This window comes from Notolepis coatsorum (assembly GCF_963971535.1).
Source record: "Notolepis coatsorum genome assembly, chromosome: 10".
Classification (NCBI taxonomy): domain Eukaryota; kingdom Metazoa; phylum Chordata; class Actinopteri; order Aulopiformes; family Paralepididae; genus Notolepis; species Notolepis coatsorum.
In genome coordinates, this window is record NC_140174.1 from 62,194,329 (window position 1) to 62,338,507 (window position 144,179).

Here is a 144,179-nt window from a genome sequence, read left to right on the forward strand (position 1 = left end):
GGCTTGGAGAAGATCCATCGCCGCCTTATCTTCTTTGGAGCGAGTGTGTATCTTCTCGTTTTTGTATGGAGCAATGTCCAGCTGCCATAACCTCTGAACATTCTCCAGCAATGCCTCGTCTTCGTGCCCCGCTCCAATGAAGAGGCAGTGGGTCTGACGGGCGTTCAGATTTCTTAGACTGATGGGGCCCTGCAGGGTCCAGCCTAGCGGAGTCTCCAGGGCGACGGGACATCCGGGTGGACCCGGGATGATGTGCTTGGGTAAAGTGAGGTTCACATTATCGGAGCCGAGCAGGAGGGTGGGCTTCACCTCCATTGCAGCGTTGATCCCCAGATTACGGAGATGTGGGTACCTCTTCATGAGGGACTCCATCGGGTAGCCGTAACTGGAGAGGCACAACCCGGCAGCTGTGAATACGCGGCTCACTTCGAAGACTTCCTTCGGCCGTCCGGCCGGTGTGAGGGTGAGGGCCACACTTTCTCCTTGAATAGTGGTGCGCCCTGGTTGGATGGTGAGGAGATCCAGCTCCTCTGCGTCGCCCACGAGTCCAAGGGCAATGGCAGCCTCACGCATCAGCAGCGTGCGCTCCGAGCCATCGTCAATAACCGCGTAGGTCTCCAGAGTCTTGTCGCGGTTCCGCAGGACCACCGGCACAATCTTCAACAGCACGCGGGGAGTGCTGCCTCTCACGGGGCCCACGTAGTAGTTGCGTAGCTCTCTAGTGGGCTCATCACGGACTTCCGCCACATAAGGCTTAGCCTTGTCGTCTCTATTGTTGAGGTCGTGGAGGGCCGTGAGGTGGATCTTCCCGCACCCGCTCTGTCTGCAGGGTCCCTTGAGGGTGCAGTCCTTTGCTCTGTGCTCACGGGCGCACTTCCAGCACCGCTTATTCTCTATTATCCACTGTTTCTTTTCCTCTGTAGTCTTCTCCTTGAACACGGGACAGTTGTCTAGCCAGTGGACCTCTGTGCAGCACTGGCATGGCGGCGGAGTCTTCTTCTCTCCTTTCTTCTGGGAGGAGAAGCCTCGTTGGCCTTTCGGGGGCCCTTGGTGCTCCTTTGATGTGGTTTCATGTACGGTGGTCAGCACCCTAACGGGCCGCCCTGTTCGGTCTGACTTGTCTCGTCCACTGCGTCCATTGCCTCTCGGCTCTTCCCGCTTGGGGAGGCGGATGTGCCTCATCTCCGACTTCAGGAACTCTGAGAGCTCCATCAGGGTAGACAGTGGCTGTTGGGGGTGGAGACGCTCGTGTTCCCGTCGGAACCTCTCTTCCCTTTCCTTTGGAAGCTTCCTGACGAAGCGTTCTACGTTGGAGCCTGCATAGAGCTCAGTGCGGCCGGCGGCTCCTTGGAACGTCAGGAGGCTCACCAGAGCCTGTACCTTCAAGGAGTATGCGTCCAGGGCGTGGTCGTCCTTTATGTCTGCCATTTCTCCCAGCTCGTGGATCTCCTCCAATATGTGGTCCCACGGGCGTCCCCAGCGCTCGTCCAGGGCCTGGATAGACGAAGTATAGGGGGTGGGGGAGTATGCGTTGGCAGTGCATATGAGCTTGGCCGCAGGCAGCCTACAGTGCATAGACAGCTCGAGGAACTTCTGTTGCTCGCTGTGGTTGGCGGCGCCCAGGAGGAACTCCAGACACATCCTCATGTCATGGTACTGACTTCTAGAATTGTCTTTGAAGAATGGGATGGCGCTCCCTGGTGGGCGCTGTGGGAGCGGGTCGTACCTAGGGGCCGGTGCAGTTACGGGCCAATGTTGATGGGATCTGGAGGTTGCTCTGTGTGTGGCGGGTAGCCGCTCACATTGAGAGCGGGGTGGCACCTCTCTTGGTGCCGTATATTCCTCATGCAGACAAGCCAGTCGCCTTTCCAGGTCTTCGGAGTCGGCCTTGTCCCTTCTTCGGGGTCGGGGATACGTAGCCGGGTGCTCCTCCCTTTCAGGCTGGCAGCGCTGGGGTGAGTTTTTCCTAGTGGATGCTCTTGATGATTGCCTGGAGGCAGAGGCCGATTGCAGTTGGGCGGTAGCGAGCCGGGTGTACTCCAAGGCCTGGGCTGCCGCTCTATCGCGCTCCCGCTCCAGTGCTTCCGCGGCTCTTCTCTCTCTGTCGAGCGCATCTTGGCGTCGTTGAACCTCTCTTGCGAGCGCATCTTCGCGTTGTTGTTGCATGCATTGGAATATGAATCCTGTTTGGCTGGTAACGCTCCCTCTGCTTTGTGCTCTGCTGGGGGGCCTACTAGTTCTGCGAGTGTCTACGAAGAACTCTCCCGGTTGGAAGTGATTGAAGTCCTGCCTGCCGCGTGGCTCCACTCTGTCTGGGGGATTGATATCCTCTCCAGGTTGCGAGTCGTTTTCAGCGGAGTCACTCTCCTCTTCTTCTTCAGACTCATCTTGCTCATCATACTCATCTTGGTTGGCGGTATCCAGTGGCGAGAAGGTAGTTATGTCTTTACTACATGAGACTGCCACCTGGTGTCTCTTCTTCTCTTCAGGCCGCTGGGGGGTGTCAGTCGGGTCTGACTCTGTTCTCAGAGTCTGATCTAACTGCGGTGTGGCAGCAGCACCCTCTACTAGCTGGGGTGTGCCTGCCGTCTGATCTAACTGTGGTGTGGCAGCAGCACCCTCTACTAGCTGGGGTGTGCCTGCCGTCTGGGTTGTAAAGTCCCCTACTGTCCGGTCAGCTGATGTGTTTAGCACATGCTGATTGCTCTCCGAACTAGGGCTACTGGGTGTACCCAGTACACAGTCATCTAGTCGGGAGGGTAATCTACGCTCCCTAGGAGCACGTGTCTTCCCTTCAGGGAAGGGGGGGGGGGGCCCTTTGAACCTACCTCGCTCTTTTGTGACATCCTATCTGGTTTAACTCCGGCTCGAAGTGACCAAATTGTGCGGGAGCTTAGAGGACTGTATATAATTATCACCTTAGGGGGTGTGGTAGGATGCCTTAACTCTTAAACTAATTGTACCAAATACACAACTGAGTGAATAACTTAAAATGGAGTCACCTAAACTAGAAAGAGCGAGGAAACTGTTTGAATCATAATGCTTTTATATAAGCAAAAAAGGGGGAAAAGATACATACAAAAATATTGTTATCACATTACACAAAGCCTAATTAAATACTATTACTAAATTTAGATGGGCGCCCAAATAGTTCTAATAAAGTGTTCTGGCCAAACGTTGCCGCGGTTACCACTGTGACAGAGGAACAATTCCCTCTGCAGGATGAGAGAGATGGAGGTGATGAGGAGTAGTAGACCGCTGCGTGTTGATGAGGGCGGGAAGACGCTGCCCGGTCCAATAGGCGCCACCAGTCTGCTCCTGCAGACCAGATGCTCCGCTGTGGTGGTCCGAGTGTCTCGCTCCGCTCCGTGGTGCTGCACGGCGCACGCCGACAGCTGCTGCAGACACGCTGGTCCCCTCTGTACCACAGGCTACTGCTTAGGACTAGTTGTGTCCTTTACTCCTTTTACAGCGACACAGACCTTATCTAAATGTTCTCTGGTCTGTGTTATATATCGACTGATATGTCCAGTATAGAGCAGCTATCGAAGCATGAGCCGAAGCTACTTTAGGTATTAGCGCCGAGCTAGCTAGCTTCGGCTAACTGGTAACGATAGATGGGGAATACTATAGTCTGCTGTAATATGCTAATCCCAGACGTTTACTAAACATCAAATTAGCTGGGTACTAAAACTCACTCTCTCTTGGTTGTATAATGTCCGCTTGGTAAGCCACTTTACATACTTGGTCACCGTCAAACTATAACGTTAACGAGAGCAACGCTGTGTGTACGTCCGCTCTCTTGCGTGTCCGGTCAAGTTCAACGTCACAAGCTCATAGAGAGGAAGTGACGCAGATAGGAGGGAACACTAACACCTCTGGCCCACTAGATGGCAGCACCGTCATATAACCTGAGATGCCATCAATAGGCAGATAGTGTAACATTATGTGGTAAATAATAACTTAACTCCCACATATTAACTTAAAGGGGGATTATTTTAGGTCTAATTTTACCTAATTGCAGACCCTTCAGCACAGTGTTGTATTACCAAAATTTCATACATGGCTGCTCCAGTATAGCCAAGCCCCTCTTCGCCTTGACAGCTGGCCAGAAGAGAAAAGGGAAGACCAGTGCTGGTCGTACGAGAGCTGGTACGTTCCGGAAGCTGACTCCTGAGGACTGGACTCCCGCCTGTGAGACTGCGTTTGAGGAGCTCAAGAGGGCGCTCGTTGACTATGTAGTGCTGGTTCACCCGGACTTTGAGAGGCCGTTCATCCTCTCTACTGACGCGTCGCTGTACGGTATTGGAGCAGTGCTCTCTCAAGTCCCTGTCGGGGAGGAGAAGGCCAGACCAATCGCCTTTGCGAGCAAGTCGCTCAGCCGCAGTCAAGCGAACTATCCTGCCCACAGACTGGAGTTCCTGGCCCTCAAGTGGTCAGTGTGTGACAAATTCAGTCACTGGCTCAAGGGTCACAAGTTCACTGTGTGGACTGATAATAATCCGCTCACATACATCATGACCAAGCCTAAACTTGACGCATGCGAGCAGCGCTGGGTGTCCAAGCTGGCCCCTTACTGCTTCGACATCAAGCATGTGCCTGGGAGGCTGAATACAGTGGCCGATGCGCTGAGCAGAGATCCCTTCGTGAGGCCGCTCAGCCGGTGTCTCTTGACCGAGCCTTACTCTGCTCTTCTGGAGCAAGTGTGTGATGTGGAGAACAGGGGGGTGCAGGATATCTTCCGTCTAACATGCAGGCCCCAAGCTCTAGAGACCCCTTCTGGATGTGCGGTTGCTGAGGTGTCCATGTCGGCAGATGAGACCTCCACGGTGCTTTCCTCCCAGGAAGACTGGGACTCTGCGCCAAGACACAGGGCAGTATCTATGGCGGGCCACCTGTCCACTGTTGTCACTGCCGACCACGACACAGTCTCCTCCTTGTCATTGGCCGGTCTGCAGGCCCGCCAGCGGAAAGACGCCACCGTCTCCAGAGTCATCTTTTATGTCGAAAGGGGCAGCAGACCCTCCAGACGCGAGCGCTGCTATGAAGATCAGCCCGCCTTGAGGATGCTGAAGCAGTGGGAGAGGCTCGCTATGCAAAACGGCATCTTGTACAGGGTTACGAAGGACTACATGACCAGGCGCAAGAGGTTCCAGTATGTTCTACCTGAGTCCTTGAAGTCGGAGGCGCTGTCTGGAGTGCATGACTTGGCTGGTCACCAAGGTCAACCTAGAACACTGTCTCTCGTACGTCAGCGTTTCTACTGGTATGACATGGAGAAGGATGTGCGGGACCATGTGAGGAACTGTCCCAGATGCGTACTCAGCAAGACTCCAGAGCCCCTCTGGAGAGCATAACAACCTCTGCACCGCTGGAGCTGGTGTGCATCGACTTCTGGTCAGCTGAAGATAATAACAACAAGTCTGTGGATGTTCTGGTCATAACTGACCACTTTACAAAGCTGGCCCACGCCTTCCCCTGCAAAGACCAAACCGCGAAGAAGGTTGCTAAAAAGCTGTGGGACAACTTTTTCTGTGTGTATGGCTTCCCACAGCGCCTGCATTCGGACCAAGGAGCGAACTTCCAGAGTGAGTTGATGGCGGAGCTGCTGGAGTTAGCAGGGGTCACGCAGTCCCGGACCACTCCGTATCACCCTATGGGGAATGGTGGCACTGAGAGATTCAATCGGACCCTGGGTGGAATGCTGCGCTCCCTGCCATCGGAGTCTAAGCACAGATGGCCCCAGATGGTCCAGAGCCTGACCTTCGCCTACAATTGTACACAGCATGAGCCGACTGGCTTTGCCCCCTTTTACCTGATGTTCGGGAGGGTCCCGCGTCTGCCAGTTGATCTGCTGTTTAAGAATGTGCTCCAGGACGAGGTGGTCTGTGACTATGATGCCTATGTGAAGTCCCTGGCGGCCGATCTCCAGTCTGCTATGCTGTTGGCCCAGAGGCACACCTCAGTGGAACAGGGGCATCAGGCTGACCAGTACAACAAAAAGATGAAGGGCTTGCCCCTCTCGGTGGGTGATCGGGTCCTGGTGGCGAACAAGGGCGCCAGAGGGAAGCGGAAGCTGGCGGACATTTGACGGGTCATTTGACGATGAGGGTCTAGCCGCGGACAGCGACACCTGTGCGCCTGGTGAAGCCTCCCTCTCAGTCATGCCTGAAGCTAGCGCCTCAGACGCGGACAGTGTGGCAGCAGAGCCTTCCATGGGAGATGGACCTTCCATGGGAGATGGACCTGATGGGGATCGCACCGCATCATGGGTGCAAGAGCAGTCTTCAGTGGAGAGTGAGGATGACGGGCTACGTCCGTATTCCCCCCAGGGGATGGCCCCTGCTCTGAGTGAGCTTCCAGTGACAAGTGCTGCCAGTCCCCCACTGTTGCTTGCTCCACCGAGTTCCCCCCCTGCTGTAGTCCAGCATGAGGACAGTGTTGTGTCCACACAACTTGGGCGTACTCCTGAGCTAATGAGTGTCAGTGTGCCTGGTCAGAGCCAGGGTCCGCAGACCACTGAACACTACACGTCCAGGTTCGGTAGGGTCATCAAGCCAGTCTTTCGGCTGATAGAGAATGGTCCAGCTTGAGAGTATGATGGGCTTCGAGCCACAAGCCTCTATCAAACATGTGTAGAGGTTAGCTACAGTGTTGTGTATAGCACTTACAGCCTGATACAGTGTCCTTTGTGGTGATAAGGACTCAGTAACATTTTTATTTATGTGTATGTGCCCTCGTCATGGTATGGTCAAGTGTAGCTGGAGAACTTGAAGAACTTGAACTTGAGGGTGTGTATAAGGCACCGTCGTTGTGCCTGGAGGTATGGTGGGAGTTGGCCACTCCTAGTGCCCTCCTGGCCTTTTATTAGGTGACAGGTATCGTTGGATTGTTCCGCAGTGTGTGGTTCTCATAGTAAGCTTGTGACTAGTGTGACACGAGGTAGGCACAGTTTTTTTCTTCGATGTAGGTGTAATTCTGGGGGGTGAATGTAACAAGTGCCTTGTTGCCTTGTATAGATAATTACACCATCACAAAATACACTATAATACATTCCACTAATACTCCTAAACGTTTTATTTTATTGATTTGAGTTGATTTCATTCCTTTCGTTCTGTTTTATTAAACTTCTGGGAGTTGAGGCTTTTATTTTGAAATCGACACCCTTCCTTTCCGGAGCAGACATCCTGCCTGCTTCTTGGTTGATACGTCAGTCTCTCCGGAACACAGAGAGGGTGAGGACTAATTCTTATGTTCAATGGTAGACTTCGGTCTCAAAGTTGTTAGAAGTTGTATGTTACATTCCTAAACTGTAAAACGAGTATGTAATGTAACTCCTGTTGTTAATATGTACCTGTGTAGATTCGTGGGAGGTTTGACTGGGTTAGGGAACTTTATAAATGCACATTAGTAGCCTAGCATGTGGGAGGTTTGCACACACACGTGCGCTGGTAACATGGAGTTAATGGAGTCACGTCTTTTCCCAATTGTAGCTCATGTGCAGTGCAGATGGCTGTTCCTAATGCTGGTGCAATGTGTTGAATTGTAACCCAACAGGTATGTGTGTACAGTAGCTCCCATGTTTTTGGTCCGTTTTGTATTCAATTGTGTATATTTTTCCAATGTAATTATATGTATTAAAATGTGTAATTCTTATGAGAGAGTCTCTCCGGAACACAGAGAGGCTCATGTGCAGTGCAGATGGCTGTTCCTAATGCTGGTGCAATGTGTTGAATTGTAACCCAACAGGAGGAAAATAAAGGTCATCAACAGTCATTCCATGTCTGTCATCATTAATACACAACACCGTCAAGAGTACACCGGTCACACTAAGAAGGAGATGAAGCAGATCATGGATTGTGCTGAGAAAGGACTCTATACCCTTTCACAAATGAGTGGGAAGTAGGCCTAGGGGTCTAAATCACAAATGTAACCTTTAACACGTTATTTTGTACTTGTCTATATAAATAGACACAACAGTTAAAATAAAAATAGACATTTGATTTAAAAAAAATAAAAAAAATAAAAATCTGAGAATGTTTGACCTCTTAGTCTTAGTCCATGCTATTTTCTTTTGGAAGAAATTCTGTGAAGTTATTTTGAATTAGTCCAATAGGTGGCATTACAGTACAGCAAATGTATCCTTTGCACATGCAATTTTACTATACCCTAAACTCCTCTCTCTGTCTGTGTGTGCGTGTGTGTGTGTGTGTGTGTGTGTGTGTGTGTGTGTGTGTGTGTGTGTGTGTGTGTGTGTGTGTGTGTGTGGTGTAGCAGGTGGGGGGGGGGGGGGGGGGCATGAAAGGGTCAGGTGCACACATGCTTTGAAAACATTGATAGGCTATTGTTTCTTTTATACCAGTGGAAACGTAATCGGTTCATATGAGTTAATGTAATCACAGTATCACACCCCATAATATCAGTTCATATAATATATCATATATTTCGTATTTCACCTGATCTATAATTATCTGCAGGACGGAACTATTGAAAAGCCCATGTGTGATATTATAAAACATGTATTCATAACAAATGTAGGTGAGGTTATACAATATAAGTGGTACCGTATACTAACCTCTTTTTAACCACCCCTACCTCTCCAACGACCTGATTTGAATTGGGCACGTCATGGCATTCTGAGCTGCTATCTAACAAAGGCCTATAAAATGCTACATGCATTTGGTGTGTTACATAATAACACCCTGATATATGAGACTCTCCGTCGATAATAACCACGATTTAACCTGCGCAAGCACTTACAGTGTGACGTACACCAAATACGTGACGTTCTCTAAAGCATTTAGTTGTTAAAAGAGCCGTTCGCTTGACACTTCCATTTACCAACCAGTTATGTTGCCAGGTTGTATAAAACCTTTAGGTTACGTATCTATTCGGTGAAGGTTGAGCATTGATTAGATTCTATAGGAGGATATCGCACCACCACAATCTGGCAACCCTATGTCGCTGGCTAGATGCGTTGGCTCAGCCAGTCGGTTATATAGATATGGTGCATTCCATAGAAGTGGGAGCTAGGGAAAATCCGACCTCCAGGAAAAAACGCAATGGAACTCCCTTGATTGATTGATTGATTGAAAACTTTATTAACAGATTGTAGAATGGGTACAATACAGTACAGCTCAATACACACAATTGTTAAGGGGATGCAGACCAGAGAAAGACTTTCGTCTTGTTTACCTTGAAGTCCGAATTCCAACTAGGAAATTCGGAGTCGGTCCCTAAACTCAGACTTTCTCAGATACTATTATGTGATGTCATTTCAACATGGTGGCATGCACTATCAACATTGTTTTAATCGTTAGAAGACAAATTCATCTAAATTCTTATCAATACCAGTGTGGTAGCCAAATATAACAGTGTCTAAGCATATTGTGTTCATAAACCATCCACCCCCCGTGGTGGATATTTTTTTGTCAAATCAGTTGTGCAATAGTCAGTTTTGGTGAGTTGTTTCTATACAATTCACTTATGACATTTAGGTAACATTAATGAACAACTACAGTATTAAGGAGACAACTACAGTATGTACAGTAAGTAGTAAACCTATTATATATATTTTTTTATTCCAGTCGATCATAATGATCATGATCATATTACGGAGCGCTCACTGCGTTCGAGAGAGAGAGAGGGAGAGAGAGGGAGAGAAAGAGAGGGAGAGAGAGATAGAGAGGGAGAGAGAGACTCACATTTTCGTATATCCATCTATGGGAAAAAGACATTTCCAGTGAATGAAGGTTTGTTCAAATCATGAGGGAACAAAATACTATTTTGAGGCCACAAAATATTATTTTGAGGGAACAAAATACTCAAGGTAACTATTTTGAGGCCACAAAATATTTTTCTATTTTGAAGCCACAAAATATTTTTCTATTTTGAAGCCACAAAATATTATTTTGAGGCCCAAAATTGATTAATTTGAGGTAACTAAATATATTTTGAGGTAACAAAATACTATTTTGAGGCCACAACATATTTTTTTATTTTGCGTGGCAGCAATAAGCCTTTGTAGCACGCAGATTAGCTGGGCTAGCTAGCTAACATTAGCTGAACTGACATTAGCTTGATAGCTAACTAGCGAATAGCATCAGCTAGCTAACATTAGCTAATGTTCTTTGACACTATTATTACACCAACACCATGGAACTAATGACCAATTTGACAACGTTCTCTGTCAGAATAGTCAGTAATTGTATATAGGCCTAGTGCTAGCTAACGTTTCAACATACTTGTCTTGTTGCCCATCAGCACTGGCAAATTCACTATTACTAAACTAGTTACAGTAGGTAGCTAGCTACATCTGCTTCCAAGTTCAAGTTCAAGTTTCTTTATTAGTTGTCATATAGAAATACAGAATACGTCCTGTGTTGAATGTTGGACTGGGACTTGACATGATGTTACGTCTTTGACATTTTTTTAATTTTTTTATAGTTAACCAATGAGGTCAACAGGCTACTACCAGCAATCCATGTCTGTAATAATAATAATAATAATAATAATAATAATAATAATAATAATAATAATAATAATAATAATAATAATAATAATAATAATAATAATAATAATAATAATAATAATAATAATAATAATAATAATAATAATAATAATAATAATAATAATAATAATAATAATAATAAAACAAGTGTAATTACAAAAATAATTAAAAAAAAATGTATCTTAGGGGGGCTAATATTACATTTAGGGGGGCTTCAGCCAAAAGGGTCTAGAACCGCCACTGTACTGCAGACAGTTTATTGTTTATTGTATATAAATACCTGCTTTTTTATTCTGTAAACTGTTGCTTTTTTATTCCTTGATGCTGTGGAGCAAACAGAGAGTAAGAATTCCATTGTATTTGTTGCATAATGGCAAATAAAATCTGAATCTGAATCTGAATCTACATGTTTTACATATCTATGGTTAGCATTGGTTACTTTCAGAGTTCAAGTTTCAAGTTTGTTTATTAATTGTCATAGTAAAATACAGAATACTTTATCATGAAATGCTTTTTTCTGTATGAGCCCCTGGGAGTGTGCTTCATACAGTAATAGATAAAAAGAATAAAATAGAAAAAGTCAAAAGTACGTAAAATAAAGTGTTAACAACATATAATAGAATCCAATAGACAACATTGTGCAATAAACAGGTAACATAGTGGGACATCACGGTATTTGTACATAGTTATTTACAGAGCATGAAGGACATGCTAGGTCCCTTGGTAGTGCAATACACTGTTACTATTCTATTTTTAAAGTGACCTTTCCTTTGTGGCCATAAGTGTGGGCGTGTGCAGCATGAGTGAGTGCTTTCTCATGTTAAAGTGGCTGCTAGTGTGCGAGCGTGCACAGCGTGTGTGTCGTGTGTGTCCTAATGTGTGCTTGTGTGTGTAGGGTTCAGTGTTCTGTGACCCTCAGTAAAAAGAGTAACAGTGAGGTACAATGCAGAAATGGGATGAGGTACAAACTTAGGGTAAGATGCAATGAGGTATGAATTGTAGTGGAAATCTCTTTATTACTAAATATAAAGTGTGTTAAAGTGTCTAAAGTGAGTAAAGTGGGTGATAAGGTGAGTGTTTGTTTAAAGTGAGTGTGTGGATGTCTGTGCTGTGAGTGTAGATGATGGGTTGTTACATAGTGTCATTGTCATTGAGCATCCTGATGGGATATAAGCTCCTTCTGAGTCTCTCTGTACTTGCCATGAGACTCCGGTATCGCTTGCCTGACCGCAGAAGTTCAAAGAGGCAGTTGTTTGGGTGACTAGAGTCTTTGATTATTCTCTTAGCCTTGGCCCTGCAGCGCTTGTTGTAAATGTCCTGGAGAGTGGGAAGCCCACCTCCAATTATGCGTTCGGCTGAACGGGCCGCTTATAGCTTATCCGCAACAGTAAGTTACTTCCGGGGTAGGCCTGATTGGCCCCGACAGGCACGTGACGCGCAACTTTCTCTGCCGCGCGGCACGCTCCGCTCCGCGGAGCGGCAGAGCTTGCGGAATTATGTAACCGCCCAAATCCGCCATGATTTTCATTCAGCGCTTCAGCTCACCTGATCAACGTGATTTTTTTTTTAACGTGTATTCTTTCGCCGGTTAAGGTTAGGCATGGTTAAGGTTAAGGTTAAGGTTAGGCATTGTTTCGGAGTTGGTTAAGGTTAGAACGGTTAAGTTTAGGCGCTGTTAAGGAGCTGGTTAAGGTTAGAGTTTGTCTTAGAGAATGGCAATATTCTTTCTATGGTTAAGGTTAGGCATGGTTAAGGTTAAGGTTAAGGTTAGGCATTGTTTCGGAGTTGGTTAAGGTTAGAACGGTTAAGTTTAGGCGCTGTTAAGGAGCTGGTTAAGGTTAGAGTTTGTGTTAGAGAATGGCAATAGACAGCCTATTTCCGCGCGACAGCTCTCAGCAGCCTCGTTGCGCGTCCTGAGTTTGCCGCGTCACGTGCCTGTCGGGGCCAATCAGGCCTACCCCGGAAGTAACTTACTGTTGCGGAACAGTTACAGGCGAACGGGCCACTCTCTGTAGTCTGCTACGGTATTGTGCGGTGCTATTCCCAAACCAGGAGGTGATGTTACCAGTCAGGATGCTCTCTATTGTGCACAAGTAGAAGTTCTTGAGGATCTTCTGACTCACTTTGAACTTTCTTAGGCGCCTAAGGAAGTATGAATGAATGAATGAAAACTTTATTTAACAGATTGCAGAATGGGTACAATACAGTACGGCTCAATACACACAATTGTTAAGGGGATGCAGACCTGAGAAAGACGTTTGTCTTGTTTACATCAGGGTCCCCCATTTTCAATTCATATAGACATTTATGACATACACAACATACATGCCATTTATGGCATAGGGACATATAGGTATTTAGTACTGATACATTTGTGACATAAACGGTATTCAAATATACAGTACTGTTACTCCTAGATCCTGACATATGATGGGGAGGGGACTGTACATTAGGAGGGGGTGGGTGGGTGGGAGAGAAATATACATACGGCGGGGAGGGAATATATACATGCGGTGGGGAGGAGACTGTCTATTAGGAGGTGGTGGGGGTTTTGGGCATTTACGGTGGCCAGTTTCGAGTAGAGGCGTTGCCGTGCATTCTTCACTACACTGTCAATGTGTGTGGTCCATGTCAAGTCCTCGGATATATGGACTCCGAGGTACTTAAAACTGTTCACTCTCTCGACCGGTGCCCCGTCGATGCTGAGGGGGCTGTAGTCCCTGGCCCCCGATCTCCTAAAGTCCACAATCATCTTTCGTTTAGCTGACGTTCAGGGAGAGGCTGTTCTCCTGACACCACTGCGCCAGATCGTCTCTTCCAGGTAGGCCCTCTCGTCGTTTGCAGAGATCAGGCCCACCACTACTGTGTCGTCAGCAAATTTGATGATTGTGTTCGGCATTGAGGTTGCAATAGAGAGGCATTTCTTCCAACATGGCTGCTTGTAACCAGTGGTAATGGTAACTACTTTTAAAATAACGTTTTTCTTTTTTCACGCAGTGGCCTAATTTCTGTGCAGTGGTTGAGTAGGTAAAATGTTGGAAAAGCACGATATTACTGTTGATTGATTGATTGATTGAAAACTTTATTAACAGATTGCAGTATGGGTACAGTACAGTACAGCTCAATACACACAATTGTTAAGGGGATGCAGACCAGAGAAAGACTTTCGTCTTGTTTACATCAGGGTCCCCCATTTTCAATTCATCAGGACATATATGACATACATGACATACAGATAGTCAGTACTGCTACATCTATACATTTATGACCACTGTGCCTTGTTTACAAGACCTAGAATAAAAATGTTTGTTTATATATTTCTCATATATCAGCAGATACCAACCGTTGTTTTGCACATAACAACCGTTGTTTCTTCCAATGTGGTGGACAACATTTTTTGCATTCAAAGCATTCCATGAAAGGCCTTTATTCCGATTTTCCAACTAGGAAGTTCCGACCTCCGACTTTGAATGGAACGTGACATTAGCGGCAGGCTAGTAGTCAGTAGTGTGTGAGAGTGTGTATTACGTGTGTGTGTGCGTGCGTGTGTGTGTACGTGTATGAGTGAGTGAGTGTGTGTGTGTGTGTGTGTGTACTGTGTAGAAAGACAGACGCTCTTCTCTTTTCTCCAGACCAACCAACCAACGGGGAGATTTTTCTTTCCGCAAATCTACCTTCAATTACGGCGTCGTTGGCGAAATCATGGATTTGGAATAACTATGTTGGATTAATAGGAGGCATTTTTTGGAGGGGGGAGAGCTGGATTACGCTGTGCACATTTTGTCGTGGTCTCGTGGAGGGTTTCGTTTCAAACCGTTGGGACCTGCAGAAGAACTGAAAGCAGCAGCGAGGGGCCTGCGGTGGAGGAAGGGGCAAGGCCTCGAGCTCGCTTGGTTCTGTAACCCGGCAACCAGCTGCGACGTCCCGACTAGCTGTGTCGACTAGCAGGGCCGACTAGCACAGGTAGCATACATCCCCGACATCCGAGTTGGGGGGGATAGGACATATCCCCCAACTAGGATAGTCCCTTTTTATTTATTTAAACATATTAAACATAATTGATAAATTATTAACATTGAATTAAAATAAGATACGTTGTAAGTAGTGTTGGCAGGTTACGTTAGCTCCAAGATAGCTAGCTAGCATCAGGACAGAGGTAACGTTAACGTTGCCAAACTTTTTCTTGACAAGGACCCCCCCCAATAGATGCACATTTAACCACACAGACCCGTATAGATTTTCTCCCAGATGTGCCCCCCAGCCTATCTAAGAATCTTCGTGGCGTTATTAACATTATGTTAGTATACCCATTATTACTTGTCTGGGGAAAGTGGAGCCAGAATATGTATGTAGTTATTTCTTCCAACATGGCTGCCTGTAACCATAGGTAACCACTTTCAAAAGAAAATGCCTAATTATGTGCAGTGACAACAGGTAAAACGTTGGAAAAGCTTGGTATTACTATTCCACTGTGACTTGTTTACAAGATCCAGTAATAATATAAAAATGTGTTCATATATTTCTGATAAATCAAAACGGCAACCGTTGTTTTACACATAGTATTAGCAACCATTGTTTCTTCCAACATGAAGGAAATATGGGCATTCTAAACATTCCGTGAAATGTCTCTATCCTTATACCATCTCTCACTGGGCTAACTTCTAGTGAACGAAACAGTGAAATTAATCTACTCCTCACTTTGCTGGGGGCCCCCGAGAACCCCCACAAAGACCCCTGGTGGTCCCCAGACCCCACTTTGGTATCCATTGGTCGAGTAGGAGTGACACAAACCAACCGAGGAGGGAGAAATTATTGGCAGCGGTTCATACAAAAGGAGGCCACAATACTTTCTACTATTAATCTGCGGACCTTCAAGAACTCAGCCACAGATATGGCTGCTGCCATTATCAAGGAGATAGTGAGCCGAAACAAGAGGCGGTACCAGGAGGACGGATTTGACCTGGACTTGACCTGTATCCTTTTTTTGTTTGTGCGTTCGATGTGATTCACTGCCAAGTAGGTAGCTCAGCCTCGTTAGCAGACATAGACCTGAATCACTTTTTTTTTTACATCTAGAAATGTGCACTTGGAAACTCACATTTGTAAGTATAAATGTCCAGATGTGGAAAACTGAAAACTTGGAATACAGGCATCTTTAGCGCTCTAAGCTTATCAGACAAGTGTCTTTGGATGTAAAGTTAGCCGGATGTCATCTAACTGTTTATTTTCCCAATTATCATTTCTGTGCATGATAACCATTCAAATAGAGCATGCTTCCCGCGCTAACATTTATACTGCATCATCTGTAGCCTACATGGCCGGTGCATAGCATACTACCCTAATACATTAGGTGATCTAATATTAGCCAGTCAGACTTGTTAAACGGACAACTCAAACGTAAAAACTGGCTGGGTGATGGTTCCAATTTCCTCTTCTTCAATCAGTGCTTGTTGCCTCGCCAATGGTTTTGGACGAGTTGTCTCTTCTGGAACAGCTCTCTGCTAAAAAATATTTCATTGATTTCTGAATTTGAAATATTTGCAATGATAAATTGTGTTCCAGGTTTAAAATCTTGCCCAGCTATTGGCCCCATATCCCTTGAACGTCTAATAAGCAGAAACGCAGCATAATGGAATCGTACGGTCTGTAATGTATTATTATGAACGGCATCATTTTGGATTGGTATGAATGCATCTTAATTAAAAAGTGCTTTGGAGTCAAACTGACTGTCGTGTCGACCGTCGAGTCATTCACACAGTGGTTCACTTTGTGTTGCTCAGTAATTTCTTGGCTCAAAGGACAGTCGTTGTTTGTCCACAGGGTAGTTGGAGAGGCTTGATTTGCTTGATTTGGTGCAAAAGCAGAGCCAAGACAGGGTTCCTAGATGCAGCAGTCCTTTTGAGACAATGAAGATTGGCCAGTATTGCCTTTTTAGTAGAGAGGGTCGTGCAAAGTGGTACAAAATCACTGGATGGATGGCACACCACGCTGTGAGGAATGGTTTGGTCATATTTAGTCAGTTGCTGCTTCAGAATGTTGCTCATATATAACCTTGTGAATTACAGCACTGCCTGAACATTGTAATCTGTAAATCCTCGTAAGGTAATGTCGATCGATAGGATTTCATTCTTGACCTGATGCAGCTGTGTCAAATTATTTTGGAAAATAGGGCTGTGTGATGAAGCCAAAATATCAGATCACAACATCATTATGCGCTGTGTAAAATTATTTTGGAAAATAGGGCTGTGTGATGAAGCCAAAATATCAGATCACAACATCATTATTAAACAGTCCGTTACCATTTTTTGGGCTTCGAAGCTTCAGTAGTAATTTTATTATCATAGAATAATCTAAGCTTCATCCTTCTCACACAGGAGTGTCAGTGCGCTGTGAGGTAGAGACGTGTTTTCTGAAAGTTTGTATGATGTCATTGTCTGAGAAGAACGGATTCTCAAAATGAAGGTTGGATTATTATTTCTATAAGCTATTTCTTATGCTGATTGTAGTAGGCATATTTCTTGGAGGGGTAAAAATCGAACAAAAAACGACAACAACCAAAAGCAAAGAAAACATAGATTATCATGCAGGGCTCTACGCTAACCTTTTTCACTAGGGGCACAGGTGCTCCTAAATGAAAAAATTTAGGAGCACACAAAGAAATTTAGGATCACCCAAAAATATTTAGGAGCACAGTGAAAATATTTCAAGTAACAAGAGTTTTTTTTCCCCCCAAAAATAAATGTATATTTGTACTGTGCTTGCATGTGCAAATGGGAACGGGACACACATCTGTGCAATAGCACATACCACCAAAGTCACTGGCCCACTGTGTGCGTGTATCATCTGCGTGTGCAAACGGGAATGGGACACAGACATTTGAACTATTAATTAAGTGATTAATGCCTACTGTGGCAAAGTTGTAGTAGCCAACAACTAGGCCTAATAAGAAAGGCAGTGACATTGAACAAAAAGGAGACACTGGCTTTACAACCAGGGCCATCAGTAGAGGGGGGAGCTAGTGTTGCTCTTCTAGAAAAATAATCCTTTCAGGGTTGCCTATTGAAATACTGTACACCTCCAGTACAGAAACATTGTTTATGTGTTTGTGTGTCAGGTAGACCATTGATTGACAGTCGATTCTGCCAATTACGACGTCACACCACTTGCACTCTGGCCGTCCGGCGCTGCAGCTAGACCCTATTGCCACACCGCTTGCACACATACACAGTGGGCCAGTTGTAGGGGTGTAACAATGCATCGCAATGCATCAATCCTACTTTGCAATATTTACAAAACATGACATTGTTTTCGAACTCTAGCCATGGGAAAATGTTTAGCCAATTCACGTTAAATTTGTATGTCTTCCCTCCGGCTCCAGTGGGTGTAGCTTCGCTAGCTACAGTGGCTACATTGGGTGCTACAGTGGGTGTAGCCTCGCTAGCTTGGCCAACTTCGCTAGCATGCTGGCTAGTGTCAGTATCTTGGTTAACGTTAACTATCACCTCTGTAACATGAGCTGCCTCACCTGACTTCTCATTCTCCGGTATCTTTCGCGCAAAATAAAAATGAATGGGCTTCGACATGGCTGTATTGTCTGACTCAGACAGTGACGCTGATCAGTTTCCAGTCGCGTGACCACAGGAAACTCTACTGTGATTGGAACGTTTATGCGGCTGTGAACTGTGGGACTTGTAGTTTGGTAACGATTCTCGCAGCAGAGAAAAAAAATAACGAATGAGGCTGTAATCTGCACTGAGTCGCACGCCGTGCGAGTAATTGATTTTTCATGTTCGCACACACATATTTTTAGGGGCATATGCGAGCAATATGGTCGCACTGTAGAGCCCTGTCATGGCAGCGCAGGGCTGTACACTGCGATGAGATGATCGCGAATTGCCCCTTTTAATTGGCCGTTGCGATTGGTAAATATTATCTGGGGGCGGGCTTGCGAGTAGTGCTTTCAAGCCTTGCATTCGCATTTCACTCCTAAATTATCCAAGGCGTGTGATGACGCGAGGACGTCACTCACGCGAGCTGAGCAGTGAGCACTCAGCAGGTATGATCAGCGGGAACAATCGACTGAGCACTCACTCTGATAGACTGGCTGACTGTCTGATTTAGCTATGAAGAAAAGTAAAGTTAGTATTGCTTCATATTTTCGACGCGTTCGACCTCCTATAGTGAGCCGAACTGAACTGAACTCGGACACACGGAGAGAGCTGCGGCGTCTGCTGCTCCTCCCGCACCCGTGGCTGTTGTAAACACTAGTCTCTAGTGGGACACTGGGACCTCGGTGAGCCTGCCAGCCGGCTAGCTACTGATATCAACAAATGCTTCAGCAAGTCTAGTAGTGCATGATAGCTCGCGTTAGCTTACTGTTCAAAACGAAACGTCCCATTAAACTAAATAGTTCAGATAGCTCCTGATATCAATGTCTTATAACACTGAGTCGATGCTTATTCGAGCTGAGGGCACGCTGAATATAGTCAATAGGGTCCAGCTGCAGCGCCGGAGAATCCTGGCCGTAGCTGGAGGCTACTCGAGTACACACAGACAGTGGAGCTGGTTGCATATAGCGAGCATTTTGACTTGTTGCGTGGTGGCGATGTCTCGCAGATGATACAACTACAAGTATGATTATATAATATATATATTTTATTAAAAAAAAAATTATATAAAATTTTTTTTTTTATTTTTTTTTTTTTTTTTGTATTTTTTTTTTTTATTCTTTTTTAAAACAAACATATAAACATACATGACAACACACGATAAGATAAACAAAAACAATCGATATAAATAATGGTAAAATTGTTATTTAAAAATTTGCCCATAAAAAAATATTTTTTCACCCTAAATTTCTCATTTAGGGGCAAGTGTGCCCCTAGTGAAAAAGCTTAGCGTACAGCCCTGCAGCGACTGAAGCTTCAAAGCATTCGGGTCAACCCTATTATTAATTTTGATATGATATTTGCCCCCCTCCCATACACACAAGCAAATTACACCGTAATTAGTCTTAATTTACAATGAAATGTGAAAATGTGTATGTATCTGTGACAGGTTTATGAATGCATACTAGGGGCTGGGAGGTATACAAAATATGGAGGTATACATTGATCCATGCAAAAGTATACATCTTTACTATACCATCTTTAATCAATCAAAAAACGTGTCCTTGCTGCAGTATTATAAATGTAAAAGAAAATACCATTTTAGGGGCGGCTAAGTGGTGCAGTGGGCAAGGCGCTCGCCACTAATGCAGGAGATGCTGGGTTCGAGCCCAGCTCTCGGCATTGCTACCAGCTTGGCTGGTCAGTGGTCGTTCATACTAACACAATTGGCAGTGTTAGGGGTGGGAAGCTGGTGGGTGGGGATCGGACGTTGTGGACAGCGACTCCTACAGGTCGGTTGGTGCGCCTGCGCAGCACAATCAGGAAGCAACAGGGACGGCGTGTCCCTCCCACGGCGCAGACCCTCGCCGCTGAGAGATCGCACTGTGCAGGTGAAAAGATGCGATGGCTGCCTCCTCGTGTACCAGAGGGCACACGTGATGCAAGGCTTCGTCCACATTGCAGCCGGCCAGTGGGAGGCATGGCCTAACAGCGTTCGAGACAGGGGAGGGTAGAATTGGACAATAAGAAATTGGGATGGGAGAAGAAAAAAAAATGGGAGAAAAAGTAAAAAAAAAAAAAAAAAAAAAAACATTTTGAATGAAATGGCACCATATTTTGTATTACAAAATAATGACATAAAAATATGCCTTATCACATTATAAATTGTACTGGAAAATGAAATACCGTTATCAGGGGAGGAAATTAGGCCACTTTACTCACCAAATGCGAGTATCTTTTACGTTTGGCGAGTGATTCATGAAGACCACTCGCCAGTCTGGCGAGTTGACAGTGCCATGAGAGCACTGCACAAGACCCGCGACATATATAATGTTTAATAAAAGTTCCCGCAGTACTGGCCAACCCACGGACATATATAATGTTTAATAAAAGTTCCTGCATTACTGGCCAACCCGCGTACATATATAATGTTTAATAAAAGTTCCCGCAGTACTGGCCAACCTGCAGAAATATAGAATGTTGAATAAAAGTCCTGCGGTACTGGCTATCAGTCAAGGAAGCACTCGCAAACAGATAACGTTAAACACAGAAGATGGGAAAACAGACAGACTGACCAACGGGGAACTGCATCCAACCCTAGTACAACCCTCGAGTCTAAGGCAAAGACACATTTAAATCACAGAGGTGTATGTTAGTTTATTGGAAGTACTGTACAGTAGTTAGCTTCTAGTTAGAGTTTTAGCTATAGAGCTGCTTGCTAGCTAACGTTAGCCCCGTGTGCGCGTGTGCTCAAAGCAGCCAGCCCCATGTTAGCTAGGTGTATCTGTTATGACTATAATGTTTCCAAAAATGCACCGGACTACGACGTAAGGTTAGACATTTAATTTCATGCTCAAAAGCCCCTGGCTTGCACATCGCAGTCACGAAAGGGATTATCTCAACCAGTGCACAACAGCAGACCAACCCAACTGACGTTACCACAACACTTGACGGTACTTCACAGCACTGTCGTAAGTAGGGGTGCATCGATGTATCGGTCGGGTATCGGTATCGGCCGATAAGTGCCTTGTTGACTGATTTCGGCCTATCGGCCGATAAGCTCGAATGTGCCGATGGCAGTAGCCGATAAATATCCATCAATTTGTGTAGCGTCAAGAAAAAAAAAAGTTCACTCGCGACCTCCACAACGCCGTCCCCAGTCCGGGCAGTCCCCCCCACACACAAGCTACTGCATCAAAGTTACTACTTATGATTAACAAGGCATTCGTTTTGTGGCATTAACATTATATAGTTAGTGTATTACACGTTCATAACATCAGCATATTATTTACCCGAATGTAGCAAGCGTTCATACTAGCTGCCGTCCCCAGTCCGGGCAGTCCCCCCCACACACACAAGCTACTGCATCAAAGTTACTACTTATGATTAACAAGGCATTCGTTTTGTGGCATTAACATTATATAGTTAGTGTTACACGTTCATAACATCAGCATATTATTTACCCGAACGTAGCAAGCATTCATACTAGCTCAGTTCCTTCCGTTGCTCACAGAGCCCTGAGTTTTACCCATTCTGCAATCTGTTAATAACGTTTTCAATCAGACATGTATAGAAAGGCTTTGTTTTATTATAACATTAGTTGCAGTAAAATCATTATGCCTCATTTAAGTCATCCTGCGGAGCTAAAAGCTAAACGTCGGTTGCGCGCCGTGCCGTGTTGTTGTTCTAGAAAACCTCTGTTGTCAAAATCAATGGCGGACAAAAGCAGAGGTAAAAAATGCAACACGCTTGCCGATTGGTGGTAACAGCAGAGGCGGGTGCAAGCGGTGTGTGACGTAATTGGCAGAATCGACTGTCAATCAAAATGTCATTGGTTGAGACAATAGTATCTCGCTGCAGCCCAGCAGGGTAGACCATGCTGGGAGAACTAGTATCTAGCTGCAGCCCTGCAGAACATACTGGGAGAGAGTAGAGCCATATGAAATCCGTTTTATTATTTTCCAAATTCCATTTTATTTTTTCCCAAATTCCGTTTTTTCCGTTTTAATATTTCAGAATTCTGTATTTTGCTTTTTATGCTCATTTTACCATCAGAAATAGTGTCTAATAAGTGGGAATGAATAAATGTCTACAATTGAATATGATATAACAGTCAATTTAATGTTTTTAAGTGCTGCAACTCAGAAATACAGTTACATTTTACACAATACTTTTCAAATAATATTGTGACAAAATAAAAATACACATTTCAAGTGTAAACAATAGATACAGCTAGCTACTACTGACATTATCACAATGTCAGTAGCCTAGCTATATCTATTTTATTGTGATGAAATATAGTAATGCATAATTTAGGCACCTTTAGTTTAGTTTATTTCATTTATAAAGGACAGTGTATAATGACAATCGTTTGCATTAAACAAATGGATGAGTGCACCAGATTTAGCAAGAAGCTATCATTTCCATCTATAGTCCTATGTACTGTAACGTTTCATAGCTATTTAAGTTTATTTAGATTATAAAGGGCAGTGTATAATGACAATCGTTTGCATTAAACAAATGCACTAGATTTAGCAAGAAGCTATCATGTCCTAACGTTATAGCTATTTAATCACAATAGTGTCGCAAGTGTTTTTGTGGCTCCAGTCCACGGAACGTTGACAGAATTAGCAAAACACCTTATCGCCGGAGGCATAAAAGTCATTAGGAGGGGAGCTCCAGTAGCTCACCACGTACCGCGAGTGCTATTTCAGCGCCGTGGACAACCGTGCTCGTCACGGATCTGGGGCTGAGCGAGTTCGAATCCCGGACGGCAGCCGTGCCTTTCCCAGAGTGTCTTCCCCCCCATCTGAACCCTTTCAGCCTGCTTCTGTCGGTCGAACTTGACCAAGTATGAATGTGATGAAAAAGCGATAAACGCTAAAAGAACCAGCTGACTGGTCAAAGTTTAAAAAAAAAAAAAAGTCATTAGGATACTGCTCTGCTCTGAATTGAGGGCTTATTGGGGAATTTCTTGACGATGTTAACACCGAAGCAGCGAGACGCTTGGAGACTGCTGTGTTGTGTGTAACTAGGGCTGGGCGATAACGATATGATAATTTTATTTTATTTCTCTATATCGATAATTATCGAATTGTTATAAGTATACATTTTTTTATTTTTTTTTAACAACAGATGTATGTTTATTTTGCAGCAATTCTTTGTCATTGCCGCCATCTTTAGTGTTACATCCCCTCACACTCCAGTTCTCAGGCTGCAGCTGGTTTAAAAGCTAAAGTAAACCGGCTTCTCTGCTGGCTGTGGCTCCAGAGGAGTTGAACAGTTCTGGCTCTGCTAGTTTATTTTCGATCTTTTGGCGCTTTTTTGGTGGACAAACCACCGCACATGTGCACTGTGACTCGTGACTGGAGTCTAGTTCTGCTAGCACACATAGCCTACTGTGTACAGACGGTTTCAAAATGTATTTTAAATTAGAAAGCAAACAAAATAAATGGACAAGAGAAAAATAAATCTGAATTTGGTCAGTATTGTCATTTGGACAAGCAAAGCCATTACTTTAAGTTGCAGGCAAGAAAGACAAGTCTGTCCACTGTCTCTGGTTTTAAAACTGCCCTGTTGCAGAAAAAAAAAAAAAAACGATTTTTCGATTATTTTATTCGATATCGATTATTAAAATATATCGCGATATTTATCGTTATCGTTATATCGCCCAGCCCTATGTGTAACCTGCTCTAGCGTCCGCCTCCCCGGTCGCGTGTGCACCAAGCGTTCCACCCAAAAACGGAATTTCAGTCCAGATTAGGCCAAATTCTGCAATATTCCACGTTTTGCAGTTGATTCCATTTTTATTGGTTAATTCCGCGATTCCGTCCGCGATTCCGTGAACGCGGATTTCATATGGCTCTAGGAGAGAGATAGTGCTATTTCTTGATGTTTCCTTTTTTTAAGTAAGTAAAGAGGCCTATGTTCATATCGGTGAGCACAATTTGTAAGACAAATATACAGTAGTTTCATAAAAAAAAAAAAATAGTTACAAAAAAAAATATTACAAAAAAAATTAATATTTAAAAAATATTTAAAAAAAATATTTTGCCACAAATATCGGTATCGGCCGATTGTGTTAGTTGAACAATCGGTATCGGTATCGGTGGCACATTTTCATATCGGTGCATCCCTAGTCGTAAGGCCACCGTGCCGTCTTAAAGGCACAGTGAACACTCGGATGCATACACAACATTGGCTTGACAACCAAGGTTCAAAGTTAACTTGATTGATTGAAAACTTTATTAACAGATTGCAGAATGGGTACAATACAGTACGGCTCAATACACACAATTGTTAAGGGGATGCAGACCAGAGAAAGACTTTCGTCTTGTTTACATCAGGGTCCCCCCATTTTCAATTCATCATAACATATGACATACACGACATACAGATAGACAGTACTGCTACATCTATACATTTCACATCTATCTATACACTTCACAACATACTTCGGTTTTTTTCTTTCACTGCCCAACCCAGTCCAACCCAGCATCTTTCACTGCCCAGTTCAGCCCAACCCAGTCCAGAATAGATCCCTCTTTCATGTTAATATGTGTTATGCTAATATTGTGAAGAGTAGAGACACTGTTATTAATGTTTTATGCTAATAAATATTTTAAAGAGTAGAGACACGGTGTGATTATTACTATGATTGAAAATCAATTTAGACGAAGACATACAAAGAAGTAATTATCACAATTAGCGATTTTTCTTTGGCTGGTAAAAAATCTGTTTGTCTGGTAAAAAAAATCAGATACTCGCCAGTTGGCTGGTAAGCCAAAAAGTTAGTTTCCTCCCCTGACCGTTATACCGTCAAAACTGTGGAAAATATGGTGAGATATTTTGGCCATATCACCCAGCCGCCCTAATGCATACCTCTGTGTGGTGGATCTCTGCCAGAACACCTTTAACCCTTTCACTACCACACTACTACCAATGGTTAACCCTTTCACTGCGACAATACAGAAGGTTAACCCTTTCACTACCACACTACAGACTGTTAACCGTCTGTAGCAGGGGTGGGCAATTATTTTTCCCAGGGGGCCGAATGAGCAACTGAAAATATGTTGGGGGGCTGGGCCAAAATTCCAAACTCAATTATGCATAATATACCGGTACATTTTATTTCTATATAAAAAGCAGTAAATGGCATTGTTTTGACCCCTGGTAAGAGTGTATGTTATTATTTGGCAATTAAAAGGTGAGGTTAGCTTTCAAAAATATAATTTATTCAAATAGAATTTATTTCCAAAATGATAAACAAAATGTGAAACATTAATAACAAAGGGCATTTTGAGTTTCATATACTATTGAAACAAGGATTTTCTTAGCTTTCTAAAGACATCACATCATCTTATAGCAAAAATAAACAAGACATGTCACTGAACTGTGTAAAGAAAAGTGTCCCAGTTTTGTAGCCTTTTTTACTTTACATGCCTATATTAAACATTTAATGTTTTCAGAACTGTGCAAAAAAAAGAAAAAAAAATATCAAGTGTCCCATTTCACTTGTTATATTTCCACATTTTAGTGTTCTTCAGTTCTTTTTTTTTCATTCAGTGTGAGAAATCCAGTCTCTGTTGAGCTTTAACAAGTCCATCAAAGTCAGGTTGCATGTCTGAGGTGGAGATGCGAAGCACAGCTGCCAGATGTTCATCAGTGAGAGAGATCTGTACCTGGACTTGGTAAACGTCATGACTGAGAATGTCTGTTCACATATGTAGGTGGATCCAAAGAGAACCAACATCTTCTGAGCATGTCTCCTAAGCGTATATTGTGCGTGTGAACGTTGACATGAAAAGAAAAAAGTTAAAAAATTAAATAAATAAAAATATAAAAAAAAATAAAAAAAAAAAAATAAAATGTAATTATCATGTAATCTTTCGCGGGCCGGTCAGAATCATACGGCCCGCGGGCCGTACAATGCCCAGGTCTGGTCTGTAGTGTGGTAGTGAAAGGGTTAAAGTAGAGCTAAGCAGTATGAGCTGAAATCGATATCACGGTTTATACATTTACCTTGGTAATAACAAATTAAACGTTTTTAAACACCAGCGCACAAACATCACATTATCCGTTGTGTTGGTCCTCTGTCAACGTATTAAGGTTTGTTAGTCAACACGGAATTTGGTTGTTGTTTGTACATTCATTTGAATGGGGAACAAAATGAAGCATCCACTAGACTAGACTGACTAGTCAATCAATCAATCAATCAATCAAATTTATTTATAAAGCACATTTCACATGACGCGTGTCAACCAAAGTGCTGTACAGAGGGTAAATACACAAGATACATATAGACAACAATCACACTCCGTTTTAAGAGGGCACACAGGCAAACACATAGAAAAACAGGGCATGAGTCAGTGAACGGGAAAGGCTAGTAGGTAGAAGTGGGTTTTGAGCCTCGATTTGAAGGCATCTATCGAGGGGGCGAGCCTAATGGAGGTGGGGATGCTGTTCCACAGTTCAGGGGCTGCGATAGCAAAGGCACGGCCCCCCCTGAGCTTGAGGTTAGACCTCCGGACTGTCAGGAGCCTCTGATCGGCTGACCTGAGGGACCTGGTGTTGGAATAGGGGGATAGGAGGTCTGAGATGTAGGAGGGTGTGTGACCATTAAGGGCTTTAAAAACAAATAGGAGAACCTTAAAATCTATCCTGTAGCGTACTGGGAGCCAATGAAGGGAGGCAAGGACAGGGGTGATGTGGTCTCTCTTGCGGGTTCCGGTCAACAGTCTGGCAGCAGCGTTTTGTACCAGTTGTAAGCGGGACAGGGAAGACTGGTTAATGCCTATATAGAGGGAGTTGCAGTAGTCTAATCTAGATGAAATGAAGGCGTGGATGACTCTCTGAAGGTCTGCAGGGGAGAGAAGGGCTTTGAGTTTGGCAATGGTGCGTAGTTGGAAAAAACATGCCTTTACCACTGAGTTTACTTCTCTGTCAAATTTAAATTGTGGATCAAAAATGACACCTAGGTTCTTGACATACGGCTTGACCAGGGAGGACAAGTTGCCAAGGCTGTTGGTAAGGGTGGTGACAGCGTCTGGGGGACCGAAGAGGATTATTTCGAATTTGTTTTGATTTAGTTGTAGAGAGTTTTGTGCCATCCAACATTTAACATCATCCAGGCAGGATATGAGACTGTTAAGTAGAGACTGGTTGTTGGGTTTCAGGGAAACATAAAGCTGTGTGTCGTCAGCATAACAGTGAAAAGAGATGTTGTGCTTCTGAATGATTGGACCAAGGGGTAGCATGTAAAGGGAGAACAGGATCGGGCCAAGGATGGACCCTTGTGGGACCCCACAGGAGAGGGAGGTTGAGGGGGAGGAGCAGTTGGCGATGTTGACAGCAAAGCTTCTATTTGTGAGATAGAAGTAGACTAGTAGAGGTCAGGAATACATTCCCTAGCCCCTTTCGGGACTGTGATGGTTGGACGAGTGAATACACAGTCCCTTATACGACCATTGAAAAATACAATCTGTCGCTTTTCTCTATCAAAACGCTTGTCGCAAAGAAATTTCAAAGGTACTCACAGTTGCATGAGGATTTCGGACAGACAAATGCTAGGTTTTGAAAGCTCGGCATTGCTAATAAACATTTTAAATAACTTTTATAAACTGGTCAACACTGCTCAAAGCGGCTTTATTTCCGGCTTTGGGTGCATGATGCGCCTGCGTTGTGATCAATGGTTTTCAATGGTCGTATAAGGGACGGTGTATTCACTCGGTGCATCACAGTCCCGAAAGGGGCTATACCGCTATACATTCCCTAACATATCTCTACATGGGCACAATGAAGTTGATAAGAGATTCATATCATAATGTCGCTATGGGTTAGGGCTGCTCCATTAAGACAAAAGTCATAATTAATTGCCCGGCCCTAGTATGGGTAGAGTTTCAGTATATCACACAGCCTTACATTGAAGTACTGTTTCTGCTTCTCCCAGTCCTGCTGGGAAGAACCTTCTGAAAATATACAGCATGGTTCCCCCCCCCCCCCCCCGATTGTTTCAGGATAGGATGTGTCATTAACACACAATGGCAACTGAAACGGTTTATTTGTCCAGTGCTTTTAGTTTCAGTTGATGAGTCTCCTTCCATAACGACTGTAGTGGAACGAGGGGCAGATTTGTCAATGTGTGTCTGTGTCTGCAGTCTGCACTAGGGCTGCACGATTTTGGGAAATAATCTAATTGCGATTTTTCTGACAGATATTGCGATTGCGATAAAATTTGCGATTATAATTTTTTTAAGCAGCCCCACAGAGGTTTATTGTAAAATGCGGCTTGCATCTGGCCTACGCATGGGTCTTTTCGGGACACCGAGCCTGAAAATGTTTTTTTTTACCTGGGAATCGATACCGGTACCCAACGGTACCTTTTTTTCTGTACTTTACACTCCCTCTCTGAAGTCTAAACTTCACAACACACAATCTAAAACCCCTTACCTCCCTCTCCCAAACCGATATTGTATCTCAATGGGACTTCCTGGGTAAATAAATGTATAAAAAAAAGTAAATTCTTTTTGCGATATTTTTTTTTTTTTTGCGATTTGACAATTGCATCCTTCCAAATCGCGATTTTGATTTAAAATCGATTAATCGTTCAGCCCTAGTCTGCACTGAGAGACTGCATGTGTTTAATTGCATGTGTGTGTGTGTGTGTGAGTGAGTGCACAGCACACGTGTTTTCTGTGTTGGCAACAGTTGGCAGTGTATCCAAGGTTGTGACTGTTATGCAATGTTTCTTCTAGGAATGATTACTCCGAGTACCAGTGTGGCAGGAACTCGTATGAACATGGCAGACAGTCAATGAGACCAGAGGTTATTGTAGAAGTGAGCCAGTGTTCAAGGCGTAATGTTAGGCCCTCAGGATTTTAGTAAAGGGTGGATCTAGCAGGGCTGCCACGCCCCCTTATTAATTGGTTGGTTCGGTCTTAGTCAACCAAGATTTTGCTAAGTATGGTTTTTAAACTGCCTTATTGCATGTGGAAAACAAAAAATTTACAATTGATCAGTCGACTAGGAATTGCTTTAGTTGAGGACAGGCCAGCCCTAGGACCAACTTTCTATATATATATATATATATATATTTCTTTTTATTATAATAATTTCTTGATTCCGTGTATAAAACAACGCCTACAAGTAGGCTGATACTGAGCACAGATTCAGTGAATGTTACAGGCTAGACTCATACCGATTCAGTTAATCACTTTGATCATTACAGGCTCAGTAATGATGATCAGACAATAGTTGGGTGTCATCTGACAGAAATGATTGAGATGTACAGTAATAAATTTTTTCCACTAGGCATTTATTTTTACATCCGTTTTAATGATGCATTGAATCTTTGCCTAGATAATGGGAACCCCGCTCTCTTTTCTTGATTCTCCGATTGCAACTGTTGCATCCCTCCACAGAGCTTTTAGAAAGTTGTGGAATAAAAGTATTGCTTTTCCCTATTCATTAATTAATTTATAATAACAATTTAAAAAACAATGTGTGGGTCCAAAATGCATGTTGTTTATATGATAATGGTGCATCATATGCATGTATCCCCTCCCTACTTCCCATTTACCCATGTGGAATGCACCTGATTGGATGGTGCTCTAGTGTGACATCTAGTGGCTGAATGTTATCTGTAGCATCTTTAAAGCCCTAGCAAAACACCATCAAAAACACATAGGTGTGTGTGTGTGTGTGTGTGTGTTGGGAGGGGGGTTGATTACATGCAACAAATGTCATCACCTGGATTCAAACCAATGGAGGTATGATAGATCCATGATATGACAAGTGACTAAAATTTTAAACATCAAAGTGTGTCTTTAATTATAGGCAACAGGGGAAGTCCTGTAGCCATGATGATATGTGCAGAACATGTAACTCACGCAGCAGCAGCTGAGCAGAGAGGGGATGGCTTGACAAAATCGGTCATTTTGGTGCATAATTGAATTATTTTGTTGGTTGGTGGTGGAGGAGACAGGGAGAACGCCCCAGTGGAAAGTCCGGCGGGCAGGAATTAGAAGCGACTGGCAGTTGCATTTTTCATTTATATTAGATTTGGTTATTGGACCAAATTTTTTTTATTTTACTTCTTAAAAAGAATACGGTAGTGGTATTTCCGCTTTATAACAGTGGAAAGTGACAGGAAACAAGAGAGGTGTGTGTGTCCGGGGGCCATGCACAAAGCTGTGTCATTACACTTTTACTTTCATGTGACCCAAATGTTAAAACTATGAATGTAGAAGTCTATGCCTTGACTTAACAGCTAGGCTGTATTATTATTTACCCAGAAGAAGACAAATCTCACAGACACCGTAAAGCAAATCATCCAAAATCTGCTCCAGATCCTGAATACCTTTTTTTGGGCTTCGAAGATTATCATTGAATATTCGAATAATATACTAATACTAATTGTAATAATTACAATAATAAAGCCCAATGATGGCATGTGATAAAGGCATAATTAATTAATAATAACTGCAAGTTTGAAGAAAGTACATAACAGCAGACAAGGGCAAAGACTTCAACTTCAACTTCCTCTTCATTGAAATTGTATTGGCTACAAAATGTGCAATAATCAAATTAAATTAATTACAGACATAATCTATAAAAACGAAACTACTGGGGCGCCCCGGTGGCGCACCGCGTTAAGACGCATGCTGCACGATCGCAACTTCCTGGGTTCTAATCCGGCCCCGGTCCATGTGTTGTCCTCCCCGCGTGTTGCTTAATAACAGCGGAACAGTGCAAAAATGCTTCCGCTTTCGTCACCGCACGTCACTACGGTAAAGCGCCTTTCTTTTCACGCCGCTTAGACAAATGCTATGGCATTTCCGCGTACATTGCAACGAATCACTTGGAACCTCGGCTGTCTTTAACTATGAGTGAACACAACTGTCTTTAACTATGAGTGAACACAACGCAACATTGTAACGTTAACGTGTAATTTACTATGGAATATAGTATATTATCGCGATGATTGTAACGTTAACGTGTACTTCGCGAATATAGTATATTATCGCGACGCGTCGTCAGACTAAACGCTGTTGTGAACACAACACATTGTAACGTTAACGTGTACTTCGCGACGCGTCGTCAGACTAAACAGTGTTGTGAACACAACACATTGTAACGTTAACGTGTACTTTACTATGGAATATCAGAAGAAACTACTCAACCTCGGCTGTCTTTAACTAAACAGTGTTGTGAACACAACACATTGTAACGTTAACGTGTACTTTACTATGGAATATCAGAAGAAACTACTCAACCTCGGCTGTCTTTAACTATGAATGAACACAACACTCTAACTCACCATGTTTAGATAATAAAGTACTCAACCTCTACTTGTCTACTGTCTGACTGAACACAACACTCTAACTAACTTACCATGTTTAGATAATGAAGTACTCAACCTCTACAGTCTTTAACTATGAGTGAACACAACACTCTAACTTACCATCTTTAGATAATGAAGTATGCAACCTCTACTGTATTTAACTATGAAGGAATTACAACCTTTATTTAATGGTTAATATTTTGATAAAAGGTAATTTACTATATTTGTATGGCATTTACACTTAAAGTAGAAAAACAAAAGTAATCTGTAAAATAATAGTGAATTTCCTGTGAAAAAACATTTATTTTTTACAGTGTACGTTACACACACAAATGCTACAGTCATTATGACACATTTTACAAAGAAAGTCTTGTATGAACTACCAGTAATATAAATAATATTAACAACAAAAATGTGTTCCATCTTCATGTCAGATGATTTTCAAAAAGGAAAATGTACTACGCCTCTGTCGTCTACTCTAAGCCATCCTAGGTTGTCAAAGTGGGCAGGGGTGAGGTGGGTTCTAGACTCATGTTACTGACCAGACACTCTATATCAGTGATGTCTGTTTACTGCAGAGTGGAGGGACTGGGAGACTATGAGCTTCAATGTTTTGAGAGGATAATGTCTTGTATGAACTACCAGTAATATAAATAATATTAACAACAAAAATGTGTTCCATCTTCATGTCAGATGATTTTCAAAAAGGAAAATGTACTACGCCTCTGTCGTCTACTCTAAGCCATCCTAGGTTGTCAAAGTGGGCAGGGGTGAGGTGGGTTCTAGACCCATGTTACTGACCAGACACTATATCAGTGATGTCTGTTTACTGCAGAGTGGAGGGACTGGGAGACTATGAGCAGTTAGCTCATGTTAGCTCAGTAGTTAGCTTCATGTTAGCTCCATGTTCAATCAATCAATCAATCAATCAATCAATCAATCAATCAATCAATCAATCATGTACAGTTAGCTGCATGTTAGCTCCATGTTAGCTCAGCAGTTAGCTCATGTTAGCTCAGCAGTTAGCTCATGTTAGCTCAGTAGTTAGCTGCGTGTTAGCTCCATGTTAGCTCAGCAGTTAGCTCATGTTGCTCAATCAATCAATCAATCATGTACCTCGGCGCAGCTGAATAACAATAGGAGTGATCGCCTGCTGCGTCCATCACGTGTATGGTGATTAACCAAATTTAACCAAAGCGCCAAAGCGTGTTAATATGTAACCAAATTGAACCAATAATGTGTTATGTGTCGAACCAAGGCGGGATCTCATGCGCGGGCACCTCGCGAGCACGCACCTGGGCGAAGGAAAATGAAAGGCGCATTACCGTAGTGGCGTGCGGTGACGAATGCGGAAGCATTTTTGCACTGTTCCGCTGTTATTAAGCAACAGGCGTCCTCCCCCATCTCTTCACCCAATTTCCTCTCTGACTGTCCTGTCCATAATAAAGCAGAAATGCCCAAAAAGAAACATATATTATATATATAAAAAAAAAATAAGAAACTACTCTAGGTCAGGGTTTCCGCTAGCAATCCTTTTGGCCTGCCGACATGGCAGATAAGATTCTAATTTACCGGCCAAATGTAAAATCTGAAGGCCATATCATGTCATACTCATGCAGTCGTAAGGAAATTCATGAAAACATGGTTAGGGGAAGTAATCATAAGTACTTATGGGTCACAGGAGTCTACAATAATGGTGAATGGTGATCCATATTGGTGAATACATTTGTTCCCTGATGTAAATGTTGGCAGATGACTCGTTCGGACAAACCTGGCTAATGTTACATTACACAGCAGCTCGTCCGACCTTTGTACTTTGTGTTTGTTTTCTGCTTTCTTGCTGGTACTTCTGCCTCGACGTTTCCACATATCCCTCTTCATTGTTAACATTACTAGTGGGGGAATTTCGTATAAAGGGATGTCTGTTTCGCCATTACTGTATCCTGCCGCAACGGAGGGCTTTGTGATTGTTGTTGAACTTGCGAATGTGTTGCCAGAAGGTGATGTCACTGCCAGAAAATGCACTCGCCCTCTTCTCTCTCATCGCAAGACAGGGCAGTAGTCTACTGTGCATTCAGTAAGCCACGGCTGCCACACACATAATGCATCACTCGCCAGTCGCCACAGTCGGTGTAATAATCTTCTTTACATACCGGCTAACGGAAACCCTGTCATAGGCATAATGAAAAAGAAATAGCCTGTGCAGCCTATGCCATGAAATGTGCCTCTTTAGTTTATACAGGGCTTATCAAAGTGAAATAGAAAGATTAATCCAATTCCTAATCGCCATTCCAAATATTGATTGCGTTTATTGATCCAACGTTATAGTCCGAAACGCATAATCGAAAGCTGCTCCGAGCTTCCCCAGTGAATGTGGTAACAGACACTGCTTGCCAGAGATGGGGAAACCCTGGACCGGAGTTTTTCTCTGATGCACATGGCCACTCAATCCAATCCAATGATGTGCATTACCATCCGGGAGACGATAGGGGGCGGTATTTGCCCTTTTCGAGCTCAGCCATTCCCAATGATAACGTCAGGCTGGATGGATGAAAAATGAATGGATATTGCTAATAAAAGAAATAACGATTAAATAACGAGAACTCGTTATTGGCAACCAACGCATGGCGAGAAATAATGAGAAATCTCGTTGTTGGCACCCAATGTGTTAATATAAGCAAAATAAATGAAAACATGAATTACGCTTATAGAAAATACCTTCTGTGGTTTAAGCCTCAACACAAACTAACTTACCTGAAGCTTTGAATGATATAGTGATCAACACAAACTAACATACCTGGAGCTTTGAATGATATAGTGATAAACACAAACCAACATACTGTACCTGGAGCTTTGAATGATATAGTGATCAACAAACTAACATACCTGGAGCTGTGAATGATAGTGATGAATGAATGAATTAATGAAAACTTTATTTAACAGATTGCAGAATGGGTACAATACAGTACGGCTCAATACATACAATTGTTAAGGGGATGCAGACCTGAGAAAGACGTTTGTCTTGTTTCCATCAGGGTCCCCCATTTTCAATTCATATAGATCAACACAAACCAACATACCTGGAGTTTTGAATGATATGAGGCTCAACCCGCTTTAGGTTGTGTGACAGAAACACCAATGTGTCTACATTCTTTGGCAACAGGGAATTTCTCATTTTGCTTACAATAAAGCCAGCTTTAAAAGAAAAAAGGCGCTCTGAAGGGGTTGAAGTGGCAGGGCTGCAAAGCAATTGCCAGCCACGGAAAACGGTCTGCATTTTGTCTCCACCACTCAAGTGGACCAGAATCCGTCTTTGACCTGTCTTTTAAAAAGTGATACAGATGGGTGATGAAGTGAGTCATAACTGATGCTGTAGTCGCATTCATTCCTCAATACATGAGGCCTGTCAATATCGTGGAAGGGGGAGGATTTAAATTGTTAAAACACTGGAGCCATGGGAGTAGCCTACACTCTGCCTAAGCCAGATATTACCCGACAGCGAGGCGCAATGACTTACAGGACAAAATTTGTTTGCCTCATCAAGAAGTGCAAAGTTCATGGCGTGGACGAGCGCTAAATAGATGGATAGGTTTGTGGAATGCTCTAAATAAAGAACTTGAGAGAATGAATAATGTTGGGTTATTATTTCAATAAGCTAATTCTTAAGAAAAAGTATTCGATTGCTGATTTGGTCATTGATTACCATGGCAACGATTGAAGCCTTTTTGTCAGTCCTACATTACTGATAAAATAGCTTTCAACAAGTGTGTGTGTGTGTGTGTATAATGTGTATAGGTGCCTATTGCGTCTGTGTGTGTTGAAGGGGTCTGTATTCTTGTCCTAAATTCTCAGTTCACACACCAGCAAACCTAAGGATGATGTCATGATTTCTACCAGAGAAGAGATAGAGTAGAGGTGGCTGGAGAGAGGGAAGCAATGCTAGGGTCTAGGGAGGAGTAGAGTTACTGGGTAGAGCGAGAGCAGGGATGCTGGGAGAGAGAAGCAGATGAGACATACAGAGGGAACACACGACAAGGAGCAGTAACTATTTCATTTCAACGGAGGCCTCGCACAGAACGTCGGTGTAGTTGTCTCTTCCAACATGGCTGCCTGTAACCATTAACAACCATTTTCGAAGGAAAATGCCTAATTTCAGCACGGTGGTAGAGTATGTTAAACACTGCAATAAGCCACGATGATGTCATGTTTCTTGGGGTTTGTTTCTCAGCAGCGCGGGGGGGGGGGGGGGGGGGTCGGGCTGAACAATCCAGACAAAATATCACATTGCAGGGCTACATCAGCAGATATACGTATATATATATATTTTTTTTCTTTACGGTAGGTTTTTGACTTTCAGAATAGAACGTTTCAGCTGTGCATTGTCTACCTGCAGCCCGGTGGCATTACGTCATCTGTTGGACTGCGCAGAGTGACGATGACCACTCGCCTTTGTGTTCTACAGCCCTGGTGACGCGCCCACATCTACTAGACTCTTCTCAGTCTCAATACACAGTACACTGCTGTCTTCACTATATGGACATTGAGATATCCATATGTATATGATGTATTGTTCAGCCCTGGTGTCCAGTAGGGTGGGGTCGGGGAGTATATGAAGGTGTACTGGGACCGTCTTGGATCCATGCAAAGATATTGATTTTTACTATACCATCATCCACGATACACAGTATACATATTGTATACACAAATAATATATATATACATTATATTTTTAAGTTAATGAAACTAAAAACTCCTTGCAGCAGAAAAGAAAATGAAACGGCAGTGTCGGTCATATGTAAGGGATAATGTATAGCTACGAGGTCATTGTCGCAAAATAATTGACCGACACGTAGTTTAAAATACCGAGCCGCTTCGGCGAGGTGTTTTAAACGTCAGTGAAGGTCAATTATTTTGCGACAATGACGAGTAAAGCTATACATTATCCCGCTTATTACATGGCTAACTTACTAACAATATACCTAATTCATTTGACAAATCGCAGTTGTTCTGTGGCTCTGTCAGCCCAAATAAAGTGATTATTATTATCGCGGGCCTCTGTTCTGGCTCCGCTCGTCGCTCCGCCCCCTGTCATCGCCGGCAGCAGAACACCGCACTGAAACAGTGTGTGTCAGTGGGCTTGATTGCGAACAGCTGCGCACAGCGGTCATTATTGAAAAAAACGGTCATTATTGAAAAATAATGACCGCTGTCGGGGGGCTATTGACCAATCACAAGCAAGCATTTCGGCGAATGTGAAAACGCCATGTAATAATTAGGGCTGTCAGTTTATCGCGTTAATTAGATTAATTAATTACACAGCAAATGATCGCGTTATGAAAATTAACTCAAATTAATTACAAAAAAATAAAATATATATTATTTTTTTTTGTATCTCATTCATTCCATAAGAACGTAGAATACACATTTACAGACCTTTTTTTTATATGGCCCATTTGCATGTTCTTGGTATCTGATTCTAGGGACATCTATGGATCTCAGGGAATGTATTCCCAGTGTCAGAAATACTGTGTCTGTTACTAGGCGTGAGTAAATTGTAATGAACCAAATGAGAATATCAATAAAAAAAAGATTTTATCTTTGACTGTGAATAACACCATGCACAAATTGACCAGACCTGAAAAATTTAAGCAAATTAATAGATAGAAGATGATTAAACAGAAGGTTTTGTAGATACAGTACTGCATTCTGCCATCCGGACACATGCAATTTGAAATATGATTATATAATATAGAATATCAGGCATAAAATGGTTATGCGATTAAAATGCGATTAATTAGATTAATTAATTACAAATCATGTAATTAATTAGATAAATTTTTTTAATCGCCTGACAGCACTAGTAATAATACAAGATAATGAGGTAAGGAATAGGTCATATCTTATTGCAATCAAAACTAAGAAAAATCTAACCATAATGACATTTTAACCTTATCGCCCAGCTCTAGTGTCCAGTTCACCTGATGCCCCAGAGCTGTCCGGAGGCCAACCTCTTGTTCAAAACAATAGCAGACATGACGGTGATGTCATGTTGTACAACGGAGGAGGAGAGCGAGAGAAAGAGAGAGGGAGGGAGAGAGAGGAGATATGTAATGCTAAAGAGAGGGAGAGATGGAGAGGAGAGATGTAATGCTAAAGAGAGGGAGGGAGGGAGAGGAGAGAGGACAGATGTAAAGGAGAGAGAGGAGAGATGTAATGCCAAAGAGAGGGAGGGAGGGAGAGGAGAGAGGACGGATGTAATGCTAAGGAGAGAGAGGAGAGATGTAATGTCAAAGAGAGGGAGGGAGGGAGGGAGGGAGGGAGAGGAGAGATGTAATGCTAAAGAGAGGGAGGGAGAGGAGAGATGTAATGCTAAAGAGAGGGAGGGAGAGGAGAGAGAGGAAAGATGTAATGGTGGAGAGAGTGAGGGAGGGTGAGGAGGGCGAGACGAAGAGGAGATATGTAATGCTGAAGAGGGAGGGAGGGATGGTGGGTGAGGAGAGGACTCTGAGCGATGTAATGCTGGAGAGGGATGGAGAGGGTGAGGAGAGAGACGGAGAGGTGAGATGTAATGCTGGAGGGAGGGAGAGGAGAGAGAGATGGATGAGGAGAGATGTAATGCTGGAGAGAGAGAGATAGAGGGAGGGAGAGGAGAGATGTAATTCTGGAGAGAAAGAGGAGGAGGGAGGATGAGCAGAGAGTGACGGAGAGGAGAGATGAAATGCTATGCTGGAGAGAGGGTGAGGAGAGACGGAGATGAGAGATGTAATGCTGGAGAGAAAGGGATGGAGAGGGAGGAGAGAGACGGAGAGGAGATATGTAATGCTGGAGAGAAAGGTGGATGGAGGGAGGGTGGATGAGGAGCGATAATGCTGGAGAGAAAGAGATAGAGGGAGAGGAGAGATGAAATGCTATGCTGTAGAGCAGGGGTCAGCAACCTTTTTGACACGAAGTGCCAGTTTAATATAGTTGTAACTAGTGTGCCATATCAACAATATTCCATGCATCGTAATTATTTTTTCTCATAATCAGGTATTTTTAATGATAATTTTTTACATTATTACATCATTATTGTTATTGTTAACAATATTATTATGATGGTTGTATCAACCCTAAATCTGAGTTGGGGGGGGGAATGCAATGCAGACAAACAGCTGCATACAGTGCAACCATTTCACTCACATTTGCCCATTAATTTTTGGACACATCCAAAATGCCACGTGGGCTGCCTCCACCATCGGTGTGTGTACTGTACGTGTGCTGTACTGTACGTTAAACAAGATGAAAGTCTTTCTCTGGTCTACATCCCCTTAACAATTGTATGTATTGAGCTGTACTGTACCCATTCTGCAATCTGTTAATAAAGTTTTCAATCAATCAATCAATCAATCAATCAATGCTGTGTCGTAGCTCCACCTACAGGCCTAATGGAGAACACCAATGTGTGAATGAATGGGTGAATGTGAGGTATAACGTGTAAAGAAGTTTCGATTGATAGCAAGACTACACTGTAAATTTTTTTTTAATAAGTTACCAGAACTTAAAAAGATTGAGTTCAGTTACTGTGCATTACGGTTTTCAATCCATAATAAGTTAACAGAAAAGTTGAGCTTATAGGACTAGATATTACAATCCCTTAGATAATCAGCACTTTTTATTGAATGGGGTAGTGGTAAAAGCTTCACTGGGGTCTTCAGGTGGGCACCCTCCTTCATTGGTGTTTCATTGACAGGCCCACGACACCTCCGAAGGGCTCAACGGCAACACCTGGCGTCCCAGATGTGTCCCCCTCTGCTTTTACCCCTCGATGGTCATTTTTCAGCCCAGTTGGGGTCCTTTCTCTTAATCCATAGCCATCTGCTGCTTCGTTCGGCAGCCTCTTGACAGTGTTTTGACAGCTTGTCGGAACGCCTGTCCTCGCACTCCCATCTCCTTAAGAAGCTTGGTTGTGGACATGGCAACAAATCCTCTAGATCCAACCTCAACCGGAAGCACCTGGGCACGCCAGCCACGTTGTTCTGCCTCGGCTGCTATGTCGGAGTACTTCAGTCGTTTACGTTCATATGCTTCACCAACTGCAGCCTCCCATGGTACAGTTAGTTCCACAATGAATACAGACTTCTGGGAGGTTGACCACAAGACCAGGTCCGGCCTGAGGTTAGTTGTAATGATCTCAGGCGGAAAGATTCGTTTCTGGTCCAAGTCAACCTGCATTCTCCAGTCCCGGGCAGTGTCCAGGAGGGTTGCCTCCACTCTTGCAGATGGCTTTGCTGGGAGCTGTCCTGCTCTTACAAAAGAAGTGGTGTTTGAGTGTCTAGGCATTGGGGGAGGGAGGGCATTGTTGGTAGTTCTCCTTCCTTCCAGGGTGATTGCCAGTTGTACTTGTCTTAGGACCTGGTTGTGTCTCCAGGTGTAGCGCCCTTGGGACAAACTGGTGCCGGTGGCAGCCGGTGAGGATGCGCCTCAGTGTTGCGGGGGTTTGGCAAAGCGCACAAGAAGGATCTTCTCCAAACCACTGGTTTAGGTTCTTGGGCGTGGGGAGAACATCATAGGTGGCTCTGATGATGAAGCTGATTTGGCTTCCTTCCATCTCCCAAAGATCCTTCCATGTGAGCTTACGTTGCTCCAGGTTTTCCCAGCTAGTCCATTGGCCCTGTTTGGACTGTGAGACTGCCTTTGCGCATCTGTCTGCCTCCTCTTGTTGCCGAACCTGAGCCACCACCAGCTTTCTCCTCTGGGTTGATGTTGCCTTGTGCCATGTGGGTCGACTTGTCCCAAGTCCAAACCCACCTCTTCCATGCTGCACCTGTCCTACAATGTCTCCATGCCTGAGAGCAGATTTTGCTTGATGTACGGCCTCAGATGGGATCCATTTCCTCCCAGTTGCCAGTCTGGGAGCAGCCGCTCGGATCACTTCATCTTGAAGTAGGGTTGGATGCAGTTCCCCGTTGGTCAGTCTGTCTGTTTTCCATCTTCTGCTGTGTTTAACGTTATCTGCTGTGTTTAACGTTATCTGTTTGCGAGTGCTCCCTTGACTGATGGCCAGTACTGCGGGAACTTTTATTAAACATTCTATATGTCCGTGGGTTGGCCAGTACTGCGGGAACTTTTATTAAACATTATATAACCGCGGGTCTTGTGCAGTGCTCTCATGGCACTGTCAACTAAAGCGAGCACTCAGAAGACGCGCACCGTTTGCCAGTGACCGTGATTGCAGAATGTTTTTTTTGTTTTGTTTACTAGTTGCCAAACTGGCGAGTGGTCTTCATGAATCACTCGCCAAACCTAAAAAATACTCTCATTTGGCGAGTAAAGTGGCCTAATTTCCTCCCCTGGAGACGTTCAAGTTAACATGCAGCCCCATGTGTAGGAAAATAAACAGCTGCCTACCTGTCGCTGTCAGTGAGATCCCTGGCCCTGTTTTGCTTTACTGAGCTCCGTTATCTGGGGGCTGTAGTTGGTCACTTTAAGCTGCACACCGGAGCATCTTTTAATCCAGCTGTTTGCTGTTCTCTGATATTTTCTGACATTTCGTTGATGCGTCGCTCGACACTTCGAGCTGACATGGGGATATCTTTTATCCTTGATTTGATTGTCTCTTTGTTTGGCAAGCCTTCAAACAAAACATCTGAGCTACAGAGAAAAGCCTCCTTGATATACTCGCCATCAGTGAATGGCTTTCCACATTTCGCAATGCAATGAGCTAGGGATGCACGATATTGATTTTTTGACACCGATAACTTTATGCTCCTCAAGCCGATACCGATACCGATAACCGATAACCGATATTTATTGTATTATAATATTTTTTTTAACTGTATATATATATATATATATTTTTTTTTATCAAACAATTTTTTTTTGAGTATTTATAAGCTCCGACGTCATCGGTACTGCTATCGGTACTCGAGAAATTATGGAGTTTTTTTTTGAGGAATTTAAACGTCGCAAACTAATCTTGTTGGCCGTTGTCTATATCTCTCCTGCCTCTGTGTCTCTCTGCCTGCGTGGGGAGCGGGCTGCCTGCTCTCTCCTCTCTTCCCCTCCCACACACACACACACTCACTCACACACACACCGAGTACAGACAGCTCTGCTCTCATAATGGCGGACAGAACGAAATGTTCAAAAGTCTGGGTCTATTTTACTAAAGTCGATGCTGACAACGCTCGTTGCCACAAGTGCAACAAGACATTTGCCAGTAATGTATAAGCGCTGGTACTTGTCAATGTGGCTGGCGGGGAGATAACGTTAGCTCCGAGTAGAGTAATGGCTGACAATCCGGAGGTAAATAAACGAACGAGAGCTTCTGATTGGTGGTAAGAAGAAGAGGTGGGTGCAAGCCGTGGGACGTAATTGGCAGATCGACTGTCTGTCTCCGAATGTAACGTGACTACGTCACAGCCAAGAAAGAGAGCGCTGGATTTGTGAAAAACTCCCTGTTCCTAAACCACACCCTATCAGTTTTACCACAGTACTGGCAAAACGGGAGGAGGCTATAATAAAAACAAGCGCCCTTCATCCAAATCCACCCACACCGGATTTCTTTTAACCAAAAAATGTATTATATGTTATCGGAGCTATCAATAACGTTATCGGGATGACGTCATAATTGCTGATATCGGCCCGATAATTATCGTACATCCCTACAATGAGAAATGCGATAGCTTGCTTCAGTTGTGTGGTTTTTAGCAGTCGTGAACACTTTGAGGGTGCTGGCTTGCTTTCCATACCTGGCCACGGCACGTTTAATCGATTCTGCCTTATCCGCCTGATCTTTGAAACTTTTTTGATGCTTCGTCTCAAAATGGCGTTTCACACCTGACGTTCGGCAAACTACATTTTCTAAACATAAAGTACACACAACCCTTCTGACACACAAACCCGTAGTCGTCTGTCCATGAGGGCTGGAATGCCCGAATTTCCTTTGCTTTAACTTTCTTAGCGGGGGTTGCCATCATGAAAGATGGCAAATACAGAATGCAACCACGGCACTGTGATTACCTGGGAACTGCGCGCGGGTGCGGGAGGCCAGCTGACTGCTGACAGCTGAGCACCATGGGAACAGCTGTATAGCTGTCATAGGGGTGTGCAAAACAGTCGACTTACAAAAAAGAACCTGTGGGAGGATTTCAACAAGATAAATGCGACAACAGTGCAAAATATTTCACTTAATATTTCAAAGCAAAGTAAAAATAAAAAAATTATGTGCCAATGAAAATGCTCCTGCATGCCAATGTGGGCACGCGTGTCTAGGGTTGCCGACCCCTGCTGTAGAGAGAGAGCGGGAGGGTGAGGAGAGTGGGTAAGGAGAGAGAGGGAGGGAGGGAGGGAGGGTGAGGAGCGAGAGAGATGGAGAGGAGAGATGTAATGCTGGAGAGAGAGGGAGGGGGTGGGTGAGGAGAGGGGGGGTGGGTGAGGAGAGGGAGGGTGGGTGAGGAGAGAGAGAGGACGGGTGGCTGGGTGAGGAGAGAGAGGGGCATGTGAGAAAAGATGCTGGAGAGGACAGCATGATTCTGAAGAGCGATAAAGGGAGAAAGATGAAGAGACCATGAGGATGTGTTTGGAAGGAGAGATGCTTGTAGAAAAGAGTGACTGAGAGAAAGGGGGCAAACACAGTGATAGTGAAGGTGTGTTTGGAAAAGAAGGAGAGACGCTGGAGAAAGAGAGGGAGAGAGACACGACAACTAGAAGGAAAAGATGACGAGACCGAGATGACCTGCTCTGCTCTGCTGACCGTGTCGATGATGTCATGATTTTAGAGATGCAGTGAGAAAAAAATGGGAGGGAAAGAGAGAGGGAGAGTGATGCTTTGGAGAGAGAGACAAAGGGAGAGTGAGAGAAAGACAGAGGGAGATAGATGCTGGAGAAAGAGAGTGACAGAGAGAGGCTAGAGAGCAAAAGAGTGATGCTTGGGAGAGAGGGAGACAAAGGGAGAGTGAGAGAAAGGGAGCGAGATCGATCCTGGTGGAGAGCGAGACAAAGAGTGTGAGAAAGCGGTAAAGGGATGGATGCTGGAGAGAGAGGGCGATCGAGGCAGAAAAGAGGCACCGTTTTGACGCCTTACTTGGTTCACTTTTTATTCTTGCCAGGCGTTTTCCTTTTCTGTTTGTGTGCAGAATATCATCGCTTCTAATGTGTATGTTGACCTTCATGTCACTCCAGCCACTCTCTCCACCCTCAGCACCTGCCTCACAGACATCAAAACATGGATGCAAAATAACTTTCTCAAATTAAACTGCAATAAATCAGAAATCATCATTATCGGTCCAAAATCCCTCACCAGCCACACCCAGGATTTCACCCTAAATATTGATGGTACCATTGTCACCCCCTCCACTCACGTCCGTAACCTTGGCATCATCCTGGACTCCACCCTTTCTTTCCTCCCCCATGTGAACCACATAACCAAATCTGCCTTCTATCACCTCCGGAACATTGCTCGTCTTCGCCCCTCCCTATCACTCTCCGCTGCTGAAACACTGGTTCATGCATTCATATCATCAAGACTAGATTACTGCAACAGCATCCTCTACGGCTCACCAAACACTATTCTCAATAAACTCCAATATGTCCAAAACTCTGCTGCCCGCATGCTCACCTCCACCTGTCGCTCTGATCACATCACCCCTGTCCTCCACGACCTCCACTGGCTTCCAATCAAATACAGGATACATTTTAAAATACTACTCATCACATTTAAAGCCCTCAACAACCTTGCCCCTCCCTACCTGTCCGACCTCCTCCACCGTCACACGCCCACCCGTCGCCTTAGGTCTGCAGATGCCAACCTCCTAACACCTACCACGACCAAGCTCCGGACCTGGGGCGACAGGGCCTTTGCTGCTGCTGCCCCCTCCCTCTGGAATGCCCTCCCCAGCCATATCCGTGATGCAAACACCCTGACATCTTTTAAATCAGCCCTCAAAACCCACCTTTTCAATCTTGCTTTTGACCTCTAATTCTGTCGGTTTTATTTTATTTTGTCATGTATTATTTTTGTTCTGTTTTGTTCTGTTTTTTTGTTTTGCCATAGTTTGTCTCTCCTGCCCATGTGAAGCGTCTTTGAGCACCTGGAAAAGCGCTATATAAAATAGATGTATTATTATTATTATTATTATTATTCATGTGATTGGAATATTGTCTCAGGCTGTCTTAAATACTTCGAAGCTTCGAAGCTTCGTTCAATGGCACAAGCTTCGAACATAAAAAAAACCTAAGTAAAAAAGAATATATATATATATATAAATATTTTTAAATAATTTATAAAAAAATTTGCCTCAAATCTTGCGCCTCCATTCCAATGAAACGAAAGTAAGCGGCGCCTTCCCGCCTCCATTCCAATTAAACGAAAGTAAGCGGCGCCTCGACTCCACCTCTCTACAACAAGCACGTGGAGATTATCTGTGTTGAAAACAACAAGGACATGTGCAGCAGACATGTCGACGAAGAAGCGAAGCAATGCCGTTTGTTATTTAAGACTATGTCAGACAGATTTGTGTTCATTGTGCTGCTTTTTTAAAGTGTCCCGACCCATATAAAAATATGTCTTAATAAAACGTGCTTAATTAAGTCGAATTCTGCCTTTGTTTCTATCAACTACATATAAATATTTATATAATTGTTTGCTTGATAGACAAAGGTTGCAACATAATTATGTAATGTCATGTCGTTGGCTGTGAGAGCAGCCCCACTGCACCCAGGCAGGGCAGCCGAGTGAAACCTTGTTGGCTGCGTCACAGTCACGAAAGGGGCTACTTAATTAATTTATCCAATCCACTTTATTTATAGAGTACATTTAAAAACAACAAAGTTTACAAAAGTGCTGTACAAGTCCCACAACATAAGATAAAAAAATTATATATTTAAAAAAAAATCTTTTTTTCGAAGCTTCGAATTAAAATCGAAGCTCGGCCCCGAAGCTTCGATTGCCAAAAAAAGCTTTGAAGGTCAGCCCTTGTCTGTGTGTGTGTGTAGCATGCATGTGCAGGGGATGCACTGAAACCTTTCTTTGGATGCGAATTGCGAAACACCTATGAGGCTATGATCGACAATGTTACTCACTCACTTACTCACTCACTCACTCACTCACAGGTAGCTGCTCTGCCCCTACAGACATTGCACTTTGTAAGACGAGTTAGCTTAGCATCTCTGACACTGTGTCCTTGTTCTCAAATTAATACCAGTTCTGACTCTGTACCAAATTTGAGTATTGTCCAATACAAAATGCTGGACTGATCCTGATTAAGCTCTAGGCTAATCAATTTGAATCCATTAAGAATGTGAAACGGAAAGATAATCTATTTGAGATGCAAAGCATCCTCATCACCAGAAATGTTACTCATTCATTCATTCATTCATTCATTCATTCATTCATTCATTCATTCATTCATTCATTCATTCATTCATTCATTCATTCATTCATCCATTCATCCATCCATCTATTAATTAAATAAGTCACTCAGAGAGGGAGGGCGGGAAAGAGATGGGGAGACAGAGAGAGGGAGATAAAGTGTAAGGTCCTCTCATATTGTCCAACAAAATACCCATTTGTAAACATTTTGGTGCAGTGGGTTGGAGTTAAATGTCCTCACAAGTAATACACATGTGTGTTCTCTGGCCGTTTGTGTTTTTTCTGCGAGCATATTGTGTAGGGGTGGGAATCGCCAGAGACCTCACGATACGATACTATCGCGATACTTGCGTCACGATACAATAGTATCGCGATACTAAATATATTGCGATACGCTGAGTATTGCGGATTTTCCCTTTTTTTCTTTTTTTTGATCAAATTAAATGTATTACCTTTTTTCAACTGCAAAGTAAAACTGTCGACATGTTTTATCTAATAAAATAAAGTTCAGTCTGTTCATCTCACTTCAATCATTTTGATTGCAGAACATGGTATTTTCTCAAGCAGACAGATGTAAACACTGTAATCTGTGTTGCATGTACCTGACAAACTGAACTATTTGTATTAGTCATATTCCAACTTAACTGAATGCACGTGTGTGTGTGTGGACTACTGTACTCTACTGGATTACAGGTATTGAAATGAACAATGCAACTTCCTTATACCAAATTATTTATATATTTATTAATTTTTTTTATGAATAATTAAATATCGATACTTGTCGTCCCTGTATCGATAGAGTATCGCCATGCAAAGTATCGCGATACTACCACGTATCGATTTTTCCCCCGCCCCTAATATTGTGCATCTGTAGGTGTGTGTCCAATGTCCATGCTTGTGCGTGCGTGTGCATGCGCACATGTGTGTGTGTGTGTGTGTGTGTGTCCTGAGAGGTGAGGTCTATAAGTGTCCTCTGTTGGACAGAGAAGACCATCTGCTGCTCAACACACATCTCGGATGTAACAAACACACACACACACACACACACACACACACACACACACACACACACACTAGGGCGGAACAATTAATCTAATCCTTTATGGAAATATGGCCTCTACAGTCAGTATCCAAATCACGGGAGGTGTTAACACATTGGGCCTCATTCAACAATACTCTCTTATTATTATTATTTTTTTTATCCACTTGTTCTCCTTATTTTCCATTTTTCTCCCATCCCAATTTCGTGTTTCCAATTCTCCCCTCCCCTGTCTTGAACGTTGCTCGCATATGCCCCCCACTGGTCGGTTGTAGGGAGGATAGAAGCCTTGCATCACGTGTCCCCTCCGGTACACATCTTTTCACCTGCCAGCGCGGACTCTCATTGGCGAGGTGTAACGTGTGGGAGGCTCACACTACCCCTGCTATTTCCTGTCTCTGCTGTGCAGCGCAGGCGTCCCCCAACTGACCTGTAGGAGTCGCTGTCCACAACGTCCAGATTACCACCCATCGACTTCCACCCGCTGACTCTGCAAAATTGAGCCAGTATGACGGCCGGCCCAAGCCGGAGGCAATGCTGACACCCGGATTCGAGACCGGAGTCTCTTGGATTGGTGACGAGCGCAATCTCCGCTGCGCCACCCAGCCGCCCTCTTATTATTTTCTTATATTCTTGCTTACCTGTCTGTTAAGAGAACAATAAGAAAAGCCACCGCCACATTCATCAAGCCGTTCTTAAAGTCCAAATCTGTTCTTACCCAGGTTTTTTTTAATGATGAATCCCACTCATTCTAAGCGGGAATGCGCGTTCTCATGCAAGTCATTTGCATACAGAGACACGCCTCGCAGGCTCCGGTCTAAACCACATTGCATGCTTGCACGAGGAAGGATAATAATGATGATCTAGCGTTGATTTCAGGAAGATTCGATAATCAGGCGAAAAATGACTGTTTATTGAATTACACAAACGCTTAGCGTCTTTTTCCTGGAATTACTCAAAAGCACCCAAACTATATTCATATTCAAAACGGAAATGTACGGATGAAACACCATTGGATTAATGAATAGTTGACTGCTAGTTCAGAGATGGTAACACCAGTAGATGAATGGATAGTTGACTGCTAGTTCATATATCTAAATGTCAGTGTTGATACTGTGTGTTCCTTGACGGTGTGTGTTCAGACATCTATCCTAACATCATAGCCATGGGGTTCCCTGCTGACCGACTAGAGGGAGTCTACAGGAACAACATTGACGACGTTGTACGGTAAGGTGTGTGTGTGTGTGTGTGTGTGTGTGTGTGTGTGTGTGTGTGTGTGTGTGTGTGTGTGTGTGTGTGTGTGTGTGTGTGTGTGTGTGTGTGTGTGTGTGTGTGTGTGTGTGTGTGTGTGTGTGTGTGTGTGTGTGTGTGTGTGTGTGTGTGTGTGTGTGTGTGTGTGAGAAACGTACCTACGGCAGTGACGGCACCACATTGAACCTCTAATGCGAGAAGAATGAAGGCTGTCCTCGACTTAAGTAGGTAAGACCAAACCAACTGATTAATCGACTATGAGGGGCCTTAACTTTATAAGAGTTTAATGTCGTACAGTAAGACTTTGTCCAAGCTTGTGTGTGAGAGAGGGAAAGTGTGACTGTTTCTCTGGTGATGTGTGTGTGTGTGTGCAGGGCACGAAATTGGAGCCCGCCACCGCCATTGGCGGGCAGATTTTCGGTTTGGCGAGTGACACTGAGAGGTCTGACCGCCACCTGGCGTGTAGTTCATATCGATACTCTTATTTTGAAAATCCTGTGCGGGTCTCATTTCCGCCCCAAGCGCAGCTCCAGTCATAATATCGATGGCTCCGGCAGTTAGCAACGTTCGGTTCATATGATACTCTTATTTTGAAAAAACCCGTGGCAACGAGTCATATCCGCCCCAGTCCGTGCTTCTGCTCGCATCAACACAGAGGTCTTATTGCCTCGGGCAGTCTGCTCTAGTCTAGTGCGGACCTCCGTGAGCTAACGTTACTGTTTAAACAATGACCTAGTCAACTATTCACTTTTAGTTTAATACATGAGGCATTGTCTAACGGTATCTAGCTGGCTAGCTACTGATAGCTGCTGATATCAACAAATGCTCCAGCAATAGTCGAGTGCATGATACCTCCGTTCGCTCGGTAGGCAACGTTAGCTCACGTTAGCTCTATATGTCCCAGTAAACTAAATAGTTCACTGAGGCGTTGTCTTAACGTTATCTAGCCGGCTAGCAGTAGCTACAGATAGCTCCTGATATCAATGTCTTATAACATTGATTCGATGCGTATTCGAGCTGAGGGCATGCTGAATGTGATTTCACCAAAGCACAGTATACCCATAGGGTCCAGCTGCAGCGCCGGAGAATCCTGGCTGCATCTTGAGGCTACTAAGTATACACACAGACAGTGGAGCTGTTTGCAGATAGCAAGAAGTCACTTCAGAGAGAGAGAGAGAGAGAGTACAAATTTAACTCTGGCCTCTTTAAGTGTCTATTCTTCAACGTAATAGCTTATCTACTTGAAATGTACTGACATTTTTTTTATATATGTGACACAAAAATGCGTATTTTTTTTGGCCGGTAAGAAATATGCTTGAGCAGATACCCCAAGGCAGAACGACATTGTCTGAAAAACAGATAAGCCGATTCATCTCCCTCTTTCTCTGTGTATATCAGTATTAGAATGACTTTTATTGTGTTCATCAAAGTAGCAGATGAATGAATGAATGAATGAATGAATGAAAACTTTATTAACAGATTGCAGAATGGGTACAGTGCAGTACAGCTCAATACATACAATTGTTAAGGGGATGCAGACCAGAGAAAGACTTTCGACTTGTTTACATCAGGGTCCCCCATTTTCAATTCATCGTAACATATATGACATACATGACATACAGATAGACCGTACTGCTACATCTATACATTTATGACATACCAGATTTGCAATTACAGTACTGTATTTGTGATACAAAAAGAGTCCAGAAAGAAAAGAGTATATACATTAGGCGTAGAAACTGTACATTGGATTGGGTAGGTGGGGGTGGGGGGGGGACTGTACATTGGAGGTGGTTGGGGGGGGGGGGGGGGGGGGGGGGGTTGGGTAGGAGTGGGGGGGGGGGGGTGTTGGAGTGGGGGGGGGGTTGGGTAGGAGGGGTGGGTGGGGACTGTACATTGGAGGTGGTTGGGTGGGTGGGTGGGGGGGGGGGTAGGAGTGGGGGGGGGGGGGGTAGGAGGGGTGGGGGACACTGTACAGCTGTACAAACAACACTGTACATTGCATTGGAGATGATATGCAGGCCGTCTATACCAATGCGTATTGTGTATAATACGATTCGTAATACATTATAATTTCAGACCTCTGGTCTCCGGGGAGACAAGAACATATCATTGGCAATAAGATCAATCTGGAATATTCTGGGTTTATCGCTCGACTGCCCTGGGTCTCTTAGATCATTCTGGAACACAACAACAGTCTATTAGCACTAGTGTATTCTACAACCTTCTAGAATATAATGCACCATGACAACGAAGGCCTGCAACTCTAACATTAAACATCCGGTGTATATAAACATAGCAGATAATCAATTGACTGAAGTTCAATCAGTCCTTAATAATACTTTAAAAATCAACCACACCTAAACGTATGAACACAACAAGGTTATTCTAACAATTTAAGTAATCACTCCACTGATGAAGAGACTGGCACATTGAAGTTCTAAAAGGCTCTGCTTTTCTATTTTATCTAATCACTTAATTCGGTTCTAGTGGCTTCTCCACGTTGAGTATATTCTATCTCTCATTCCTTATCTTTTTCTTTTTTTTTATTCTATTTTTTCTCTTTCTTTTAACTTACATTGTTCTTTTCCATTGTTCTTCACATTAAGGTGTCAATATTTCTCTACAATCTCTTCCTTTTTCCTGACTTTCCTACATGTTAGTAGAGGGTTCAAATGAATATGTCGATGAAAGTTTATTCTCTTTTTTTTTTTTTCATTATTCACAATATTTCATTACAGTAAGGGAAGGTGCAAGACCAAAAGCGACGTTCTATTGTATTAGAATGAAAATGTTAGATCCTATGCTAATTAGCATAGGAAGATTAGGATTACAATGCTCAGTTTGGGCAATCCGGTGGACTAAGGGAGAAAGTCATACGCGGAGGATGTGTTTTTGGAACACAGGCCTGTACGACTCTCTGGGCGAGGGGAAAATAGGGGATTTTTATTTGTATATATATATGTTTTTAAGCTCGACTCTCAACGGGACCTCATTAATTGGATGTACATCTATTGTAGCTTCGCACTCCAGAAGCATTACCAAAAACTACACAAAAACATGCATAGATTATGGCTAGTTTGAATATAATGATATGGAACACCGGTGGGATAAACAAACAACACAAACGCAAAAGCGTGCTCACACTGATGAAAAAAGAACATGTGGACGTGGCTCTACTAAGCGAAACGCACATTTTAGAGGAAGACATAGATACGTTAGCGGATAACATATACCATAATATTAGTCACTCTTCTTTTGGAACGAGAACTCGAGGTGTAGCCATAGTCGTCAGACGTAAATTAAATATCGAATTAAAAGGGGTATGGTCGGATGCTGAGGGGCGTATAACTATAGCTAGGATTGTACATAATAACAGGAAAATAGTGTTGGCAGCGGTATATGCCCCAAATTTGTACGAAGTGGGTTTCTTCACTTCACTAACCGTTGAAATGTTAAACCATCCCGAGTACTCATATATAATAGGTGCGGATTTTAATGCCATTTGGAATCCAAGGATGGACAAATCTTACCTTGCCTTTTCCAGCGAACAAAAAAATTCATCTAAAGCATTAAAAGATTGGTCAAAGACTACAGGGGTAATTGATTTATGGCGTTCACTTAATCCCACGACCCGAAAGTACTCCTGTCGATCGGCGAGACACAACACATTATCCAGAATTGATTACGTCTTTGCATCCCCGAGACTATTTGATAAATATGAAGTGGAAATGATACCCAATGCGCTTTCAGATCACTGTTATTTAATCCTAAAAGCAACATTTGGTATACTATCTTCCCGGGCCCCAAGATGGCGTTTTAATACTATGCTGCTTAACAACAAGGAATTCATTACACAACTCAAAGAAGCTCTCACAGTATTCCTACGGGATAATGCAAACGCGGTGCAAGACCCCAGAATATTATGGATGTCGGTAAAGGGTATTATCAAGGATTTCACGGATAGATTTTCCTCCATATTGCGCAAAAATCAATGCACAAAACTGTCTGAAATGGAAACGCTTTACTCAACGTTATTTAATTCTTTAAAATACAACAACTCAACTAGACTAGAAAATCAAGTTAACATTCTAAAGACAGAGATCAATGCAATATACAGACAAAAATCGGAAATGCAAATACGCAGCACAAGACAACAGCAGTATTTCCAAGGTTCTAAACCTAGTCACCTATTAGCCATGCGATTAAGAATTAATGCAAAATTTGCAGATATAACTGCCATTAGAAAACAACAAGTACTTGTAACAGACCCCAAAATAATAAACGATACATTCAAAGAATTCTACTCCGACTTGTATAATTCAGAAACGACCTTTGATCAAAACAAATTGGACACATATCTTAATCAAATTATTCTCCCTAAACTTTCGGAGGACGACGCTAAACAGTTAGAAGCACCGATCACATTAGAAGAACTCAAGAAGGCCATATCCGGAATGAAAAATGGTAAGGCTCCGGGAAGAGACGGTATCCCATCAGAAATGTACCTTTCTTGTTGGGACATATTTGGACCCTTATTACTAAATATGATCTTATACTCAGTCAAGGAGGGGAGCTTCCATAAACACCACAATATCGCACTCATTTCAGTCCTTCTCAAAAAAGACAAAGACCCCACCGAGTGCGGTAGTTACAGACCTTTAAGCCTCCTCGGAACCGATGTCAAACTGTACTCTAAGGTATTAGCCATCAGATTGCAAAAGCATATGACGTCTTTAGTTCATCCGGACCAAACTGGCTTCATAAGAGGTCGCCTGATCAATGATAACATAAGACGAATACTGCACGTACTAGATGCAGACAAAGAGGACACCACACCTAAGGCGATGCTATCCCTGGATGCTATGAAAGCATTTGACAGGCTGGAATGGTCGTTTCTATGGGCAGTATTAGAAAGGATGGGGTTAGGAAAAGGATTCATTGATATGATTAAAGTAGTATACAAGGACCCATCGGCCATGATTACAACAGGCACATTCATCTCCGAAATCTTTCCGGTATCACGCTCAGCCAGACAGGGTTGCCCTCTTAGTCCCGGACTATTCGATCTATCATTAGAGCCTTTAGCACAATATATAAGACAATCCCAATACATAGAACCAATCGTAATCAAGGGCACACAACATAAAATTTGTTTATATGCGGACGACGTAATATTGTTCATGCAAAACCCCAACACCACATTGCCGCATCTACTCAAGTTGATAGAGAACTTTGGTGATTTATCGGGATTTAAAATAAATTGGCCGAAGTCGGCTTTCCTTCCTCTTAACATCCATGCAAAAAAAGACACAACCCTCCCAGGTGCGATACCCATGGTAAAACATTTTAGATGCTTGGGTGTGGAAATATTTCCCAACATAAGACAAACGGTGAAGCACAATTACACAAAAATACAGAACAAAATCAAAGATGACCTGGACAGGTGGGCAAAACTTAAAAACTCAGTACAGGCAAGGGTATCAATAGTTAAGATGGATGTATTACCAAGAATCAACTTCATCAGCTCAATGCTACCGTTACCCCCTCCAGAGGGCTACTGGAAAAGATTACACTCCTCCACATACAAATTTATTTGGAATAACAAACCACCTTGCATAAAAAGATCCACCGCACAGAGAAATAAAGCAGACGGTGGCATGGCAGTTCCAGATTTTTTACAATATTTTAAGGCTTTCACATTAAGACCATTGAAAATATGGTTTGATCCCCAGGCTTTGGTATCTTGGAGAGAATTGGAAGAAAACATAGTAGCCCCACAGAGACTGAAGGACATAGCACACACTAAACTTTCAATCAAGCACTGTGAGCGGAAATTTGGCCCCATAATTACCCATGCAATAAGAACATGGCGGGAAACACAAAAAAAATATCCTAACCCTCAAAAATGGCATAATCACACTCCCATATTCAATAACAATGCACTCTTAATGGGAAAACGTCCTATAAGATTCCCTATATGGGAAGAGCAAGGCATACACTCATTAGGGGATATTTTTAATAACCAGGGCTTCTGTAGTTATGGAGAAATATGCACAAAGTTTAACCTCACCGAGTCCACATGGCTTTTTTACATACAGTTACGCCTATGTTTGAGGTCTCACGGTGTTCCATTACACATACCAGTTGAACACCACAGATACCACAAATCTTTCTATGAAAGAGAAACATTGGGAGGTTTTGTATCAGGTTTTTATTATCAATTACTAACGTCCTCGTATGAAACCCTTCAACTAGACACTGTCTGGAGGAGGGATATTCCAGACCTGGAGAGTGACTTTGATTGGCAAGAAGCATGGGCAAATGTCCGTCTTACATCAAGGAACCCGGACCATCAACAAATCAATCTTAACTATATTCACAGGACATACTTGACTCCTATAAGACTGAACAGAATGGGCCTGAAACAGGACTCAAAATGCTCCCAATGTACAAATGGAGACGAAGGGACATTTATGCACATGTATTGGGACTGCCCACCAGTTAAGGCATTCTGGAAAGATGTGACCCTTCAATTATCAAAACTCGTATCTTGGAATATACCAGTACACCCCTCTGTATTGCTTTTAAATGATGTTTTTGAGTTTGCAGTAAATCCACAGCTAAAGAGATTGGTCTTATCGGGTATCACAGTAGCTAAAAAACTGATCGCATCACGCTGGTTTCAACCGGAAAAAATTTGCCGGAAAGTTTGGTCTCTTACATATCTCGATGTGATATATCAAGAAATATCTACTGCAAGAATTCTGGGTCTCAACGAATCCAAAATGTCAATGTGGGTAGAAGTGGTGGAGAGAATAAAAGCTAGCTTATAATGGTAGTGTCTGGTTAGGAGTGAGGGATAATGGAGGTACTATCCAAGGAGGGGTCCGGGAGGGGGGGGTTCGAGCTGGTGCATATGTGTGTAGGGTTTTAGAAAATAGGTATTAGGGGTATGTCCTATATAAACATTTATATAAATTAATTTCGCTGGATATACACTGTATACGGTTAAAATGTTATTATAGACTTTTTTTTTTTGTCTTGTTTCTGTACTTGCATGTAATTTTAACCACCTTGACTGTTAGTTTCATTATGCATTATGTGTTGAGTACTGACTTTTAATAATTTTTGTTTTGCAATAATAAAAAAAAAAAAAAAAAATGCTTGGCGGGTAGAATTTTCCCATCTACCCGCCACTGGCCGGTGAGTCAAAAAGTTAATTTCGTGCCCTGTGTGTGTGTCTGTGTCTGTCTGTCTGTCTCTGTCTGTCTCTGTCTGTTGGCTAATCCATGGATGTAAGCCTACTGGAATAACATTGGACATCAAGTTGCTTATGTATATGTATATCCATACGATTCAGATAGCTATGCCGTTAGTATTTAGATGCGTTATATACCTATAGGCAGTTCACTTTTAATTCTGTCAATTCAGGAATTTGCTTCAAATTGTAAATGTATGGCATGAGAAGAATGTTATATCCAACTTATTAGCAAGTAACTAACTGCTATTGAATGCTCAATTTGAATTCTATGTCATAAGTTGGTATTTTTTTAGGACAGATAGGCCCATAGCGCCTAAGTTTGTCTACTACTGAAGAGGACATGTAAACAACCAGACTATTTTCTATTCTAAATATTCAGTTTGGCTGGTAGGATAATGAAAGTGTCTGGTGAAGTTATGACCGCAGCCAGTGGGTGAAAAGTGTGTTCCCCGCCCGCTTAATATCTTTTAGCGACTTCATCCTCTTTTTCTCGTTCTCTCTCCTCAGGTTTCTCGACTCTAAACACAAGAATCACTACAAGATATATAACCTGTAAGTATCCTGTACCCGTCTTTCAGCTGCTTGTCTATTGTAGTACAAGTGTATATTTGAATGGTGGGACTCATGGTCAGATGTAGTTAACGACTTATTGTAAATATGAAGTTGTTCTTAATTCTCTCTCTCTCTGTCCACAGATGTGCGGAGCGACATTATGACGCAGCCAAGTTCAACTGTCGAGGTAAAATATGATGACATCATTCAATACAGCCTGTCAAACAGTAGTGCATTGACCATTAAACAAATTTTTAAAATTAAAATTAATAAATAAATAAAAAATTCTATATCGGCATAAGAAAAAGTGAATCTACCACACCTACATCCACCTGCCTCATTGCAACTTTGTGCGCAATATGCTTTGATTATTCGCTGATAATTAATTACTACTGAAGCTTCGAAGCTCAAAATAAATGGTATTTGGGACAGCCCTATTGATGATCCTCTCTCTCTCTCTCTCTCTCTCTCTCTCTCTCTCTCTCTCTCTCTCTCTCTCTCTCTCTCTCTCTCTCTCTCTCTCTCTCTCTCGCTCTCGCTCTCGCTCTCGCTCTCGCTCTCGCTCGCTCTCTCGCTCTCTCTCTCTCTCTCTCTCTCTTTTTTTTTTCTTTTCCCCCTTATATCCAGTCGCCCAGTACCCCTTCGAGGATCACAACCCTCCCCAGTTGGACCTCATCAAGCCCTTCTGCGAGGACCTGGACCATTGGCTCAGTGAAGACGAGAATCACGTGGCGGCCATCCACTGTAAGGCAGGCAAGGGGCGCACCGGGGTGATGATCTGTGCCTACCTGCTGCACAGAAAGAAGTTCCTCCAGGCACAAGAGGCCTTGGACTTCTACGGTGAAGTCAGGACCAGAGACAAGAAGGTAAGATGGCAACACATAGTCCAGTAATGTCTAGAAGATGTTATGAAGTCAGCCAGGACCAGAGACAAGAAGGTAAGATAACAACACATAGTCCAGTAATGTCTAGAAGATGTTATGAAGTCAGCCAGGACCAGAGACAAGAAGTTAAGATAACAACACATAGTCCACTAATGTCTAGAAGATGTTATGAAGTCAGCACCAGAGACAAGAAGGTAAGATAACAACACATAGTCCAGTAATGTCTAGAAGATGTTATGAAGTCAGCACCAGAGACAAGAAGTTAAGATAACAACACATAGTCCACTAATGTCTAGAAGATGTTATGAAGTCAGCACCAGAGACGAGAAGTTAAGATAACACATAGTCCACTAATGTCTAGAAGATGTTATGAAGTCAGCACCAGAGACAAGAAGGTAAGATAACAACACATAGTCCACTAATGTCTAGAAGATGTTATGAAGTCAGCACCAGAGACAAGAAGGTAAGATAACAACACATAGTCCACTAATGTCTAGAAGAAGTGAGTGAATGGGTTATTGTGATGCATAAGTCATACAGTGCTTTGAATAGTCAGAAAACTAGAATAAATGCAGTCCCTCTACCATTTATATTTAACATGACTAATCGACTAACAAAGTCTTTGTCGACTAAGACCACATCAACCGATTTAATGGGCTAAGAGCAGAACAGCCCTAAACACAAGTTTATATAATCGACTAAGAGCAGAACAGCCCTAAACACATGTTTATATAATTGACTAAGAGCAGAACAGCCCTAAACACAAGTTTATATAATCGACTAAGAGCAGAACAGCCCTAAACACAAGTTTATATAATCGACTAAGAGCAGAGCAGAGCAGCCCTAAACACAAGTTTATATAATCAGTGCAGATCACAAGTACAAAGTGCTTTGTCTTTTCTCCCATGCTTTGCAAATGATTTGTGTTTCAGTCTCTCTCTGTTCAGGGTGTGACTATTCCCAGTCAAAGACAACATGTATACTACTACAGCTACCTACTAGAGTAAAGCTGCTATGAAGTTTATTATACGTTTATTATATTGTTATTATTATTATTTATTATATATATATATATATCTTGTGTATGTCTCTCTCTCTCTCCCTCCAGGGTGTGACTATTCCCAGTCAGAGGCGGTATGTTTTCTACTATAGCTACCTGTTGAAGAACCATCTGGATTATAAACCTGTAGCGCTACTCTTCCACAAGATGGTGTTTGAGACAGTGCCCATGTTCACCGGAGGAACATGCAGTAAGTCTCTCTCGCTCTCTCTCTCTCTCTCGCTCTCTCTCGCTCTCTCATTCGGTAATTGACACCGGTCTGTGGCCTGTCGATTACCTGCGAACACTCCCTGACTCTTGTGTGTGTATCACACACACACACACACACACACACACACACACACACACACACACACACACACACACACACACACAGAGTCAGGGAGGGTTCGCAGGTAATGTGTGTGCATATGTGTCTGCATGCTTTCATATGTGTATCTGTGTGGGTATCTATTTATCTGCCTGTGTGTGTCCATCATGTGTCTACTTGTGTGTGTGTCCATGTGTCTGCTTGTGTGTGTGTGAGAGTACTGTATATCCTTATTGGTCATATCTGCGCCCCCTCCGCTCCCCAGACCCCCAGTTTGTGGTGTACCAGCTGAAGGTGAAGATCCACACGTGCAACCCGTCCAACACACGCAGAGAAGACAAGCTGGTGATCTTTGAATTCCCTCAGCCTCTGCCCGTCTGCGGAGACATCAAGGTGGAGTTCTTCCACAAGCAGAATAAAATGATGAAGAAGGTGAGTGAGGAAGAGCAACACTGTATGTTATTATTAGACAATATAGAGCTTTTCAGTGGAACTGTGTTGCCAGGGAACAACTGTGGTCCAGGTGTTCGCAAACACTTCCAACTAGAATTATAAGAGGGATGGGTCAGTGTCGTCTTAGAAACGTTCAAAAATATTTCCCCCAGTAACAGCAGGAGACGAAACACATTGAAAGAAGTAGCGTTGTGACCCAGTACTTAAAGGAACACGGCAACATTATAAGCCTTCTCTAGAGTCGGACAAGAAGATGCATACCAGTTTCCTCTCTGTGTGTTCAGTAGAAAACTCCGGCTGCACTTAAAACTTAAAACTCTGGGAGAGGTGTTTTTGACCAACGCTTATAACCGGTACTGCTCCACTTCCATTCATTGTGCTAGGCTAGGCTAGGCTAGCGTGCAGCCAGATAGCTTTCTACTGAACGCACAGAGAGGAAACTGGTATGTGTCTTCTTGTCTGACCGTTTCTGATTCTCCCAGTCCTGCTGGGAAGAACCTTCTGAAAATATACAGCATGGTTCCCCCCCCCCGATTGTTTCAGGATAGGATGTGTCATTAACACACAATGGCAACTGAAACGGTTTGTATTTGTCCAGTGCTTTTAGTTTCAGTTGATGATGAGTCTCCTTCCATAACGACTGTAGTGGAACGAGGGACAGCTTTTTCCTTGGTGTGTGTGTGTCTGTACGTATGTGTGTGTTGCTGAGAGACTGCATGTGTTTTTATATAACTGTGTGTGTGTGTGTGTGTTCTTTAATAACTTGCTTGAGAATGTTGGGGTTGTGTAGCCCATCCTCTTCCTATGGTTTCAGCAGAATGGTGTTGCTACTAGGGAACAGCTTGGAACCAAGTTTATTTCCTGTCAGCTGTTGATATTAGCAAACGCTTATATCGCCTCATGTTTTTTATAATTCCTTATTAATTAATTAATTAATTAAACTAGTTAACGGAATCTGCAGAATTATAGTAGATAGTTATTATAGGTTCGTTTTAGAATACTATCTGCTCTGTCTAAAACTCGATGGCACTGGTTTGGATCCATGCCTAGAGGGGGCTCTCTCGCATGAGCACACTCTGCTATTCCCAACTAGGGAGACTCCTAGTCTGATAATAGTCATAGGACTAATCAATGAATAGCTATTAGTACTACCATTCCCATAAAGACACAACCTATTACCATTAGTTTGACTGAACAGTATAGACTTAGCCCATTAGTTTGACTGAACAGTATAGACTTAGCCCATTAGTTTTACTGAACAGTATATACTTAGCCCATTAGTTTTACTGAACAGTATATACTTAGCCCATTAGTTTTACTGCACAGTTTATACTTAGCCCATTTGTTTTACTGAACAGTATATACTTAGCCCATTAGTTTTACTGAACAGTATAGACTTAGCCCATTAGTTTTACTGAACAGTATATACTTAGCCCATTAGTTTTACTGAACAGTATAGACTTAGCCCATTCGTTTTACTGAACAGTATATACTTAGCCCATTAGTTTGACTGAACAGTATATACTTAGCCCATTAGTTTTACTGAACAGTATAGACTTAGCCCATTAGTTTGACTGAACAGTATATACTTAGCCCATTAGTTTTACTGAACAGTATAGACTTAGCCCATTCGTTTTACTGAACAGTATATACTTAGCTCATTAGTTTTACTGAACAGTATAGACTTAGCCCATTAGTTTTACTGAACAGTATATACTTAGCCCATTAGTTTTACTGAACAGTATATACTTAGCCCATTCGTTTTACTGAACAGTATATACTTAGCCCATTAGTTTGACTGAACAGTATATACTTAGCCCATTAGTTTTCCTGAACAGTATATACTTAGCCCATTAGTTTTACTGCACAGTTTATACTTAGCCCATTAGTTTGACTGAACAGTATATACTTAGCCCATTAGTTTTACTGAACAGTATAGACTTAGCCCATTAGTTTTACTGCACAGTATATACATAGCCCATTAGTTTTACTGAACAGTATAGACTTAGCCCATTCGTTTTACTGCACAGTATATATTTAGCCCATTAGTTTTACTGCACAGTATATATGTAGCCCATTAGTTTTACTGCACAGTATAGACTTAGCCCATTAGTTTTACTGAACAGTATAGACTTAGCCCATTAGTTTTACTGAACAGTATATACTTAGCCCATTAGTTTTACTGAACAGTATAGACTTAGCCCATTCGTTTTACTGAACAGTATATACTTAGCCCATTAGTTTTACTGAACAGTATATACTTAGCCCATTAGTTTTACTGCACAGTTTATACTTAGCCCATTAGTTTTACTGAACAGTATATACTTAGCCCATTAGTTTTACTGAACAGTATAGACTTAGCCCATTAGTTTTACTGAACAGTATATACTTAGCCCATTAGTTTTACTGAACAGTATAGACTTAGCCCATTCGTTTTACTGAACAGTATATACTTAGCCCATTAGTTTGACTGAACAGTATATACTTAGCCCATTAGTTTTACTGAACAGTATAGACTTAGCCCATTAGTTTGACTGAACAGTATATACTTAGCCCATTAGTTTTACTGAACAGTATAGACTTATCCCATTCGTTTTACTGAACAGTATATACTTAGCCCATTAGTTTTACTGAACAGTATAGACTTAGCCCATTAGTTTTACTGAACAGTATATACTTAGCCCATTAGTTTTACTGAACAGTATATACTTAGCCCATTCGTTTTACTGAACAGTATATACTTAGCCCATTCGTTTTACTGAACAGTATATACTTAGCCCATTAGTTTGACTGAACAGTATATACTTAGCCCATTAGTTTTCCTGAACAGTATATACTTAGCCCATTAGTTTTACTGCACAGTTTATACTTAGCCCATTAGTTTTACTGAACAGTATATACTTAGCCCATTAGTTTTACTGAACAGTATAGACTTAGCCCATTAGTTTTACTGCACAGTATATACATAGCCCATTAGTTTTACTGAACAGTATAGACTTAGCCCATTCGTTTTACTGCACAGTATATACTTAGCCCATTAGTTTTACTGCACAGTATATATGTAGCCCATTAGTTTGACTGAACAGTATATACTTAGCCCATTAGTTTTACTGAACAGTATAGACTTAGCCCATTAGTTTTACTGCACAGTATATACATAGCCCATTAGTTTTACTGAACAGTATAGACTTAGCCCATTCGTTTTACTGCACAGTATATACTTAGCCCATTAGTTTTACTGCACAGTATATATGTAGCCCATTAGTTTTACTGCACAGTATAGACTTAGCCCATTAGTTTTACTGAACAGTATAGACTTAGCCCATTAGTTTTACTGAACAGTATATACTTAGCCCATTAGTTTTACTGAACAGTATAGACTTAGCCCATTCGTTTTACTGAACAGTATATACTTAGCCCATTAGTTTTACTGAACAGTATATACTTAGCCCATTAGTTTTACTGCACAGTTTATACTTAGCCCATTAGTTTTACTGAACAGTATATACTTAGCCCATTAGTTTTACTGAACAGTATAGACTTAGCCCATTAGTTTTACTGAACAGTATATACTTAGCCCATTAGTTTTACTGAACAGTATAGACTTAGCCCATTCGTTTTACTGAACAGTATATACTTAGCCCATTAGTTTGACTGAACAGTATATACTTAGCCCATTAGTTTTACTGAACAGTATAGACTTAGCCCATTAGTTTGACTGAACAGTATATACTTAGCCCATTAGTTTTACTGAACAGTATAGACTTATCCCATTCGTTTTACTGAACAGTATATACTTAGCCCATTAGTTTTACTGAACAGTATAGACTTAGCCCATTAGTTTTACTGAACAGTATATACTTAGCCCATTAGTTTTACTGAACAGTATATACTTAGCCCATTCGTTTTACTGAACAGTATATACTTAGCCCATTAGTTTGACTGAACAGTATATACTTAGCCCATTAGTTTTCCTGAACAGTATATACTTAGCCCATTAGTTTTACTGCACAGTTTATACTTAGCCCATTAGTTTTACTGAACAGTATATACTTAGCCCATTAGTTTTACTGAACAGTATAGACTTAGCCCATTAGTTTTACTGCACAGTATATACATAGCCCATTAGTTTTACTGAACAGTATAGACTTAGCCCATTCGTTTTACTGCACAGTATATACTTAGCCCATTAGTTTTACTGCACAGTATATATGTAGCCCATTAGTTTTACTGCACAGTATAGACTTAGCCCATTAGTTTTACTGAACAGTATAGACTTAGCCCATTCGTTTTACTGCACAGTATACACTTAGCCCATTAGTTTTACTGCACAGTATATATGTAGCCCATTAGTTTTACTGCACAGTTTATACTTAGCCCATTAGTTTTACTGCACAGTATATACTTAGCCCATTAGTTTTACTGCACAGTATAGACTTAGCCCATTAGTTTTACTGCACAGTATATACTTAGCCCATTAGTTTTACTGAACAGTATAGACTTAGCCCATTCGTTTTACTGAACAGTATATACTTAGCCCATTAGTTTTACTGCACAGTATAGACTTAGCCTATTAGTTTTACTGAACAGTATAGACTTAGCCCATTAGTTTTACTGCACAGTATATACTTAGCCCATTAGTTTTACTGAACAGTATAGACTTAGCCCATTAGTTTTACTGAACAGTATAGACTTAGCCCATTAGTTTGACTGAACAGTATATACTTAGCCCATTAGTTTTACTGCACAGTATAGACTTAGCCCATTCGTTTTACTGAACAGTATAGACTTAGCCCATTAGTTTTACTGCACAGTATATACTTAGCCCATTCGTTTTACTGCACAGTATATATTTAGCCCATTAGTTTTACTGAACAGTATAGACATAGCCCATTAGTTTTACTGAACAGTATATACTTAGCCCATTAGTTTTACTGAACAGTATATACTTAGCCCATTAGTTTTACTGCACAGTTTATACTTAGCCCATTAGTTTTACTGAACAGTATATACTTAGCCCATTAGTTTTACTGAACAGTATAGACTTAGCCCATTAGTTTTACTGAACAGTATAGACTTAGCCCATTCGTTTTACTGAACAGTATAGACTTAGCCCATTCGTTTTACTGAACAGTATATACTTAGCCCATTAGTTTGACTGAACAGTATATACTTAGCCCATTAGTTTTACTGAACAGTATAGACTTAGCCCATTAGTTTGACTGAACAGTATATACTTAGCCCATTCGTTTTACTGAACAGTATAGACTTAGCCCATTCGTTTTACATACTGAACAGTATATACTTAGCCCATTAGTTTTACTGAACAGTATAGACTTAGCCCATTAGTTTTACTGAACAGTATATACTTAGCCCATTAGTTTTACTGAACAGTATATACTTAGCCCATTAGTTTTACTGAACAGTATATACTTAGCCCATTCGTTTGACTGAACAGTATATACTTAGCCCATTAGTTTTCCTGAACAGTATATACTTAGCCCATTAGTTTTACTGCACAGTTTATACTTAGCCCATTAGTTTTACTGAACAGTATATACTTAGCCCATTAGTTTTACTGAACAGTATAGACTTAGCCCATTAGTTTTACTGCACAGTATATACATAGCCCATTAGTTTTACTGAACAGTATAGACTTAGCCCATTCGTTTTACTGCACAGTATATACTTAGCCCATTAGTTTTACTGCACAGTATATATGTAGCCCATTAGTTTTACTGCACAGTATAGACTTAGCCCATTAGTTTTACTGAACAGTATAGACTTAGCCCATTCGTTTTACTGCACAGTATACACTTAGCCCATTCGTTTTACTGCACAGTATATATGTAGCCCATTCGTTTTACTGCACAGTTTATACTTAGCCCATTAGTTTTACTGCACAGTATATACTTAGCCCATTAGTTTTACTGCACAGTATAGACTTAGCCCATTAGTTTTACTGCACAGTATATACTTAGCCCATTAGTTTTACTGAACAGTATAGACTTAGCCCATTCATTTTACTGAACAGTATATACTTAGCCCATTAGTTTTACTGCACAGTATAGACTTAGCCTATTAGTTTTACTGAACAGTATAGACTTAGCCCATTAGTTTTACTGCACAGTATATACTTAGCCCATTAGTTTTACTGAACAGTATAGACTTAGCCCATTAGTTTTACTGAACAGTATAGACTTAGCCCATTAGTTTGACTGAACAGTATATACTTAGCCCATTAGTTTTACTGCACAGTATAGACTTAGCCCATTCGTTTGACTGAACAGTATAGACTTAGCCCATTAGTTTTACTGCACAGTATATACTTAGCCCATTCGTTTTACTGCACAGTATATATTTAGCCCATTCGTTTTACTGAACAGTATAGACATAGCCCATTAGTTTTACTGAACAGTATAGACTTAGCCCATTAGTTTTACTGCACAGTATATATTTAGCCCATTCGTTTTACTGAACAGTATAGACTTAGGGTGCGTTCACACCTAGCTCGTTTGGAGTTGTTGTTTCGAAACCTGGAGCGCCTCCCCCCCCCCCCCCAAGATTGGTTCGTTTGGGTATACGTGAACACAGCAATCGCACTCGGGTGCGGAACAAAACAAGCGGGCCGAGACCGCCTAGAGAGGGTGGTCTCGGCACGCTTCCAATCAAACCCTGGAGCGGTTTGTTTGCAGTGAGAATGCAATAGACTCAACAAACCGAAACAACTCACTTGCTGTACCGTATCCGTGTTGCACGATGGGACACTTCATAAAAATTAAATAACAAATAAGTTAACACAACATGACAAAAGGAAGACACACACACAGACATGCTATGCATAGCCCATGTGCTGCACACAGCAGCATCACACCTGGACAAGAGGCAGGGGAACTATGTGAGAATGCTGTTCATCGACTACAGCTCAGCATTCAATACCATAGTCTCCTCCAAACTCATAGCCAAGCTCAGGGACCTGGGCTTGAACTATGACCTCTGCCAGTGGGTCTTGGACTTCCTGACGGGCAGACCCCAGGTGGTAAGAGCAGGCAACTGCACCTCCTCATCCATCACGCTCAACATAGGGGCCCCCCAGGGCTGTGTTCTGAGCCCCCTCCTCTACTCCCTGTACACACATGACTGCGTGGCACAGCGGAACAACAACACAATCATCAAATTTGCTGATGACACAGTAGTGGTGGGCCTGATCTCTGCCAACGACGAGAGGGCCTACCTGGAAGAGGTAGAGAATCTGTCACAGTGGTGTCAGGAGAACTGCCTCTCCCTGAACGTCAGCAAAACAAAAGAGATGATTGTGGACTTCAGGAGGTCGGGGGTCAAGGACTACAGCCCCCTCAGCATCGACGGGGCACCGGTTGAGAGAGTGAACAGTTTCAAGTACCTCGGAGCCCACATATCCGAGGACTTGACATGGACCACACACATTGACAGTGTTGTGAAGAAGGCACGACAACGCCTCTACTTCCTCAGGCGCCTAAGGAAGTTCCAAGTCAGTCAGAAGATCCTTAGGAACTTCTACTCATGTACAATAGAGAGCATCCTGACTGGCAACATCACCTCCTGGTTTGGGAATAGCACTGCACAAGACCGTAGCAGACTACAAAGAGTGACACGTTCAGCCGAACGCACAATTGGAGGGGGGCTTCCCACCCTCCAGAACATTTACAACAAGCAGTGCAGGGGGAAGGCGAAGAGAATCATCAAGGACTCCAGCCACCCGAACAACTGCCTCTTTGAACTGCTGCGGTCAGGCAAGTGATACCGGAGTCTTAAGGCGAGCACAGAAAGACTCAGAAGAAGCTTCTATCCCCATGCCATCAGGCTGCTCAACGAACAATAAACACTATGCAACAACCATCAATTGCACATAGCACACACACCCACACGCACACACTCACTTAAACAAACAACACACTGCAGCACCCACTCTCCAAACTTTAGATCACACAAACACACTTTATATTTATTGATAAAGGATTTGCACTACAACTCGTACACCTACTGTAAATTGTACCTCATCCCATTTCTGCTTTGCACTATATAGTATTGTATATTAGTACACTGCATAGTATATTGTTATATGGTAACTCAGTTACGTCTATTATGCATCGAACATTGTACATATGTCTATACTGAACACTGTGACCTCATTTTTTACTTCTAATTTACATGCTATACTATGTTATTTTATTTCATACTTATCTTGTCTTGCACAGTCTCTTGAGCGTAACAGTAAGAAGCATTTTGTATAAAAGTATTCTGTACTTCTGTATGACAACTATTAAAGAAACTTGAACTTGAACATTAGTTGGAATTGTCCTATAGCTTATGATTATAAACATTATAAACATGCCTAGGCTTAAATATCACCTAACCAAGCTTACCTGATGCGTCTTTGGAACATAAATTGTTAGGTGAATATGTTGTTGTATGCGTTCATCAGAGCGAGTCTTCTCCTACAAAGGTGTCGATGTGAGGCAGTGCGTCTTCAAATCCGATGCATCAATACATTGTTTTTGAGTCGTAGCCTTGATGCTTGCTGAAACAGAATATTTTGTTCATAGACTGAACACTGGTATATCAACCAGATAATTCCAAGTAAAACAATAATCCTGCTGCTGATGCTCCATTTTCAATAATTTTGTTGTGATTTGTGTATTGTGTATTTGTGCGGGAAGAAAAATCCAAGGGCAGACCGTCAAAATTCCCAGAAGAATCTGACCAATGAGAGAACAGTTTGCTTGGGAGTGGCGTTTGTTTACAAGTTTTGGTCCGCTGTTAACACATTGGACGGCAAAAACGAGTATACTTGTTATTGCCCGCCATGCGTTGTGTGCCAGAAACGAGTTAACTCGTTTTTGGGATCAATATTTCATTTTTTTTCATTTTTCATTCATAATTCATCCAGCCTCCCTCCGCGACTGCAGCTGGACCCTGTCTGATATTGCAACGCCTCAATACCGCCGCCTGGTGGATGATCGGGCGAGTTACACTCTAAGCTCGGTGCATCAAGGAAATGCCTCCGGCTGTAATATCTTGTAACGTGGGTGTAGCTGAGGGGTACAATTCCCTGACTGTATTGTTAGATATGATATTTAATACCACTACCTCATGTACTTTAACTTCTGGCCACCCAGTACAAGATATAAGTATGATGAACACTTTCCCACCTGATGAAACGAACCAACACAAATGGACCAAATCGAATATTTAATACAGCAAAGGGTGTACACAATATTCACTTAATTACATTTATGATTTGAAATGTTAAGTATGCACTTTTATGGCAAATGAGTATTCGTAGGTAAATCAACATTGAATGTCCAATCTCTGGTTGCGCAGGGAGTAAGTATACAACCTGGAATATTTAGGAAACGATAGCGATAGTACTTAAATAATTATAGCTGGATACACTAAGGGGGGGGGGGGGGTCCCGCTGGTTGTAAGACAGTAGGAGGGGGGGGTTAGAGAAGTCGCTGGCGGTATCCCATCTGGCCGACGGTGTCTTGGGAGAATCCAAAGTCTTAGACCCAGTGCCCACAGAACCTCGGGCCGTAGACGAACACAGCTGGACCCTCTGTGGAACGGTATCTGCCGGTCCACAACGGAGAGACGTGGTGCGACCTCACGTGTAGAGCGCCGCCTCACCTGTAGTCCTCTCCGGGGGGTAATTCCAACACTCGACAGTGTTGGCCTTTATCCATGGAATAATCAAAGCACATAAAGCATAATCCAAGAGCCGTGGAAGGCTCGCCGTCGTCGGGTAGAGTAATCCAATATACAGGTCCAGTCGCTCTTGACCCGGAGCTCCTCGGATGCAATCACCACTAGGGGTCTGACCAGCCTGGATAAGCGTCCAGATAACGTCAGGAACGATGGGGGTACTGATAACTGTAGAACTCGAACCGAACGATGCACCATACATAAATAGACTATTATTAGCTTAATAGAATACGTCCAACTCGACGGTATGGTGCCAAACTATGACCATTCAACTATTAATCTACACGATATCTCAATGCCTATTCTGGGCCAAGTAGGCCCTATTACACCGCACGTGCTTCGTGGGGAGGCTTTTGCGTCTGTCACTCTGTTGGAGGGTAAAGAACTGGACTAAAAGAAAGTTCTACTTTACGAGCGTCATATATATATGCGCTATGAACAAATAGTACCACACGTATTTCGCCCGGCATATTACTGCGCGGAACCGGGGGCTGCCTCGACATGTTAGGCGGCACGATTGAACTTGAACCTAGGGGTATGGCAACCTGGCGCCAGGTTCTAGTCCAATGGTAGAATGAAACTATTATGGGCTGTTTAGTAGAAACGGGGATATTCAATGCATATTGTACAAGGAATATACAGGGGATATCAAACGATATACAAATACAATTAAATATATATATATAAATAAATATACATATTCGGTTTAATCTGATCCTTCACAACAGCCGCCCCCTAATTAGTCCCACCTCATTAGCTAAGCAGAGACAGATTAACCGCACTGTCTTCCACTCAAGGTCCGCTGTAAGGTCAGTCAACTCACAAAGTCATAGGGTCATGGTCATCATTGATAGTATCTGGGAGTCGGGGCAGTTCTATGAGCCTCGCCACGGGCCGTGTGTAGGTGCGCCCTTGGACGAGTACTTCAGCTGCTCGGACCTTGCCATCGACACCGGTGATCACTTTGCTTACGCGGCCAGCCGGCCACATAGCTCTGGGGAGTGACTGGTCAACTATCATGACGACTGTTCCTTCTGTCAAATTGTCTCTCTCTTTTACCCACTTCTGGCGGGTCTGTAGAGACGGTAGGTAGTGAAGTAGGAAGCTGCTCCAAAACTTGTCAGCTAGTACTTGGCTGTACCTCCACATTCTTCGGCCGTTCGCTTCTTCGGGCCTGTTCATTGTCTGGGGTAGCGCGGGGTCCAGCCGCCCCATTAGGAGTGTGTTGGGGGTGACTGGGTCGACATCTGCTACATCACTGGAGACGTAACCGAGGGGTTTGGAGTTCAATACTCCCTCGATCTCCGTGAGGACTGTCATTAGGACTTCCTCTGCCACAGTCTGGGCTCCGAGTACGGCATACAGGGCTGTCTTTATAGAACGCACTTCTCGTTCCCAGGTTCCACCGAAGTGGGGTGCGTTCGGGGGATTAAACTGGAAGTCAACCTGGGCTGGAGCGAGGTGGGTCTTAAGTTCTGGGCCCATAGCTTGGAAGCTCTCTCTCAGCTCTCTTTCTCCGCCTTTGAAGTTGGTCCCGTGATCAGACAACAATGTAGACGGTTGTCCTTTCCGTGATATGAATCTCCGGAAGGCCATAAGGAATGAGTCTGTGCTCATGGTCGGAAGGAGCTCGATATGTATCGCTCTGGTGGTCATGCATTTGAATACAATACCCCACCGCTTCTCGGTGCCTCTTCCTCTTTTTATATACAACGGGCCAAAACAGTCCATGCCTGTGGAGTGGAATGGCTTGTCGCCGATTCGGAGGCGACAGGGGGGGTAGGTCAGCCATCCGTGGTATGCTGGGCTGCGCGCGCCACTTACGGCAGTCTAGACAGGTTCGCTGGAAGCGCCGTACTGCTTCTCTCCCTTGTAATATCCAATAACGACGTCTGATCTCCGCGAAGACTCTCTCTGCTCCTGCGTGGTGTACATCCTCGTCGTATTTCTTTATGATCAGCTCTGTGACCTTGTGTCGGCTGTTCAAGACGATCGGGTGCTTAATGTCATCTGGTAGATCGGGGGCTCTCCGCAGGCGACCACCCACTCTGATGAGATTATGTGCGTCACTCTCTGGTGCCAGGTGAATCAGTCTGCTGTCTGATGGGACAGGGTTTCCTCCCTGTAGACAGTCTAGCTCATCGGGGAACGAGTCTCTCTGGGCTCGTTGTAGTAGAAGAAGTTCTGCTTCTTCGTAGTCAGCTGCTGACATGTCAGTGGTGGACTGAATCTCTGGGTGGTGCCGCAGGAATGTCCTTTGTTGCGCACTCTCTAGGGTAATGCAGTCATCTATGTTCGGGTCTGTGGAGGCGATAGTGCTCAGTCCACAGAACATAGGCTTCTTGTTCTCAGCCTCCTCTACTTGCTTCCCTCGGGGTGGGCGTGGGCCAATCTCCTTCCGGGAGCTGGAGGAATGCTGGTCCGTCACTGTAGATGTTGTGACGGGTTAGGTCATCCAGGGACATTCCCCGGGTGATGACGTCAGCTGGGTTGTGTTTGGTATCCACATATCTCCAGCTTGCTTCTTCTGTTAGTTCCTGAATCTCGGTGACTCTGACTCCCACGAAGACTTTGTATCTGCATGAATCAGACTTAATCCATGTGAGTACTGTCGTGGAATCTGACCACAAGATTGTTCTATGCACCGGAATGGTGAGCTCACGTTGGATTAACGTGGCTAGATGCGCTCCTGCGAGGGCTGCGCAGAGCTCTAGACGTGGGATAGATTGTTGCTTACGTGGGGCTATCCTTGAGCGGGCCAGTATGAAAGCAGTGTGTATCTCTCCTCCCATCTCTTGGGCACGCAAATAAGCAACCGATCCGTAGGCTACTTCGGAGGCATCGCTGAAGACGTGTAGCTCAATCTCGCATGTCTCTGGCCTCACTGTGGATGGGAAGTAGCTGCGGCGTATGTTGACACCTGGGAGTGAGCGGAGTTTCGTCTCCCACTCTCTCCATGTTGAGGCAAGGTGTGCGGGTATTGGGTCGTCCCAGCCCTGGTCCTTGTCCCATAGTGCTCGTACAATCATCTTTGCCCTGGTGGTGTAAGGTAGAATACATCCCAGCGGGTCATATTGTCTGGCGAGTGTTCTGTACACACTCCGTCTGGTGGTCGGTATCGCCGCCGACCTTCCTTGCTCTGGAGCCAAGGGTTTGTGTCTATAGTGGAGCGAGTCTGTTTTGAAGCGCCAGACTAATCCTAATGTCATTTCTTGGGCTTCTCCTGGGATTGTCGCCATCCAGGTCTCGCTGCTGGCAGCCTTGTCTGCGGAGGAGAGGCTGCGCAATACGTGCGGGTCACTGCTGGCCCACTGCCTGAGATCAAAGCCTCCTTTGATTAGGGAGGCGCGTAACTTGATTAGGAGAGCCTCGGCTTCTTCTTGAGTCGAGACGCTTTGTAGACAGTTGTCTACGTAGAAACTGTTCTTCACACTGTGTTGGACCTCTTCATCTGCTGCTGGGTCCTCTGTGACGTGTTTCTGTAGTGCAAATGTAGCACAGCACGGGCTGCATGTGGTTCCGAAGGGGAGTACTTCCCACTGGTAGATAGATGGGTTCTCATCTCCGATCTTCTCTCTCCATAGGAACCGTAGCAGAGGCTTGTCCTCCTCTACTAGTCTCACTTGCAAGAACATCCCTTTGATATCCCCGCTTATAGCCACCTTGTCCTGGCGGAAGCGCAGTAGCACGCCTAGTAGGGAGGGGCCGAGTGTGGGGCCGGGCAAGAGCTCTTTATTCAGATTTTGGGATCCGATCTGGTAGCTGCAGTTAAACACAATGCGATCCTTGTCATTGTGATGGACCTTGTGATGCGGCACGTACCATGATTCGGTCGTCTGATCGGCCTCTTTAATGTCAATCTTTGTTACGTGTCCCGCTGTGATTAGCTTCTCAATCTCAGCTCGGTACACACTCTGTTGAGCGGGGTCTTTGGCTAGGCGCCGCTCTGTGTTCAGTAGATGGCGCTCCGTGGCGTCTTTCTTTGCGTGAAAGGGGGGCATTCCCTCTCTCCTCAGGAGTGGAGTTGCGTATCTCATCACTCCGCCGACTGTGACTCTCTTTGTCCCCTGCTCGAGTAGGTGGATGGCGTAAATGTCTTCTTTAGAGCGAATGTCTTTCTTTTCGTTCTTAAAGGGCATTGTCTCTAGGGTCCATAGCCTCTCGACATGCTGCAGGAGAGTGGTGTCTTCTTCTGTCGTTCGGGAGTGGAAGCAGCTAGTGGCTGCGGTTCGGTTGAGAGATTTAGCGAGGGGGCCTTGTAATGTCCATCCTAAGCGGGTCTCGACGGCTGCAGGACAGCCTCGGGGACCGGTATGGACCCGGTCAATCGGGACTGAGTTCTGCATGGTCGGAGCCTATCAACAGGGTCGGGGTAGCGCCGTTTATGAGCGGGATAGGTAATTGGCGCAGGTGCACATATTTATCCATCAACTTGGTGACAGGGTAGGTGTACTGCGAGAGTCCTATTTCTTGGCTGGTGAAAGCATTTGTGATCTTGTACTGTCGCTCTGGCTGCCCGTTGGCTGCGATAGTGAAGGAGACATTCTCGCCCTTTATCGTCTTCAAGTCTCTTCTTATTGTCCGAATCGTCATTTCGTTCTTGCTCCCCCGCAGTCCCAGTTGAGTCGCAGCGGAGGCGAGCAGAAGGGTCTTCTCTGACCCGTCATCAAGGACGGCGTAAGTGTCCATGACTTTATCCTGGTAGTTCAATGTCACACGGACTACCTTTAAGAGCACTTGAGCTCCGTTGCTGCTGGCGGGGTCAATGTACATGACACTTGCCTTGGTGCCGCTCCGTGGTGCAGGTGTAGGCCGTCTTCCGTTACTATCGTGTAGTATATCTAGATGGGCTCCATCGCACCGGCTGCACCTTTTCTTTAGGCGGCATTCGGCTGCCATGTGGGGCCCCGCACATCGATAACAGCGCCGGTTGGACTTTATCCATTGGCTCACTTCTTCTGCATTCATCTTTGTGAATGTGTCACATTGTGACAGCCAGTGTTCTTTCTCACAGTAGGGACACGCTATCTTCCACTTCTCCTTCCTCGAGGGGGTGCTGTGACTCTTACTGCTCGGTACTGACTCTGATTGGTGCATGACAGTCACCAATCTTCTTCCATCATTTATTCTCCTGGGTCCCTCTCTGGAGCTTGGCGTGCTCCGCCCGAAGGTGTCCAGTCGTAAGCTGCTGACCTCTCTCGCCAGGAAGTCGGCCAGATCAAGGAGGGATGGCTCGGGGCCGTCGGGATCTCTGTAGTCCCTCTGCCGCCGAAAGCGCTCCTGTCTTGCGGGTGGCAGCTTCTCCAAAATCCTCTCAACGTTAGAGTTGGCGTACAGCTCATGCCTGCCCTTCTCCCGTTGAGCTCCCAGCATCCCCACCAGGGACTGCACTTTGATTGACAGGTCATCTAGTGAGCGATTGTCTGTGGCTGGGGGTAGGCGGTCAATATGCCTTATCTCCTGGATTACGTAATCCCATATACGTCCATATCTTTGATCCAGCGCTGCAAGGGCCGCTGTGTATGGGGTCGAGGAGGTAGCATAGGCTAGCGCTATATTGTGTGCTCGCTGTACTTTCAGGTGCTTCAATAATATTGCATACTTGTGGCGTTCATCAATGACATCCGCCAGCATTGTCTCTAAGCACATCCGGAGCTCCGTGTACTGTGCTCGACTCTCATAGGCGAAGTCTGGGATTGATGGCGTGGCGTTGTATGACGCCGTGGATGGCGAATACATCGGCGAGCGTTGGGGGAGAGACCTCCTGGGCGAGTCCCCTCTTGCGCCTCGCTGTGGGCCGGTACTGGCAGGGTACCATGGCCCGCTGGTCCAGGTACTGTTCCTCGGGGCTGGTCGTGCGTCGTGCTCACCCGTAAATAGAGTCGGGGGTCTGTAGCGCAGCGCCGCGGGGGTATAGCCTGGACTGTATGGGACCTCCTGGTCCGGTGGAGTACTGTGCTGTCGTCGGGCTTGGTTCTCCTCTTCTCCCTCTTCTTCTTCTATCAAATCTTCCAGATCTTGTAATCGTTTATTTAGCTTCTCCGCAGTGTAGGCCGCTCCTTCCTTGTAGCTGGGTCTCGCTTGGACCGGTATGGGAAGGGGGTCTGCGGGGGGTCTAGACTCGGTCTGTTGGTCAAGTTCAGGGTCGCTTGCTCGTTGCGGTGACGCTGCTCTTGACTGCTGTCTCGACGAGTTCCTTGAGCCCCTGGCGGAGGGAGAGGGAGTTGTCCTTTTGATCAGCTGCTCTATTAGTTGCGCTTGTAGTCTGTCGCGCTCTGCGTCTCTTTGGGCACCGGCAGCGGTGCGCTGGGCGTCGGCGCGGTCTCTTGCCATATTCTCTTCCATCTGGAAGCGTCTCATCTCCAGACTTGTGCGCTGTTCTTCGCTCCGTTGCTGTGCTTGGAGGTGTTCGCGCTCGCTGGTCGCCTGGGCTTGGAGACGTTCGCGCTCGCTAAGCGTCTGTGCTTGGAGCCGATCGCGCTCGGTAGAGGCTGTCAGGCTGACGAGGAAGGCCTGTTGTAGTATCCTCTCCGCTTCGCTGGGGGAAGGCGGTAGTGGAGGTGAACCGCTCCTGCGTGAACCGCTCCTGGGGGTACTCGTTGGGGAGTCCTGGAGCTCTAGTTCCTCGGCGCTCTCCTCTTCTTCCTCCGTGCAGAGTTCTCTCTCTGTAGGGTTGTCTTCCTCCCGGGGCGTGTCGGGGACTACTTCTTTAGTAGTGGCGGGGGGTAAAGGCATGTCAATTCCCTCCTGGTCTCCACCGTGGGCTTGGTCAGTTACATTAGGACCTACTAGGGCCTCTGTGGTCGGGGAAACCTGGTCGTTAAGGTCAGACATAATTTTACTTTCTACTTTTACTACGTTTACCGTTTGTCGAAGGCTAGGTAGTTGACTGACAGTGTAAGCCTCTAAGTACTGAGGTGTCTGTCGTCTGCGCCGCGGGCGTTCTAGGTTAGGAGGATCGTTTCGTGGAGTGTTCATCATAGGCCATTTCGATATTAATAACACTATATTAATATTACACTAGTTACCATCCGGCTCGAAGGACCAATTGTAGCTGAGGGGTACAATTCCCTGACTGTATTGTTAGATATGATATTTAATACCACTACCTCATGTACTTTAACTTCTGGCCACCCAGTACAAGATATAAGTATGATGAACACTTTCCCACCTGATGAAACGAACCAACACAAATGGACCAAATCGAATATTTAATACAGCAAAGGGTGTACACAATATTCACTTAATTACATTTATGATTTGAAATGTTAAGTATGCACTTTTATGGCAAATGAGTATTCGTAGGTAAATCAACATTGAATGTCCAATCTCTGGTTGCGCAGGGAGTAAGTATACAACCTGGAATATTTAGGAAACGATAGCGATAGTACTTAAATAATTATAGCTGGATACACTAAGGGGGGGGGGGGGGGGTCCCGCTGGTTGTAAGACAGTAGGAGGGGGGGGTTAGAGAAGTCGCTGGCGGTATCCCATCTGGCCGACGGTGTCTTGGGAGAATCCAAAGTCTTAGACCCAGTGCCCACAGAACCTCGGGCCGTAGACGAACACAGCTGGACCCTCTGTGGAACGGTATCTGCCGGTCCACAACGGAGAGACGTGGTGCGACCTCACGTGTAGAGCGCCGCCTCACCTGTAGTCCTCTCCGGGGGTAATTCCAACACTCGACAGTGTTGGCCTTTATCCATGGAATAATCAAAGCACATAAAGCATAATCCAAGAGCCGTGGAAGGCTCGCCGTCGTCGGGTGGAGTAATCCAATATACAGGTCCAGTCGCTCTTGACCCGGAGCTCCTCGGTTGCAATCACCACTAGGGGTCTGACCAGCCTGGATAAGCGTCCAGATAACGTCAGGAACGATGGGGGTACTGATAACTGTAGAACTCGAACCGAACGATGCACCATACATAAATAGACTATTATTAGCTTAATAGAATACGTCCAACTCGACGGTATGGTGCCAAACTATGACCATTCAACTATTAATCTACACGATATCTCAATGCCTATTCTGGGCCAAGTAGGCCCTACTACACCGCACGTGCTTCGTGGGGAGGCTTTTGCGTCTGTCACTCTGTTGGAGGGTAAAGAACTGGACTAAAAGAAAGTTCTACTTTACGAGCGTCATATATATATGCGCTATGAACAAATAGTACCACACGTATTTCGCCCGGCATATTACTGCGCGGAACCGGGGGCTGCCTCGACATGTTAGGCGGCACGATTGAACTTGAACCTAGGGGTATGGCAACCTGGCGCCAGGTTCTAGTCCAATGGTAGAATGAAACTATTATGGGCTGTTTAGTAGAAACGGGGATATTCAATGCATATTGTACAAGGAATATACAGGGGATATCAAACGATATACAAATACAATTAAATATATATATATAAATAAATATACATATTCGGTTTAATCTGATCCTTCACAACAGTGGGTCTAGATACACACTCGAGTGCATGGGATCGCCTTAGAAAACGCAATAATCAATATGATTTCGGCGTTTATTGCGTCATACAAACGGGAAATGGATCTAGCAGATCGACGTCAAATAATTGGAATATTTTTCCTCCAGTCTAATCGGCGAACGGTAAGAGGAATATAACGTTATTTTCAGCCCGATTGTTTATTCATTTCACGGCAATCCATATGATCAACATATCAACCCATACTAAATAAAGCCGTTACTGACGATCAATCAATCAATCAATCAATCAGATTTATTTATATAGCACATTTAACATGACACGTGTCAACCAAAGTGCTTTACAGAGGGTAGATACACATAGATACATATTGACAACAATCACACTCCGTTTTATGGGAGGGCACACAGGCAAACACACAGGAAAACAGGGCATGAGTCAGTGAACGGGAAAGGCTAGTAGGTAGAAGTGGGTTTTGAGCCTAGATTTGAAGGCATCTATCGAGGGGGCGAGCCTAATGGAGATGTGGATGCTGTTCCATAGTTCAGGGGCTGCGACAGCAAAGGCACGGCCCCCCCTTAGCTTGAGGTTAGACCTCCGGACTGTCAGGAGCCTCTGATCGGCTGACGTGAGGGACCTGGTGTTGGAATAGGGGGATAGGAGGTCTGAGATGTAGGAGGGGGGGTGACCATTAAGGGCTTTAAAAACAAATAGGAGAACCTTAAAATCTATCCTGTAGTGTACTGGAAGCCAATGAAGGGAGGCAAGGACAGGGGTGATGTGGTCTCTCTTGCGGGTTTCGGTCAACAGTCTGGCAGCGGCGTTTTGTACCAGTTGTAAGCGGGATCAAGGAATTATAAACGACCCCCCCCCCCCCCCCCCCCCTTTCCTTCACGCATGATGAAGCATAATGTATACCGATCATATACATTTGAATTTTTTAATATAGCGTGTATAGGAAAGAAACGCCAATCGATAATCTATCATATGCATCAGGGCCTATAACTTGCGTTTTAGGAATTACTGCAGAAAACCTTAAAACATACTTATATTCTCGACGGTATTAACACAACAATGTATGAATGAAAAAATATAACGTTTCCACATCCGGAACAATAGATACCCGATGTTGAATGGGAGGGCCATAGTAATGTCGATATAGCTATAATATTTAAAAAGTTATAGCCCTGCAAAGAAGGTAGACATCTCCATAGGGTTACAGCACTGGCAGACTGGGCATAAGGATGGGCATACTGCGTGGCAGACACAGCCGTGTGAACACAAACCGAACCAAGGGGCAAGTGCAACATTGTGTCATATTAGTCCCTGAATCAGAACAAAGCAAACAAACTACAGGTGTGAAAACATCCTTAGACCATTCATTTTACTGAACAGTATATACTTAGGCCATTCGTTTGGGATCACTGGACAAAAACAATAATACATTTTAGAGCGATCTAAAATGCTTCAATGTGCAGAAAATAAAGTCACTTTGCTTTGATTTCTAGCATGTTACACATGGTTCTTAGGATCGATACAGCAATATATTGTGATATTTTGCATGCCAATATTATATTGATACAGTATAAATATAAACAATTAAAATAAAATGTTTTTTTTTGCTTGACAATCCCATTTTACTGCATATCAAAATTATTGGAATGAGGTGAACAGACTAAAAACATTATCTTTATTGTATATCTTTATTGTAGATATTAACAAAGTTTTCCATTGGGGACATAATTTGCAGTTGAAAAAAGGTAATAAATCGCAATGTATCACAATATTGTGATATTACAATATCGTAACTCTAGTATCATGATAATATTGTGTTGTAGGGCCTCAGGTGATTCCCACCTCTAATACCTGTATTAGCCTGGTACTCAACCGGTAAGTCACGTATCATAGACATTTGTCAGCCCTTTTTGGGGGTGTTAATTACATTTTTTGTTGGGTTTTTCACAATCTGCTGCAGGTCTGTAAATTTATTTTTCTTTTGGTGGATTAATATCACCAACATAGATTAATTGTCTCTGTCCACCCCTTCTCTGCCTCCAGGACAAGATGTTCCATTTCTGGGTCAACACCTTCTTCATCCCCGGGCCGGAGGAGGCCCCCGACAAGCTGGAGAACGGCAACGCCGGAACCCCCCGGGAACCTGACGGAACCTTCCAGAACCTGGGGCTGGGGGGAGGAGAGAATGACAGAGACTACTTGATTCTATCGCTCACCAAGAACGATCTGGACAAGGCCAACAAAGACAAAGCCAACAGATACTTCTCTCCCAACTTCAAGGTAAGCTTGATCTTTTTAAAAGGGATCTCTTTAGCCAGAAACCAATAAAAAAAGCAGATATACATCTTAAAACAGAGATTCTCAAAGCGGGGTGCGGGAGCCCCAGGAGTCCCATAAATGCATGCCAATCTTGGAATAATTAAGAATGACGTTCCTCTGTGATGGTACAGTGTGGTGATGGTACAGTGTGGTGATGGTACAGTGTGTGGTGATGGTACAGTTAGGGCTGCCGCGGTATTGATTTTTTCCTTACCGCACAAATTTGCGACGCTATTGAAACCGCTGCGGTAACCGCAATTCTTTTATTTTATTTTTTAATAATTTTTTAAACATAACATAAAATTAGACATACAAGCATTAACAGTACACATCCAATGAAATCACCATTTAAATAAATGTAGTATACGAGATATACACCTAATACTTGCTATCTAATACCCTACATTATGCTCTCGCTCGTTCACCCCCCCCGGACCCCCACTTGGATAATCCATCCATTATTATTCGCTCCTAACCAGGCACTACAATTCATATGTTAGCTTTTATTCTCTCCACCACTTCTAACCACATTGCAATTTTGGTTTCACTGACACCTAAAATTCTTGCTGTAGATATTTCTAGATAAATCACATCGAGATATGTAAGAACCCATAGATTCAGAGCAAATCTTTTTCGGTTGAAACCATCGTGATATCAGCTTTTTAGCCACTGTGATACCAGATAAAACTAATCTCTTTAGCTGTATAGGGACTGCAAACTCAACAGGTATGTACAGGTATGTTCAGAAATAAGAAATTTGGGGGCGGTTAGGTGGCGTAGCGGAGATTGCGTTCGTCACCAACCCCGGAGCTGTGGGGTTGTCACCAGCTTGGCTGGCCGTTCACACTAATACAATTGGCTGTATTAGAGGGTGGGAGAAGCTGGCGGGGTGGGTCCGGGTCGTTGTAAACAGCGACTCCTACAGTTCGGTTGGGGCGCCTGCTAAGCGCGGATAGGACCTGAGTGGGATAGTGTGATCCTTCCACACGCTACGCCCTCTCAGGGAGGATCCGCGCTGCCAGGTGAAAAGAAGCGGTTGATTGGCTGGACGTGTGTCGGAGGAAGCACGTGATAGCCTCCACTCTCCCAGATAATCTGACTGTGGGGGGTAAGTGCGCAGCGACCAGGAAGGGGATTGGGAATTGGCATACGACTAACATTGGGATGGGGAGAAAATCGGAGGAAAATGGAGGGGGAAAAAGATTAAAAAAATAAAAAAATAAAATTGATAATTGCTGGGACACTTCTTTCCAGAATATCTTATCTGGTGGGCAATCCCAATACATGTGCATAAATGTACCCCCATCCCCATTTGTACATAAGGAACATCTGGAGTCTTGTTTAAGTCCCATTCTGTTCAATCTTATAGGAGTCAGGTATGTCCTATGAATATAGTTAAGATTAATTTGTTGGTGGTCCGGGTTACGTGACGCAATTCGAACGTTTGCCCAGACTTCTTGCCAATCAAAATTTATTTCCAAGTCTGGTATATCCCTCCTCCAGACTGAGTCTAGGGGGAGGATTCCATACGAGGACGTTAGTAATTGATGATAAAAATCAGATACGAAACCTCTCGATGTCTCTCTTTCAAGTTTCTTTAATAGTTGTCATACAGAAGTACAGAATACTTTTATACAAAATGCTTCTTACTGTTAACGCTCCAGAGACTGTGCTAGACAAGATAAGTATCAATAACATAGTATAGCATGTAAATTAGAAGTAGAAAATGAGGTCACAGTGTTCAGTATAGACATATGTACAATGTTCGATGCAGAATAGACGTAACTGAGTTACCATATAATATACAATACTATGCAGTGTACTAATATACAATACTATATAGTGCAAAGCAGAAATGGGATGAGGTACAATTTAGGTACAATTTACAGTAAGGTGTACGAGTTGTAGTGCAATCCTTTATCAATAAATATAAAGTGTGGGGAGTGGGTGCTACAGTGTGTTTGTTTAAAGTGAGTGTGTGCTATAAAGTGTGGGGAGTGGGTGCTACAGTGTGTTTGTTTAAAGTGAGTGTGTGCGTGTGGATGTGTGTGCTATGTGCGTTTGATGGTTGTTGTGTAGTGTTCATTGTTCGTTGAGCAGCCTGATGGCCTGGGGATAGAAGCTTCTTCTGAGTCTTTCTGTGCTTGCCTTGAGACTCCGGTATCGCTTGCCTGACCGCAGCAGTTCAAAGAGGCAGTTGTTCGGGTGACTGGAGTCCTTTAATGATTCTCTTAGCCTTGCCCCTGCACCACTTGTTGTAAATGTTCTGGAGGGTGGGGAGCCCCCCTCCAATTGTGCGTTCGGCTGAACGCGTCACTCTTTGTAGTCTGCTTCGGTCTTGTGCAGTGCTATTCCCAAACCAGGAGGTGATGTTGCCAGTCAGTATGCTCTCTATTGTACATGAGTAGAAGTTCTTAAGGATCTTCTGACTGACTTGGAACTTCCTTAGGCGCCTGAGGAAGTAGAGGCGTTGTCGTGCCTTCTTCACAACACTGTCAATGTGTGTGGTCCATGTCAAGTCCTCGGATATGTAGGCTCCGAGGTACTTAAAGCTGTTCACTCTCTCAACCGGTGCCCCGTCGATGCTGAGGGGGCTGTAGTCCTTGACCCCCGACCTTCTGAAGTCCACAATCATCTCTTTTGTTTTGCTGACGTTCAGGGAGAGGCTGTTTTCCTGGCACCATCCCGCCAGGACCTTGACCTCATCCAGGTAGGCCCTCTCGTCGTTTGCAGAGATCAGGCCCACCACCACTGTGTCGTCAGCAAATTTGATGATTGTGTTGCTACTCCGCTGAGCCACACAGTCGTGTGTGTACAGGGAGTAGAGGAGGGGACTCAGAACACAGCCCTGGGGGGCCCCTATGTTGAGGGTGATGGATGAGGAGGTGCAGTTGCCTGCTCTCACCACCTGGGGTCTGCCCGTCAGTAAGTCCAAGACCCACTGGTAGAGGTCATAGTTCAAGCCCAGGTCCCTGAAGAAGAATTTGTGATATCTGTGGTGCTCAATTGGTATCCTTAATGGGACTCCATGAGCCTTCAAACAGACCAATAACTGTGCGTAAAAATAATATGTGGAACTGGTGAGATTAAATTTTGTATGTATGTCTTTATAGCTACAAAAACCCTGTTTGTTGAAAACATCTCCTAATGTGTGTATGCCCTGCTTTTCCCATTTAGGGTATCTTATAGGTTGTTTTCCAATCAGGAGTGCATTGTTATTGAATAGGGGAGTATGACTATGCCATTTATGTAGGTTAGAATATTTTTTTTGTGTTTCACGCCATATCCGGATCACATGAGTAATAAGGGGGCCAAATTTCAATTCGCATTGCTTAATTGATAATATGGTGTTTACTATGTCCTGCAGTCTATGTGGTGCTACTATATTTACTTCTAAGTTTCTCCAGGATACAGATGCTTGGGAATCAAACCAGGTTGTCAGTGGTCTTAAAGAGTACGCCTTAAAATAGTGGTAAAAATCTGGAAATGCCATACCTCCGTCGGCTTTGTTTCTCTGTGCGGTGGATCTTTTTATACGTGGAGGTTTGTTATTCCAAATAAATTTGTATGCGGTGGAGTGTAATTTTTTCCAGTAACCATCTGGAGGGGGTAACGGTAGCATTGAGCTAATGAAGTTGATTCAAGGTAGAACATCCATCTTAACTATTGATACCCGTGCCTGTACTGAGTTTTTAAGTTTGGACCACCTGTCAAAGTCGTATTTGATCTTATCTTGGATTTTTATGTAATTGTACTTCACCGTTTGGCTTATAGTAGGGAATACTTCAACTCCTAAACATCTGAAGTGTTTAACCATTGGTATTTCTTCTGGAAGGAGTATATTCTTTGCAGGGGCATTAAGTGGAAGGAAAGCCGACTTTGGCCAATTTATCCTAAATCCCGATAGATTGCCAAAGTCATCAATCAACTTGAGAAGATGAGGCATTGAGGTGTTAGGGTTTTGCATGAACAATATTACGCTGTCCGCATATAAACTAATATGATGTTGTGTGCCCTTGATTGCGATTGGTTCTATGGATTGGGATTGTCTTATATATTGTGCTAAAGGCTTTAATGATAAAGCGAATAGTCTGGGACTAAGAGGGCAACCCTGTCTAGAGGAGCGCGATACCGGAAAGATTTCGGAGGTGATTATACCTGTTGTAATCATGGCCGATGGGACTTTGTATAATACTTTAATCATATCAATTAATCCTTTTCCTAACCCCATCCTTTCTAATACTGCCCATAGATGAGACCATTCCAACCTATCAAAGGCTTTCATCGCATCCAGGGACAGCATCGCCTTAGGTGTGGTGTCATCCTTGCTGGCATCTAGCACATGTAATAACCGTCTTAAAGTCTGATGGCTAATACCTTGGAGTACAGCTTGATATCGGTTCCGAGGAGGCTTAAGGGTCTATAACTACCGCAATCGTTGGGGTCTTTGTCTTTTTTAAGGAGGACTGTTATGAGTGCAATATTGTCGTTCTTATGGAAGTTCCCCTCCTTGATTGAATATAGAATCATATTAAGTAATAGGGGTCCAATTACATCCCAACATGAGAGGTACATTTCTGGTGGGATACCGTCTCTTCCAGGAGCCCTACCACTTTGCATTTCAGATATGGCCTCCCTAAGTTCATCTAGTGTGATGGGTGTTTCTAACGGTTTAGCGTCATCCTCTGATAGTTTAGGAAGGTTCATTTGATTAAGATATGTGTCCATTTTGTTTTGATCAAAGGCCGTTTCTGATTTGTACAAGTTGGAGTAGAACTCTTTGAATGTCTCGTTGATTTTTTTAGGGTCTGTAACAAGTCCTTTCTGTGCCTTAATGGTAGTTATATCTGCAAATTTTGCATTGGCTCTTTTTTTTTTTTTTTTTTTAACTTTGACCAGTCAGCTGGTTCTTTTTAGCGTTTATCGCTTTTTCATCGCACTCATACTTGGTCAAGTTCGACCGACAGAAGCAGGCTGAAAGGGTTCAGATGGGGGGGAAAGACACTCTGGGAAAGGCACGGCTGCCGTCCGGGATTCGAACGCGCTCAGCCCCAGATCCGCGCGAGCGCGGTTGTCCACGGCGCTGAAATAGCACTCGCGGTACGTGGTGAGCTACTGGAGCTCCCCCTTGCATTGGCTCTTAACTGCATAGCTAGTAGGTGACTTGGTTTAGAAGAATAATGCTGTTGTCTTGTGCTACGTATTTGAACTTCAGATTGTTGTTTATAAATGGCATTCATCTCTTTTTTTAACACATTAATTTGAGTTTCCAGTCGAACAGAGTAGTTGTATTGTAAAGAGGAAAAAAACGTAGAGTAAAGCGTTTCCAGCTCTGCCAGTTTTGAACAACGATTCTTGCGTATTTTGGAGGAAAAGTACCCGGTAAAATCCTTGATCAATCCCTTTACCGACATCCATAATATTCTGGGGTCCTGTACCGATTTCGCATTCTCCAGTAGGAATACAGAAAGAGCTTCTTTGAGTTGTGTAATGAATTCCTTGTTTTTCAGCAATATCGAGTTAAATCGCCATCTTGGGGCTCGGGATGACAGTATACCAAATGATCCTTTTAGGAGTAAATAACAGTGATCTGATAGTGCATTGGGTACCATTTCCACATCATAGTTATCAAATAGTCTAGGGGATGCAAAAACATAATCTATTCTGGAAAGTGTGTTATGTCTTGCAGATCGACGAGTACTTTCGGGTCGTAGGGTTGAGTGATCGCCATAGATCATTTACACCTGTAATCTTAGACCAATCCTTTAACGCATTAGATGAATTTTTCTGGTCGTTGGAAAAGGTGGGATAATCCATCCCGGGATCCCAAATGGCATTAAAATCCGCGCCAATTATAAATGAGTATTCAGGAAGGTTTAACATTGTTCTGGTAAGTGTAGCGTAGAAGTTAGTTTCGTACAAATTTGGGGCATATACCGCTACCAGCGCTATTTTCCTATTCCTGTATACAATTTTAGCTATGGTTATCCGACCATCTGTATCAGACCATACTTCCTTCAATTCAATATTCAACTTCCGTTTCACGACTATAGCAACTCCACGGGATCTCGTTCCAAAGGAAGAGTGACTAATGTTATGATATATGTTGTCCGCTAGCGTAGCTTTGTCTTCCACTAAAATGTGCGTTTCGCTTGGAAGAGCCACGTTTGTTCAACCTGTTTGTTTTTCATCAGTGTGAGCACGCTTTTGCGTTTATGTTGATTCTTTATTCCCCCAGTATTCCAGATCATTATATTCAAACTAGCCATAATCTATACATGTTGTTGTGTAATTGTTGGTAATGCTTCTGGAGTACGAATTCACAATGGATATACATCCAACTATTGAGGTCCCGTTGAGAGCCGAGCTTAAAAACATACATATATACGAATAAACCCCTAAATCCCCCTCCCTCAGAGAGTCGTACAGGGCTGTGTTCCTTAGACACAACCTTTGCGTATAACTCCCTCCCTTACACCACCGGTTAGCCCAAGGTGAGCCTTTTAACCTTAACTTTCCTATGCTAATTGCCATAGGATCTAAAACTTTAATTCTAATTTAATAGAATGTCACTCGTGGTCTAGCACCTTCCCATTAATGTAATAAAAATAAAATGAAAAATATACCTCAATTAGCATATTCATTTGAACCTTCTACTAACACGTATATGTTGGAACCTTACAGAAAAAAGGAGAAAAAGAAAAGAGAAAAAAAAATTATTTTTAGAACTAAATTATATAAATCCCTAAAGTAAGGGAGCAATTGCTTAAAATATTAAAATAACTTTGCCAAGCTTATACCTTTAGATGAAAATGAAGTTTTTAAATCCTTGTATGCAGTTCGTCCCCCGACAAGTGTGGGCATTAAACCGTTATGAGGGTTTATTGATCTATATCTGGTTCATGTGCATGTACATACCGAATGTTATTGTTCCCAGGCCTTCATTGTAAGAGTGCAGTGTATTCTAGAAAGTTAGCCACCGATCATGACTTGTATAAACCAGCGTTTCCGTTAGCCGGTAATTACCGGTATTTGACCGGCAAAATCTGTTGAAGTCCGACATATTTAATCTCGCCGGTCTTAATGTCCGGTGAAAATAATTCCCTGAGTCTAAGCACAATTTGATTATTTGAATTGTATTAAAATAGGCTACAATTAAATAGCCTATGCGATGAACGAAACGATCATTACATTTGTTTCCTCGTTGCTTCTAATAATGACAACGACGTTGTCAGCGAGAGCTTAGTGCTGGGTGTGCGAACTTTTGTGAAGCTGCAGAGCCAGAGCAGCAGCAGCACAATGCAGTATTCCAGCAGTACTCCAATTCAGCCATTTTCAGCCAATGTTGGGTGGGGGGCGCTGCTGTGCGGTTCCCAGAAAAGAGACAATAACAGCTGAATCAGCTGCTCTGCAGCGCCATACTCTTTGCAAATAAGTCGTTGCGAGGTGGAGAGTCGTCACGCAAACCACGATAATGTTGCCGTCTCTCTGCTTTCTCAGTTCTTCGCTTGATATAATTAATACAAATGTCCAATATAACGGAATTCGTTAGCTCATAAAAATGTGATTATAACAGACTGCTGTTTAGTGTCAGACCGACTGCCCACATACGCGGTCTATTTTATTTCAAGTCAGCAGCAGCACGGAGTATCAAGGGACTTATTTTATTTGGAATATATTAATGACTGTATACGCAAAAGTAGCCTAGTTTTAAGTAATAATATTATAAATCTACATGCCTTGAGGATGACATTCTTTATATAGCCTGCCTATCAATTGTTTTAAAGCTCAATAAACTATGACCGGAATTAATCTCATTTGTCCGGTAGATTGAAATCTTGCAGGTCACAGAGACCGGCAACAATTTTTTCTAACGGAAACCCTGGTATAAACTGATGTTATGTTCCAGATTATTCTTCCTACCCAAGAGTTATGCCATTCCAGTATATTCCAGCATGACACAGAGCGATCGAAAGAAGAATCCAGAATATTCCAGAATGTTCCAAAATGTCAATGTCAGAATATTGCCTGCACAAAAACCAGAAATCTATAAATATAGTGCCTAGCGTTTCGTATTAAACTATTTGTACCTCAATGTTGTCAACAAGTTTTCTGCCGCTTTTGAAGTCCAAGCCATCCAAATAAAAAAATTAATAAAAAAAATATATGAATAAGCTTGTCATCCGAGACGGGCCGATGATGCGCCCGGCCACGATGTGTTTCCTTCATATAATCTTCGGCATCTTCAGGCAAGCGTATCCCGATCCTTTTTCCATTTTCCCCCACAATGGAAAGAAACGCTGGGTAGCGTAGGCTGGGCTGGAGTTTTCTCTTATAGAGCTTCTGCATCACATCCTTGTAAGGGGCTCGTCGGATTATAGCCTCCCTGCACAAATCTTCGTAGAACGACACTGGTTTATCTTTATATTTCAGTTTCCCCCATTGCTTGCATGCCTCCCTGATGATCGCGTCTCTTATTTCAGTTTTACGCAGAGTAGCAATGATAACTCTCACCTTGTTGCCGCTGGGGTCCCGGGTACCGATTCTGTTACAATGATCCACTAACGGTATTGTGGGGAGCATATCTTTGCCTAGAATTTCAGCTAACACTGCTGGAAATGAGTCGTCTGTGCATTTGACTGATTCATCCAATCCCACAATACGGATATTAAATCTACGATTGTGACGTTCGAAATCGAGCAGCCTCTCCATTGATTTCTCGTCGTTGTCATGTATCTTCTGCCAAAGCTCTTTGTCCACCTGTTTCATCTCCCCGCTAGCTCCATGATTTCTTCATGAAAAGCCTTCTTGCTCTCCTCGACTTTCAGTGTAAATTCGACCACTGTTTTCAACTGCAGTAATACGCTCGGATTGTTTTGCAGCCGCTGTTTTAACCTCTTCGAATTTAGCATCGATATATAATTTAAAAGCGTCAGCCTTGACTTCCGCTTTATCCATCAGTTCCTTTATCAGATTAGTCAGAGACTTGAAATCGGGTGGTGTATTCTCCATGTCTGTTTCGGGTGAGGTTACAGGAGCGTTGGGAGCGGTGGTATTGTCGGATATTTCCTTTTCAATATCCACTGCTATCTCCCTTACGGAGCGAGTTGACCGCCGGGACCGTTATATTGTCCACTGCTATCTCCCTCACTGAGCAAGTCATCGCCGGGACCGTTATATTGTCCTCTGCTATCTCCCAGGTGGAGCGAGTCACAGCCGGGACCGTTATATTGTCCACTGCTATCTCCCTCACGGAGCAAGTCATCGCCGGGACCGTTATATTGTCCGCTGCTATCTCCCAGGTGGAGCGAGTCACAGCCGGGACCGTTATATTGTCTACTCCGTGTCTCTTTCCAGGTTCTTTCTCTTTCTTTGGTCCCATGTTGAATCTTTCTTTCTGTTGATATAGTTAGTAGAAGGTAGGGATGCACCGAATGGGAAATTCTTGGCCGAAACCGATACCGAAAATAGAAAACAGTTGGCCGAAAACCAAAAGCCGAAAGGCCGAAAATGATTCATAGAATAGATTTTTTTTTACCAATGTTGTGGAACAGTATGATTATGGAAAAATGTATGATTATGGCAAAACTTAACTTAAATAATAAATAATCACTATTATGGGTCCATAAAACATTTATTCTGCACTTCTGAATGCATACAGTACATTAATTCCATCTTTTCTCTGGCTGCCGCAGCGGACATCTGTGCTCTACTGAGCGCACCTTTCTAGTCCCCAGCTGAATGTGCTCGCTTGACTCGGCACAGTAGACGCGCGACAGACAGACAGCGTCAATGTGAGAAACACAATCCCCCCCCCCTCTCGCTCTGAATAATATGCATATTAGATCACTCAGTGATTAACCGCGACGGGCATATAGTAAATAAGGATATAAAAGCATGTTAAAGACGCATTTATTGGACGCGTTGCGCACAGAGTTTACATAGAAACAGCGCGACTCCCGACAGCGCGACATCATCACAACAACACGCGTTAGGTTACAGGTTGTTTCTGTTTCGGTGACATATTTTCGGTGAAAAAACTCTTTCGGCCGAAAGCCACAGAAATGTCGGTGCATCCCTAGTAGAAGGTCTTATTTAATACATACGATGAGGTTTAAACACATTAGTGTTGTACAAATAGGGTTTTGATGCGAAATTAACGTTAACAGGAGCGGAGCGTTGACTAAACGTGACCGACCGCTACATCTCGTTCTCAAACCGGAAGTAAAAAAAAAAAGTTTTAATGCATTTTCTTTTTTCTTTTTAGTAGTCTATTCTTTATAGCGTATAGCCTGCTGCCTGCCTCTAGTCTAAATGTCTATCTTTAGAGGATGACTTTGCAGCATGAATATTGTTTGGGATTCGGCAAGCACGCATTCGTTATTGAAAGTGAAACACAGACAACACACTGTTTATTGACGCTTGCAGTGAGGTACAACGTGAGGCTCACTCGAGGTAGACGGTGGACGGGTCTGTTGAGGAGCTGAGGCGCGCGCCTCACTCCCCTTCCCGTCAACCAAGAGTACCTGTAGTCCCCAGGGCTCTGTCCCGACCGGTGTCCGGATCCCCCCCGAAAGGATGGGTGAGCCGCGGCCGGGGAAGACCGGGCAAGCCTGACTTAACGAGAACCATAAAACCTGAGCGCAGTGTGGCTCCAGCCCCTCGCGCGCCGCCGCGGTTCCCAACTCCCCTCTCCCTCACGGGGAGAGGCGGGGGGGATTCGAAGTCTCCCCTCTGGTCGTGCGCCGTTCACTCGGTGTCGCGGGCAGGGGTGGTAGCGCCCAGCGGTTACCCGACCCTTTCTTCTTATTATTATTATTATTATTATTATTATTATTATTATTATTATTATTATTATTATTATTATTATTATTATTATTATTTATTATTTATTATTTATTATTATTATTATTATTATTATTATTATTATTATTATAAAAAACAGCGGTGATGCTGTATTCAGCTTATCTCTGCGGTGGGCGTGATGTAACAGCGATACCGCAGTAATGCGGTAACCGCGGCAGCTCTAGGTACAGTGGTGATGATGGTACAGTGTGGTGATGGTACAGTGTGGTGATGGTACAGTGTGATGTAGGGAGTAGGGCTGACCCCTATTAGTCGAATAGTCGACTAATCGGTCTAATAATTTTTTTTTAATCATTCTTTCCAAAAGAAAAGAGGCCTAGACGCGTGGCTAACGCTAATGGCACGCATACCAGAGGCTAACTGCCTAAGAAAACAGGCACAGAGGCACTGGAAGAGGATTTCACCCATCTAATGAACACACTAGACTAGACAAATATCAAGATGTATCCATCAGTGGACCAATTGCATGCTTTTGCAGAGGACAAGAAGCCTTTCGTTGACTCCTTCAGACATTAAGCACCCCCACAGCCCAAATGGAATGATAAATAGTCGACTATCGGCTAATTTCGGCCAATCATAGTCGACTATCCAAATCCTTAGTCGGGGACAGCCCTAGTGTGGTGATGCCGCAGGGAACAAAATTAACTTTTTGGCTTACCAGCCAAGGTGGCTGGTAGATTAAAAAAACTACCAGCCAGGCAGATTCTTTTACCAGCCAAAAATTTGAAATAGCTTTTTAGTATATCGCCATGTATTATTATTATTATTATATATACAGGGCTCTACGCTAACCTTTTTCCCAGGGAGCACAAGTGCTCCTAAATCAAATTTAAATTTAGGAGCACAGTGAAAATTTTTCAAGTAACAGAGTTTATTAACAAACTATTTATTACATGCATATTATACTGTGCGTGCGTGTGCATACTAACGGTCAACATCTGTGCAATAGCACATATCACCAAAATCAGACATTGGCCCATGCCTACTAGACACAAAGGATATTGGTTGTCAAGCTGCTTTTGTATGTTGTACTGTTGTCACAATACCAACATTTTGACTTTGATACAGATAGGAAAGGTAATGGAATATATTATTAGATGACAGAACATGGAAAATCCTTTATACAATTATTTAATTCATTATCATTTAAACGCTATTGAATAATAGTTAATCAATAGTAATTAATACAATTATTCTGTTACAGCTAGTGAGCTATATACTATAGCTACTGTCCATCAATATCATCCTTTTGAATGAAATAGGTTCAGGAGAGAGATGGAGAGAGGGAGAGAGAGAGAGAGAGCGACACACACACACAGATTATCAGCCCTCTCTTCCCCCACTATGCCTCTGAGCATCCCCAGTGATTAGCGTTAGCAGTAGTTAGCGTTAGCAGGTTAGCTTAGTTGGAGTACTCAGTTAGCAGATACTATTACAGTAGTTAATGTTTTAGCACGACGTGGGTATAACTGGTGAGGATGCAAAGCATGTTAGACAATTGGAACTGCTGCAGACTCTAGATGAGTTGTTACAGAGCTGGTCCACGCTGCTCCGTCTCTATTATGAAATTACAATTGCGCAGTTGAGACGCCCACTATGCAAGACTATTACTTGCACACTGTGCTCCTAAATGATTTTCCCGGTTCGCACAAATCTATTTTTAGAGGCAAATGTGAGTGAAATGCTCGCACTGTATAGCCTTGATATAATACTCTAATATGCTCATATGGCTCCCAATTATTTTACACGCCAGAGTGGCCGAGTAGCCTCTGTAATTTACCAGCCAAAGAGGAAATCTACACGCCATTGGCGTTTGGCGGGTGCTTATTTTGTTCCCTGGGTGATGGTACAGTGTGGTGATGGTACAGTGTGTGGTGATGGTACAGTGTGTGGTGATGGTACAGTGTGTGTGTGGTGATGATGGTACAGTGTGGTGATGGTACAGTGTGTGGTGCTGGTACAGTGTGGTGCTGGTACAGTGTGGTGATGGTACAGTGTGTGGTGATGGTACAGTGTGTGTGTGGTGATGATGGTACAGTGTGGTGATGGTACAGTGTGTGGTGCTGGTACAGTGTGGTGCTGGTTAGGGATGGGTACCTTTCACATTTGAACCGATACCGGTACCGGTACCGGTACCTGTGAATCGATACCGGTACCCAACGGTACCTTTTTTCGGTACTTTAAAAAAATAAAAAAAAAAAAAAAAAAAAAAAAAATTTATTAATTTTTTTTGTAACTTTTTTTTTTTTTTTTTTTTTACTTTTTTCTTTTCATGTCAACGTTCACACGCACAATATATGCTTACCTAGGATTTGACTTGATTCAACAACAAAGCAGTCGGAGCAATGACAAGCCGAAAACTGTCGAAATTTTATTTACCTACCTCAGTCGTAAAAAAAAATCCAAACTTCAAATAACTACAATTTCGACAGTTTTCGGCTTGTCATTGCTCCGACTGCTTTGTTGTTGAATCAAGTCAAATCCTAGGTAAGCATATATTGTGCGTGTGAACGTTGACACGAAAAGAAAAAAGTAAAAAAAAAAAAAAAAAAAAAAGTAAAAAAAAAAATTAATAAAAAATATTTTTTTTATTTTTTTTTTATTTTTTTTCGGTTTCTCACTTGATTCGATACTCGGTAGTACCGACGTGTTTCGGTTCGGTACCTCAAAAGTACCGAATTCGGTACCCATCCCTAGTGCTGGTACAGTGTGGTGATGGTACAGTGTGGTGATGGTACAGTGTGTGGTGATGGTACAGTGTGTGTGGTGATGGTACAGTGTGGTGATGATGGTACAGTGTGGTGATGGTACAGTGTGTGGTGCTGGTACAGTGTGGTGATGGTACAGTGTGTGGTGATGGTACAGTGTGTGTGGTGATGATGGTACAGTGTGGTGATGGTACAGTGTGTGGTGCTGGTACAGTGTGGTGCTGGTACAGTGTGGTGATGGTACAGTGTGTGATGATGGTACAGTGTGGTGATGGTACAGTGTGATGATGGTACACTTGGTACAGTGTGGTGATGGTACAGTGTGGTGATGGTACAGTGTGGTGATGGTGCAGTGATGATGGTACAGTGTGGTGCTGGTACAGTGTGTGGTGATGGTACAATGTGTGTGTGGTGATGGTACAGTGTGGTGATGATGGTACAGTGTGTGGTGATTGATGGTACAGTGTGATGATGGTACAGTGTGGTGATGGTGCAGTGCAGGGGAGGAAACTAACTTTTTGGCTTACCAGCCAACTGGCGAGTATCTGATTTTTTTTACCAGCCAAACAGATTTTTTACCAGACAAAAAAAATCGCTAATTGTGATAATTACTTCTTTGTATGTCAAGCCGCGTCAATGTTGTGTATGCATCTGGGTAGGCACACTGTGCCTTTAAGACAGCACGGTGGTCTTACGACAGTGCTGTGAAGTACCGTCAAGTGTTGTGGTAACGTCAGTTGGGTTGGTGTGCTGTTGTGCACAGTGCACTGGTTGAGCTAGCCCCTTTCGTGACTGCGATGTGCAAGCCAGGGGCTTTTGAGCATGAAATAAAATGTCTAACCTTACGTCGTAGTCCGGTGCTTTTTTGGAAACATTATAGTCATAACAGATACACCTAGCTGGCTGGTTTGAGCACACGGGGCTAACGTTAGCTAGCAAGCAGCTATAGCTAAAACGCTAACTAGAAGCTAACGACTGTATACAGTTCCAGTAGACTAACATTACACCTCTGTGATTTAAATGTGTCCTTAGTAACTTATACTCGAGGGTTGTACTAGGGTTGGATGCAGTTTCCCGTTGGTCAGTCTGTCTGTTTTCCATCTTCTGCTGTGTTTAACGTTATCTGTTTGCGAGTGCTCCTGATGGCTAGCCTAGTACCGCGGGACTTTTATTATTATATGTCCGCGGGTTGGCCAGTACTGCGCAAACGTTTATTAAACATTATATGTCCGCGGGTGGTCTTGTGCAGTGCTCTCGTGGCACTGTGAACTAAAGCGAACACTCAGAAGACGCGCACCGTTTGCCAGTGCAGTGATTGCAGAATGTTTTATTTTTTTGTATACTCGCCAGCAGGGGAGGAAACTAACTTTTTGGCTTACCAGCCAACTGGCGAGTATCTGATTTTTTTTACCAGCCAAACGTAAAAAATACTAGCATTTGGCCAGTAAAGTGGCCTAATTTCCTCCCCTGGTACAGTGTGTGGTGATGGTACAGTGTGATGATGGTACAGTGTGATGATGGTACAGTGTGGTGATGGTGGTAGTTTCTTTAATAGTTGTCATACAGAAGTACAGAATACTTTTATACAAAATGCTTCTTACTGTTACGCTCCAGAGACTGTGCAAGACAAGATAAGTATGAAATAAAATAACATAGTATAGCATGTAAATTAGAAGTAAAAAATTAGGTCACAGTGTTCAGTATAGACATATGTACAATGTTCGATGCAGAATAGACATAACTGAGTTACCATATAATATACAATACTATGCAGTGTACTAATATACAATACTATATAGTGCAAGGCAGAAATGGGATGAGGTGCAATTTAGGTACAATTTACAGTAGGTGTACGAGTTGTAGTGCAAATCCTTTATCAATAAATATAAAGTGTGTTTGTGTGATCTAAAGTGTGGAGAGTGGGTGCTGCAGTGTGTTTGTTTAAGTGAGTGTGTGCGTGTGGGTGTGTGTGCTGTGTGCATTTGATGGTTGTTGCATAGTGTTTATTGTTCGTTTAGCAGCCTGATGGCCTGGGGATAGAAACTTCTTCTGAGTCTTTCTGTGCTCGCCTTAAGACTCCGGTATCGCTTGCCTGACCGCAGCAGTTCAAAGAGGCAGTTGTTCGGGTGGCTGGAGTCCTTGATGATTCTCTTAGCCTTCCCCCTGCACCGCTTGTTGTAAATGTTCTGGAGGGTGGGAAGCCCCCCTCCAATTGTGCGTTCGGCTGAACGTGTCACTCTTTGTAGTCTGCTACGGTCTTGTGCAGTGCTATTCCCAAACCAGGAGGTGATGTTGCCAGTCGGGATGCTCTCTATTGTACATGAGTAGAAGTTCCTAAGGATCTTCTGACTGACTTGGAACTTCCTTAGGCCCCTGAGGAAGTAGAGGCGTTGTCGTGCCTTCTTCACAACACTGTCAATGTGTGTGGTCCATGTCAAGTCCTCGGATATTCTGTTCACTCTCTCAACCGGTGCCCCGTCGATTCTGAGGGGGCTGTAGTCCTTGACCCCCGACCTCCTGAAGTCCACAATCATCTCTTTTGTTTTGCTGACGTTCAGGGAGAGGCAGTTCTCCTGACACCACTGTGACAGATTATCTACCTCTTCCAGGTAGGCCCTCTCGTCGTTGGCAGAGATCAGGCCCACCACTACTGTGTCATCAGCAAATGTGATGATTGTGTTGTTGTTCCGCTGTGCCACGCAGTCATGTATGTATAGGGAGTAGAGGAGGGGGCTCAGAACACAGCCCTGGGGGGCCCCTATGTTGAGCGTGATGGATGAGGAGGTGCAGTTGCCTGCTCTTACCACCTGGGGTCTGCCCGTGAGGAAGTCCAAGACCCACTGGCAGAGGTCATAGTTCAAGCCCAGGTCCCTGAGCTTGGCTATGAGCTATGGTACAGTGTGGTGATGGTACAGTGTGTGATGGTGGTACAGTGTGGTGATGGTACAGTGTGTGATGATGGTACAGTGTGGTGATGGTACAGTGTGATGATGGTACAGTGTGGTGATGGTACAGTGTGGTGATGGTGCAGTGATGATGGTACAGTGTGATGATGGTACAGTGTGATGATGGTACAGTGTGATGATGGTACAGTGGTGATGGTACAGTGTGATGATGGTACAGTGTGGTGATGGTAGTGTGGTGATGGTACAGTGTGTGATGATGGTACAGTGTGATGATGGTACAGTGTGTGATGATGGTACAGTGTGTGGTGATGGTACAGTGGTGATGGTACAGAGTGTGGTGATGGTACAGTGTGGTGATGGTGCAGTGATGATGATGGTACAGTGTGTGATGATGGTACAGTGTGATGATGGTAGTGTGGTGATGGTACAGTGTGGTGATGGTACAGTGTGTGGTGATGGTACAGTGTGTGATGATGGTACAGTGTGATTATGTTACAGTGTGTGATGATGGTACAGTGTGTGGTGATGGTACAGTGGTGATGGTACAGAGTGTGGTGATGGTACAGTGTGGTGATGGTGCAGTGATGATGATGGTACAGTGTGTGATGATGGTACAGTGTGATGATGGTAGTGTGGTGATGGTACAGTGTGGTGATGGTACAGTGTGTGGTGATGGTACAGTGTGTGGTGATGGTACAGTGTGTGATGATGGTACAGTGTGATGATGGTACAGTGTGATGATGGTACAGTGGTGATGGTACAGTGTGATGATGGTACAGTGGTGATGGTACAGTGTGATGATGGTACAGTGGTGATAATGGTACAGTGTGTGATGATGGTACAGTGTGATGATGGTACAGTGTGTCGTGATGGTATAGGGCTGGGCGATATGGCCAAATATTTTATCACGATATATCACGATAACATTTTTCATATCGTTCGATATAGATAATTATCGATATTTTTATTAGTATAATTTGTTTTTATTTATTTATTTTGCAGCAATTCTTTGTCTTTGCCACCATCTTTAGTGTTACAGCCCCTCACACTCCAGTTCTCAGGCTGCAGCTGGTTTGAAAGCAAAAGTACCAAAAAAAAAGTGGCTGTGGCTCCAGGGGAGTTACAGTTCTGGCCCTGCTAGTTTCTTTTCTATCTTTTTGGCGCATTTTTGGTGGACAAACCACCGCACATGTGCACCGTGACTCGCGACTGGAGACTAGCTCTGCTAGCACACATGTACATACAGACGGTTTCAAACTGTATTTTAAATTAGAAAGCAAACAAAATAAATGGACAAGAGAAAATAAATGTCATATTTTTTCAGTATTGTCATTTGGACAAGCAAAGCCATTACTTTAAGTTGCAGGCAAGAAAGACAAGTTGGTCTGTCTCTGGTTTTAAAGCTGCCCTGTTGCAGGTCACAAAAGAAAAAAAAGTATTATCGGTTATTAAAATATATTGCGATAATTATCGTTATCGTTTTATCGCCCAGCCCTATGATGGTACAGTTAATTCGAACCTTTCCAGCCTTCATTGAAACAGATTCATCGTTGTTAGTTTTGTTGATAAAAACAGATTCTAGTTTGATTTCACAGGAAATCCCGCCTCGTTGTTCTCGAGCCCAATCATTACCTCTGCTCCGCTCTCCGCCATCTTTGCCATGTTTTTTTGTTTTCTCCAAATGTTAATCTTCGACTTCTAGAACTCTGTAGTTGTCAGTGAACAGTGGCTAGTGTTACATTGTGTTTAGAATGTTAAGTTCTCAAAATCCTATCTCGTATGTGAGATGGTACACCTGAAAGCGTTAATCATTGTACCCTCTCTTTCTCTCCCGGGCAAAACTATACTTGGTCAGCGATCGCGGCACCCCGGGGCGCTAGCCACACCAATGTCTACCTTGTACTGTTAAAAAACACCCAGGGCGCTAGCCATACCAATACTGATGATATAATACTACCAATGTCTACCTTGTACTGTTAAAAAACACCCAGGGCGCTAGCCATACCAATACTGATGATATAATACTACCAATGTCTACCTTGTACTGTTAAAAAAACACCCAGGACGCTAGCCACACCAATACTGCTAATATAATACTACCAATGTCTACCTTTTACTGTTAAAAAACAAAATCCCATCCTCTCTTTCTCTCCCAGGTGAAGCTGTACTTCACCAAGACGGTAGAAGAGGGCGCTAACTCTGACGCCAGCAGCACGGCCTCAGTGACGCCGGACGTGAGCGACAACGAGATAGATCACTACCACTACTCCGACACCACGGACTCAGACCCAGAGAACGAGCCCGAGGAGCAGCACACACAGATCACTAAAGTCTGACACAAACACGCACACATATATATATATATATATATATATATATATATATATATATATATATATATATATATATATATATATACACACAACACACACATACGTATATATATATATATACACACACATGGACCCCAACAAAGAATGGTGAGCGCTTGATAAGACGTTGGCTCACAGGGGGAGTTCTGATAGTGAAACGGAACAGTGACCCGGTCACACAGACTCGCCGATGAGCTCGGAGATCAGTGGACTCGTTTCTGCCTGCATCGCCCAACCCCAAACCCCACCCACTCTCCCGCTCGCCCCCACCCGCAGCGTGGTCATGGAAAACTGGACAATCGGACGAAGGGGAGGCAGGACAGATGGACAAGATGGATGGACGGAGGAAATTGAAAACTAAAAGGAGAAAACTTGAATCTAAAAACTTTAAAGACAAGTAGACTTCTTAAGCAAGTACACCCCAGGACGTTTGTTGGATAGGAATGCCCCGCCCCCTCCTCTTCCCTCCTTTCTTGTTTCCCTCTTTCTGCGCCTTTTAGGAAACGCTAATGATGCTGACCAATTATTTCTTCTTTGTATTTTTTTGTTTTGTTTTTTAATCTTCCTCTCTCTCACTCAGTTTCTGGAGCATCTTGTTGAGCTGGATTGGAAGTTAGCTGCCAGTTGGAATGCTCTCTCTCTCCCCCCCCTCTCTCTCTCTCTCTCTCTCTCTCTCTCTCTCTCTCTCTCTCTCTCTCTCTCTCTCTCTCTCTCTCTCTCTCTCTCTCCAGATTTCCTAATTTCTTCTTTTAAATTGATCCACACTTATTTTTACCTCCCCATATGTTTTGTTCCACAAACAGACAGTCAATGTCTCCAAATGTTCTCTGCTATCTTTTCTATTATCTCTTAAATTTCAATCCAAAATTCGATCCAAACCTCGTAAAATCTTTACCCGAAGTTGGATAGCTTGCAAACCTCAGTCGGACGCGTACATCATTAGTTACACCAAGAGAGAAGAAGCGATTAAAGGCTTAATGTGACATTTTAAGGTTTAATCTGTCATTTGTCTTAATCCAGAACTTGTTACGTTATGGTAGGAAACATCCATTTACTCTAAAAGCAGCATGTTAGCATTTTCTTTTTAGCAATCAAAGGGGTACTGCTAGGTTAAAAGTTAACAACCTAGCTTGTAAGTACACTTTGGATTGCATTAGGAATGCTAAAATGCTGTTTTTGTTGAAGTCCGGGTGAAGCAAATGTAGATATTTGTACATGTTATACATGTTTGAAAATAGTATTTTTGGGGTGTGGGCCTTAAATCATGGCTCAATGACGTATAGCCCCTCCCTTAATGCTATATAAAAACTAGAGTGCATTAGCATGGTTCTCCCAGAGTTTATAGTTAATGCTAACCATTTCATGTATGTGAATGGAAAATGCTAAACTATACCTATTCCGGGAAGTATAGCTCAATAAAAACACAAATGTGGGTGATCTAACCTCGTTTTCTAGTTAGTCGATTAGGCAAGCTTTCTAACCAAGTAGCGTCTATTTGATAGATTTCGTAGTTTATAGACAAATGCTTTAGTGATTGAAAAAAAAATGTAATGCCACTTGAGCTGAAAGGGAGCTGTCAATCAAGTGTGATCTGACCACACCCCCACAATCCTGAGAAGCGGTCGGAGATGGGTTTCATGATAGTTATTAACGTTTTTAATCATTCAAATAAAAAAAATATTATGTGGTGTGGAAAAAATCAGAACACATATTTATTTTTGCTTCACCCCGACTTTAATCAAAGTATGCCAGTACAGATAATTTTTTCCTGCACACATTGACACAAGTGTCTGGCGAAGAAGAACCTACGTTTCAAAACGTCAAAGTATCCTTTTAGAATCATTTGAATGTGACGTGAAGGAGAGGAGTTTTTCACAATCTGCTCCAGGTCAATCATCTACGGTCTGATCTGAACACACAGCCCTACGCTCATATGCCTCCTATACCTACTGTGAACAAACTCTTTCAGTGCTTTTCTGCAACCAGTCTCTCTTTCTCTCTTTCTCTCTCACCCGTTTGTACAGGCGTCACTTCAATCACAGTTCTACAGTTAAAAAACAAACATATTTTTTGTCATTGTATTTTCAATATCGCAGTTATCATTAAGCTATATGACAGACAAGCTATATACAATGTATTCATTCCTTCGACTGTTTCTGTGTTTCTGAGTTGTCTATCCAGAGAATCTGTCACTCTGTTTTTAAGCCGTAATAATCCTCTCAGACAAAATGGAGTCGAGAAACCAAATTCTTTTTACTCACTCGGGAGTGCTTGTTTTCTCCAGGCCTGGGTGTGCCAGTTGGGTGGGGTTTGCACTTTTAGGACAATTAGTCTAATTCCTTTGGCTCCACGTTGTGCCAGGCGAGCTCAGTCAATCAGAGAAACGTATATTTGACGTGTCTACGGCTGTATGTTGTTTAGGTTGCCGTCACTTCACTCTCGATGCAAACTTGAAATGTCAATTGAAAGTGAATTGACCACACCCTTTCTACTGTGATTGATTTTATGTCAAAATGAGATCTATCGATATCAACATGGCTTTAAAATGCAGTTTTGTGAGGTTTTAGGAGAGCGCCATCTCCATTTGTCCACAATGTCTCAAGACATCGTCGCTAACTACCTACCGATCATCTTTCGGAAAACACGACCTACCCATTCACACGAGTTGTGTGACCGTGATAAGCTATTTCCCTCTCAAAGGCCGATTCCAGAGTGTCAGGTTACGTGTCCCAACCTGGACCATGTGTTTTCTAACCGCTGTTATCAGGGCAGAGCAGTGTTCCACACTTAACAGGCTTTTGACAGAGGAATGTCATTCATTGATCCCTGTTGATACACGATGGCTTTATAAGACACACTTAAGATCTTACAAACTGCAACTTCAACACAAAGGGATCACTGTGTACGTCGATTATTGTTGTCATGGCAGTAAACTATAAAGGCTGGATTTTCAAAGGAACACTACACTCTTAAGGACGTTTAGTTTTCAACACATCTGTTGCGTAGGTTCAAACACCACCCATCTTCTTGTGCTGCTATTCAGCATGTGTTAAAGGTGTGTTAATAGCAGCGCATTTAGAAATGCGCGTTTATTAATACATGTTGTAAAATAACACAAGATCCGTGTGTGTGCGTGTAGTCTCCGCCGCGTGCACGTGTTGAAAATAAAAGTTTTCGCTATTGTGGAACCAATAAAATATCTGTTCTGTGCGCTGAAGCTAGGGGTCTCAGTCGGCGGCTGAACGTCATCGTTATGTCTGGTGCTATTTGCTAGCGTAGGCCCAGCGCCGGTCCAATACTGTTGTAACTCTGTCGTCGACCTATAGGGGCTTCAATACCTGCTTAGAGAAGTGATGAGACAGTTTGAATTAAAAGTCTCCTACAGAGACAGTTACACTTGTTGACCGTCTACTGCAAAGTTTCAGTTCACTTTCTGTTCAATCAATTCAGGGAGATTGAATTGAGAATTGATAATTCAAAGTCGAATTGAAAAAAAATTGGCGTACGAAGGTTTTCAACCATCCAACCTAATAATAAGGAAAAAACTGAGAACAAATGCTCCGTCGTTAATGAACAGTTTCCGCCTGCGTTTTCAAAACGTGGTGAATGTAAAGTGAATTGATCCTAAGCCACGGCTCGTCAAGGTCTACCGTTGAGCCTATCTTCTGCTCTCGCTTGATGATGTCACTAACCATTGAGCCTATCCTCAGCTCTCGCTTGACAATGTCACAACTCTTGATCTGTGGCCATTTTGCGTCCCTCCCAGTAAACACCGGTTTGGATTCAATAATAGGGAAACGGTAATGAGTGAATGCATTGTATTGTCGATCCCATGGCCTTTTATTCCATCTGTGGTGCCGTCTTAAACTGCCATACCGCACACAGTAGAAACGTCACTTCAGTAACATCAATACATTTAACCCGAAGACCATACCACAGGCTGCAGGTTGAGGCAATGGAAATGGGCAATTTTGAAGACATGTAATTATTACCACCAGCATATTGTCATTATACTGAGGGTTAACATGTACTCGAGGCAAACAACCATAATGGATGATAACAGACATAAACGTGTGTCTCTTAGATTATATGCCTTAAGCGTTTGATTACTTGTACTCCTTGTGGTTGCACTATTCTGTCTGCAGTAATTCTATCCCGTTCATGAATCTTCAACATGGCTGTAGCAGTAGGCAGTATTTCCCGTTGACATGGCCTCAAAGCAGCTGTAGTAGTTTGCCTACAGTGACCCAGGGTGCATCCTGGCCTCTCCCCCGGTATTAGGTGCTCACGCTTCGCCACGCCAGAAGAACCCCCTGTTTCAGATGTAGTTAAAGTATATCATCCATGGGTTTAAAACGACACGCACAACGCGTAAGGGATGTGTTGAAATAACCATGGCCGGCGTGTCCCTAAACACACATATAATTGTGGTGAAGGAGGGCATGCAGTAATATGTGTTTAAGAGGAGTTTATAGCAGCACATGGTGTTTGTATCTCCAACCCAGCTGTGATACTTCCAACACATCTCTCCTCGCTAAACTGAATTGTTTTTGTTGATGTCACTACATATTTGAATGCCCGTCCCCACGGTGCAAAGTTTCTAAATGTCCTCATCCGCAGCTTAGGAGCACGGAAGTGTTGGGTGTCCGTTGGTGCACTGTGTGGAATAGACCACGAGAAGTGAAGGACATCGATCGAACACGCTGCAGTCTTTTGACCCTTGGCCAACAGAAATCTCTGTAGGAAAAATAATGCTTTGCCTGATTAATGTCTTTTGAATCCAGGCCAAAGGAATGTTTGGTGGAGCCTACTTGGACCGCCCAGAAGGGCAAGGTTAGTTGTGTAGCGGACTGTTCCGTTGCACCAGGTGCGCTCAAATCAATCCATCACAGTTTTAGGATATGAAGACCGAAGGGGTTTCAGGAAATACGTTTTGACGCTCGCCAGGTGCTGCAGTTTCTTCTTTCTCAATATTTTTTGTCTTTTTATTACCATTTTCCCTTTCTTCTACGGTGAAATCGGAATAGTGCAGCTGCAGATTTGACATGAAATACCGCCCTCTATACTTGCTTCAACACAATATGTAGTCCATATTGTCCAGTTATGTATTATCCCGTTTCTCACGCATGCCAAATGTGCTCTGGTAGCACCTGGCAAAAGCTCTCGGTCTCTCTTCGCTTTTATTATCGTAGGAGGAAAATTGCTCTCGAGGCTGTAATACATAGGCTACTTTCTGAGGCGATTTAGTTTGGCCATATTACCTTCAAATTACCCATAGCTTCAAAACATTGCCCATGTACCACAACCAACTCTTTTATTGTTTGATCTTGAAGGCATAATCCACAGTTTTTCCATAATCCACCATCCTGGCTCTTGATTGTAAGCTACGGTCGTTTTTCAAATGATGGTAGACGGACAGCTTTTTTTGAGGAAACTGAGATGGGAAATGAGGCTTTCAGCAGGGATGTTGATTCCATTATTGGATAATGGGTTCAGAGAAAACGGATTCTGATGGTTCGGTAGCTTCACCTGCTTGGTTTACAAACAAATGGAAGGGGCTTGTCGCTGAACGAGGATGACAACGCTATTTTCCTAATGGTTATGTTTGAACTGAAACACACTGTATACTTGCCTTGGCTAAAAAGAATAATTGTGTTCCTTGTGTAACATGAGAAGAAGGCTTTTTGTTTGTTTGCTTTTCTCTGTTATATACAAGCCAACCCAGCAACACTTAATCTACCAACTCTCTTCTTGTATATATATATATATATATATATATATATATATATATATATATATATATATATATATATATATATATATATATATATGCACATATATATATATATATATATATATATGCACATATATATATATATATATATATATATATATATATATATATATATATATATATATATGCACATATATATATATATGCACATATATATATATATTAGTGCTGTCAATAGATTAAAATTAACTAATTAATTCACAATTTTCTGTAATTAATCTAGATTAAAAATAGCATTTTTCTACTTAAGACCGAAGCTTGTAACAGATATTTACTTGAGTAAAATCATGGAATTAATGTAAAATCAACACAAAGAAAGTATGTTTAGATTCAAAGACTATTTTAATAGCTTTCTTTGAATACAGTTTCTCTCCTGTAAAATACAAATGTTCAACAAAACCATCAACATTGACTCAGCTAGACCTCTTTCTTATATCCGTGGCGCTAAGATTGAAGATTTTTCACTCTATAGATGAATCTAGATTAATTAATTTTAATGCTTTAAATCATTTAAATTAATCTCAAGTTAAAGCATTAACTTTGACAGCCCTAATATATATATATATATGTGTAACGGATGGTATCGTGAAGCGCAGTCAAGAAGGGCTGGGGTGAGTAGCGGTGCTATGGGTTAAACTCACTCTCACATCCTCAAAGACAGATGGACACGTTGCGAAGTAGTGGATTCACCTCTTGGTATAGCGGTCTGTGTTGCTGCCTGCGGTGTGGGAGGCTGGGGTTCGACTCTCACTCGGGGCATCGAAGTTTGAGGTGACGTCACAACCGTTACACATGTAGTCAGTCCATACATATTTGGACATTGACACCATTTTCAAGATTGTGCCTCTGTACACCACCACAATGGACTTGAAAGGAAACAATCAATATGTGCTTTAAGTGCAGACGTTCAGCTTTAATTTGAGCGTATTTACATCCAAATCAGGTGAACAGTGTAGGAGTTATATGCCCCCTCCCTTTTTTAAGGGACCAAAATTAATTGGACAAAATAACTCATAAATCAAATCACTTTTAATACTTGGTTGCAAACCCTTTGCAGTCAATGACTCAAGTCTGGAACCCATAGACATCACCAGACGCTGGGTTTCGTCCCTCTGCCCTTCAGTTTTGTCTTCAGCAAGTTAAATGCATGCTCAATTGGATTCATGTCATGGTGATTGACTTGGCCATTGCATAACATTCAACTTATTTGCCTTAAAAAAAACGGGTTGCTTTCGCAGTATATTTTCGGTCATTGTCCATCTGCACTGTAAAGCACTGTCCAATGAGTTCTGAAGCATTTGACTGAATATGAGCTGATATTACCCGAAACACTTCAGAATTCATCCTGCTGTTTTTGTCAGCAGTCACATCATCAATAAATACAAGGGAACCAGTTCCATTGGCAGCCATACATGCCCACGCCTTAACACTACCACCACCATGCTTCACTTATGAGTTGGTATGCTTTGGATTATGAGCAGTTCCTTTCCTTCTCCATACTCTTCTCTTCCCATCATTGTGGTACAAGTTGATCTTTTTCTCATCTGTCCATTGGATGTTGTTCCAGAACTGTACAGGCTTTTTTAGATGTTTTTTGGCCAACTCGAATCTGGTCTTCCTGTTTTTGAGGCTCACCAATGGTTTACATATTGTGGTAAACCCTCTGTATTGACTCTGGTTAAGTCTTCTCTTGATGTAGACTTTAAAACAGATATGCCTACCTCCTGGAGAGTGATCTGGCCAACTGCTGTGAAGGGGTTTTTCTTCACCAGGGAAATAATTCTTCTGTCATCCACCACAGTTTTCCATGGTCTTCCGGGTATTTTGTTGTTGCTGAGCTAACCAGTGTGTTCTTTCTTTTTATGAATGTACCAAACAGTGGATTTGGCCACACCTAATGTTGAATTTTCAGCCTAATGAAGGCTTGCTTCACTGATAGTGACGGCTCTTTGGACCTCATGTTGAGAGTTGACCGCAACAGATTCCAAATGCAAGACTTGAAATGAACTCTAGACCTTTTATCTGTTCCCTGTAAATGAAATAATGAGGGAATATCACATACATACATGGCCATGGAACAGCTGAGCAACCAATTGTCCAGTTATTTTGGTCCCTTAAAAAGGGCGAGGCACTTATAGAAATTGTTGTTATTCCTGAATTTCCTACACCGTTCACCTGATTTGGATGTAAATACCCCCAAATTAAAGCTGAAGGTCTGCACTTAAAGCACATCTTGATTGTTTCATTTCAAATCCATTGTGTTGGTGTACAGGGCCAAAATGATAAATTGTGTTGATGTCCAAATATTTATGGACCTGACTATATACATATTTTTTCTTTTCTTTGTTTACATTTTATTACATCACTGAACCTGCCAAAATTAAGCTCAATCTTTTGTTTGTTTGTTGTTAGTTTAGAGGTAAAAAGGGGTATTTTAAGAAGCAGGGCTACCAAATTAGTCAGATAACTGAAAAACAAATCATGTTATTGTTGAAGACTTTTCTCCAATTGCACTTGGATATGGGTTCCCGAGGGTGTATTCTACCCATGTGAACCGATGATCTCTCGTTACGGATAACACTAGAGAAGTTGACAATATTTTTCACGGCTATCTGGTTAACTCGGTAATCCTCCAACTTGAACCGGCCATCAGGCGGCGTGACCTAAGGGAGCTCTTATTTGTTTTGCCTTACTTGAAGCCCACAATCCTTCCTGTCCTCCTACAGTGCTATCGTTTCCACAGCTAGACTTCTAACCCAGAGCCGTATACAGTCCAGGGTTCTGTCACAGTGGAGAGGTCATCGTCGCCAGGTTGACTTTGACTTGATGGGTATTCTGAGGAACAGCCTTTTTCTTTTGGACCTCCGTTTTTAGACAGAACTCTCGTTGTATAGCGTCAGATGAAAACCTTGTATCTTCTTAAGCAAACCTTTTCTGGAATTGGGATAAAACCATCAGACTAACACCCATTTGTATTTTTTTTTTTTAAGTTGGTTTTGAATACATTTCATCTTCCTTTTTATAGTCATGGAAGCAAGTATAAAACAATTCAAGCAACAACTAAATATATATATATATATATATATATATATATATATATCTCACCAACATTGCATCAGAGATACAAAGTTTTAATCTGACAGTAGTGATATGGTTCTCGCTATGGTCTTCTCTACACTGGCTCTGTATAGCTGTAGTACAAGGGTTAGTTTGGATTTTTGGACATTAAGTTGTATGAAATAGCCTACTTGCCAGTACTATAATGGATGCACATGTATTGGTTTACTCACCAGGTCATGGTCTGGTGTTCTGGCCGGGTTCAGCAAATTTCTAACACAAAATCATCATCCTCCAGCACTTCTGATTTTGCAATCACTTGGCACTGTTTTGTTTCTTGTGCCTGCATGTTGTGGTGTGGATTAAAACTTTATTGGTTTTGTGACCCCATTTCTGCCGCTTGCTGCCGGTCTAAAGCTTCCTGGTTCGCTCTGAACCCGGACAGTAAGCTAATAAGCTTAGCATCCACAACACTACTGGCAAGTGTTTCATACAACCTAATGTCCAAAAGTCCAAACTATCTCTTTTGATATAATCTAAAACTATTAAGAGCAGAGCAACATTTATTGTACTCTACTTTTGCACTGTTACAGGTTATTGCAGGGTTTCAAGTCATTGGTCCACAGTATTTTGTTGTTATTTTTCCGTTGTTATTGTCGTTTTACTTGGTTTTCCCAATTTGGTAAAACTAAAACGCCAGGCCTAGCTGAGCGGTGGAAGATGGCAAGGTTTATAGAAATCAAATGTATCGTAATCATGTGCCCCAGTATCTATATATGTTATTATTTTGCCTGAAAACTTTGGAATACCCTCCCCGGCCCTTGTTCTTTTCTTTTAATCTCTTCTTGTTTTATAATGAAATAAAACTGTAATGGTGATAAACTATTTATAACAGAATTATGTTTATGTTTTTCTGTCTAAGGCCTCAGATGTGCCGACATAGAGCTGTGACACAAAGATCAAAATCTTAAAGGGGCATTTCACCAAAAAACAACACTGATTTATTTCACACATAATCTCTCACACATCCAAAACCTCTCAACCGTTTTGCACACATTAATTTAGTTTGAGAGTAAAATAATTTTGAATATGGTCACCAGTGATGTCATCGGGGACAATGAATCGTTGTGTTGATTACAGTTCAATAAAATTATATGGTAGCAATCCCTATAAGAAGGTTATCACAAGGGGAGGCTGGGTAGCGCAGTGGACTAAGCTCTCGCCTACCACCGCAGAGACTGGGATCTAATCCAGCTGTCAGTGGTACCTCCGGCTTGGTCAGTCGTCCCTACTAACACAATTGGCAGTGTTAGCGGGTGGGAAGCCGGTGGGGTATGAGTCCTGGTCATTGTAAACCGACTCCTACCGGTCGGTCAGCAGGGAGGGATCTGGGGGAAATGGCGCACAGGTTACGTCCCCCCAGTGAAACTCCTCGCTGACGGGTGAAAAAAAAGCGGCGGGTGACTCCACATGTATCAGAGGAGGCATGTGGTAGTTCTACACCCTCCCCAGGCTGACAGTGGGGCAATGCGCACAACAACCAGGAAGGGAATTGGCATAACGACTAAATAGGAATGGGTGAAAAATACAGAAAGCCCAAAAAAGAAATAGAAAAAAAAGACGGTTATCACTATTTCTTTCATCTACATAATTTCATGGATCTTTAACACAACACAAGTATTCACTGTCACCGATGACATCACTGGTGGTGGCCATATTCAAACCCCTTTACTCAATAGCTGACAAACATTTTTGTATGGAGAGCAACTCCTTTCCAAGTTATGAGACAACAATGACCTTGACCTAGTGGAGGACATGAAGCACGAGTTGCTTAGCAACAGAATTTAGAATGCTTTGTGGTCCCGAATGACTTTCACTAGCATGTGTAGCGTGACACTAACAATTGCTAACATATTGCATTATCTCAAAAACTGAAAACACGGGTGCAAGTGGTTTTTGGATGGATTGAAAGGACACATCAGATAGTCTTCTTAAAAATGTGGTCTATCCTTTTAGCACCAATTCCTTCTTGCCCATGACCCTAATCTTTTGTAAATTCTTTATTTCCATATTGTTCTTAGCCTAGTTCCTGCCACGATGGTGTATTAGTGAAGTCAGCACAGTGTAGTGTGAAAGGGCTTTTATTTAGGCTTCTATACAGCTAAAAAGATATGGCCCTGTGCCTGTAGACACCTTTCACCTTTTCAGGTGTACAATCTCACATGTAGAATTGAAAGGCTATAGAATTTGAATGATGATGTAAGAACAGCCTCTGGTCATTGAAATATAGAGTTCCAGGGTGGACATTCCTAGCAGGAGAAACCTACACCTGAGAGGGTTAAATCATGTTTCAGTCCAGCAAGTCCTGTTTGAAATGTATTGACTCTGTGGATGAGGTCACTGGAGGGAGAATGCTTGTGGACATTTAGACTGTCCTGATCCTCGTGTCTTTAAAAGGGGAATTCCACTCTAGGTCTCTCTTGTATCTGTAGAATAGTTGCTTTACTACAGAGGAAAACGAGTCCACAGACTTTGTCAAATTTACCTCTTCTCAATATTGAGGGGGACATGTCCACTGCAACCCCCATAAAACTAGGCCTATGTCTGGCTCTACCAAATTAGGACTGCATAGATAGAATGAATCACTTATGCCTCAATCTGGTATACAAGTGTAATGATGCTTTACTGTGGAATGTCCCTTTAAGTGGCAGATATTGGTGGAAGGTTGGTCATGTAAATGCTTTCATCTGGATGACATCTCACACATGAAGAAGTGTTCCCGAAACTGCAGGATGTCATGCAAATACATCAATTTGAGTATCAATATTATAAAGAAAAAACAGGTGGAAATCATTTTCGTTACCATAATCACACCCATGATTCACACAAATTGAATAACATTTTTGTGTTCATTCTCTTAGTTAGAAACCGATGATCAATTCACTGCAAAAGCACAAAAGCTACTTGTTGAAAACAATGAGTCGGGTAATGAGTTTGTAATTACATAGATGTTAAGGCTTGAAACCGGTTCAAGGAACGGAAACCAAAATCGGTAAAAGAAAGAATATCTTTCAGGAACGGAAAATGAAAACATGTTTAAAACAATCTGAATATGCAGAAATGACCTAAAACCAAATTAACAGAAATTATTATAGTTATATTGTTTCTGGAACCCAAGAATAATGAATAATGTTTCCATTCAGAGCAGAACAATCGGAAAAAGTGTTTACATTTCCAGCTCTTCTGGCTATGATGTTAACTATTCTTTAGTTCCTATCGTATCTCTAGACTCCTCCCCCCTACCGTATCCATCAGTGTGACCACTTAATGAGTCAAATCCACCGGCTTCATACCACTCAAACCGTAAACAAACACTGGATTAACATGGATTACCATTAGCGTGTGTGTGTCAGAAGAGAGTATGCTTAGATATACTGTAGGAGTGTAGGTGGATGACCTTCAGCCAATACACATTATGAACAAGACGACACACACATATCTCTCCCAGTTATTTTGACTATACTCTGAGAAACCAACGAAGAGCTGGAAAACGCTAATTCATATTATAGAAGTGTGTATGTAGATTGGATATGGTGGAGGTGGGGCAGGGCATGCCTCCAGGCTCTAAATCGATTGGCTTGCTGGCCTGGATTGACCTGTCATTGCTAAGCAAGGGATCAATCGAGTTGATTAACAGGACAGGAATGTCAAAATCAGTGCCTGGGTGGTGTAGCGGACTATGTCACTGTGTGTGAAACATTGTTCTGTCCAGCAAAGGCCCAAGAAAGCAGCTGTTGTAATCTCTCGCTCTCGCTCTCTCTCTATATGGGTAACGCATGTATTCCCGGTAACCTGCCCCATTTCTAAGCCATATAACCCAGGACGTTATACGAACAACATTAAAATCTTTTCTCATGTCAAGAATGATTGTTATAGATTCCAAATAATTCACCTTTAAAAAAAAAAAAATCATGTAATGAGGGATGGCGGACCTCTAAAATTGACCTAAGTTACCGGGAATACCAATTCACTATCTCCTCCAATTTAAGAGCGAATTAAAATGTTTTGGTTGTTTTGTAGGGATATCATCACCATGTAACATAATACCATAGTTCTCCCAGAGTTATCTCAAGAGAATTCAAATTTAGCTGAATCTGAAGGAAAAATACGGGTAGAGGGATATGAGTCAACATAGTTCATGGCCTTCAATTGATGACAAACAAAAAAGGCTTAATTTTCATGGCAGATGCATGATATGTTTTGGGCATGATCTTGGCACCCCAATGAACAACCAAAATGAGTTTCGTCTTTTGTGGCCAATTATTTTAGGAGATAATTACGTTTCACATATTGATCCCAAGTTACCGCGAATACCTATCCTCACAATTCCAGATAAACACTTAAATCTCCTATTTTACTAAAGATTGGTGAGATTCTATTTTTGGAAATCATAACAGCAATAATAAGGGTTAGGTGTAAACCAGAATTACTAGAATGTGTTGTGTTTTGTCTGTTAAAATGAGCAAAAACAAGGAAAGGGTATTCCCAGTAACTTAACAAACGAGTGCAAAAAATACAGTTCTAGAACAAGTATTTAAATTTTTTCTATCTTCAAGAAAGTGGAAAGAAACCCAACATTTTCAATTGTCTGGACACAATCGTTGTTTTGTTATTCCAATATGGCATTTTAACTGAATTTTGGAAAAAACAGGTATTCCTGGTCACCTGAGTTAGGGTTCACCATGCCCCTAGTGTGTGTGTGTACTGTATGTGTGTGTGGGTGGGTGTACACTGTATGCGTTTGTACAATATTTGTGTGTACTGTATGTATGTGTGTACTGTATTTGTGTACAGTATGTGTGTACAGTATGTGTACAGTATGTGTGTATGTACAGTATGTGTGTACAGTATGTATGTGTACAGTATGTGTGTGTACAGTATATATGTGTGTACAGTATGTGTGTGTACAGTATGTGTGTGTACAGTATGTGTGTGCACAGTATGTGTGTACAGTATGTGTGTACAGTATGTGTGTACAGTATGTGTGTGTGTACATAATGTGTGTGTGTGAGATAACAGTGTATCTTCATTGATCTCAATCAGCTCTGCTCTGTTTTGTCTAATCAGCACTTTCTCTGCCCTGATGAGACAAGATACAGGAGCTGGGAGGGGGGGGGGGTCACATGTGGGGGTCACATGTAGGGGGGGGTCACATGTAGGGGGGGGGCACATGTAGGGGGGGGTCACATGTAGGGGGGGTCACATGTAGGGGGGGGGCACATGTGGGGGGGGGTCACATGTAGGGGGGGGGGGGTCACATGTAGGGGTGTGTGTGTGTGTAGCTTGTAATAATAATAATAATAATAATAGATTGGATTTGTAATGCACTTTTTGTTCGCTGGGATCCCAAAGTGCTACACTACATGGTTAAAACAGTTAAAAAAATAGAATAAAATAGTTATTAGTAAAACAAATAAAATACAGAATAAAAATAGAACATAGTTAATTAAAAACATAGTATAAACAGACAATTTAAAAACAAAGCGCAATCACATTTAAATAAAAAGCTAACAGTCAAAGGCCTTTTTGAACAGATAGGTTTTCAGGCCTGCTTTAAAAGAGTCCAGGCTCTGTGGTGCCCTCAGCTGGATGGGGAGGCTGTTCCACAGGCGTGGTGCAGCCGTGCAGAAGGCTCGGTCACCCATGAATGAATGAATGAATGAAAACTTTATTTAACAGATTGCAGAATGGGTACAATACAGTACGGCTCAATACATACAATTGTTAAGGGGATGCAGACCTGAGAAAGACGTTTGTCTTGTTTCCATCAGGGTCCCCCATTTTCAATTCATATAGACATATATGACATACATGACATACAGATAGTCAGTACTGCTACATCTATACATTTATGACATACCAGATTTGCAAATACAGTACTGTTTGTGATACAGAAGGAGTCAAGAAAAGGGAGTATATACATTTGACGTAGAAACTGTACATTGGAGGAGGTTGGGTGGGGGGGGTTGGGTACATTGGGATATTGACAACCATACTGGGTAATTTACATTGGAGGTGGTTGGGGGGGGGGGGGGGGGCGGGGGGCACACTGTATAAACAAGTAACACTGTACATTGAGGGGGGGGGGGAGGAGACACTGTACAAACAAACACAATTGTACATTGAACTATTGACAAAACCATACTAGGTAAATGACTGTACATTGGAGGGGGTTGGAATGATTGGGTTAGGATATTTACAGGGGCCAGTGTTGAATTGCAGTCTCCCGTAGGTGTCCCTTGAGAGAGGTTTTGAAAGTGGGTAGTGATCCACATTCCTTTACAGCTTTGGGTAGGGCGTTCCACATTGATGTGGCATAATTGCGAAACGTGTTTAGTCCCTTATGTCCCCATGGTGCAGAGCCGGGTATTGGGGACCTGAAGGAGCAGGCTACCTGCGGATCTGAGGGTGCGAGTGAAGGATTGTGGAGTGATGAGTTCCTGAAGGTAGAGGGGTGCGTGTCCGTTTATGCAGTTATGGGTGATCGTAAGGATTTTGTAGTTGATCCGGGATGAGACGGGGAGCCAGTGTAGTGAGTGGAGGATGGGGGTTATGTGATCGTGTTTACGGACTCTCATCAGGATCCTGGCAGCACTGTTCTGGATGTATTGCAGCTTTTGGATGCTCTTGCCAGGAATCCCGATGAAGAGTCCGTTACAGTAGTCCAGTCTTGAGGAGATAAAGGCATTGTAGCTAACGGCCTGGGCCTCCATGATGTGTTGTTAGCTTCCTGACGTAATGTTGGGGGCGGAGATCTAGACTTGAATATGACGCGCTCTGCAGAGAGAGCGTCACAACCCCACGAACAACTGAGCGAGCAACACCCATTCTACATACTCCCTCGACTGAAGGCGGACCGTCCGACCGGCGATACACAGAGACGACCATTCCAACCACCATCGAAGGAAAAGAAACTGAGACGAGAGATGCTTATAGATACAAGCTTTTTAGATATTGAACGTTTAGACTGAATTATACTGACCTTCGGCATAGCGATTGCTTCCGGTATAATTCATTGCACTATTCTTCAAATCGTTGATTTGTAAATGCTTTGAATCCCATTAAAAACCGGATTCTTTCAGATCAAATCTGCTCTGACATCTTTTTCTTCAACCGTCGTTTCTCTGTTGCCGTCGTGTAGAAACCATTACCTGGTTTACTACATTTTGGTGCTGTGGCCTTTGAACAAGTAGCGGCCGTCGGAACGAGATTTTTTTTTTTCTTTCTTCATCCATTGACCTCATCAGCGGACAACGAAGGCCGCGGTGGCGTGGGCTTCTGTGAGAAAGGTGAGTGGTGATGGAGACTTGGCAGCTCAGTTCGAACAAGGGGTGGGAGAAAGTTAGAACCTCATATAGGATGTATGACGAAAGTTAGAACCTCATATAGGTAAATATATGAAGAAGCACTAGAAACCACTCATGTTGGGATATGTGAGTAACGCTGAGAGCCTCGTATAGAATACTATACGAAGGAGGGGGCATGACGACTGTTTAACAGCATGATCAAAGCGTTGAATTGTAATGGATTGAAACTTTCATTGAATCGTGACTGCGGTAGATCTAGAGCACGCAATTTAACTGGGCGTTTCTGGGTAGTGAAAACACCTATTTCATAGTACCTAGAACGGGCGCGGATAAGGTTGGCTATTTTTTTACATATCGAAGCGATGTGGGTATTATGTGTCTATACTGTTGGGTGGGACAGGATCTACGCTAGGTGACCGTGACTCAAAAACGGCACCGGCGTGGATTCTGATCCGTCGGACAAAGTATGGGGTCGTTAAACACACAAGTTCAACATCGCTTGGATTGTGTGAATCAGAATGATTAGGAGCGAAATAGATCAGTGTTGGATGGGGGACCTGTTATGCGATTGCAGGCGAAGAACGACACGATTAATATGAGCGAGGGCTGCTGGTAAGGACGAGGCTATAAAGTGTTTCTTTGGGCCAGGCCACGTGAGCGGATCGGCGCGGCTGAGAAATACGCTCTTCGCTCTTTAAAGCTTGGTCCGCTCCGCTAATCGCTCATGTTGACCCCACCCCCAAGTCGCTCTCCGCTCCCTCACCGCTCACCTTGAATCGAGCGCTCCCCGCGCCAGATCGCTCTGCTTTTTTTTTTTTTTTTTTTTTGGAGCATGGTGTAAATGAGCTCAAACTACAACAGTCTACACCCCCTGGGCCCCTTAACAATTGTTTGTATTGAGCAGCATTGTAATTGTACCCATTCTGCAATGTTAAATAACGTTGTTTATCCATTCACTAGCTCTATTAAGCGATGATAGTTAGCCGAGCCACAATGCTATGGTCGCTGCCATTAACGTTAGCATGTAAGCTAACGACAACAACAATGGCGTCGATACTTTTCTAACAGGAGTGAGTGAAGGAGGAGGAGTGAAGCCTGAACAGGATATCACAGGTTCACCCTTCTCAATTCTCATTGGTTGAAAATGGCCTTCATGTTTGTACATCGCCATCTGTTGCTTTGGCATTGTACTACATGTATATTATTACATCCGTGTTAAACCACTGTGTGAGCGTCCCGGAGTGGATTGGAGCGGAGGAGAACTCTCGCTCCGGACGTCGCGCCGACCCATTTTAAAACCCACTCCTCGCTCACGTCAAAACCGCCCGCTCCGCTCCCCGCGCCGCTCACGCTCCGATCCGCTCACATGGCCTGCTTTGGGCTAAGCGTGGAGAACGTCAAATCGACGGAAGGAACGTAGTAGCTGCATTGAAATATCGGCCGAATTAAATGGAGAATTGTGCCCGCTTTAGGACATGTTCAAGCGGACCAAGTCGGCGAGGGGGTTGTTGGCAAGTTGAGATGCTGATTAAAGAAACCCGAAAACCGTAGAAGGGCCTATTTGATACGTTTATACACCAGGCATATTAATTAACTCGTTGCGTTGTAATAAAGGGCGAACAGTGGTGCTTAATGACATTTCGGTTAGAAGACTGAATTAGTACTTAATGGCGATTTGATTGCGAAACTGTTGTACACTTAGGCGTTCGATATAGTAAGTGTGTGCGATTGAAATCTGCCGCGCGGACATTCGAGGGAGAATAATAGGTAAAGCTGGAAGGATGTGTGTGTTTTCATTTATGGTTAGGGGTGGCAGTGATGTGTATGTTTGGATGTGAGTAAAAGGACTTATGATTGTGTTGTAAGTTGCGTGATATAATGTGGATTAAATCTGTAAACTGGCACTTATGTTATGACTAAGAACTGTTTTTAACGTTATACCAAGTGTGTGCGCCACGTCCGTTGTGCCACCCAACCATGAAGTGGGGGCGTGTGCATGCTCGTCAAAGCTCGTGCTGGTCAAAGCGCGTTCTCGTCAAAGCGCGTGCGTGTCAAAGCGCGTGCGTGTCGTAGCGCGCAGGCTATAGGGTGTAGTAGGCCGCTGGTCGTAGACAAGCGGCTAGGCTAAGCTACATGCTATATTAACTCGTCGTGGCTCACTTGGGGCTATTCAATACTGTATGTTGTGAATGAGATGATATTGCAGTGTGACTGAATTGTCATTGATGTTGAATGCGTCGTGTGAATTACAGTATTGACTAGTGTTTGGACGGATGCTGGTTGTGTGGAGAATGAGTAGGCCATGTGTGAGATTCGCGCATGCGCACTTGTGAGAGAGGGTTATGTGTGTGTCGTGTGGGACGTGAATGAGTGGAATGGAATTGAGATGTGGTTAAAAGTACACTAGGTGGCGCCAGAGTCGACCTGGGGCTTCCGTCCTGCCTGCTGACGCAGGCTGGAGGGGATCCTGGGGAAGTCTCGCGATGTGCGGCCATTTTAAGTGGAGCGCCGTGGTCGCCATTTTAGACGGGGCAGGGGTGGCCATTGTAAGGGATTTATATTTTCAGAGCGATGTGGTTGGAACTGCACTAGGGGGCGGTAGAGGCCTCATTTGGACTCCCATCCTGGGCAGACACAGGAAGCGTTTAGCTGGTGCAGTTTATGTCGTGCGTGGCTTCAGTATGGTTAGATGTATATGTCCCTTTGCTAGAACCCCCCCTCCTCTTTCTCTCTCTCTCTCCTCTCTTTCTCTCTCTCCCTCTCTCCCTCTCTCCCGCTCTCTCCCTCTCTCTCTCTCTCTCTCTCTCTCTCTCTCTCTTTCCCTACCTCCCTCCCCGCCTACCCCCCCCCCTCTCTCCCTCTCTCCCTCTCTCTCTCTCTCTCCCTCTCTCTCTCCCTACACCCCCTTGCCTCCCTCTCTCTCCCTCTCTCTCTCTCTTTCCCTGCCTCCCTCCCCGCCGCCTACCCCCCCCCCCCCTCTCTCCCTCTCTCCCTCTCTCTCCCTCTCTCACTCTCTCTCCCTCTCTCTTTCCCCACCCCCCTTGCCTCCCTCTCTCTCCCTCTCTTCCTCTCTCTCTCCCTATCCCCCCTCCTTCACTCTCTCCCTACACTCCCTACACCCCCCTTCTCCTCTCTTTCCCTTCTCTCTCCTCCCTCTCTTTCTCTCTCTCCTCTCTCTCTCTCTCCCCCTCTCTCTCCCTCCCCCTCCACAGGAGGCGTTTGGGCGGTTGCAAAGTATGACGTATTGTGTGATATGTTTTACGGTTTGGAACGGGTCTGTTCGGGACCACGTGCCCCCCCCCCCCTTCTCTCTCCCTCTTTCCCTTTGCACTCTCTCTCCCTTCCCTCTCCCCCCTCTCCTTTTTTCCTTCTACCCCCCTCTCTCTCACTCTTTCCCTTTGCACTCTCTCTCCCTTCCCTCTCCCCCCCCTCTCCTTTTTTCCTTCTACCCCCCCATTCCCGTTGCGTCCCTTACTCTCCCTCTTTCCCTCTCTCTTCTGCCCCCCCCCCCTTCTCTCTCCCTCTTTTCCTTTGCACTCTCTCTCCCTTCCCTTCCCCCCCCCTCTCCCTTTTCTCTTCTACCCCCCCTCTCCATCCTTTACCTCACTCTCTGAACCCTTCTCTCTCTCCCCCCTCTTCCTTCTTAAATCCGGCCTAGAGTTACATGTTTTCCCACTGGCCCGGTCCTCTCTTGACCGGTCGGCAGTTTCGTCACGGCCTCTCTCTCCTGCCCTCCAAGGGGTGCCGGGGTGTCCTGGTATTGTGTTAAGGTTGGGGCCTTCGTGTCAGTGGACTGTGGTGTGTGTAGTTATAAAGCTATGTTGTTATTTGTGGGGATTGCAGGACATATTAGGACACGCGCCGGTGAAGGAGGAACGGGGAGGAGGACGGAACACTCGACATGGTTCCTGGTTTGAGTGAAAGTAGTAGGCGGGTGCTTCTGGGGTGTGCTGTGGCGGTGGTTTGGTTGTGTGTGTTGGCCAGTGTGATACTGTATGGTCCATTTCAGCGGCCTGAACAGCCAGAGGTGGTGGTAGTGGGTAGAAGGTCGCTGCCAGACCATCGCGGGAATCTGTTTTTGGGGATGGCGAGGACGGTGGCTAAGATGGCTAATAGGTCAGATTGCTATGTGTGCGGATTGTCCCCACAAGCGGCCGACGCGGGTCTTCCTCTGATTGCGCACCCCTTAACGAAGTGTCATGCCAACGTGTTAAGGGATTTGCCTGACCCTTACCTGTGCGACGGGGTGGGTCTTGATAGAATTGAGAAGTATTTGGGCCGGGGGTCAGGGTCAAATAAAGTTGTAGGGTATGGAGCACTAAGGGACAGTAGCCCCATTCCAGTGGCGTTTAGGGCGGCTGGGTTTGAGATGTGCGTGGAGGGGAAATCCGGTGGTAAGAGCGTGGGGTATTTGGACGGCTGCTTGGGTGATAGTGGAGTCTGGGGTAAGGATTCAGAGGCGCCGGCCCCTAGTGGGGCGTTTTGGATTTGTGGTGAGTTTGCGTATGCCGCATTACCGATTGACTGGAGGGGAAGGTATGCGTTGGGGTATTTAGTGCCGGCTATGAGGGTATCGGACGTTTTGCCAACGCTTCCCAAGACAAGGAGTAGGAGGGATGTGGACCACTTTTTCAGGGTGACGTTTCCCTGGTATGGGACGTATGCAAACATGGGTGAACTGGACCATTTAGCAAGAGTATTTGAGGATATGGCGGCTACAACCGCGAGGGGCATGGGCCTGGAGGCTCAGGAGCTACGGTCCTTGAGACTGATGGAACTACAGACAAGGACAGCTATGGACTTCCTATTGGCGAGTTCAGGAGGCACGTGTGCATTGATTGGTCAGGAATGCTGCACATTTGTCCCAGCAAATGATGAAGGTGGCTTACCAGCGATTATAGAGCATTTGCAGAATATTACTAGGGAGATGCAGGTCCCGCGGGAGGACTCGTGGGAAGACTGGGGTCATGGTCTGCTGGGCTATATAGGATGGACGGTTGTTAAGTATCTGCTGTGTGCTGTGGTAATGTTTGCAGTTATAGTTGTTTGTGTGAATGTAATCAGGGTGTGTGTGACGTATGTGTTCAGGACTCTCGGCGCGGCTGGTTTTGCGACTGAGAAGCCACACTGCTCGGCTGCACCCGCGTATACGATGATGGTAGTAAGGGATGGCGCGGAGGGTGGCAGGGTGGGTGTGGGCGTTCCGTTAAAACCGAGATGCCCGGCGTACGCGCTGGCAACTATTCTCTGATCTGGGTGGTGGACATTCAGGGTTGGGGAGTGGGAGGGCCGGGGCGTGCGTGTGGGTGTGGGGCGGGGGACGTGCCTGGACGAACGTACGTTGCCGTTGGCGAGATATGGATGTGTATGCGATTTGGTTTTTTCCATAGTGGTTACGTGTGAGATGACTGTATAATGTGGGGCTGTGTACCCGGAGTTCGGTGTTGGGTCTGGTCGGCTGTGCATGGCCGTCCGGCAGGGCGCTGGACTCTGGGGATATTGGCCTGAAGGACGGGATGAGTTGCTGGGATGCTGACTGCTTTGTACCTGTGGTGGGGTGTGTTCAAACCGCTGTGGAGGGTCTGTTATGGTCTCTTCAGTAAACAGGGTTGACACCTCACGGCGTGCGTGGCGCGGTGTCCTTAGCATTCTTTAGATTATCTCTGGGGGACACGAGTCTGGGTGACAAGTGTCCCCTGGGGGGTGTGGTACTGAATAATGGAAAAGAATGTGAAGAAATGGATGTAACTATACTAATCAAGATGTTTTTGTTTTCCGAGGAGTATCAGAATTGGAGTGGAATCAAGCGGAAGTAAAGGAGAGCCGAAATTCGACAAAAAATAGGAACCCAGTGTGTTGACAGAGATCGAACGAGAAGAAAAACGGAGTAGAAACTGGCGGTATCACACACATGTATCAATTACAAATGTCTCGTGTTTAAGAGTGTATGAGGAAAGTAAAAAGATACTCATACAGTGAATGAAAAGAACCTCTCAGGAATTTGATTATAAAGACAAAGTAAAGTACAAGTCCGGTTGATAAATTAACAAGAACTGTTGTCATTGTGTGCTCTGATCTCCAGCAGTTCGATTGGACACGCGGAACACCACAAATCAGGTAAGAATAGGAATTTCTGGTGAACAAGGGACAGAAGAGAATAGGAAGGGCCCACAGTGCCACTATTGGCTGTCCAAGTAGGAGTCAGTCACAAAAAGCATAGACACCTACACTTAGATAGGGATTACAGAAGATACTTTTCTGCCTGTTGCCATTGTTACAAGATAAAAAAGATAAGGGAAACTTTAGGAAAATGGGGAGAAAAAGCGCATATAAGAAAATGAAAGCCGCAACCAAATCAGATAAGTCGACCCTAATTGGATGGATGGAAGAGAGTCCAGTACAGATTATTGCCAACGAACACGACACGACAAAAGGTAACGAATATTACTTGAAAAAAGCAATTTATGTATCAAAAAGATGGAATAAAAGATGGGAAAAGCTTGCGAAACGTTGGCCGGTCGAGGGTTCTTTTGATTTAGAGCTAATAGCTAATATACGAATGCTAATTAAGACATATGCATACCACAGGGACGAGGTGGCAAGGGCAAAGAAATATTTGCAAGAAACAAGCATGATAGAATCTTATGCACGGGAAGCCGAGAGGAGAGATAGTGAAAAAAAGGCCATAGCAAATGGCAATGATGCAGACAAACCAGTAGAGGAGGTAGCCCGGTCACCATAACTCCCCTGGCCCCTAGCACAACACCTGTCACCGCCCAAAGTGCAGTTCAGTTAGCCTCACCCACCCCAGCCTCCTATCTTATTGCTCAACAGGAAAGAATTGAGGGAGCTTTAGCACCCCCGCCATATGCCAGTAGGAATGGGGAGCCAATATACCCCATCCTACCTGTATTAGAGATGACAAGCCCTTATGAATTGACAGATGATCTGGGGAACAAAGAGACGGGACAAGCAAAGACATCAATTCAGCTGATAGCTAGGCAACCAGACAGCTCAACCCAGGCTCGTTCAGACAGAGAGTATGCAGCCGCCTCGCGGCAAAGGGAAGGAACGGAAAGGATGTCAGAGCGAGCTAGGGTGATCCAAGAAGCTGAAAGAATCGGACGGGAAAGCTATGAGACACTGTTAAAACAGAAAGATTGGGCAAGGATGAAGGCAACCTACGTCCATCCTCTAGAATTGTCAGACCACCAGAGAGGGTATGACCACCAGAGAGAGTCTGACCGCCGGCGCGAGTTCTTACAAAGCTCCCCAGTTCCTGCGCCCCACTCCAGATACAAAACTCTCCCTCCCCCACGTGAGTCCAGCAGGGGTGTAGCCCCTGGCAGTTTCGAGATTGGTCTCACGAAAGAACAGTGGGTGGAGGTAGATGGAGCCGCCGGACCAGCGCAGGAAGGTAAGAAGCCTGAGGTAATCGACATCGAACTTGGGGGGGAGATGATAAAGATAAAAGACGGTCTGACGGGGATAGACCAGGCGCTCGTGGATTTGGACAAGGACCACGCTGACATAATAGTGCGGTTGACGGACCACGACACTACAGACGTTAAAGGGGCGGAGGAGTATAAAGAGATCATCAAGATACGGGCTAACATTGAGGGAAAACAAAACGCCCTGCAAGACAAAAAAGCAGAGCAGAAAAAGGCCCTCAAGAAGGTAGAAGATGCTGTGAGGGAGAGAATAGAGACCTGATCACAGACGAAAAATAAGCCACCCCCTATCCAAGCCCCCGTCCACATGGCTCCTATAATAGTAAGAGGACAGGACTTGGAATATCACCCCTGGAAGGCGTCTGACATGACACAGGTGACTGAGAAATTGCCGCCCCTCCAGAATGGGGCAACCCGTGGATTGCCAAACTGGAGGAGTTGATGGTCGGACAAGAACTGGCAATGGGGGATGTCAAGAAAATATTGACAACCATGATGGGAAAAGACGGCATGGAAAGGATACTGGAGATGGCTGCCCTGCAGGGCCATGTGGGGACGGGAGCGCATGATGCGGACCTGTTCGGACGATACAGGGGAGTAGTGTGGCTGGCCCTACGAGACACCTATCCAACGAGACTGCACCCAGACCAAATTCAGATTGGTACTCTGGGGGCAACAATCCACCCCAGGCTGTACGTACAACAAGCCTATGCCGTGTGGAAGAATACAACTGGTCAGGAGGCAGTACTTGACCGTATGCATGAAGCCACGTTAAGAGCCAAGATTGAAGACGGCCTCCCCCTAGAGGTAAGACAGAAATTGGCCGAGGTGGTGTCGTTGTCAAGTATGGCAGTGGACTTTTATATTGATCAGGTGGCCCATTACGTTGAACTGTATCGGAAAAAAGAGCAAAGGACAAAGGAGAAGGATATGGATCAACAACGTAGGATCATGTATCAACAGCCAACCGATGCAGGGAAGGTAGTGGAATACCTTCAAGCCTTAGTCCAGGCCCCACAACCAAGAGGTGGGACGGGCTATGAAGGGGAACAACATGAACAGAGACAGGCTCAAGCGGGAACACGAGGGGGTCCTGAGCTGGAACAACAACAACAAACCCCAAGAAGGACACCCTGGCAGGCACGGTTTGTGGCGCGACATCAGTGGATTTGTGGTGGCTCCTGCTGGCCTGGTCGGACTGCTGATCCACACGGCTCACGACTTTTGCCATGCGCATCGAGGAGAGGTAAGGAGAAAAATCAGAGAATATGGCTTTTGGGCGCCAGATTTAAACAGTCAAATTGATCATGTGATAAAGAGATGTGTAATATGTTTGAAGAACAATATACGTAAGGGGATTAGTGTGTCACCAGGACATATCCCCACGCCCAATGGCCCAATGCGAGACCTTGTAATTGACTACATTGACATGATTAAACCAATTAATCAGAAGAGATATATTCTTGTCCGTTGTCTGTCGTTTTTCAAGGTGGGTGGAGGCGTGCGCCACCCGGCACAAGGATGCGGCATCGGTGGCTAAGTTCTTATGCCAAGAGGTATGTCCCCGTTTTGGGCTAATGGACAGAATCAGCTCGGACAATGGCAGGGAATTCGTTGACAAGACTGTGCGTTTAATACTCCAACATTTAGGCATAAAACAGCGATTGGGGGCCGTTTATCATCCGCAGAGCCAGGGGTTGGTGCAACGCATGAACGGGACGCTAAAAAACAAGTTGGTAAAGATCTGTCAACACACAGGATTGAATTGGCTAAACGCTCTCCCTTTAGCGTTGATGGCATGCCGGTCAAGCGAAGTTCGCGGACTGCGTTTGACACCGCACGAAATGATGTTAGGTCGCTGCATGGTAGTACCAGGTTTGCGCGCGACAGGCAAAGGTCCGAGTTTGGACATCCTGGACAACGATATGCGTGAGTACGTAAAATACATGTCGAAGATACACAGAAATATTCTGGATCATGTCTCCAGTAGACAGGAGCATGAAACCGGGGAGGAGGTGAATAGGCAGACTACACCTCAAATCATACAGGGCGACTACATTTATGTTAAAGTATTTAGACGCAAGTGGTTTGGCGCGAGACGGGAAGGGCCATACAAAGTCGTTCGAGCCACCGAGAGGGCTTTACAAATTCAAGGATCACCGATGTGGTTCCACATTTCTCATTGTGTAAAAGCAATAGATACGGGCCAAGAATGGGAACCTGAACCACGAGACCTTGACGATGAAACCGGGGCGTCGCAACCGTTACATGAAGGCGAAGTGGAAGCGGCGGAGGATGAAATTGGGGTGGCGCTAACCCCAAACGATGGGGAAGATGCAAATGATTATGGCGAGCCAGACCGAGGGGACCACGATTGGCCACGAGTAGAGGATGAGGGTTTTTTACAGGAACCAGACAGAGGAGAAGATTATGAATTGGAACATAATAATTTCTCCTCTGTGGATTTGGAGAGTGTACCAGAAGGACCAAAGGAACCAGTGCTTAGCACAAGCCCGGAACGAGATACTCGACCACAACGAGTCATCAAGAAGCCTCAACGGTACACATAGGCGAAAGAAGGGATAGTGTAACTGATAGGCCATGGAGAGAGCGTGTATATATTTTTTGATTTTTCATTATTTGAGCTCTCTCCTTTTTTTAGAAATGTTTAGAAAATAAATGCAATGTAATAATCTTTTCTTTCAGAGTGGTTTGCACAAAATAGACATGTTTGGTTAAGAAACACATAAGTATAGTCTAAACCTGGTAATTGGTACGATGCCCTTTTTGTATAAAGGGACGGACCTAGACGGAAGTGAAATTGGAATAACTGATACATTGTGTATAATCTGCAAATAATTGGAAATTGTTAAACGGTGTGAGTGAATTGAGAACTGTGTAAACATAAACTGATTCATAGTGGTTCATTGGAAAAGGGAGCTAATGTGGGTGTTGAAAGCAATTAATACTAACAAATATGAACTATGAGCTAGAAGGATTCTGGAAATATTTGGTTCTTAGGTGATTTGGCTAAAACAGTAAAAAGGTTAAGGTATTTGTAACAGTTTGATTGAAAAGTATATTGGGGATCATTAATCCCCAAACCGGGGAAACTGTGGTAGTTTCTCAATAAAACTGTGTAAAATTATACTGTACATCATGGGAACCAGAATGGCAACATGGAAAGGTAAAATTGCAACATTACACATAACTAATTCAAAGCCACTCCCCTCCATTGCTCTAGAACTGTCCTTATTTTTATCCCCTGGAGAGGAGGTGAGATAAGCAGTTGAGTGATTTAGCATCTAACCGTGGTTACAATGCCTACTGAAATTCCTATCCTAGGCGGCTGTTTACAAGCCTTAAGATCAAAGAGCCTTCCTGGAAGATTTAAAGATAATGTTGATTAGAGCCAGACATTTGGTCTACAAGCACAACAAGCTCAGAGGAAGCCTTTTGTGGAGGGGTAGGGAACAACACCAGGTGTTTTGCATTCTATCCCTGTAAACAAAAGGCATCGGAACTAGAGTAGATCAAAAGGTTCCCCATTTGAAACCCAGACTTGACACCCCTTCGGGTTGAAACTGCTGGGGAACGCCTACTAAGGAATTCCGTTCTGTCGTCACTCCCGGGTGGCTAGCCTATTGACAGACAGAGCGACTGGTCCTCCAATAAGGGAGCTCGGTAATGCTCAGAAGGACCCGCCCTACTGACGTAATGTTGGGGGCGGAGATCTAGACTTGAATATGACGCGCTCTGCAGAGAGAGCGTCACAACCCCACGAACAACTGAGCGAGCAACACCCATTCTACATACTCCCTCGACTGAAGGCGGACCGTCCGACCGGCGATACACAGAGACGACCATTCCAACCACCATCAAAGGAAAAGAAACTGAGACGAGAGATGCTTATAGATACAAGCTTTTTAGATATTGAACGTTTAGACTGAATTATACTGACCTTCGGCATAGCGATTGCTTCCGGTATAATTCATTGCACTATTCTTCAAATCGTTGATTTGTAAATGCTTTGAATCCCATTAAAAACCGGATTCTTTCAGATCAAATCTGCTCTGACATCTTTTTCTTCAACCGTCGTTTCTCTGTTGCGGTCGTGTAGAAACCATTACCTGGTTTACTGCATTTTGTAGAAATAGTACTTCAAGGGCTTTGTAAGGTTAACACAACGCAGAGATAGGGAATAAGCTAGGAAGTTTACTACAGAAGACACTTCACCGTGCAGGGCATGTTCTATTGATCAACATGTTCTATTGCCAGTGTAGCGTGTTCTATTGATCAACATGTTCTATTGCCAGTGTAGCGTGTTCTATTGATCAACATGTTCTATTGATCAACATGTTCTATTGATTAACATGTTCTATTGAGCAACATGTTCTATTGATTAACATGTTCTATATTGATTCAACATGTTCTATTGATTCAACATGTTTTATTGATTCAACATGTTATATTGATTCAACATGTTTTATTGATTCAATATGTTCTATTGATTAACATGTTCTATTGTGCAACATGTTCTATTGTGCAACATGTTCTATTGATTAACATGGCAGCACCATGACAGAGCCCATGTAGTTTTGGGGTAAGCCACAGTCTTGCACTGAGCTGTTCCATTGGCGCCATAAGGGGTAAAGTGCCTTGCTCAAGGGCAAAGAGGAAAAAGAAAGAGGTCTAGCTGGTGATGATTAAAACAAGCAGTTTTTGCTCATGAGAGTGTGTGTGTATGTGCACACACGTGTGAGTGTCAAGCCGTCATAATGTTTATGGATGTGTACCACCGCCCTTCAATAAGTCACCACATTGTGTTCTTCATGCCATATATTCCCTACGTGCACGTGGCGTAGTGTGTTCCTGCCTGAAGCCTATAGGAGAGCCTTGTATATCCCTTAGCCTATAGGAGAGCCTCATATATCCCTTAGCCTATAGGAGAGCCTCATATATCCCTCAGCCTATAGGAGAGCCTCATATATCCCTCAGCCTCAGGGGTTCCTCGGGCTGCCGAGCAGATGTTTGGTTTGCCGTGTGGGAGACATTCAATCAAAAATGTGCTACACATGCATATATGTGTTGTGTTCTCCTATACTGGAGCACAACAGCTTATAGATGGCATCTCTTAAGTCTCTTACGGCTTTCCCCCCCCTGAACCGTTGAGGCAAATGGCCCAATAATGTGGCTTGTGTGGATTAGAATAATGTGAGATTTAGAAGGCTATGGGATATTAGAGGATATAATGTCAACACAGTATTCTAAATCTAATTCTGTGGCCAGAGGCATAGAACTAGACCGGATAGAAGCGTTATGGCATCCATCTGTCTTTCACCCTCTTGTGCGTGCCGTCATGCAGGCTTTTGTTGACATGTCCCATGTTTTGATGTCTTATGAGGTGGTTTTGTTTTTCTGTCGCTGCTGGCTTTTGGCCAGGTCTTGCTAGATAGAAAACATTGAACGTCACGCATGTTTTTCATTTCATAAATAGACACGTGCGTTCAATTTGGACCGGAGTGTCCACTCTATCAGTTCAAGCTCTATGGCAGGCTAATCCTGTGTTTGGGAGTGAGGCAGTAGTTGTAGACAAACAAGCTATAGGCTGGTGGATTGAAGCCGTATGTTTAGCTCACTGATCACATCTGCTATATACGGTATGGAGAGGAGAGGTGGGGAGGAAGGGAGGAGACAAAGAGACGGGGGGGGTTGGAGAGAGGAGGGAAACAAGGAAAGGAGAAGTCATACACACACACACACACACTATATTTTTCTCTCTGTCTCTCTCTCACCCTGGGGTGCTGACAGTTGCACAAGCTATGTACGTAGCCTAACATTATTATCCAAGTCTAGAATCATAAGAAAAGGATGGATCAGTGTTGTCATCGAAACGTTTGAAAATGGCTTCCCCCTTACTACTGGGAGACAAAACGGCTCTGTAAGAACTGTTGAATAACTTCCGTGAGAACGTCGGTGCTGTGACCCATCCTTTTCTAAGTGAAATGCACTCTGCTAGAAGAATGTCCTGAAAAAGTGCTACTATATTTTCACTAACAACTTTGAGAACTAAATTTAACTTTTTGCCCTCAACCTTCATACATCCCACCTGTCCCCCTACTCTGGACCACAAGCAGGGGTCAATCATTGGTCCTCAAAGTGGAGGGTCCTTGAGGGGTTTCCGGGGGCTCATCCTGTCCGACCTACAATGTCTAAACCATGCCTGTTCTACTTCATTGCTGGGCTAAGTACTTCTATTCTATTCACATATATGCTTACTACATGTATCTATTGCTTCTATGTCCGCCCACTAAACACAGGAACTCTCTAACCCCTGTCCCCGTCTCCCTGTCTCTTTGTGAGTGGATGTCTCGTGGTGATGGCCAAGGTGGTGGATGTCTCATGGTGATGGCCAAGGGGCAAATACAATTTACAAATGTATTTTTTCTGTGTGTGTGTGTGTGTGTGTGTGTGTCTGTGCGTGTGCATGCGTGCGTGCGTGAGAGACCTACCTGGTTTGAGGTTAACTGATGAACTTCAAACCAAACCCACTGAACAGTTTTTCCTAGTAAAACCGCCAAAACGTGACGTTATGACCCCTGATAGGGGGTCTAGGGGTAAAAAGGGTTGTAAACATACAGTTTGTTTACCAGGTCTGAAACAAAAGTATATTTATTCACATAAAGGAAGCACAAGTATAACTCAAAGGTGAGCCATGGCCAAATAAACAAACAAACAAAAGAAAACATACGGTTATCTATATAACCATAGTTATGTGAGTAATAGCGAGCGCTCTGCGCTCTACTGGAATATATCTTCATATCAGTCTATATACTGAATACATTTCTCCACATGCATCTATACACACCCATCCGCCTGGCCACACCCCCATCCGCTCCTCTACATAAGCAGGGGTGTGGCCATACTAACAGCTCCTTCCCAAGTCTTTCACCACCAAGGCGAAGACCACGGGGTCCTCAGTGAGTCCAGCGCAGAGCGCTCGCTATTACTCACATAACTATGGTTATATAGATAACCGTATGTTATGTTACGTTATAGCTTACGCACTGCGCTCTACTGGAACACAGGAGCTGAGCAGAGCGGAAGCTCGACAAATGTACCCGCTGAGGCACCCCACAACCATCAGAACCGGGGAGGACCCGAGCCCCCGGACCCCCCTAGTGGAGGACGGGAGGGAATCGGATCCAACTGTGCGAAGAGGGGTTTAGCAACTCAAACGCACAGGGTGAGCAGACCGTGGGACTTACCTTCCCACAGAAGAACCCACGACTACACAAACGCGCAACCCACATGCCACTAGGGAACGAACGGGAAGAAACAAAACCCCCGTTACAACCCCTAATATCACAGGGTCAAGGGCAAAAACCCGACCCCGTGGCAAGGCCGTAGCAGCGGAGCGTGAAGGAGGACCCAGCCCCAGGAAGGGACAGGACCCCCCGGAAAAGGGGGCCTGGTGAGGCCAACGACGCCGCAGCATTGAGACCCCACCAGGTGGTCACTAGTGACACCACCCCCCACATCGCCAGCGTATCGGACAGGGCCCATCCAAGAGCAGGCCCTTCCCCCCTACAGCACGCCGCCCTGAAGCACTCAAGAGGCTACACCCACAGCGGGACCAGGCAGCGCACCGGGGAGACAACCCCCAAAGAGGTCGATCCCTCAATCCAGGTAACAGGTCAACACAACAGGCAGACACGATTGTCAGACGGCATGAAAGGTGCGGGGGCACACTCGCAGGCAGACAGGGTCAAGCCCGGCCTAACCCGAGAGTCGACTCCGCTACCAACACACCTGGAAACCAACCACCACCTAACAGGAGGCGGTTTTTCCTATAACCGCCCCAAGAAAAAACTCAAACACAACTGCGGGTATACACCGGCTATACAGCAGTACAAGTGTTTCAGTTCTCAAGAAGGGGTTAACCCAGGCCAACAGGTTGACGAAAATGAGTCCGGACCTTGGCCCGGCGGACCGGGACGTACACAGGGATGCCAGAGGTGTACAAGAACCACCTCAACAGCCCCCTCCCAGCCCCGCCAAGCAGGAGAAGAGAGGGGCGAAAAAAGAATGGAGAAGGACCAGGCTCCTTTAGCACAGCGCAAGGTACAACACAATAAGGACCAAGCAACAGTGAAGGATAACACGCAGTGACATAACCACGAACACCTCCATAACATCAAACCCTGCAACGCTCGGGCCGACCTGGCATTTTCCCCCGAAAAAGCACAAGTCCCTCAGGGTACCAGAACAGCAGATCTGCGCCCCGGCGGACAACGGGTTAACTGACCTGGTCCGGTGCGACCAGAACCAGTCCTGTGTCCTAATCACGCCGCCATCCCCAGTCCCAAGAGTGGGGGTAGGTACGCGTGTCGATCCCAAACATCACAGAGGGAGCCACCAAGACGGTCAGAACACAAAGCACCGCGCCCGGTGGCCCACCCCAAGAGCGTGAGACCCCTCTGCCAATGCTTTGATCTATTCCGTTATCATCCCCCAGAGATGAACGAGAATTCATCGAGACAAGCCTAGTACACTGGCGCTCGGAAGAGACAAACTACATCCCAGTTGCTCCATAAAAATGCTGTTTCAATGATGAGCAACCAAGGCGCGCAAGCCCATGCGTGGTTCCACACAGAAGCACCCAGGGCCAGCACTATGTACACGTCGAGACCCAAAACATATCAATGGTAATCCTAACAAGAACCCAGATAACGTTCCTCCAAGCCGCCTGGGAGAACGGCAAGAAGCCGCCAAAAAAACGGACATGGGTCCCAAATGACGCGGCCGAAGGAAAAACAACACCCCCGTCAACCTGCTCCAAAAATAGAGGGGACGGGGAACCCCCAGAGAGACTTCCCACGTGAGCAACACATTTAAAAGATTATGTAATATTGAGCCACGTGACCAAAAGCTCAAGACATATGTAACAGAGCGCAGAGCAGAACTCTTAAGTTCACATGCACCGCAACACCCATCTTGACAACAACAGAGGTCCACACATGGAGCCTGAAAAGAACTCACGGAAGTCTCCAACCAATAGAAACACGCCCAGTGACGTACTCTATGGCGGGGGGAATTCCGTGACCCACCTGGCCAAAAAAGGCGTGGAATCAGGGAACTCCCTACCCCCCCCCCCCTCTCCCTACCCCGTGCCGCGCTGACCAATCAGTGCGGCAGGGAACCTGAAGGACAAAAAGCCCAACCCCCTGACCAATCAGAAAAGAGGGAAGGAGGGGTTTATCAGTTCACCCCCTCATGACCCCACACCCCGGATACGATGAAAAACAACCATCAGCGATGATACCCATGTAGCCAGCATGCTGTATGAAAAGCGTATATCCTACCAGGATAAGCTAAACCAACGCACGCCAGCCACAGACGACAACTCGTCTGCGAACAGGGTTTATAAACAAGGCCGTAGGCTTATGTGCGAACACGACACCCGTGTTTCATGTTTTAAGAAAAAACACAGAAGTTTAAGAGAGGGTCAAGACCTCGGTACAAGCTACACACACGAGCACTTCTGTAGGCTAACACTCCAACAAAGTTGTGGACTCAATGCCATCGTTTCCAATGTAACAGAATACACACAACCCCCTCAGACAACGGTAAAAATTACCACTATAAGAAGAAACATACTTCTTCAGGATGAGGAACGAAAAGTCTTTCGACCGAGTGCTAGCCACAGGTCTTGCCAAGCACACATATATATAGCGACCAGAACGATTTAAAAGAAACAGTCCTGCTCTCCTAAACAACCCCACAGTTAGGCGAGGGTTCACACATCATATCCCCCACATATACAGTGAATAAACACACAGTTTGTAACAAAAAATAGTCCCTCACCAGGAGGGACCCTTTATTTAATTGTAACAAAAATCATATGTTTGGGGCAGGGAAGGGAACAGGGGAAAACAGGGGAAGTCACTAGCAGCGCCTGCCGCGTGCAGCACAACGCTTCCCACGGGGAGCCGGCCCGGAGGGACGGTTCTAGGGTGCCTGGTTACGACTATCCCTACCATCACCTCCGGGCGTGGTGCGGCTGGCTGCGGCGGACGAGGCACTCTCTCCACTCCTGGCCTTCTTCGCCGAAGTCCCAGCAGCGGCGGCGGTGGTGGCGGTGGCAACTGTCGCGGACCCCCGACGACGTTGTCTCCGTCGGCCATCACCGGTGGCATCGGGTCGGGGGAAATGGGGTTGGAGCACAGCGCGCTCCTCCTCCATCTCTCTGCAGGCAGCCGTCATCTGCTGCATGGCAGACCCGAAGAGCCCAGCATCGGAGAGGGGGGCCGTGAGCAGGGGAATCCTCTTCTGCTCCGGCACCCTCGCTTGCTCCAGCCAAAGGTGGCGCTGGGACAGAGTGGCCAGGGCGCGCCCCTTCCCGGCAGCTATCCCCTGCAGCTGAGTTAGGTGCAGGATGGCTCCAGCCGCCTGGGCGTGGAGGTATTGATGATGGTCGTCCAACACCGACCCGCCCGCCATCATCCCCGACATGTAGCGCGCCAGCTGAGTCGCGGCGATGTATGACTGGTCACTCCAGTTAGCCATCTGCCTAGCCGATTTCCCTTGGGGAACCGGCTTTCGCAACGGCTCCCACACCACTTCGGGACAAAGAATAGATGCCATCGGGCTATCAAGCCGAGGCACCCCATCCTTTAATCCCTGGACCAAACCCGCCACCCGCGTGACTGGCACGTAGGCGGGGTTAAGGCCAGTGATGCGGGAGATTACCTGTCCCTGACGCACGTAGGCCTCCATCGAAGGGAAGAATGGGCAGACAATGCCCGTCTCCCTCACAGGACGACGTTGCCAGAGATGACCTATCAAGTCATCAGGGACAGGTGCAGGCAGAGGCTGCGGCAACGCCACGCCATTAGCGGCTGCGGCGCCCGCCATGAGCTCAGGGAACAAGGCACGCAACTCCCCTTGCGCACTTCCCTCCACGTAGCCCGCGTCCCTCACGTACGTGCCACCATCTGACGTGGCTGATAGCAGGGCATCTCGTCTCTGAGTCGGAGGTTCTAACCCAACAAGGGACCCCAAGGAGACCCACCACCCCCTGCCACACCCTGAGGGGGAGAGTGATACGTCTCCAATGGGGCATCAAACAAGAGCGCTCCCGCTCCCTCCATAAAATCTTCAGTTTCCATCGGATACGGAGACAGAGCAGGAGCACCCTCGTCTGGCTCCAGCAGTTCCCCAAAGCCAGGCCGTTCGCCCCAGCAGCTCACCACCTTACGACGGGAGCGAGCAGAGGCAAAGAGCTTGCGTCTCAAATCCTCAGCCACCAGAGGAGCCGTCCACCGGCGGGGGAACCAGAGCTGGAACTAGGCCATCTCACGGGAGACGGCCTTGATTCAACAGCCCCTTGGAGAGGCAGACTCCCCACCGGACGCCGCTCGGGCGTGCTCGACTGCCACGACCGTGGAGTCAGAGCAGCCCCACGACGCACGGCGGACACGGCAATAGTAAACCGCTGGTGAAGGGTGACGTTGTGAGCGCTCGAACCCCCCGACTTAGATGTAGACATTATAACTTAGCTTTTCTCATAAATCGCGAGAGAGAGAGAAAACAAGAAACAATGTCCACGCAGCTCCTCTCCAACAATTATTTTACACTAAAACTCAAGTGGTGTATACAGACACTCGCCGTGCTTGAAAATAAGGAAGGAGCTGTTAGTATGGCCACACCCCTGCTTATGTAGAGGAGCGGATGAGGGTGTGGCCAGGCGGATGGGTGTGTATAGGTACATGTGGAGAAATTTATTCAGTATATAGACTGATATGAGGATATATTCCAGTAGAGCGCAGAGTGTAAGCTATGACGTAACATAACTGACATGAGTGATATCATGTACATGAAGGAAAACAGAAAACAATTGACTAAGAGTCTGACAAAAGAAAAGATTCACTTAAAACAAAGGTCAAAAACACATGGCTCTACAGTACCACCAAACTGAGGCCAAATCAAAAAAAGGGTGGGCTAAAATGATTGGCTGCAGGCAACAGGGAACACATTGTGTGAGAACTGGAGTCTGGAGCACAGCCCAATTGCTGAATACACGAGAAGAGAAAGGAGCAGTTTTAAGGGTGTTTAATGGAAATTGAGCAACACAGGAATTGGGGGGAAATAGAACGGGGTTAATGTTCTGTCCTGTGGCTGCCACGGCGGCAGTGAGCGAGCAAGCGGTCCTGGTGCTTGTCGGGGGAGCTGCTGGGTGGCAGCGGGTGAATAGGTGTTCCTCTTAGGGAACAGGTGACGTCCAGACAGGGACGCTGGAGCTGCTGGGTGGCAGCGGGAGAATAGATGTTCCTCTTCGGGAACAGGTGCCATCCAGACAGGGACGCTGGAGCTGCTGGGTGGCAGCGGGAGAATAGATGTTCCTCTTCGGGAACAGGTGACGTCCAGACAGGGACGGCGGTCCTTTGGGGCACAGGAGAGAAACGGGTTAGAGTAAGCCAATACACGGAGGGTATCTAGCAGTAGAGCTTGTGGCAGAGACGTCGTACCTGGGCAGTGGTAATTAATACGACAGCTTCTGGTCAGCGTCGAGGTGCAGATATAGTCCCCTCATCAGGGGAGGATAGGGTGCAGCTGGGGAGAGTGGGGTGCTTGCCCGTGTGTGAATCAGGGGGATGGAATACAGCTGGGTGAATGAGGGTGAAGGAAGGGGTGACTGAAGAAAGAGAGGATGATGAGGAGTGCGCAGTGGATAGAGAGGGGGATGAAGAGGAGCATGTGGAGGACGTGAGGGGAAAAGGAGGGGGAGTGAAGTAGGCCCGTGCTGTGATTATGACACATTGACCAATCGGGTGAGGCTGGAACCATAATCCACCAATGGAGAGGCAAGAACACCAGGGAATAGCAGTGATTGTAGATTGTTTTTCCAACGGTGGGATACTTTTTGGCTAGTAGCAGAGGTGACTTCACTCTGACCTGCCGGCCCACGCGTCATCAAGAGGACCGGATATAAAAACACAGTGCATTATGGCAACGATGTAACGCAGTAACCAAGCGTTACTTGGATCAGTAATTATAATATAGTTAGTTGAGCTTATAGGACTAGATATTACAATCCCTTAGATAATCAGCACTTTTTTGAATGGGGTAGTGGTAAAAGCTTCACTGGGGTCTTCAGGTGGGCACCCTCCTTCATTGGTGTTTTGTTGACAGGCCCACGACACCTCCGAAGGGCTCAACGGCAACACCTGGCGTCCCAGGTGTGCCCCCCTCTGCTTTTACCCCTCGATGGTCATTTTGCAGCCCAATTGGGGTCCTTTCTCTTAATCCATAGCCATCTGCTGCTTCGTTCGGCAGCCTCTGACAGTGTTTTGACAGCTTGTCGGAATGCCTGTCCTCGCACTCCCATCCCCTTAAGAAGCTTGGTTGTGGACATGGCAACAAATCTTCTAGAACCAACCTCCACCGGAAGCACCTGGGCACGCCAGCCGCGTTGTTCTGCCTCGGCTGCTATGTCGGAGTACTTCAGTCGTTTATGTTCATATGCTTCACCAACTGCAGCCTCCCATGGTACAGTTAGTTCCACAATGAATACAGACTTCTGGGAGGTTAACCACAAGACCAGGTCCGGCCTGAGGTTAGTTGTAATTATCTCAGGCGGAAAGATTAGTTTCTGGTCCAAGTCAACCTGCATTCTCCAATCCCGGGCAGTGTCCAGGAGGGTTGCCTCCACTCTTGCAGATGGCTTTCCTGGGAGCTGTCCTGCTCCTACAAAAGAAGTGGTGTTTGAGTGTCTAGGCATTGGGGGAGGGAGGGCATTGTTGGTAGTTCTCCTTCCTTCCAGGGTGATTGCCAGTTGTCTTAGGACCTGGTTGTGTCTCCAGGTGTAGCGCCCTTGGGACAAACTGGTTTTGCAGCCGGTGAGGATGTGCCTCAGTGTTGCGGGGGTTTGGCAAAGCACACAAGAAGGATCTTCTCCAAACCACTGGTTTAGGTTCTTGGGCGTGGGGAGAACATCATAGGTGGCTCTGATGATGAAGCTGATTTGGCTTCCTTCCATCTCCCAAAGATCCTTCCATGTGAGCTTACGATGCTCCAGGTTTTCCCAGCTAGTCCATTGGCCCTGTTTGGACTGTGAGACTGCCTTTGCGCATCTGTCTGCCTCCTCTTGTTGCCGAACCTGAGCCACCACCAGCTTTCTCCTCTGGGTTGATGTTGCCTTGTGCCATGTGGGTCGACTTGTCCCAAGTCCAAACCCACCTCTTCCATGCTGCACCTGTCCTACAATGTCTCCATGCCTGAGAGCAGATTTTGCTTGCTGTACGGCCTCAGATGGGATCCATTTCCTCCCAGTTGCCAGTCTGGGAGCAGCCGCTCGGATCACTTCATCTTGAGACTCGGTCAGGGTCATGTTCAGCCTCACTTTGGTGCATTTAAACTCCTCTATGAGGCTAGAGACAGGCAATTCCAGGGCCCCGTGTCCATACAAGCCGATGTTGCTGAGGCAACGCGGGAGGCCAAGCCACTTCTTGATGTATGAACGGACTGTCCTCTCCAGCTTCTCGACTTTGGTCATGGGGATCTCGTAGACCGTTAGAGGCCACATCAGGCGGGGGAGCAATCCAAACTGCAGGCACCAGAGTTTCAGCTTTCCAGGGAGCAAGGTCTTGTCTATGCTGACAAGGCCTTTGATGGTTTCTTCCCTCAGCTGATCACTCTGGTCTGAGTCTTTGAGGCTCGCGTTGTACCATCGCCCTAGGCTCTTGACTGGCAGTTCTGACACCAAAGGAATGGGTGTATCCTTGATGTGGAACCTCTGGTCCACAAGTTTTCCCTTGACGATGGATATGCTCCTGGATTTGCTGGGTTTGAACTTCATCCGTGCCCATGTAATGTTGGCATGAAGCTTTCCCAGCAGACGTTTGGTGCATGCTATGGTTGAGGTCAAGGTGGTCATGTCATCCATGTAGGCACGAATAGGAGGTAGACGCTGTCCAGATTGCAGACGTTCTCCTCCCACAACCCACTTGGAAGCTCGAATGACCACTTCCATTGCCATGGTGAAGGCTAGTGGGGAGATGGTACATCCAGCCATTATTCCCACTTCCAAAGATTGCCATGATGTTGTGTATTCTGTTGTTTTGATACAGAATTGCAGATTGAAACAACTAATTAATCTCACAATTTTCTGTAATTAATCTAGATTAATCTATATAAAAAATAGCATTTTTCTACATACGACCGAAGCTAGTAACAGATATTTACTTCAGTAAAATCATGGAATTAATGTAAAATCAACACAAAGAAAGTATATTTAGATTCAAAGACTATTTTAATAGCTTTCTTTGAATACAGTTTCTCTCCTGTGAAATACAAATGTTCAACAAAACCATCAACATTGACTCAGCTAGACCTCTTTCTTATATCCGCGGCGCTAACATTGAAGATTTTTCACTCCATAGATTAATCTAGATTAATTTATTTTAATGCTTTAATAAATTTAAATTAATCTCCAGAGTTAAAGCATTAATTTTGACAGCCCTAATAATTACTATTTTGGAAATTGGCAGGGAGAAGTCTGGAGCAGTGAGAACTGCATAAGAGCTCAAACACAATCAGCTGTCCAAATGAACGGTTTGGACGGACTTCACGGGCTAGTGAGAGAAGTGACAACAGAAGAGAAATTCCTGCAGAAGCTACGGTAATACCCGTAGTAATATGTAGTAGTAAGTACCAGAAAAGCTGTGGTAGCAGATATTTTTGCATCAATCGGATGCACTTTCCCTGGTCCTACTTGCTTACCAGGATGCGTGTTGCTTTTTAACAGCGGAGCAGTGCAAGAATGTGACAATTTGACCATGTGACCGCGGCAACGCGGGAGAGCGGCAGTGCGGAAATAGGCTGTCTCTAAGACAAACTCTAACCTTAACCAGCTCCTTAACAGCGCCTAAACTTAACCGTTCTAACCTTAACCAACTCCGAAACAATGCCTAACCTTAACCTTAACCTTAACCATGCCTAACCTTAACCATAGAAAGAATATTGCCATTCTCTAAGACAAACTCTAACCTTAACCAGCTCCTTAACAGCGCCTAAACTTAACCGTTCTAACGTTAACCAACTCCGAAACAATGCCTAACCTTAACCTTAACCTTAACCATGCCTAACCTTAACCGGCGAAAGAATACACGTAAAAAAAAAAAATCACGTTAAAAAAAAAACTCGTCAACAACGGACCGCAGGACCGCTGCTCTGCCAGGTGAGCTGAAGCGCCGAATGAAAATCATGGCGGATTAGGGCGGTTACATAATTCCGCAAGCTCTGCCGCTCCGCGGGAGAGCTCCGCTCTGCCGCTCCGCTCTGCGGTTGCCGCGCCTGCCGCGGGGCGTGTCGCAGCCAATCAGGGAAAACGCGGAAGCAAAAGCAGCACTGCTCCGCTGTTATTAAGAAATAGGCTACCAGGATAGGTAACAGTAGCCTTACCAAACTCACACTTAGCCAGGTTGAATCTCAGGGAGGCTTCAGCTAAACGGTCAAAGACCGTTTATAAGGTTGTCATTATGGTTACGCCAGGCATTACAATTTGGAACACCAGATTGCTGGAATTTGGAACATTAAACAGTTGCTGGAAGGTGGCAGGTGCATTACGCATTCCAAAAGGCATAACCGTGTATTGCGAGAAGTTGTCTGGAGTTATGAAAGCAGAGATTTCCGAGGCTCGGGGGGTCAAAGGGACCTGCCAATAGCCGCATTTAACAAATCCATTTAGCTCACATAGGTGGCAGATCCAAGGTTGTCACTGAAATCTTCCATGCAGGGCAGTGGGAATGAATCCAGCACGGTGACAGCAATTACCCTATGGAATTCAGTACAGAATTCATGTCTGAACCATGTTTAAACTAATAATCAATCTCCTGCAGCATAATGGCTCTCTTAGTGACATTAACCCAGTAAGCATGTTGCTTGATAGGCACAGCATTGTTAATATTAACGTCATGGGCCAACACAGAAGTACAGGAGAGAACATCACCAAACAGAGTCAGGTAGGCCTGCATTTGAGTTGTAATGTTCTCTTGCTGGCAGGTTCAACAACATCTCAGTTTGACAATCTAGCACACTGATGAGCTGCATTGCGCAACTCCAAGCCATCGATATACTCACCAATAACATCAGCAGAGTCTGAAACTATAGAAGCTGAAGCAATAGAGGAGACAGCTGGTCCTGCTATCTGGTCTGAGGACTTTACCTGAGGACAATCTCTGGATAATATCGTTTTAACATGTTAATGTGGCAGGCGAGGGAGGTACGTTTAGGATTAGGTGTGTGAACAACATAGCCAGTGTCACTCACTTTCTTGACTATTGCAGGGTATCAGGTTTCTCATTGAAGTGCCATTTCATAGTCCTCTGGGAAGAAGAGAGAGCCTGATCCAGGCGCTATTGAAACTGGCTAACATACTGTAATCAAGAACATTAGCGTGTGGACTTGCACCATTTGACATCAACTGTTCCTTAAGAACTTTCAAAGGTCCTCGAACAGTGTGACTGAACATTTGTTCAGCAAGAGTGAAACCCAGCGACTCTTGTATGGTATCTTGTGCAGCAAATAGAACTAGGGGGACACCCTCATCCAAGTCTTTCTTTGTGTCTAAGCAGTACTTGGATTTCAAGGTCTGATTTCAATGTTCTAGGGTCCCCTAGGTTGCCGTTTTGGTCTTCGGTAACGGACCAACACAATCCATCATTAGATGCTGAAATGGTTCTCCGACCGCTGGGGAGCAGGTGGAATTATTTGGTTTGGCTTGGTTTGGTAGTACAGGTATGACAGTACTACAGTATACTACACCAGACTTTAAACTGGGCCCAAAAAATCACAAGTAATGGGTAACTTCAATGCATTCAAACTAGTTTCAGTTTTCTTTGGGTGTACCTCACTATGAGGGGGTGGTTTGCTGGACCAGACAGGGGTGTCGGGATTTGGAGGCAGCTACTCCTCCCTGATAAAAGCTGAAGCAAACAGAGTCAGACAAATCAATCACCTTTTTTGTGTGACTGAGCTCACTAAATCAGTGCCCATAATAAAGGAAGGTTACGCACCCCTACCTAAAGAATGCGCTCGTTAGAAATAGAATACTTGTTACTGCGTTACCTTTGTGCACTGCCAGCCAGCCTGTATGCGACGGAGATATACACTTACAATTTTGACGGAGAGAAGATATGACGACATAGTCCTCCTCTCACACACACAAACGCAAATGCAGACCAAACTCACAAAACTTGCCACAATTGCAGCTACCACAGGACTACACATCAATAAAGCAAAAACAAAGGAGATGAAGATGAAACACAATTTAGAAGAGGCCGTACAACTGGACGGAGAAGCACTGGACGAGGTGGACACCTTCACATACCTGGGAAGCATCGTGGGGAAGGACGGATGCAGCGACAAAGACATCAAAGCAAGAATAGGGAAGGCAAGAACAGCATTTTTAATACTGAAGCAAACATGGAATTCAAACCACATCTCCACAAAGACCAAACTCTGCATCTTCAACACCAATGTCAAATCAGTTCTATTATATGGAGCAGAAACATGGAGAACCACAAAAGCAACCTCAAACAAACTGCAAACCTTCATAAACAGATGTTTACGACACATCCTGGGAATCTACTGGCCAAACACCATCACAAACGAACAGCTCTGGCAAACCACTCAACAAGAACCACTTGAAACCCTAATCAAACGCAGGAAATGGGGCTGGATTGGACACACCCTGAGAAAACCATCCTCCAACACAACCAGGCAGGCCTTAACCTGGAACCCATAGGGGAAGAGAAAGCTAGGAAGACCCAGAAACAGCTGGAGAAGGTCTGTCGAGGCGGATCTCAAGGAAAAAAGAACATCATGGAAGGAAGCAGAGAAAATCACTCAACACCGAACCAGCTGGAGAGATTTCATGAATGACCTATGCTCCCCAAAGAGCAAAAGGGTTTAAGTCAAGTAAGTAAGTCACAAACGGTTTCTTTTTTTTTTATCTACTTTTTCTCCCCATTTTCAATTTTTCTCCCATCCCAATTTCGTATTATACAATTCTACCCTCCCCTGTCTCGAATGTTGTTAGACCATGCCTCCCACTGGTCGGCTGCAATGTGGACGAAGCCTTGCATCACGTGTCCCCTTCGGTACACGAGGAGGCAGCCGTCGCATCTTTTCACCTGCACAGCGCGATCTCTCAGTGGCGAGGAGTAACGCGTGGGAGGGACATGCTGCCCCCGATACTTCCTGATTCTGCTGTACAGGCGCACCAACCGACCTGTAGGAGTCGCTGTCCACACCGTCCGATCCCCACCCACCGGCTTTCCCACCCCCTAATACTGCCAATTGTATTAGTATGAACGACCAGCCAAGCCGGAAGCAACGCCGAGAGCTGGGCTCGAACCCAGCATATCCTGCGTTAGTGGTGAGCGCCTTGCCCACTGCGCCACTTAGCTGCCCATTAACACAAACGGTTTCAAAGATATTTAATGTTTCTCTGCATATTTTCACACCGCAAACAAAGTACCGAGTCCATGTCTGTTGTCTCTTCGGAATGGATTTGGTGCCAGCTGTCATCTCTGTCATCAAAACTGGAGACAGAAAGTACTTAGCCACTCCCCTCCGACAAAACTGTAGTGGGGGAAATAATACAGCCGGACTATCTAACAATAATTAACATATTCACAAGTCGGATTACGTTTTTTAAATAAGGACACAGATAGAGAAGATTTTAAAGCACTCAAAATTGCCAATATCTCAATTTCGACCTATTTCTGAATTACACAACATTTAGCCATTTTCTGAAGAATCGTAAGCCTTAACAAGGCGGGTTAGAAAAAGGTTTGAAAGAAAAGTATATTTATTCACATAAAGGAAGCACAATTGTAACTCAAATAACAAACAAACAAGACAAAAAAGCTAAACAAACTAACCTATTGTTAATACAAATAAATGAATTACTCTTAATTATACAATGGCATGCAAATATCTTGATTCTGATTGGCTGAAACAGTCAAGTTAGCCGTTGTTATTTCGTATAACACACTCCACATGACCCCAGATCCCTCCCACAACCGAATAACTTTTTCTGAATGAGTCCGCCATAGATAGACAAATAGAAGTATGAATATATTTTGAACGAATCCTCCAAAAAAGATAGTCAACTGGAATATGTTAGTTCATTACACATATGTTGGATTATGTAATTGGTTTGTCATGACCCATTGTGAAACAAAAGAAAAATCGCGGACTTAAAAAAAAAGAAAGAAATGGCAGTCGATTTTTTTTATTTATTGTTTTGTCAGACTTGGATCTACTATTGGATCTACTTTCTCTGTCGATGGTTTTGTGAATAAATCTCCATTATGCTTCAATTACTGTGTGTTTATTGTATAGCAATGAGGTTGGGTGAATTCGGCCATTGTATAAAAGCACTAAATCACTTGAAGTCGTGTGTTATACTCATTAGATCACGCCTAGGGGGGTCTAACAACCCTTTGCTGCGCGTCGGGCCTAACAACCACCCCTAGGCTTGATCTAATGAGTATAACACACTCCGTCGCGTGATGTAATGCTTAACCACATAACATGCGCCCAGAAAAGCGGCAATTTCTTTACTTGAACTTGAAGACTGCATACTTTTTTTGCAAAGCTTATCTTTATACATGGATAAGCCTGGTCTCTTTTGAAAGATAACATTCTGAAGTGTCTTACACCATAAATAAAAATGAAATAGAGTAACATAGGGCTGAACTTTAGTTGTACTTGTACTTGTGTACTCACGTTTTTCTGTAGTAGTTGCAATATCCAAAAGAATTATATCCCAAAAAGTTTGTATAAGCTGGAAAACACTGCGGGTCCATAGCCTTATGTAGTAAAGGTCCAAATTTCATACAAATCCATTCAGAAATGGGTGATTAACACATTGGGTGCCAATCACGGCTTTTTACGTTTCTGGGCCCCAACCGTTGAGTGCCAAAAACGTATTTTGGATCTTTGATTTTTTACTTTGATCCCCGCTCTACACAGTTGCCCAGAGCGATCTGCATCATTTAGGCACGTCCCGACATTTATTTTTTTTTTTAAACTTTGACCAGTCAGCTGGTTCTTTTCGCGTTTATCGCTTTTTCTGGTCAAGTATGACCGACAGAGACAGGTTGAATGGGGGTATAGATGGGGGGAAAGACACTCTGAGAAAGTACGGCTTGTCCGGGAGTCGAACTCGCTACCCCAGATCCGTGACGCGCACGGTTGTCCCCGACGCCGAAATAGCGTTCGAGGTACGCGGTGAGCTACTGGAGCTCCCCTCGTCCCGACAATTTTTAACTGCATTCTGATCGACCATCACCAGGTGGCAGTATCGTCCCGTGTCTGAACTGCATGGGACTCTGGTCTGATAGCCAGATCACTTTCAGTTTCTCCTCATGAGTGGCCACTCCTTCTCCCGAGACAGAAATTCACAGTCCTCGCCTCTGGATTGCGTTGCAAGACCGTATTTGACCATCGAAACGTGTATAGAACACTGGTAATCGCGATGGCGATGCGATAACTTGGAATTATTTGGAATTATACTTTTGGAATACCTTCTGGCTAAAGTAAGCTACATTCTATGTCTATTTTACCTAATCTGAAACGTGTTTTTCTAACGATCACAGTTCCGTGTTTCAACAACAAAACATTCGAACGGCAACAAATAGGGCTTTAATTCTATATATTATATGTTTTATAAACAATGCAGCTGGACGCTCGCAAAGGGCCGTGTTGCGCCGGTGGGCACATTGTCCTAAAGAGGGCCCGGATACGGGCCGTTGCATGTTAACTGGTTTTAAACTAAAAACAAAAAAAAAATGGAGAAAAGCAATACTCAAATCAAATGGCACCTCATCAGTGCTTCCTGAAAAACAAGAGAAAAACAGACATTAATGACGTAATGTACAATTGCCAACTAAAAGTCAAAATAAAAGATTCACTTAAAACAAAGGTCATATAAACCACCAAACAGTACCACCAAACAAAGGCCAAACCAAACTGAGGCCAAATCAAACAACTTCTGAATTTCTTTTTCTGCATGTTTTGTTTTATGGCGATTGGCATCCAATAAGTTGCATTACTGCCACCTACTATGTTGGAGTGTGTAAAAAAAATTATAATAATAATAATAAATCAAATACATTAAATCCTACTCACTAATTCTGTCTCTCAGGTATTTAAACAACATTCCTTGATGGTTAATTAAACAAAAGTTTCATATTCATCCCATACTCATCTAATGTCAACATAAATGTTTTTATTCTCTGAATATTATTATTATTATTATTATTATTATTATTATTATTATTATTATTATTATTATTATTATTATTATTATTATTATTATTACACTGAAATAATACATGCTGAACTGATTCTCTTTCCTGGCAATATTAACACCTCCCAGTTGGATGTTTACCTATCATCTGCAATTTACCATTCAATCTTATATGACCCAGTCAAAATC

The 144,179-nt window shown here is 44.1% G+C and overlaps 1 protein-coding gene across 1 annotated transcript; it reads left to right on the forward strand.

Moving 5' to 3' along the window:
* Nucleotides 1-14,210: 14,210 nt before the first annotated feature.
* Nucleotides 14,211-97,964, forward strand: ptenb (phosphatase and tensin homolog B). The gene is made up of 9 exons (XM_084322664.1): nt 14,211-15,483; nt 47,991-48,075; nt 55,871-55,915; nt 56,059-56,102; nt 56,543-56,781; nt 57,908-58,049; nt 58,435-58,601; nt 78,870-79,106; nt 97,782-97,964. The coding sequence occupies exons 1-9, from the start codon at nt 15,402-15,404 to the stop codon at nt 97,959-97,961; spliced, it is 1,221 nt and encodes a 406-aa protein (XP_084178790.1). The 5' UTR covers nt 14,211-15,401; the 3' UTR covers nt 97,962-97,964.
* The last annotated feature ends 46,215 nt before the right edge of the window (nt 97,965-144,179 follow it).

Excerpts from the sequence above, each read along its gene's own strand:
- ptenb (XM_084322664.1), top strand. The coding sequence starts at position 15,402 with ATGGCTGCTGCCATTATCAAGGAGATAGTGAGCCGAAACAAGAGGCGG. Across the intron at positions 58,602-78,869 it reads AGAATAAAATGATGAAGAAG|GACAAGATGTTCCATTTCTG; the intron begins GTGAGTGAGGAA and ends CTCTGCCTCCAG. Across the intron at positions 79,107-97,781 it reads ACTTCTCTCCCAACTTCAAG|GTGAAGCTGTACTTCACCAA; the intron begins GTAAGCTTGATC and ends TTTCTCTCCCAG.